The 144179-nt window shown below is 35.8% G+C and overlaps 3 protein-coding genes and 2 long non-coding RNA genes across 6 annotated transcripts; 1 reads left to right on the top strand and 4 right to left on the bottom strand.

Moving 5' to 3' along the window:
• Window positions 1-11844: 11844 nt before the first annotated feature.
• Window positions 11845-12854, bottom strand: LOC126830623 (uncharacterized). Its single transcript, XR_007683886.1, has 3 exons — window positions 12652-12854; window positions 12350-12505; window positions 11845-12198 (listed from the first exon to the last, which is right to left on the bottom strand). It is a non-coding gene; the product is annotated as an uncharacterized LOC126830623 (long non-coding RNA).
• Window positions 12855-43534: 30680 nt separating this feature from the next.
• On the bottom strand, window positions 43535-55033 carry LOC126830611 (uncharacterized). Its single transcript, XM_050561012.2, has 10 exons — window positions 54948-55033; window positions 52348-52415; window positions 51676-51797; window positions 51143-51311; window positions 48748-48878; window positions 48071-48290; window positions 46883-47022; window positions 46298-46508; window positions 45250-45383; window positions 43535-44128 (listed from the first exon to the last, which is right to left on the bottom strand). The coding sequence occupies exons 2-10, from the start codon at window positions 52397-52399 to the stop codon at window positions 43862-43864; spliced, it is 1446 nt and encodes a 481-aa protein (XP_050416969.2). The 5' UTR covers window positions 52400-52415; window positions 54948-55033; the 3' UTR covers window positions 43535-43861.
• Window positions 55034-86464: 31431 nt separating this feature from the next.
• LOC126830624 (uncharacterized) lies at window positions 86465-88652 on the bottom strand. The gene is made up of 3 exons (XR_007683887.2): window positions 88501-88652; window positions 87127-87738; window positions 86465-86995 (listed from the first exon to the last, which is right to left on the bottom strand). It is a non-coding gene; the product is annotated as an uncharacterized LOC126830624 (long non-coding RNA).
• Window positions 88653-93849: 5197 nt separating this feature from the next.
• Window positions 93850-119126, top strand: LOC126830606 (uncharacterized). 2 transcript variants are annotated; one of them, XM_050561002.1, is made up of 20 exons: window positions 93850-93954; window positions 98542-98652; window positions 99087-99208; window positions 99628-99796; window positions 104672-104814; window positions 105544-105760; window positions 107962-108101; window positions 108831-109041; window positions 110128-110261; window positions 110884-111121; window positions 111627-111755; window positions 112328-112354; window positions 113029-113328; window positions 113541-113837; window positions 114096-114392; window positions 114801-115100; window positions 115527-115826; window positions 116129-116419; window positions 117022-117315; window positions 118001-119126. In XM_050561002.1, exons 2-20 carry the CDS (start codon window positions 98595-98597, stop codon window positions 118114-118116), a joined length of 3783 nt encoding a protein of 1260 aa, XP_050416959.1. In that variant the 5' UTR covers window positions 93850-93954; window positions 98542-98594; the 3' UTR covers window positions 118117-119126. The 2 variants fall into 2 exon arrangements, with proteins under 2 accessions (XP_050416959.1, XP_050416960.1); XM_050561003.2 differs by having other exon boundaries at window positions 93874-93954; window positions 98519-98652.
• A 3803-nt stretch (window positions 119127-122929) lies between these two features.
• Window positions 122930-140703, bottom strand: LOC126830609 (ubiquitin-protein ligase E3A). The gene is made up of 11 exons (XM_050561008.1): window positions 139949-140703; window positions 139321-139492; window positions 136028-136202; window positions 133247-134502; window positions 132645-132789; window positions 131269-131474; window positions 130635-130802; window positions 129475-129630; window positions 128571-128644; window positions 128109-128252; window positions 122930-126720 (listed from the first exon to the last, which is right to left on the bottom strand). Coding segments are annotated over exons 1-11 (2619 nt in total). The 5' UTR covers window positions 139951-140703; the 3' UTR covers window positions 122930-126599.
• Window positions 140704-144179: the final 3476 nt, after the last annotated feature.

Raw genomic sequence — 144179 nt, 5'->3', positions numbered from 1 at the left:
CTATCATTAACAAGGGTTTTCACAAGGGTACAAAATAAAAATCTGATTATTGTCTTATAAAGTCTCTTTAGGGAGTGAATGTGGAGCCAGGTCGAGATTTTATGGAACATAGGCTGACATAGGCGAAGTATTTCTATTTGGCCCCTCGAAAAACCCCTTTGAACCATGCCTGCTCAAGAGCCTTGGATGCCGGTTTGTCTCTCCGTTCTACTTTCTTCATCCAGTCATGGGCTGCTGGTCGAACATCAAATTAAGACAACGAGGGCATATTGATGCGAATGTTCAGGTATGCGTCCATGGTCTCCTCAGACAAGCTACAGCGATCTTTATCTTTTAGTTGGTTGTATGAGCTTACTAAACGCTCTACATCACATGGATGTGGCTTCGCTGCTACTACACGAGCGATCGCCACGGACACAGGTAGCCAATTTTCATTTACAACAATAATTTTCAATATGTCCTCCAAAGTTTTCAATTTACCCGAACAAGTACCAAGATAGGCAATCACTTCATCATACGCCGACATAAATGATTTCTTACACTGGTCCTATGCTATTGTCTGGTGAGCTCTCTCTATGTCCTCGTTTGATGCTTTGCCGCTGTATAACATTTCAGGCGACAACGTTCTCAGCACGCGAGACAATGGCATGTCGCTTACGCTCTTTTCGACGTTTGCCTACATTGCTTTTTAGGCGGCGGCGGATCGAGCTCCGGTTCCCCATCCATATTTCAATACTTAAAATCGCAGATAACACCGAAAATACGTGAAAATAAGTCAAAAACAAACGTTTTCAAAGTGAAAGTGAAATGACGGTCAAGGTCGCAGCGGAGCGGACTGAATACCAAGCCTACTGAAAAACCTGACTAGTAAGCTGATGCGGCTGGCGCTCACTCGACTCATCCGAGGTAGTCGCGAGTGAGCGCCAGGTGATCTGATCTGATTTCTGCAACTAACCACACCACAAGAACACAAGAAGAAACACCCAATTAGGGGTCAGGAGGCATTGCTGGCTACACTTTTTTTTAGAGCACTACACCATTTTTCAGAGCACGGTTTTCTAGGCACGTTCGTGCTCCAAGGCACGTTCGTGCTCCAAGGCACGTTATTTTAGGCCCTGGGTAAACGACAATCGTTGCTGTTTCTGTTTATCGAAAGGCCTACTGTGTAGCACCATAGGTCTTTTGTCTGACGTGGAGAGCGGACGTTGTCAAACCATTCGCCACATCCTACGTAGAACCCATGCATCTTTTCTTACTACATATTTCTGTAGCCTTGTGATCGTCTAGAATTTGTCTCTAGCTGTCTTTACTTCTGCTTCACGTTGTGTATTTACTTCTTCCAGTTTCTTAAGACGTTTGTCTTACCAGGAATAATAATGCATAGTTCGCTTCTACATTTTATATAGCATATAACTGAATACAGGTATACAAGCATAGCACAAATTACAATACTATATAGCTAAAACCACTTCTCCACCCTATCCAGCCTCTCGGCTGTCTAGGAACTCAGATGTACCCTCGATCTCTGGAATCTAATGCAAGTCTGACTTACAGGGTTCCCCGGTTTCTTTTAAAGGTAAATGAATATCATGCACAATAACGCGTGATCATGGCCCTGAACTTGTGTAATTAACAAAATGATTGGTTACTTTAAATCAAATGATGCAATTAGAATAATTCCACTCACGTGTAATTCTGGTGGTAAATGAGTGACATATGTTTTCGATAAATAACTCTTTTTTATGTGTCAACTGTCAATTACAGACTAAGTTGATTTAAGTATTTTAAGTACATATCACATATTATGCGAATATGTTATTTATCGAGCATAAATTATACTAAAAGTATTACAACTGCTCCATATCATAGATTGGGTTGCATACATGACATGTATTACATTGTAATAATAAATACTATTTGAAACAATAACAGTTTATTTAACAGGAAGAGACCTCACGTCCTCGACGTAAAGTGCATCAAATTAAATGTTTCACTGCAGCATTTTACTATTCAAAAAAAGTAGGGGATATTTGATTTTTAAGTGTTATTAAAGTCACCTAATGAAACTGACGAAGAAACAAATGACAAAATGAAATGAAGTTCACATTCATCGATTTATTCCAAATGATCGTTAGACTAAGTAAGGCACAGACTGACCATTATAAGGGTAAAATGATACCCGGGGTCAAACAGCAAAGTTACCACAGCATCACAACCAAGTCAGTAACGGGTAAATCCTCCTCTGTTTGCCAAACAAGCATTGATCCGACGTGGCATACTCCTAATGAGACGCCTAAGGTCATTTTGGTCCAGATTGTCCCATTCCTGTTGCAACGCAGCAGCAAGTTCTTGGACATTGGCAGGACGTTGTTGACGTTGACGTAACCTCTGTCCAAGCATGTCCCAGACATGCTCGATGGGGGAGAGGTCGGGACTCAGTGCTGGCCAAGGTAATGTGGTGATGTTCTGTTGTTGGAGGTAACCTGTAACGATCCTGGCCCTGTGACATCTTGCGTTGTCATCCTGGAAGATGAAACGGCGGCCATGACGTCGTGCGAACGGCACAACATGGACTGCCAAGATGTTGTCCCGGTAGTACTGGCCTGTAACACGCCCTGCAACAACATGTAAAGCCGTTCTTCCAGCAACAGTGATGCCTCCCCACACCATAACAGAACCACCCCCAAATCGATCATGTCTGATGACGTTAACGTCTTGGAAGCGCTCGTTTCGACGACGCCACACCCTCCTACGTCTGTCCAAAAAATCAACAGTGAACCTTGACTCATCTGAAAACATCACATTGCTCCAGCGTCGATTATCCCAGTGTTGACGATCCCTACACCAACGGCGTCTTGCCTGAATGTGATGATCTCTCAAACAAGGGATCACGCGAGGACGTCGGGCGCGAAGGTGACCCCTACGCAGTCGATTCCGAATCGTCTGGCCACTCACTCTCACAACAGTGTCTGTTTGAAGACGAGCGCTGATCTGATTTGCTGTGATGACACGATTTCTCAAGGCCAAGGTACGGATAAATCGATCCTGGGCTTGAGTTGTCGCACTTGGTCGACCTGAGCGTGGTCTGTCCTGTACAGATTGTGTATCACGGTATCTGGACCATAGCCTACTTATGACAGACTGAGAAACATTCATCGTCCGCGCCACAACCGCCTGTGTTGTGCCGATCTGTAGCATGCCAAGGGCACGTAACCTTTCATTTTGGGTAAGCCGACGCACATCAAAATTTGTTTTCTGGTCACTAAAACAATTAAACTGATGTTTCCACCCTGGAATTCAATGCCACAATGACTGTAACATTCAAAGTCAGAGTCGTGTTTTGGGTTGGACCCCCATGATGATCCCAAGCATCACCTGCATTCCATGCGGTAGCTATTGGTGCGTTTGGGCGTCACATGTAACTGGAAATGTTTCTTCTGTTAGGTTCTATAGTGACTTTTTTCGTAGTCATTTGCATATTTTAGTATTATGCCCCCAAAATCAAATATCCCCTACTTTTTTTGAATAGTATATATCATGGCCAGGTCGTAATGACATAACTGGTGTTTAATTTCAACTGATAGCAGTTGGTGCCAATACAAGGTCTAGTCTCTGTGGTATATATCAGATGGAAATTCTCGTCGATTGCACAATTTATTATTTTAAGATATAGATTTATTAAACAAAACTGACACTGAACATATTCTTCAAATTTCATGCTAATCAATGACATTAACCATATTATTTCTGGAATAACAGGGCATGTGACCGTGTTTACGTAAAAGAGTCGCTGCATATCGATACAATAATTGTTATGATATATAAATATTAATAAGTACACCATATATAATACCCTTACCTGAAAAAAAATCCATTATATCATCAATTAACAAAATTCTTAATAATCATCGTCTGATCTACCTTGCATATTATACATCAGTGAGAACTCATCATATGACAAAATACTTACGTAGATGACGCAGCCCTTAATGATGGGTTTTTCAAATAGTATTTTTTGGTTTCGACGGAAATGGGTTTTCTCGGAGAATTCATCAGCCCACGAGCTAAAATGACCTGTTAACATATTACAGAGAGAGAGAGAGACAAATGGGGGTTAACGTCCACTCGACACAAACTAGGTCCTTTCGGGACTAACATATGGTTTTTAATTTTATTTCAATAATTGGCTTGCGCGTAGGGGTCTTTAGCAGTGGGAGAAAACCGGAGGACCCGCAGAAAACCCACGAGGTTGGACAGGCGACCCTATTCCTTGTCACCTTATCACATTACATGTAATGTATATTCATACATAATTATCTTTTATGTCAATTTGTTTATAACCCATGGCACATTTCACATGCACTAATGTAAATGTTACTGTATTAACATATTTTAAAAGAACGTGTAATTATATATGGGAAACATACGCATCTATTATCCTGATATGCACCGTTAGTAATGCAAGGAATTGCAATTTTTAAAAAATGGAGTTGCTTCCCTTGCATGGTAACAAACAGTTTCGCGTAATGCTCACCAAATCTTTGTGACAAACAATTTTGAATAGGCGGACAGGAGGCCTATAGCAGACTTAAAAAAATTTAAAAATTGATGTAATAAACATAGAATAATTGATACAAAACAATTATGATTGTCCGCGTCATTCAGTTTTAAAACTGCCGCGTATACAATTTATTCAATTTGTGTTTAACATTTTGTTTTGAACAATAAAATCAGATACCCAATAATCTGATACTTAGTAATTGAAACTACTTTCATACAAAATAATTTGAAAAAGATACATTATAAACCACATAATTGTTATTAGGCTCAAGGCATCTGTAAGATGCAAATTATCACTTATTATCTTTTTATACATTTCTTTAATATTAATTTCGTTCCACAATATTTTGGTCTAAGAATGCATAAATTTTGATGAACTTTAAGCGAGAAGGTAGTCTAGATTATTTAGGCCTGTCATTGTTTTAGTTGACTTAATTTGCGCCTGGATGTAGGAGACTGTTATTTAATTGACAACTTTTTCGCTTAAGCAAGCGTGGTCTTCAGCACCAGTTTTGTAACGCTTGGAGGGCATAAAACACGGTAAGATGAATTACCGCAGCATATTAAGTTATAGTTTAATCTAATCCATAAGTTTTGTAATGTGTTATAGTCATATATTGTTATTATTCGATGATATTGACAGTCGACATGCATGACTGATTTATCACGTGGTTGTGCAGGTCCCAGAAAATTCCAGGCACTCATGCTATTTTATGTTTCTTTATTAAGATAGTTTATTGATAATTATTGTCAGGTGCTTGATTGTTTTTTTTTATCCTTTTCAGTCAATCACCACCACCACCACCTCTACTCTAATCACCATCACCACCACCGTCATCATTATTTATTAATATGTAGCCTATGTCTCTAGTCTTGAAAGATCTTCGATCAACTGTATAAGATTTTGAGATGTATTAAACCTGTTACCAAATTAAACAATATCCTAAGAGTTTTGGTGCATTGTTGTTTGTGCCCTACAGCATCAATTAAGTAAATCTGCACATGATACCCCCCCCCCCCCGTTGTAATTGGCAATTGTGATATATTTTCATCTCATTCTGCTCGTAATATTGGCGCAATCTTTGATAGTTTTATGCTTATGGGAGCTCAAGTAAATAATATTTGTAAATTGTGCTTTTTTAATATTAGAAATATAGGTGAAATACGTAAATGTGTAACTGTAGAGGCCACTAAGTCACTTGTTAATTCTCTGGTCACTTTTCGATTAGATAACTTTAATTCACTTTTAGTTGGTTTACCTATAAAGCCTATAGATAAATTACAAAAAGTACAGAATACTGCGGCTAGACTTGTTACTAACTAACCTTTAAAGCTTATAGATAAATTACAAAAAGTACAGAATACTGCGGCTAGACTTGTTACTTTAACTAAGAAATGTGACCACATAACTCCTGTTTTATATAATTTACACTGGTTACCTGTTAAATATCGAATTGATTTTAAGATTTTATTACTTACTTTTAAATGTTTAAATAATTTAGCTCCTGTTTACCTCTCAGATCTTTTAGAACTTTATACGCCTGGCCGAACATTACGTACATTAGATAAACTACTTTTAAAGCCCAAAACTGTTCAACTAGTCTCTTATTGTCAGCGCTCTTTTAGATATCAAGCACCTGTTTTATGGAATAATCTACCATTTAGTTTAAGATGTTGTACATCTCTATATTCTTTTAAAAAACAACTCAAAACACATTTATTTAATCAGGCTTTTAACTGACTCTGTATACAATCGTTAACATGTCCATAATCTTGTTGTTTATGTAAGATTTACATTGTCACTTTGCAAAGTGCCCCTGAACATGTTATATGAAAGGGTGCACTATAAATATGCTGTAATAATAATAATAATAATAATAATAACTAGAACTGCGAAGCAGTAATGACGGGTTTCACCGGTGCCACGTTACCCTTGAACTTATGTCACTTCCGGTGCCACGTTACCTGTGAATGTATGTCACTTCCGGTATCAATGAAACCTTTAAACAGATTTCCACATAAGCATTGCACAAATACACCCAGAATCAACCAAATCTAGCGATATCAATTGCATCTATACATTTGTTACCATGTTTTACATATGTTAAAAAGGTGATCCTGACAAAATGTGTTACTAACTTCCCGATAAGTTAGCTGTCTAATGGGAAATTAAAATGGGAAAAAAATCTATAAAAGTCATCCTGACAAAATTGGTTATTTCTCGACAAGGGAAGATACTAGAAGCCATTTTTGGACATCTATATGACCGTATCGATCCAATCTATATGTCTATTGGAATCAAATATCAAAATTGTTAAACGAATAATAAATATATTTTTGCCCAAATGACATTACTTTCGGTGATAATGAAAATGTTAAATTAGTTCTATGAAATCATAAATGGCACAAGGCATCACATGGTGAAAATTTTATGAAAATCGAATATTAATTTGCACTTTTATAGACCAAAAGCCTTGAAAAGTGACTTGAAGAAAATCGTCTATTTCTCTACAACAGTACAAGTTAGAAACGTTTTTGTGGTATCTGTATAATCGTATAGGTTAATTCTATTTGTTGATTGGAATCAAATATCATAATGTTAAAAACATTACAGATCAGGCTCATTTGAATAAAAGATCGGTTTTGAAGGCTAAAAATACAGTTTTTGAGCAAATGACGTCATTTCCGGTGATAGTAAAAATGTTAATTTGGCTTGACCTAGTCCAAATTGGCATTAGGCATCAAATGGTAAAAACAAATTGAAAATCGAAAGATAATTGACTCTTTTACAGGCAAAAAAATGTGAAAAATGACGCATGCAAACTTGCCCATTTTTCGGCAACTGCGCATATTACAAATTAATGTTCACATACATTCTCTTCGTATGGATTATTGCTACGAGATTAAGAAAGTTACGAAGAAATATTGTAAAAAACGAAGACGCTGAATGGGTTGTAAATAGCTTAATTTTACACCTTTTTAACCTTTTAATCGAAATAGCCCGAAAACGAAATCGAAATTTAAAAAACTGAGTGCGATGATTTGTGCGCCTTTGCATGGCATATACTTTTGGTAATATCAAATTTTGAAAAAATAATATTTGCTTTCAAAAAGTGGTACCGAACTGTCAAAATTGTAGTTTTTGGTAAAATTATGGGACTCCCGTTGCCGACAGAAAACTTTAACGGTAACAAAAAAAAATGAAATTTCGGAAAACGGACCTTATGAAATTTCTATTCTACATATCGAACAATAAATAATCAATCTAGAATCGAAAAACTGAATTAGCCAATGGCGACTAACCCGAATTACTGAGACAAGAATTGTTCACATGTTTGCTCAAGTCAGATGACCATGTAATCCTGTGTAAAATACCATCAAAAAATATTCATTAATAAAAAAGTTTTTTGTAAAAAATCAGACGTACCGTAGCTATATTTGCCCTGTCTCCGGCTATGTCAAAATGTACCAAATGTTAAAATCCGTCGATTATTGTAAATATTACGGCGACATTTAATAAAACGACAACTTCGGCGATTTCGGACATTTTGCATTGTCACAGAATGTTCGAAATAGGTTTAATCTCTAAGTCATGCTGACTTTCCTGTAAAACCAAAGATATCGTACATATCCGCCAAGTAGTTTCTGGGATATGCTCAAGTGGAAAATAAAACTGTCAACGTGTTGGACGATTGTCTTTACCAAAAAACTGCGATGCAGTAATGACGGGTTTCACCAGTGCCACGTTACCCTTAAACATATGTCACTTCCTGTACCAATGAAACCATTAAACAGGTTTCCACATAATCATTGCACAGATCAAATAAAATGGACGCAGAATCAACCAAATCAAACAATATCAATTCATTTTATACATTTGTTACATGTAAGTGTACAGTACTTCTGGTGATACATGTAAGTGTACAGTACTTCTGGTGATACATGTAAGTGTACAGTACTTCTGGTGATAATGAAAATGTTCAATTAGTTTTATGAAATCAGAAATGGCATAAGGCATCACATGGTGAAAATTGTATGTAAATCGAATAATAATTGCCACTTTTATAGACCAAAAACCTTGAAATTGACTTGTAGAAAACCGTCTATTTCTCTGCAACCGTACAAGTTAGAAACCATTTTCGGGTATCTGTATGATCGTATGGGTTCAATCTATTTGTTGATTGGAATCAAATATCATAATTTTAAAAAAAATTACAAATCAGACTCATTTGAATAAAATATCTGTTTTGAGGGCTAAAATTACAGTTTTTCCCAAAATGACGTTACTTCCGGTGATAATGAAAATCTTAAATTACTTGTATGAAATCGTAAATGGCATTAGGTATCAAACAGTGAAAAGTTTATGAAAATCGAATAATAATTGACACTTTTATGGACCAAAAACCTTGAAAAGTGACGTGTTGAAAATCGCCTATTTCTCCGCAACTGAACACGTTAGAAACCATTTTGTGATATCTATATGATCCTATGGGTTCATTCTATTAGTTGATTGGAATCAAATATCCAAATTTTAAACAAATAACAAATACAACTCATTTGAATAAATTATTTGTTTCGAAAGCTATAAATATAGTTTAGGCCCAAATTACGTCATTTCCGGTGATATTGAATAAAAGATCGGTTTTGAAGGCTAAAAATACAGTTTTTGAGCAAATGACGTCATTTCCGGTGATAGTAAAAATGTTAATTTGGCTTGACCTAGTCCAAATTGGCATTAGGCATCAAATGGTAAAAACAAATTGAAAATCGAAAGATAATTGACTCTTTTACAGGCAAAAAAATGTGAAAAATGACGCATGCAAACTTGCCCATTTTTCGGCAACTGCGCATATTACAAATTAATGTTCACATACATTCTCTTCGTATGGATTATTGCTACGAGATTAAGAAAGTTACGAAGAAATATTGTAAAAAACGAAGACGCTGAATGGGTTGTAAATAGCTTAATTTTACACCTTTTTAACCTTTTAATCGAAATAGCCCGAAAACGAAATTGAAATTTAAAAAACTGAGTGCGATGATTTGTGCGCCTTTGCATGGCATATACTTTTGGTAATATCAAATTTTGAAAAAATAATATTTGCTTTCAAAAAGTGGTACCGAACTGTCAAAATTGTAGTTTTTGGTAAAATTATGGGACTCCCGTTGCCGACAGAAAACTTTAACGGTAACAAAAAAAAATGAAATTTCGGAAAACGGACCTTATGAAATTTCTATTCTACATATCGAACAATAAATAATCAATCTAGAATCGAAAAACTGAATTAGCCAATGGCGACTAACCCGAATTACTGAGACAAGAATTGTTCACATGTTTGCTCAAGTCAGATGACCATGTAATCCTGTGTAAAATACCATCAAAAAATATTCATTAATAAAAAAGTTTTTTGTAAAAAATCAGACGTACCGTAGCTATATTTGCCCTGTCTCCGGCTATGTCAAAATGTACCAAATGTTAAAATCCGTCGATTATTGTAAATATTACGGCGACATTTAATAAAACGACAACTTCGGCGATTTCGGACATTTTGCATTGTCACAGAATGTTCGAAATAGGTTTAATCTCTAAGTCATGCTGACTTTCCTGTAAAACCAAAGATATCGTACATATCCGCCAAGTAGTTTCTGGGATATGCTCAAGTGGAAAATAAAACTGTCAACGTGTTGGACGATTGTCTTTACCAAAAAACTGCGATGCAGTAATGACGGGTTTCACCAGTGCCACGTTACCCTTAAACATATGTCACTTCCTGTACCAATGAAACCATTAAACAGGTTTCCACATAATCATTGCACAGATCAAATAAAATGGACGCAGAATCAACCAAATCAAACAATATCAATTCATTTTATACATTTGTTACATGTAAGTGTACAGTACTTCTGGTGATACATGTAAGTGTACAGTACTTCTGGTGATACATGTAAGTGTACAGTACTTCTGGTGATAATGAAAATGTTCAATTAGTTTTATGAAATCAGAAATGGCATAAGGCATCACATGGTGAAAATTGTATGTAAATCGAATAATAATTGCCACTTTTATAGACCAAAAACCTTGAAATTGACTTGTAGAAAACCGTCTATTTCTCTGCAACCGTACAAGTTAGAAACCATTTTCGGGTATCTGTATGATCGTATGGGTTCAATCTATTTGTTGATTGGAATCAAATATCATAATTTTAAAAAAAATTACAAATCAGACTCATTTGAATAAAATATCTGTTTTGAGGGCTAAAATTACAGTTTTTCCCAAAATGACGTTACTTCCGGTGATAATGAAAATCTTAAATTACTTGTATGAAATCGTAAATGGCATTAGGTATCAAACAGTGAAAAGTTTATGAAAATCGAATAATAATTGACACTTTTATGGACCAAAAACCTTGAAAAGTGACGTGTTGAAAATCGCCTATTTCTCCGCAACTGAACACGTTAGAAACCATTTTGTGATATCTATATGATCCTATGGGTTCATTCTATTAGTTGATTGGAATCAAATATCCAAATTTTAAACAAATAACAAATACAACTCATTTGAATAAATTATTTGTTTCGAAAGCTATAAATATAGTTTAGGCCCAAATTACGTCATTTCCGGTGATATTGAAAATGTTCAATTAGTTTGACCTAGTCACAATTGACATTACGCATCAAATGGTATCGCTTTTATGAAAATCCAATAATAATTGACTCTTGTCATGTTTGAAAATAAATTTCCCTGTTATGGGTATGTTGGTCTAGGAAATGGAGACAGCTTGTTACGAAAATTTTGATATTTCAAAATATATTCTTGATTGTCATACGAATAATATTATTCGAGCAGTTGGTAAGAAATGAAATGAAATTAAATGGGGTTTAACGTCCTACTGTTCTGCTCCTATACTGGGCTAATGAAGACGGGCATACGCCATACAGTGTGCTATGAGGGAAATTTTGCCCGGGCAGCGGCACTATCGCCTACTCTTATATCGAATTCTAACTGCCAGGGGATCTTTTACGTGCATTCCAATATATAAACGGGACCTCGGTTTTTCGTCTCATCCGATGGACTAGACAACTGTCCGTGTCAGGCCCTCCGTTCTGCACCACTGACAAGGGGAAACCACGTCGGAAAATCTGGATGAACTTTCTCGGCCAATGCAGGGATCGAACACCTAGCCACCGTGGCTCCCCAGTTGGTAAGACGTTATCGGAAGCATAGTTTGATGCAGGATGGAACGGGCCGTCGTTGTCCTTGCCCTAATTTACCATATTGCCACAAAATAAAATTTCTGTAAGCTTGGTTTCGGAAAATATTGTTTCTAAAGTCAGGTTCTAAATTAGTCTGGAATGACCAGTTGAGAATATTAGCAACATCAAGAACATCTCTTCTCAAACACACATTCACAAATGTTTGGGCTTGATGTCACACAGTTGACGTCATTGCAACAAATGTTCATTCTTTCATTTTCAAACTGTTTACAGTTGCCGCAAATACAAAACTGGTTTTTCACTGATATTAGACGAGGATGATGGTCCTGGCATTATGAAATCTTTTACAAACTGGGGATTGTCTTGAATCATTTCCTTCATAATATCTTTGAGGTTTTTATCTGGTAAATTGTCCACCCTTTCCTGATAACAAAAATAAAAAGAATAAATAAATAAAAGAATGTGACAGTAATATACATTTAGAGCAGAATATATGATTCAAATGCACCCATTCTATGATTGAAGCCTATAAAGTGTTGCAAATGTCGGAATTTGGTATAAAGTAAATCCTTACACTTAGCTTAGCACATAATTCTTCATTTTTCTTTTTTAGCTCCCCACAGCTGATCTGTAGCAGGCCATTCCTGGGTGGTACCTCCGTAAAAGTAGCATTTCTGGAGCTATTAGCTGCATATGGCTGAAATCGTTTGGTGTTTGATGATTTACTGGTCTGAAATTGAATAACAGTTGCATTGCTATTCCGTCTTATATTCAACAATTATAAAAAAATATATTGGGTTATACTATTATGTCCAACTTTAAGACGTAACTGGCAATAAAGTGCCAAATTTAAAAAAAAATAAAAGTGTTTATTACCTTCTTTGGTGTAGATTTGTTTTTACAAGTAACATTTTTGCAGTCTGTACGACATGGCTTCCGCTTTCCCTCTTCTGTCACAAGGACAACAGGGCACCTATAAATGTACCAAATAATTATATAAAAGTAAAAGCTCAAGCAAAACAAAACATCTAATATTAGGCCCTATCTGATCGGCAAAATGGTTATATCACTTGATTGTAACGTCATCTAATTAGTAAAATTATATGTATAACAAAAAAACGTAACATCAATAAATTTAGCACTGTTAAACACTCCCCAATGAGAGCCGCCCCCAAAAATGTAGTTATGGTCCCATGATCGTTTTCGTGAACAACATACAACATCGAACATGGCGACTTATGAAAATCTAATCTAAACTATCTGTTTATTGCATAGTATTAGTTATAATTACACTGGACATTATGCTGCGATAACTTTTTTGGTGATCTACATATGTGTAAGATATTCACAAGAAGACGTGGCAATAATAATATGAAGAAGACAGTAGTTTGTGTAGGTGATTTGTTTTGGTTGAAAATTTCAGGTTGGGTAAGCCATCTTTTTGCATCTTTTGTTTAAGAGTAAAGCTTAGGCTATATTGTAGTAGACGCAGTTCAAATAATTATTTACAGGCTTACGTGATCAGACATTTTGCAATCTTCAATAATTTGGTATACTGTTGGGAAAAAATAGAGCAATCAGTGAAGCGTGTGAAGAGAATAAGACCGGATGTGTACAGCTGGCTGACAAGAAACAAACTGGAAGTGAGATCGGCCAACCTTTCCAGGTCATAAGCCACCATGTCCGCCATATGTATTTCACATATTGGAAACAAGTATGGGGGCTTGGGGGCGTTAACTTTTTTTATTTAATTATTTCGTTATTTTTGTAACCGGAGTTCAGCTTTAAGAAGAATTGTTACTTGGTGCATATTCAATCCCAGGAGAAATTGAAACGTATTTTACTCACGTTGTAAGTGTTTTCTGACCATTAGAATTCTGCACAATCTTCCTCCCAAAGTCCCGGAAATGGCATTTCAGAGACCAAGTAAGCGCCCCATTGAGACAAAGTCCCCTCAGCCCCAGTCCCCCAAAATTAAAAGCTCAGTTACATATCTGAAATATTTTCGGATCTACGGCGCGAAATTCCATTGTGAAACTATTTTTCAACTCCCCGGTCTTATACAATGTCATCAATATCATATTCCCGGTTATAGTGAACTGCCCAGTTAGTAGTGTATGTGGTGTATGGGTCGTGGGGCCTCCGTGGGTCTATTTATTAAATATAAATTGGGTAATATTTGACGAACAGGAAGTGTTTTACGGATGAATCAAAAAATAATCCCAGATTGCCCATATCTCGGTTATTTCCCAACGGATCGTCTTCGGGTTTTCATTTTTGAATTATTTTGGACGAATCCCATATGGGCTCTAACTGACAGGCTTTTCGAAATTCGGAAGTTCGGTCGATTAATATTAGCATCAAAGATTTGCGAAAGTTTTCTTCATTATTTTTTCGATATTCAAGACGGCGTATGCCAGTCACCATTTGAGGTATCAAATTGAAACTTGGTAGGAATAAGGAACACATATTAAAAAAATTAATTACCGAGGCCTTCCGATTTTTACCGAACATGAATAGTTCTCTTCATTTTAAAAATAGACAAAAAAGTGACATATGGTGGTGTTAGCTCCAGATATTATCTTTCATTTTCAAAGACCTTGTTCCACAATATTTTCAACCGCTTGGCCACCATATTATTAGATTTTACAAAAATCGCCATTTTAATTTCGATTTTCGAAAACTTTTTTTGTATCGAACCTACCCCAAATGGAAACAATTGTTTGGGAGCCGATTTTTCAATTTCGATTTTGTGTACTTCCGGTTTCACTTTGAATTTTGTGTCATATGATGTCCATATGCTGTCATATGATGTTCAAAGCTGGAGATTGCCCAAGGGGATTTTGACCGGATGTGTAACTCAATATTTAGAACTTCTGTGTTTATTTTAACTAAATGCCGTTTAATCAGTACATTGGCTAAGAACAACTTAAATGGGCTTTACCGTCCTATTCTCCTGCACCCACTGGGCTAATGAAGACGGCATTGAACGGGTGTAAAACTCAATAAATAAAACCGTGCCAAAACAGCCAACGGTGATGCTGATGTCCCTCGTCGAAATCCCAAAATAAATAGATGACACATATAAATAGCACATTTATCCCTTTCAAAGGTATCGAGCAATCAAACTGATTATCTATACTTGGTCTAAGCATAACATATTCACACCCAATCTCCGTCAAGATAGTGGAACTATATACTAAGATGGATGACTCGCCATCAGTTAGAATCAAAGTTATCTTGTACCAAATGCATCGACCTATGAAATTGCTTAACTCTGCTTAGCTTTAGCAAGAAATGTTAATTATGAACATCTACATCAAGTTTAAACATTGTACCTCAAATAAAAGCAAAGTTCATCGTTCTCATCGAATCAGATACAAAGTTATTGTGTTCCAAAATCTCAACCAATCAAATTGTTTATATCTGCTTTGCCTTAGTGGAAAATACGTATGGTCGATGTAATGAAACTATATTGATGTAATGAAACTATACACCAAGTTTCACCACTCTCACTTAACTAGAGCATAAGTTATCGTGTCCCAAAGTATCCACTAATCAAATGTCTTATCTCTGCTTACCCTAAGCAGAAAATGGTAATCGATTAGAAGGAGAGTTATGGTGTCCCAAAAAGTGTGCCGGACAGACAGGCGGTGAGATCCATTTTAATAGTCCGCTGCTTTCTTCGAAAGGCGGAGGACAAATATGTTAAGACATGGTCTATGGTTTCCATTGATACACCAATTTTATTTATTTCTTGGTCAAAAGCTGAGAGTAATCTCTCCTTGGAAATTAAGTAATAATTAACATTATATATAAGTAGCAACTTAAACATACCCCTAACAATGAGTTTAATGTATTGATATCGAAAACCAATTTTCCTTCTATAAACTCCTGTATCCGCCATTGTAACGTTGGTTATGAGAACGGGCCGTTTGTTGCGTTCGATATTGAGTGAATCTTGTGCGTCAAGATTCTACTACAATACGTAAGGGTTGGGGGTGGTTGCTTACTCGTGTGACAATATTGGTTCTTAAATCGGGTTCTTTGATGACAACACTGGTATAACTTCAAACAATGGTTTTATTTCTTCTTTTTCACATATACAACAGTTCTACTACATTACTTATATAGACCGGGTTTTTCGTCTGGTTGCCGTCTTGTTCCCCGCTCGGCTCTCTGGCCTCGACTGCCTCTAAAACGGTTTGTCTGATCTTTTAATTACTGGGCCGAATCTATGTCCAGCCTTGCAGTCTCGATACCACACCCATGCACCGTAACCTGATTGGTCAGTATCCGGTCGGGGTGGGTTAATAACCTGGACGGACATATAGTTATTGGCCAATCAACTAATTCCAGGTATTATATTTCAGATTATATTATGACCGGGATTGGCAGCTGGTCATTATATAATAACAGATTAAGCTTCCCGTGCAGATTGCTTTACTATTCAAGATCTTGCGTAACTCGGGACAGCTGTGATGATTAATGACTTCCTAACGACCTTTGTCTGTCTGTTAGACTTATCATGTTTACTGCCATCTTTTGACCACCTGTGATCTGTCTGCTAGCCCTGTGATAAGATTGCTAATTGATTTCGTGAGGGTATGCAATTATATATCCCCCCAATTGTGTAACACTCGCTTAGCTGTTTCGTTCTCAATTATCCTAAAAGTAAATTAGTCTCTAAATCAGATGAGGTATGTATGTTTATTTCCAGAGTGAATATATAAGCTGCTGCTGTTGTTGTTGATTACAGATTTAACGTCCAATACAATGAATATGATGTAATGGACAGGTTGATTTAATTAAATTATTTACACGCGAAAATTGTTATAAACACAAATTAAAAAAAATGGTCCTCGAATACCAAAGGTTCCTTAAAGCACACTTATAAACTCGCTGTCGTGAGAGGAGAGGGCGGGTCATCTTCTTTCTTTGTCATAATAAAGTTAAAACAGGAGGTCCAACTGACTGATGTTTGGCGTCATCAGAACGGATAGAAAAAAACCCGTGGGGAAAAAGAATCCGTTGGCTTTATGTGGAAAAGCGAAGTGCTCGCAGTAAAAACCACATAACTTGACCCGTAGATTATTTACATATTAAAAGTTTTGGTCCAATAAGTTCCATATTGTTAAAAATTAATTACGAGTTCAAGACTTAAAAGTTTAAAAGTTGTACGCATTCCATTAGAGTTTTCCTTGCGTACGGCTCTCTACAGATAAAAAGTTACCTGAAAACAAAATTGTAGGAAAATATAAATTTTTAAACACAGGTTAAATTTAATTGATTGATGTACACTGTCATTGTTTATAATGGTTGTGTAGGTCCCAATTCCTTTATTTTGTCATTATCTTTCCATAGTATATTATTATATTAAATCATGCAGCAGGCTGAACCGTCATACTGTCCTACAACAATAGTTCCATTCTTTGTAACTAGATATGTAGTTCCCTATCTTAACGTTAATTTATTCTGATATTATCCTTATACGGCATACTTGAGAACGACAAGAGGAACTTGTTGAAACGTAGTGTGAAATAAATCCAGTGATTGTTTTCCATATAAATTTGTGTTTTATATTTTGATATTATTAAAGCATCCAGGTGGCTTAAGGGCCAACCTGGTCTACACAACTAATTATCTTTCTTTGACTAGTGCTCTTTGAACGCAACTAACTTAACAGTTAATTCCCGATTCTGCTATGAATTTTGAGATAGCTTCATAACTTTTATATGACATATTCCGAGTGGGCTGGGGGAAGAGTACATTTTGGAGGGTATATAGAAGTTTATCATTTTCCATTAAACTTCGTACAGGGAGTCTTTTCTTTTCATTTGCTCTGTGACCCAACGGCTGAGTCTCTGATTTGTCATTTCTTTTGATTTTTTTCCTTGATGTTTTTGTACACTTAAATGTTGGACAGCTGTCCCCAAGATATAGTATCTTGGCCCAATATCTCAATGTCAGTTCGTTTCGCCTCAATTCGAATGACATTTCACCTACTTGCTGCAAAAGACTTTCCCTTTTTGGACCAAATGAAGCTTTCGTTGCTATCTTTATTGCCTAATATTGTAAACTATCTAGTTTAGCAAGAGCTGTTTTATTTGCACTTGCAAAAGCGACACAACTATAGTCACATATTGATGTTATCATGGACCTATATATCATTAGCAGGGTCGTTTTATTTGCTCCCCGTGATATGCCTGTCAGGCATCTCATTACGTACAGAACATTCTGTCCTCATTTAACAATATTTTCAATATGTGGTATAAAAGTCATTTTGCGATCAAAGGTCACCCCAAGAAGCTTTGCCTGATCTTTAAATTCAATTCGGCTATTGTTCAATTCCAGTTTCATAGATGACGCTTCCCTATGATCCCTACAGAAGAGGATATGCCTACTATTTTACTTTCAGATATACGAAATCCCCAGTCATTGACCATTTCGACAATTTGTCTAAAGCTTCTTGCATTCTCGTTCTAATCGTACCGTAGTTATTCGCTGCATACCAGTCTTCTGCATAAACCGCTACGTCAATTACGTCAATAAGTTTCTTAATGTAGTTATTAGACTGACGGTCATTAATCATGATATTGAAAAGTGTGGGGCTTATAACAGAACCCTGGGGTGTGCCATTTTCGAGTTCGTATTTGTTGCTTATTGAGAGAAATACATTAACTTGTATTTGCCTATCGCTTAGAAAATCTTCGATCCAATGGAACATTCGTCCTGTTACCCCTAGTCCATGTACTTTTTTTTAAGTAGGCCATCCACTCAAACTAAGTCAAATGCCCTGGTCAGGTCGACGAATACTGCACATAGATAATTGTTCTTTTTAAATAGTGAAGTCATGATGTGCTGTAGCCTTACAATATGATCAATAGTGGGGCGCTGCTGTCTATATCCACTTTGATTTGGACTGATTAATCCATTACTTTCACAGTAATATTTTAGCCTATTATTTACCATGGTCTCGAGTGTTTTACACAACGTAACGGTCAAACTTATCGACCTGTAAAAACCGGTTTCATTTTTATCTTTTGGGGGCAGACCACCATTAATTTACCCACCTCCAACTTTCCCCAAATTTTCGTTGGGCTGAATGCTTTTCACTACAGACAGAGGAACAAATTGTCATGTCTTTGCACTAAAACATACTAAAAACATGTAACTAGTTGCCGTACATATCACCCTAGCCAACCTAATAACCCCGTTATCATTCCGCCTCAAAATCATGAATATTTACCAAAACCTGACAGAAAACGTTAATTCAAACCCTCTTCATCCATTCTAGACCAAACAATCAACAGAAATGGGCATGCGAAAGGGGAGAAAAGAGACAGAGAGATAATTGCTATAAATAGACGAACTACAATTTGTAGGTACCCAGATGGCGAAATTTAATGGTGGTCTGCCTCCTATATGGTTTTATAAGTTCATATATCATCAAAATTCTTTTTTTTTAGCTTCACATTTATTTTTGAAACATAAATACAGCATCACAAAAAAATAATTACTGCAGAAATGGTGACCCTTTAAATTTAAAGTTATATACTGTTTTGTATACCGGATTGCAGCTCAGGTCCATGGGCCTTTTGTTCTAGAATTGAAGATTCTTTCTTAATTTTGTCAAAATATGAGTTCTGCGAAAAGATTTAAAGGGTTTCAAACAAGTCACATCAAAAATATTCAAATTATTAGAATATTTTTCAACCATTGGCTTTCTTTTACCCTTTTCTACAAAATGGTCCATTTTTGACACTTTGTATGCCTCAAAATAACAATATTTTCCTATTTCTTGGAAAGTCTTGAGATGAACGGCATTTATTTCTAGAAACCTTGGCCAGTATACAAGAAGACCATCCTCGGCATCCCCAGTTTTTTTCATTCCGTTCTACTCCACTATCCCCTGGGTTAATCTATGGGGGAGACACGTATTCAAGTCCAAATTATTCTTAATGCGAATTTATTAACAACAAATTATATAATAACATATTAATGAAGACAGGACTTTTATATATACATATACATAGGTTCAAGAGTGTTATTGAGAATCGTTCGGGCGTTCCCGAAGTTTTACGTCCACGTGATATCGTTGACGTGTTATTGTGAATCAAATTGCCAAGTATAAGTTCAATAATAATAAACATAACAGAATGAAACAAAGAACGAATAGTAATAATAATAACAAAAGTCAAACATATAGATGTTATACATATTTGACATCAGCGAAACATAATACAATTAAATATAAATGAATTAGAAAAATATACATTATTTACATAAATCATTCAGTAAATGGACATGAGGGGTATGGTTATCTACCCTTATAAAAACGAAGGCGAAACGACTGGTTTGTAAACTGCTTTTTGATTGGTTCGTAGACTTTAGCTACAATCAAGGCCAGGGCAGATAATTTGAAATCGTGGAAACCCTATGGATTAACCCAGGGTATAGTGTAGTAGAACGGAATGAGTACACTGCGGATACCATCGATGACAAGAAGACAAGCTGCAAATTGGTTACATTGAAGGCAACTGTATGGAACTATAGTGACACTTGTAAGCTCGCCCCCTAAAAAGGTTGCTGTGGTAACAAATCCAACTTATCTACATAAGTAATACTGTTGATGGAATATGGCTAATAGCCATGTTCGTCTATCCCTGGCTTATATACATACATATAAACACAGTTAGTTATAAGAAGTATGAATTATTTATTAAAATATGGATTGAAAAATATAAAACAAATGCTGTATTTAGGTGATAACCATCCACTCTAATAAAACAAAGCATTATTTTTTTTTTTTAAATTGGGAATATTTCAGTATTTAAAATACTTTAACAATCAGAGGTATTCTTGAAATTACATGGTGTAAATATTTTGTGGGAGCAAGTTGTTTTAATCTTTACATCAATTTCCTGAGAAAATGAGCTGGAAAAGGGGAGTTTTGACATAATTCATAGCATAAAAGGGGTATGAAAAGGCTATTAATTAATATTTTATTGCTCTGTAAGTGCCACATTATAAAAGATTGCCAAAAATAATACATTTACACCCAAAATGTAAAACATTAAGCTGCAAAAGATACCTACAATATATTCATTTTGGGTTGTGGACTCATTTGGAAGAAATGTCATAGGATTACATGTTTGGAATAAACAAAATGTCTTAGAAATCCTTGAAATCTTATATGTAACTATTTGTTTGTGCCAAATAAAATGCTGGGTTACAATTCAAGCACAAAATCCAATTACTGCTAATTTGGAGTCAACAAATGTTCAGTTGGGGAGGGTGAGCCAGTCTAAATGAAATGAAAACAGAGAAATTTTCCTGCAAACACATAGATTTTACTTTCTCGGGAAGGAAAATGCAACAATTTCAGGTTTTGAAAGATTAAAATTGTGTTAAGCCAGAGGAACACAGCAGCAAAATGCAGTTCACTAATGTTTTGAAAATTCTAACATACCTCAGCAGTACATAATTAGACTAAATTTCTTAATTTCTAAATTTCTGACAAACAAATGGATACTTTTTCAATATCTGACAAACACATGGATCCTTTCCAAGTTTTTAACAATGAAAATAAAGACATGCAAGACATTTTGGTTCATTTTACAACAGATGAATAATTAAAATTTTGACAGCAATATTGGGGGTAAACTGAAGAATTTCAGACAACTTGTCATGATTTTTTGGCAAAATTGAGTGAAATTATGATACTTTCTTCCCGTCTAACCTTTATGATGCAGAAAAAGTAAAAATTATACATTAAAATATTTTCCACTAATTTTGAAAAGTAAATAAACACTGAAAATCACAAAATTTTGACTAAAATCAAAATTTCCCCCTTACAAATTTGTCAAATATTTTTTTCAATAGTTTACCATTTCACTTTTTTTATTATCAAAATGTCTTATATCACATTTTCTGACAATTTGGAGATCATATAATCAAATTTAGGCCTCTCATCCACTGTCAGGTTGTGTCCATACAGGAGGCAGACCACCATTAATTTCCCCATTGACTTCAGTGTTAATTCTGGCCTCTTTGCCCACCTCCAACTTTCCCCAAATTTTCGTTGGGGTGAATGCTTTTCACTACAGACAGAGGAAAAAATGGTCATATCTTTGCACTAAAATTTGTATGAGGTTGACCACCAAAATTTTGAGATACACAAACTTGAAGAAGCATACCAAAAACATGTAATTAGTTGCAGTACATATCACCGTTGCCAACCTGATAACCTCGTTATCCTTCCGCCTTAAAATCATGAATATTTACCAAAACCAGGCAAAAAAAGTTAATTCAAACCCTCTTCATCAATTCTAGACCAAAAAATCAACAAAAATGGGCATGCAAATGGGGAGAAAAGAGACAGAGAGAGTATTGCTATAAATAGACGAACTACAATTTGTCGAATAGTGGTCTGCCTCCTTTTAATGGTTTAATCAACGGGGTTATCGTTGCTGTTTTCCAGCTTGTAGGAATTTTTCCTTCTGACCATGATTTATTGAATAATTCAAGAAGTAAATTACATAATGACCCTGAGAGTTTTCTTAACATGCAATATTTGATTTGATCTTCGCCAGCCGCCGAGTCAATTTTGCCACTTAAACCTTTATACATTTCCTCTAGGGTAAAGGGTAAGTTAATTGCTTTATGTTCATCTGCTGAGGTTATTCCAATGAAATTCCGACTTTCGTTTTAAGAATTTGTCATTGTGATTTTTATCGCAGTAAACGCCATCAGTAAACGTTTTTGCTAACAGCTCCACCTTTTCGCTATTTGTCATGGCTGATTGGGATTCATAATAATTAAGCGTAGGAATATTTCTAGAAAAACATTTGCCGCTTATTGCTTGTATTTTTTTCCCAGACATTTGGAATTTTAGTTTTATCATTGGTCCTATCACAGAATGCCATCCAATGCTTTTCTTTTGCCCCTGAAATGACCTATGCTGCACTCTTTTTTTTTAAAAAATAGTTTATTTACAAGAGTCATAGTACACTCATTTATGAATAATAATATTTACAATATTTACAGTTCAATATATTAATTATATTGTATGCTAGATTTATTTATTTGTTTATATTTACAATCGTTATAAACAAAAGTCAAATTACACTCATATATATATTTAGTTCAATATATTTTTACGCAGTCAAATATATACATGGACAATTTAATGATGTATATATACAGTTCAATATATTTTTACAACTAAATAAAATAATGATTGTAATGGCAATCAAAAATAATACACTTTATAAAATAATATACATTTTAAGTTGTCACCGGCTTAGCGCCTGGTTGAAAGAGAGTGGCATACCGTTTCCCTCAGAGAAAGCACGTGCTGGGAGAATTGTGGGATGTCATGATGGCCGACATACAAGAGGTGAGTTTTGATTTAAATAGTGAATGAATAACGGTAAAACTAGGGCAGCGTTAACATGTTTAAAATTCTATTAATGAATTTCTATTTTTCGTTTGAACATACAATTATTTCGGTGAGTATATGTGTATTTTATTTATATGACAGAGTGTGATAGTGCCATTTAGCGAAAACGAAAGATGACTAAGAATAAGATGCCAAGTTATGGCAACTAACAGTAACAGTAAATAGCACGGTCAACTTAGTCACGCAATAGTAATAGAGTAATTAATTGAGAAGATTCACACAGAACAATAACTTGCCTTAGACCGGAGAAATTAGTAAGGCAGAGTAGGGTGAAGCCTGGTGTTTTCATTTATATTTTCTTTTCTTTTCTTTTTGTATAGAATTGGTATATCAGCTGGTTGGAAATGTTGGTAGTATATATGGGTGCATTCTGTTAGACCATATGATCCAGAGGTAGAGATAAATGTCATAATATTTTTCAGGGTTTACATCATGTAAATGTAATGTATTATTGTTGATATGAAAGCATTTTGTGGAGTGTATATTGTTTATATGTGTAGCAGCAAAGTATTTAAAGTGCTGTAATTTAGGGCAGTGTAGAAATAAGTGACTGTTAAGTTTCATTAGTCTTTTTGCAGTATTGACATTTATAGTTATCTTCGTAAATATTTCGTGTGAGGAGAATATCTTTTGTGGGAACAGCATTGTGTATTATTTTGTACATAAATTCTTTTTCTATTTCAGATAGTGTTGGACATTTATATAAATTATGCCAAACTTTTTCAAAATTTATATGAGGTAGGTGTTTGTTTATTTTTGGTTGTACGTTCTTACTATCAATGAGTAACCAGTACAGGTGTTTCAGTTTAATGTTGTTGGAGTATTTCATGTTGTATTTTGATATGTTGTAGGTTTTTTTGATCTCACTATATTCATGTGGGAGCTTTTCGGAGTGAGTGTATTGTGGTAGATTATCCCTTATGATGAGGCCAAACCAATATATAAATAGGCCCATCCAAGGGCTGTCTGTAGGTTTAAATAAGTAAATTATTTTTTGTTGATGCATGGCTTTTACTTTTAAGTCAATGTTTGGAATTTTTAATCCACCTGCTATGTAATCGAGATTTAGAGTATTCCTGTTAATTGTTTCACAAGAGTTTGACCAGATATAATTGTATATTAGTTTATTTATGTTTGTAATGATATAAGGAGAAGGAAAAATGATCCAAGCAACATACCAGAGTTTCCTTAATATGTATGTGTTTAATATGCATACTTTTTCTTTACTCGATAGGTTGTAAGTAGACCAGTGACTAATAGTAGATTTGATCGTCATTATGAGGGGTAACCAGTTTTTTTCCATTTTATTGATCCCAAACCAAATGCCTAGTAATTTAATTGTGTCCGTTTTAATGTTTATATTTTCAGGAAATGAGTCATGGGATGGTTTACCTACACCAACATGGAGGATTTCGGTTTTATCTTGATTTAGTTGAGAGCCAGATATTGAGCCAAAATTTTTGAATTGTTCAAGGAGTTTACTGTATGAAGATAGACTAGATATTATTGCAGAGCAATCGTCGGCATGTTGGAAAAGCTTAATCTCTGATGGGTAGTTTGGGACTTTTATGCCTTTTATATAGATGTTTCTGTTTATGTATGAAGCAAGGGGGTTTATACATAAGGAATAGAGAATCATAGATAATGGACATCCTTGACGAATCGAACAGTTAATTTTAATATTTTGGGAAAAGGATCCATTTACTTGGACTTTACTAATCAAGTTTTTAAACAATATTGTAACCCAGTTTAGGATGTAATTTGGGAAATTTATATGTTTTAGGAGATTTTTAATATAGTTGTGTTCAATGCGATCAAAGGCTTTTTCTTGGTCAAATGATAGTATATAGGCACTGGACTCATTTGTGGTTATATAGTTTAGGATTGCATCAATTGAATACAGGTTATCAAAAATGCTTTTATTTGGTCTGGCTCCAGTTTGTGTATTAGAGATTAATTTATTAATAACTGTATTGATTCTTGTGCTTAGAATTTTTGTGATGATTTTATAGTCGACACATAACAGGCTTATCGGTCTATAGTTCTTAAGTAATCGGTGGTCACCTTTATTCTTATAATTAATTGTTATAATACCAGTTCTCATTGTGTTTGATAATTCACCCTGTAAATAGATGTTGTTTATTACTTCTGTTAAATCGGTTCCAATGGTGTCAAAGAATTTAATGTAGAAATCACCTGGAATACCATCGATGCCAGGGCTATGGTTTGTTCTGAAACTTTGTAAAGCTTTGAGAACTTCGTCTTTAGATATGAAATGAGACAGAGAATCTCTTTCTGTGTTAGTTAGAGTATTTATGTTACTGTTTTCAATATAGGAGTTTATTAGGTTTTCGTCAATGTTTTGAGATGTATAGAGTTGTTGGTAATATTGGTGAATCGTGTCTAAAATATCTTGTTCATTATCACATACTGTATTATTTTGATTGATTAATTGTTTAATTTGCTTTTTTGCACCATTTTTCACTTCTGCTAACTTATATATGTTAGAATTTTTACATAGATTAATTTGAGGTATTTCTAATTTTGATCGTATTATGTAGCCTTGTATTGTATTTTGTTCTATTATTTCGATTTTTGTTTGAATTTCATGTATTAAGTTAGTATTCATAGGTAGTTCATTCTCAAGAATTTGGAGTTGTGTGTATAGGTTATTAAGTGTATTTCTGTTTTCAATTGATTATGCCTGACAGTAGTTTTGTGTAATTTTTTTGATAGATTTTTTTCCTTCTTCCCACCATTTTATATTATCCAGGTAAACATTTTTTTTGTTTTGCCAATGAGACCAAAATAGTGTGATTTGGTTTTGGTATATTTTGTCCTCTAATATTGAGTTGTTTAGTTTCCAGTATCCATGACCCCATTTTAGGTTGTCTAGATTTATATTGATTTCAATTGCTTTGTGATCAGAAAAGTGTATAGGAATATGTTTAATTGTTTTTATGAATGTCGAAAAGTCATGACTCGAATAGCATCGGTCTAGCCGACTGGCGTATCCCCTAGAATTTGACCATGAGAAGGAAATAGAGTCAGGGGAAGTAACTCTGTAATTATCAATGATATTTAGAGTGGATTTTATTTCAATTAGTTTTTGAATTGCTTCTTTTGGGTGGTTGTTCATGTTTTCCGATTTATTGTCTTTTTTATCTTCTATAAGGTTGAAGTCGCCTGTCATTATATATGTGTGTTGTGGATTATAAAGCGTTTTGACATATTCTAGTAATGTACTTAGTGTAAAAGCTAGTTTTTTGTTCTCGGGTGCTGGGCCCATATATGTTTAGAAGCTGAATAGTTTTCATATTGGCAGATATTTCTATATGCTGAACTCTACCAGCAAGTTTTTGAGGCGTAGTCTGGATATTATGTACAATGTTTGGATTTATTAGTATAGCAACACCAATTTTAGTTTCATTAAATGACGTGTACATTTTATAGTTAGTAATATTTTCAACCCTGTGTCTCTGGTTATCGTCTAGTGTTAGTATTTCCTGAATACAGGCAATATCAAATTTCTTAAACATATTATTTAATTTAATAATCTTCAAGGTATTACCTTGTTGAATATTCATGGAATATATATACATAATTAAATAGATATAAGAGAGTAGGAGATTCATAGTTTTGTTTCTTAGAGTTGTTTCAATCTAAGTTAGAGAATTTCAAATATGTATCTAAACATTAGTTTCGATTAGGGGCGAGATCGCCCTTTGTTTTCTTTCGTTATTATCACTATCGGAAAGACTATCTGAGCTTCTATCTCTCTTATATCTATCACACTCAGTGACTGTAGAAATATTTATAGATTCATCAGCATCTGCTTGGGTTTATATACATGTTGGTAACCAGGTCTGATTTAGAGCGTCCTAAGTTTAACTCATTAAACAATTAGCACAATAGATTAAATTATAGGAATACAGTTTGAAAGAGCTTAAGATATATATCTCTAGACGTTTTGGTAATTAAGACAATAAGATTAATTTACAACTAGTCTATCAAGATTAAGGGTTGATTATTAACGTCTATAAGAAATGTGTAATAATAATAAAATATGTATATACGAAATGAACATGTGTAGTAATAATAAAATATATATAAAATTTTAAATACATGAAATTTCACACTTAATGTTGTATGCAGATTTAGAGTTATACTTTACTCTTATCACAGTTATAGTCAGACTAATTCCCTCAGTGGTTAATCCGGTATTTGTCCTTACAGTTTACTAAATGTCATTGGGCTTGATAACGATAAGAGAATACTTATCGAAAACGTCGTGCTTATGTATAATAAACCAGTGATTGTTGTCCCATATAACTGTGTCAGTTTTGTTGTCCTTACTTTCTACCCTTAGTTCTTCTTCGTGTAAGTTGTGTATAATAAACCAGTGATTGTTGTCCCATATAACTGTGTCAGTTTTGTTGTCCTTACTTTCTACCCTTAGTTCTTCTTCGTGTAAGTTTTGTAACTATAACAACATAAAGTATTTGAAATGAATACATTTTCTGCATGGTTTGGGTTAGGCAGAAATCGGGGAAACTTCTATGCCTTCTTGTCGGTTAAATAAACTGCCCGAAATCCCTTGACTTTTTGGTTTGAAACCACTCTGCATTGTGCGATATTTTTTAGGCATACATCATTATTTGTGTGGTAATTTTTCTGAATCTGATTAATTGCAGTACACATATGTTATATTAGACAATATTCAGGTTGCAGTATTCACGGGGTGAAATAGCAAGAAAACGCGTTTGCGACCGTTTTAATTTCATACATTTCGTCAGAGAAGTATCGTCCACATACCCGTCGTACTGGTGACGGACTACGAGGAATCTGAACGGGAGTTTTTTTTCAGTCATTTCATTTCTACCCCTCTCCCGTAAGATGTGGAATACAGGTAGGAAAAGAGTGGGATTTCGGTTCCGAAGAAACTAAAATAAGGCTATGTCTTGCAGAAGTACTCATGGGTCGGAATAACACGAAAACGCGTTTGCGGTCTTCCAATTTTCGTTCATTTTCTTGGGGACGTATCCCCCGACTTGAGCGTCCTTTAGGTGCCCGTCAGCTGCGGCCCTCAGCCCAAGAATCTAAATAAGATTTTTGTTCGGCCATCATCATTTCTGTCGCTTATCTTCCAAAATCTGTAATTCAGTTGGGTCACGAAGAGTGAGATTACGGCTCCAAACCCACAAAACTAAAGCTATATTTGACTACTTTCTCGGCAGTCCATTTCTACCCCCGCCATAAGCTGTTTACCCTTGTTACAATAATCGCCAGTTGGCCTCTAGTTTTATGATGTACATCAGTGTTTCATACGCCAATCTCCAATATAACATACGCCCATATGCATTTCTAAAACGTTTATATTTTTCAAACATGTCTACTAACCTTGGTGATTGATATTCTGTTTGCTTTCACTGGCCGTTCCTAAATTAGTTCTACATCACAACCAACTACAGATGAAATAGACGGAATCGTGTCGGGTAAGTGTTTTCCTCGGACCTGGTAACCTACATTTAAACAAAAATATAGCACTTTAAATTTAACGCTGTATAAATATATTTTAAATGATACAATAACTGGGTAAGGAATATTGGGATATCAGCTCCAGGCCAATTGTCGAAGACAATGTCCGATAAAAAGGCAGGCTCAGTCAGACGCAATTTTCCAAGTGCTTTTCATTGCATTTGCTGGGATCTGGTGGTGGTTACCTTCGTTCTTTAACGTCTGCTTCCGCTAATGTGATATTGAACACAAGCCTTGGACCTTGCAAACTATCTCAATATAGATACTCATAATTGGACTTCTATGACGTAATCTCAATGAGTGTAGCCCAATTGCTTTGCGTGATAGACCGGCCATTTTGATATGTGTAAAAGTAACGCCTGGATTCATTACTTACCTTGAAACAGAATTGATATGATTAATACTATTAGATAATATACAGCAACTCTATTCATGGCTACCAACGGCTGGGTCAGACTGTAATAAATTATTCAAGAAAAAAAAAACTTTAACTAACTTCGACTAGCAATAAACACTTATTGTTTGTGATTCTCCCAAAACGGCGAAGGCCAAAAATTATCGATAAAGCGACTTGATTATCGGAATTCCTTTATTTCGGGTGTATTTTTTTTTTATTAAATGCCATTTATCAGCATACAGCATTTCTTAGTTTCGTTGTGTTTTTTCCAGTAGTTCTAATTTTTACAGCAGAATAAACCAGCGGCTGCCAGGCAGGATACGCCCGCATTTTCGAGAGATGGATAGAGAACAAGCTAAAAAGAAAGCGATTTTTCGTACAATCAGGGGCCATAATTCAGGAAGTTATGGTCCGATATGCACGAATATCGAAAGGAACCGAAATCTTTGGATTATAAACTTAGATTCCAAGTTTCAACAAAATCGGATAAAAATTGTGACCTCTATAGGGTCAACAACCTTGATATACCATATTTTTACGCTATTTGAGAACGAACGGCGGCAATTTTGTCTGTCAATTTTGGGCCGATTTTCACGAAATTAGAACTGAGCCGCCCTTAGGGTGTAACGGTGATATAATAATACGTTTTTTTAAATCAGATAAAAATTATGACCTCTATAGGGTCCACAAGCTAAAAACGTGATTTTTCGTACAATCAGGGGGCATAATTCAGGAAGTTATGGTCCGATATGCGCGAATATCGCAAGGAACCGAGATCTTTGGGTTATAAACTTATATTTCAAGTTTCAACAAAATCGGATAAAAATTGTGACCTCCATAGGGTCCACAACCTTGATATACCATATTTTTACGCTATTTTAAGAACGAAGGGCGGCCATTTTGTCTGTCATTTTTGGTCCGATTTTCACGAAATTCGAACTCAGTCGTTCTTGGGGTGTAACGGTGATATAATAATAGTTTTTTTTAAATCGGATAAAAATTATGACCTCTATAGGGTCCACAAGCTAAAAACGCGATTTTTCGTACAATCAGGGGCCATAATTCGGGAAGTTACGGTCCGATAAACTTACATTTCAAGTTTCAACAAAATCGGATAAAAATTGTGACCTATATAGGGTCCACAACCTTGAAATACCCAATTTTTACGCTATTTGAGAACGAAGGGCAGCCATTTTGTCTGTCAATTTTGGGCCGATTTTCACGAAATTCAAACTCAGTCGTCCTTAGGGTGTAACGGTGATACAATAATACGTTTTTTTTATATCGGATAAAAATTTTGACCTCTAATGGGTCCACAAGCTAAAAACGCGATTTTTCGTACAATCAGGGGCCATAATTCAGGAGGTTACAGTCCGATATGCGCGAATAGCGAAAGGAACCGAGATCTTTGGGTTATAAACTTACATTTCAAGTTTCAACAAAATCGGATAAAAATTGTGACCTCTATAGGGTCCACAACCTTGATATACCATATTTTTACGCTATTTGAGAACGAACGGCGGCCATTTTGTCTGTCAATTTTAAACCGATTTTCACGAAATTCGAACTCAGTCGTCCTTATAGTGTAACGGTGATATAATTATACGGTTTTTTAAATCGGATAAAAATTATGACCTCTATAGGGCCCACAAGCTAAAAACGCGATTTTTCGTAGAATCAGGGGACATAATTCAGGAAGTTACGGTCAGATATGCGCAAATATCGAAAGGAACCGAGATCTTTGGGTTATAAACTTACATTTCAAGTTTCAACAAAATCAGATAAAAATTGTGACCTCTATAGGGTCCACAAGCCAAAAACGTGATTTTTCGTACAAACAGGGGCCATAATCCATGAAGTTTCGATCCGATACATGCCAATATCGAAAGCAGCCGAGATCTTTTGGAGATACACCTATATTTCAAGTTTCGTTAAAATCGGATAAGAATTGTGACCCGTAGAGTGTCCACAAACAAATTGTGGACGTCCGGACGGACAGGGGCGACGGCATAATACGTCCACATGAAAATGTGGGCGTATAATGAAAATGTGGGCGTATAATAAAACACGCGGGAAATAAAGGAATCCCGATCATCGATGAGCGCGTGTAACGTTTTCAGATGAATTGCTGAATGTCTGAGGATCGGGGGGGGGGGGGGAGCAGTTACTCATTATTAAGGCAAAAATCAAGAACGTCCATATTCACTTTTGACAGTGTATCTCTTTGCGGGTGAAATGGCGCCGTCAGATAAGCCGCCCATATGAACTGTTTATGTTCATGTGTAGGCAATTTGCCTGTTATTAACATACACTGGTTACCTCTAATAAAAACAGCGGTGCATTTCCGCAGTTTTGTATTGTTTCTGAATATCCCGTACTGTTTTGGAAGAGTTATGGTCCGATACATGCCAATATCGAAAGGAACCGAGATCTTTGGGAGATAGACCTATATTTCAAGTTTCGTCAAAATCGAATAAAATTTATGAGTGTCCACAAACAATTTGTAAACAGACGTCCGGACGTACAGGAGCGGCGACAATATACGTCCACATGAAAACGTGGGCGTATTAAAACAACATTCTTATTCAAGTACGTTAGAGTTCAACTAATCTAAATTAATATAAAACAATTAATATACCAATTAACATATTAATTAAATCGATAATGACTACCATTATGTAGTCATTTTTTTTACACCATTTTCACACGCGTTAACAGCATACAGCTTGTAATTTTTTTAACAACTCTGCAAAAAATTAAAGGTTACTGCCACCCCCCCCCCCCCCAACGCACCCAAGCTCTGTCTTAATTTAGATTGGTTAAATCTGAGAATATTATGGTTTAATTTTATTTCAATAATTCGCTTGCACGTAGTGGTCTTTAGCAGTGGAAGGAAACCGGATGACCCGAATAAAACCCACGAGGGTGGGAGGCGACGCTACTCCTTGTCACGTACAACCGGGGATTCGAAACCACGCCAGTTGATTCAATGACAGGCCTTATGATACAGCACGCACGTGCTAACTATTCGGCCATCCAACCCTCTTAAGATGATAAACCCAGACCGATTGTAGCCAAATTCATATATACCACTGAACGCTCTTTGGTAAAAAAAATCGAGGTTATAAACTTAAAAACAACAGTTAAGGCTGCGCACAAGAAATCGTATACATTTATACGAGGATTAAAAGTCAAGGGTATCAAAACAAAACTTGTAAGAGATGAGCTGTGTATCAATAACCAACCATATTGTAACTGGCGTAGATTTGATATATACTCTTCAAAAAAAGTAGGGGATATTGAAGTGCAAATGCCTATGCAGCTTGCGATATGATAAATTAGTCGGATTCGGTTTGTTACATAATTCCCATCCGTCGGCTTTTCGGGTAGAAATCATGGAATAAGCTTTATTTTGTAGGTTTTGATGTTTGATTACAAAAAAAACTTATTTTATTATTTTCACCTTATTTATAATGTTATCGACATTTCAACTGTGATTTGGCAATGTATTAATATTGGCAGGGTTCATGACTATACTTCAGATTGTTTTCCATCATTTCAGTATGATATTTTCAAGATGGCGACCATTTTTGGCGGGAAAATCGGACGATGTGCTGATTTCGATTAAGTAGTAGTGCTTGGTGTCAAAATATATGTTTTCGGGGCCACAGATTCCATTCCTGACATTTACAACCTTGTAAAATGATCACATGTTCATATACTTAGCATATTTTCAAGATGGCGGTCATTTTTTGGCGGGAAAATAGGACGATGTGCTGATATTGATTAAGTAGTCGTCGTTGGTGTCAATATATATGTTTTCAAGGGCACAGAATCCATTTCGGTCAGTAACAATTGTGTAAAATGATTATTTTGCACATTTACAATATGACGGCCATTTTTGGCGGGAAAATGGAACGATGTGCGGATATTGAATAAGTAGTCGTCTATGGTACCAAGATATATTTTTTGGTGAGCAGATTCCATTTTTGCCGTTTACAACTGTGTAAAATTATCACATGTTCACATATTTCCAATATAGCTTTCATGTCGGGTGGGAAAATGGGACGATGTGCTGATTTTGATTACGTAGTCGCGTTTTTGTGTCAATATTTGTTTTTCGGGGGCGCAGATTCGATTTATGCCATTTTCAACTGCGTGAAATGCTGGTATGTTCACACATTCAGCATATTTTTGTTTGTGGCAGGACGTTTTCTAAACACATTACTTTAAAGGTTTCTGAATCCAATTTTGCTATGTATAAGCTTGTAGCATGTTCCTGGAAGCCTGTGCCGAGTTTACCCATTAGGTATAATATCCAACAATGTAGTAAATGAACTCCAGCGCAATATCATTCCACATGTTCGTTCTACATTCATCTTGGAAGTCAGTTGATAACATAATCTATGCTATGAGGGCTTCTTAGCAAGTATTTCATTTACAGCCACGTCCCCATCACTATCATCCACGTTGCTGTCAGGCTGGAACTAAGCTCCTGGACATATGCTTGCTACGTTGTTACGACCTTTATGTATATATAGGGAAGATACTGAGCCTCGTCAATCAGCTCCAGTCTAGCACCCAAAGAGGAAACCTCAAGAAAACTATGAAATGTTCTTAATTGCTTGACTATTGGTTGTTTTCTGCGTTGAAAGTGAATGAGGACGGGTGACCATGGCGCAGTCTCTATAGGCGTGACGAGAGAACGCCTTATGCCTGATAGGCATCTCACTGGAGTGTGGTGAGAAAGTATCCCGGTCTGACTGGTAACCGTGAGATCATGGTGGGAACACTTTTCGCGCAGCCAGATCTTGGCAATGAGCGTAGAAAGATCTTGTAGTAAGCGCTTGGTGTGGTCGTTGCAGGCGCTGATGGGCACGTGGTGTAAGCACCACACTGCCGCTATGCTCTTTTTGCCTTCATGCCAGGAATAGGCTTTACTTTCCCAGGAAAATCGATGATAAATAAATGCTAATAATGTGTTTAGAAAACGTTCCGCCATCTTGGAAATATGCTAAATTGGTGAACATACGACCATTTTACGTAGTGGTATATGACAGAAATCGAATCTGCCTCCCCGAAAACATATATAATGTCACCAGAGACAACTACTTAATCGAAATCAACCCATCGTGAACATGTGATCATTTTACAAGGTTGTAAATGTCAGAAATTGATTCTGCGCCCCCGAAAACATATATATTGACACCAAACACTACCACTTAATCAAAATCTGCAAATCGTCTCATTTTGCCGCAAAAAATGCCGGCCATCTTGGTAATATATTAAGTATATGAACATGTGATCATTTTACAAGGTTGTAAATGTCAGGAATGGAATTTGTGACCCCGAAAACATATATATTGACACCAAACACAACTACTTAATCGAAATCAGCACATCGACCGATTTTCCCGCTAAAAATGGGCGCCATCTTGGAAATATCATCATGAAATGATGGAAAACAATCTGAGATATAGTCACGAATGCCGCCAATATTAATACATTGCCAAATCACAGTTGATATATCGATAACATTATAAATAAGGTGAAAATAAAAAATAATTTGGAAAATTATCGCAAAATGGCTACCCTCAAGTAGTGGCCTCCCATACAGTGAAGACCTACTCAAAAAAAATGTCAACATTGGTTTTTTGTAATCAAACATCAAAACCTACAAAATAAAGCTTATTCCACGATTTCTACCCGAAAAGCCGACGGATTTACATTAACGATCGGACTAAATAGTCATGGACATTTGACATGCTTTGAGAGTATGTTCACAGCTGAAGAACTTATCGCCCCAACAGAACCACTGAGCTGCATTTGCGACACGCAATAGCACCATACACGTGGGAGGGGTTCATTGTCAAATTTGACACTTCAAGGAAGGGTTGATGAAAACTGCCGCGTGCTGGTTTATCCTATCCATGTGTGCTTTCCTATCGGTTCTTGCATAAGATTTACTGTTTAGCGTATCTTTGCTTTAGTGTGTTACGTTTAATTTGCAATGAGACGTCTTCAACATGATGAACGTCTACGTGCATGCTTGAAATGGGTTCTACACAGCGAGCAGTAGCCCACATACTTAATGTGTCACAGTCTGTGATCAGCAGACTGTGGAGCCGATACCAATAAACATACAATGCTGATGATAGACCTCGTTCAGGTCGTCTTAGAGCCACTACACAAGCCCAGGATCGATACATTCGTACACAGGTCCTGTGAAATTGAAAACAAACGGCAAATCAGCTTTCTGTAAACTTGTACTAAGATACAGGAACTCGAGTTACACCTCAAACGATTAGAAATCGGCTACATGCAGCCCATTTGCATGCGCGACGAGCGCGTGTTGTTCCCCCATTAACTCTCCAGCACATGGCAAACAGGCGTCAATGGTGTAGGCAGCGTAGAAATTGGGGTGATCGTCGATGAGCGCGTGTAACGTTTTCAGATGAGTCCAGATTTACTGTGGATTTCACCGATAGGCGTGCTCGCGTTTGGAGGTGTGTAAATCAGCGTCGTGCTAACGTTGACGTCAGACAGCATGACAGATTCGGGCGTGGGTCTGTTATTATGGTGTGGGGAGGAATCACCATGACTGCCAGAACGGACAAGCATATTGTTCAAGGAAGGGTCACTGGAGTGTACTACCGTGACCACATCCTGGCACCGATAGTTCTGCCTTTTGCTCAACGTGCAGGTCGACGTTTCATCTTTCAAGATGATAATGCCCGTGCCCACCGCGCTCGTGTCGTGAATGACTACCTCCAGCGTCACCATATTGTCCATATGCCTTGGACAGCCATGAGTCCTGACCTTTCCCCTATAGAGCATGTCTGGGACATGATCGGAAGACGTGTTCGTCAACGTCAACCAACAACACTGCAAGAATTGGCCGTGACACTGCAAGAGGAGTGGGTCAGGTTGTCCCAAATCGTGATTGGACGGTTGATTAGGAGCATGCCACGACGAATTGCTGAATGTCTGAGGTTTGGTTTAAATCAGGTGTATTTACTGAATGCTCAGACCATTCCAGGCCAGGAGTTTAAAGTAGAAAAATAAACTAATATAGCCTTATTTATATCGCTAACTTTGACAATCTGTCACCCATAACGCCATTAATCCCGCCCCCAATATACACAAAAAAGTGACGAAAGAAATAAATATTCTATACACCCCCCCCCCACCCACCACCCACAAACACCGTATTTATATCGGAGATTGGCTCTCACAGCAGCAGGATTTTTTTAAAATTTCGATTGGCCCCAAGACACGATTTTGTATTTAGATTCGTTTCACAGCAGGAATTTCTTCATTGGTCCCAACCACAGGATTTTTTTTAGGTTATCCCTCACGGCAGGGATTTTGCTCAGATTAATCTCCAGAGGGATTTTTCTGTACTCATTTATATTAGTTCAGATTGGCCTTCACAGCATGATGTTCTATAGGTTGGTCCCAACAGTAATATTTTCTATAGATTACTATCACAGCATATTTATTACTATTACAGCATATTTATTAATATAACAACATATTTATTAATATAACAGCATATTTATTACCATTATTTATTACTTCTACAGCATATTTATTACTATTACAGCATATTTATAGTGGACCCTTTCATATACCGTGTTCAGTGGCACTTTACAAACTGGCAATGTAACCATATATAAAAAAAACCAAAACAAAACAAACCAACAAGCAAAGTTATGGACATATTATCAGTCGCATACTGTGTCAGTTAAATCATGTTTAAATAAACGTGTTAAGTTGTTTTTTAAAAGAATATAAAGATGTACACTATTTTATAGTAAATGGAAGATTATTTCATAAAACAGGCAGTTAAAAACTAAAAGAGTCCCGGCGATAAGAGACAAATAAAACGGGGTTGGCCTTGAAAAGTAATTTATCTTAGGCCCTATGTAGGCTATGAATGTTCGGCGCATCAGAATTTTTCGTCACAATAGCAATTACAACAGAATGGCTTTTCAGCTTGGTTCACACAGTAGGATTTTCTATAGACTGGTTCCAACAGCACCATTTTTCTTTAGAGTATCCATTATATCAGGAATTTCGTGAGATTATCCATCACAGCAGATTTATTCGGCAGAATAGCCACTACAACAGACGTTTTTTTTTGTCAGAATAGCTATCGCAGCAGAATTTTCTATAGAATGTTCCCAGCAATTGGAATTGTGATTAGATTATTCAGCAGAGCAGGAATTTTCGTTAGATTATCCACCACAGCAAAAAAAAAAATTCATCACAATAGCCATTACACCAGAATTTTCGTCACCAGAATTTTCTTCACAATAGCCATAACACCAGAATTGCTTTTCAGCTTGGTTCTCACAGTAGGATTTTCTATAGATTGGTTCCAACAGCACCATTTTTCTTTAGAATATCCATTATATCAGGAATTTCGTGAGATAATCAATCACAGTAGAAATATTCGGCAGAATAGCCACTACACCAGACTAATTTTTTTGTCAGAATAGCTATCGCAGCAGAATTTTCTATAGAATGGTCCCCGCAATTACTAGACTCTATCACACAGACATTTTTGTTAACGGGAATTGCGCGTATTCAAATGCGACCTGGAAGGCAGAGACTACAACAACTTCCTAGGCGAAAAGTCGAAAAGTAGAAAAGTCGGAAAGTCGACAGTACGACAGATCATAGGTCGCTAATAGCGCAGTGTGTTAATTTCCTAATTTCTACTTTTCGAGTTGCATTTTGGCTTGTATAGCGTGTTGGCGCCTTCTTACTGACATCAATAAATACAAAAATATGACTAAGTCGAAAGTCGACAAGACGGTATACAAGCCAAAATGCAAGTCGAAAAGTAGAAATTAAGAACAAACGAGGGGCGCTATTATCGCGGAGTGTTATTTCTTAATTTCCTATTTTCGAGTTGATTTTGGCTTGTATACCGTATTGTCGCCTCACATTTTGTCATAACTTCTACTTTTCGACTTTCGTGTTCTAAAGAGGCGAAAAGTAGAAATTATGAATGGTAGTTATAGGCTTCCATACTGCGATGGTCGAAAGTTCATCGGGATTTTCCGGCGTGGTTCCGCTTGTCAGTGGCGACAGCACACACACCAAGCAAAAAGAAAAACGACCCCAAATAATAGTCTCCATTTTGTCATGACTTCTACTTTTTGGGTTACATTTTGGCGTGTGTTTTTTTTTTAGTTTTTTTTGTTTTTGTTTTGATTTTTTGGCCCACCCTGCATTGTATTTTTAAAAAAAAAACAGCTTTATATACAGCGAGGCGCGTATTAAATAATACATATTGGAATCTTAATTGAACTAGCCAATTGCTTAATGTATTGATTATTTTTTCAATAGAAATATAATTGACATTAAATTCAAACCAGCATGGGAACAAATATCACGCTAGGCATTGTTACGGCTGTACTGCATATATGTTATTGCTTCAATACATGTCGTGTTGTTGTTAACAAAGCTGAATTGTATATGAATATATACAAGTTGCGACGTATATTATTATAATAGTAAATACGTAATGAAATCAAACCAGTGCATAGAAACAAATATCACGTCTGAGCTGTATATAAATATATACCTGCTGCGATGTATATTAGGTCTCGGCTACACAATGCCAAATTGAACCTAACCTATCATAGAAATCTTTGTCGATTATTTTGTCGGATATATCATAAATTAATTGTTGGTGTAAGCAAAATGGAGTCGGAAGATGGAGTTTCAACTTGTGGGTTCCACTATGTATTGTTTAATTAAACATTTCTTAAAGATACATTCCCGCTTATAAACTGGGTAATTTGATGATATATTTGGACTATAAACATATTCAAACTAATTAATTTATCATAATTTTGCTTCAAATCCTTCTCAAAATATTGCAATTGCCAAGGAATACCCTTACTATAAAAAATCGACCAAAAGAGGCCATGTTTGTGTCACGTGACTTACCTCTGTCGGTACCTAGCAACGGGGGCGAAGTCGGAGGAGAATTCATTGCATTGCATTTATTACAAATATCGAAGCTTAATTAAATTCTCGGATTATCCACTGCCCAAGTTTTTTTCCGTGGTTTTTAACTCAGAAACTGTTGTACGTCTAATTCTTATCAGCATGTACATCAAGCGCCCAATCTCCGCGTGCGAGCTTTGACGTCACGCGTGCAGACACTCCTAAGCGTCGGGCTGTAGATTAGGGAAACCCTTACAATTTTGTCCTGTATGCGCTCCATGAGTGTTTTTCAGGGCCTCCAGTATTTTTCTAGTAAGATTAGATATTTCTACTTTCCATATATACCAAAATTGCCATACTTTTATTGAAAATAACCACCCGATAAGTATGGTTTAAGTAACGAGAGCAATACATCAAATAATATGTTGATACTGCACGAGGACGTTAGTCCGATGGCTGTATCAATATATTGGGAAATGTCTTCAACGAGGCCCTGAAACAAACTTCTTAACTAAAGAAACAGACACTATGCGCGTGCTTCTCTTTCCAATAAAATATTATTTCACGTTTCAAACGCTAATTATATATACTCTCCCAATCAACACATTCGTATCCAAGAGTACATTAAGTGGGCATTAAACGGAATAAAAATGTAGATATTCCCTTTTTATGTTATGAAATTGAGACTAGAAGAAAACGTAAATTCAAACTAAAATTAAACGCCCTGAAATAATTTTCATATTTAACCTTGTCAATGTTTATTGTTTCAGTTTTTCTATTTGTTTTGGTTTACCTTGACAGTCAAAAAGACACGTGTTGGTAATAAAACATATAGCCCACACAGCAGCTTTGTCGCAATTGCAGCTTATCCGAAAGGAAAATTTCGATGTTGAGCAAATTAAATGATGACAGGAAGTTGCAGAGCGCTTAACATCGATAGGGTTCATCCTCCCGTGACCTGACCCCAATGCTTCCCACTAAATTTGAACGAAATCCGTTAAACAAAAGTCGTCATGCAAGATACGCCCGCATTTTGCAAGAAATATATTTTAAGTTCACAAAAATCGGAAACAAATTGTGACATCTCAAGGGTCCACAGCCTAAAATCCTGATTTTTCTTACAATCATTGGCCATAATCCATTAAGTTAAGTTTAAGGTCCGTTATCCGCCAATGGAACCGAGATCTTTGGGTTATGAACATCCAGGAAGTTACGGTCAGTTACATACTAATATTGACCGGGTTCGGGATCTCTGGAATATAAACCTGTATTTCAATTTTCGTCCAAATCCGATGAAAATTGTGAACTCATGGGTGTTCATAACCTTTGAAAGCAATCTGTTAAATACTATTAAGCTCTATGGCGTTCACAAGGGTTTTAGCAAAGGGTGAGGTGGTGGTAACTCCGGAATGCAAAGTTGTAGAACGTTGAATATCGGTAGGACTGATCCACAATTCATTCATGACGCTAATAATCTTTTGAAAACTGTAGCTTATATCGAGTTCACAAGATTTTCGGAAAATTTAAAGGGGGAATTTCCCCAGAACGGAAAGTCGATAGTTTTCATCCTCTCATGGTCCCAGTGCTCACATCCGAATTTGAAAAAAAAATCTTTAAAAATGTAGCCTTTATCGCGTTCATGAGTTTTTTGTCAAAGGGGGAAACTCCGCATCGGAAAGTTGAACGGAATTTTCGGTAATTCTATTTTTTACAGTAGAATAAAAAAAAAGTACGCACTATCCCTATTAGTTGAAGGTTCGCCGTTTTCGGAGAATCGCCGACACCGTTTTAAGAGACGGTGCCTATTTTAAATTATATTTAACTAAAACTGGACAAAGGCCCTGGCATTATGCAAGGGCTAAATCTGCCTGCTGTTGGTTTATTTTGCTTCGAATGTTTATTCGAATTATTATTCAGAGATTTATATACAATATTTATTAACCTGACAAGTCCATAATAACCTCCCGGATATTGAGTGGATTACACAATACCACCATATCTGGAGTATTTCTGGTCAATACTTCAAACATCAATACCTTCACTCAGAATAAAGTATTTTGACTAAAATTTTCTGTATATTTATTTTTCATTATCTATTTCATTATCTATTATAACATGAACGGCCAGCTCTTTATCTAAATCTTGCATGATGCATCTTTAAGTTCCAGCTCGATTGGGTCAAGTATGGGAAGGTAGTAAAGATGGGTTTAACTAGAATTTAATTAGGTCACGTTCGAACAATTAAGGCCAGACTGCCTTCCAAATCAGTTACTAAGGTCAAATAGAGGCCAAGTAAGGAAATATTGCAAAATAAGTCAGGAAATTTGTTCCGTTAAAAATATATTATTGTTATCCAATAGGGGTCAGTCGAAGAATTTATGACCTACTGTATAAAATATACGTACATCGCCACAACTGTCACGATACATGTTATGGTACTGGAAGATAATGAAGTAATTTTTGCACCACTTTTAGAAACCAGGACTGTTGTTTCATTTTCTGAAATAAGTATTCAATTAAAACAATACACTATTGATTTGTGTAATTGTAATTTAACAATCAAATTATTTCACACAATATCTAAATAGAACAATCTGTATATAATCATATATGCATCCATTTTGTTTCTTGTGGATTTTTCAGTCTGCTTCCATTCATTTGAGATATTAAACTATCGGCCAATGTGTGTTTATCGGACCAATCCCATGTATAGGTTCATCAGCAACAAATCCGACTCTCATCACACAGATGTGTTACCATAGTGACTAAAACACATTCGAGTCTATCGCACAGGGGTGTTACCATAGTGACTAAAATGGCTCGCTAGCCTGGAGGTCGGGCGTTCGATCCCTGCACTGGCCGAGAAAGTTCATCCAGATTTTCCGGCGTGGTTTCCCCTTGTCAGTGATACAGGACGAAGGGCCTGGCAAGGACAGCTGTCTAGTCGTTCGGATGGGACGAAAAACTGATGGCCCGTGTACACATTGGCGTGCACGTAAAAGATCCCTTGACAGTTGGAATTCGATAGAAGAGTAGGCCGTAATGCCGCTGTCCGGGCAAAATTTCCCTCATAGCACACTGTATGGCGAATGCCCGTCTTCATTAGCCCAGTTCGGAGCAGAACAGTAGGACGTTAAACCCCATTTCATTTCATTTCCTTGACAAAGTGCCACACGAAAGGCTCCTTCATAAGCTTGAAGTTGAACACTACGGAGTTAAAGACAACATACTGAAGTAGATCAGATCCTTCCTCAGCAACAGACACCAACAAATCGTACTGACATATGTGATTCAATCCATCTAAATGTGTAGTCATCTGCATTGCTCCAAACAACAGGAAGAAGATACTATTATCACGGTATAAGCTACATGGACATATACTAGAAACCGAAGAGGCCAGTGGCTACATTGGGGTAACTATCACAAACAACCTAACATAGGATAAGCATGCACTGAACATTACTAACAAGGGTAGGGTGACCCACCATAAATAAATATCTCCATATATCTCCTTATATCTCGACAATTACGCCACAATATTTATATATATGCCAAGCCTCAAATCAGTTTCACACAATTATAATCACTAAATAAACGATCATGTTGTACTTAATAAGCTATGACCATTAATCATCTATAAATAATAGACTGAAAACTGGTTCCAAGTGTCGTCCATTACATCCAGACACTTTTGAGTAAAAGATAGGTTACGTGCCCTTGTTTTGAAATTAGTCTCGCTTAACCAGTCTATCGACCATTCTACGTCTGATTGACAGGTCGGGATAATCAAGACTACTTTTTTACGAAACATAACAGAAAGCTAGAACAAGAAATTGAATTTAGAAATAAGCACGTTAGGTAGCTCAACAATCGTTTTAAGAACCTTGTAAAAGTAAAATGAAACTACTGCAAGTATCATGTTCCTGTCTAATCCGAGTGATTCAGAGATATTATTTGTACTAAACCAAAAGATGCCGCTCTTAACGGTACAGTTAATGATAAAGCGATTTAAAAAATGAAACGAACGTAATTTCTAAATCTGCTGTAATAACCAAGAAGCTTAATTTCACTGCTATTCAAAATCGTCAACAATAAATTTTTTACGGCTGTAATAGTTGATAGATTTGTAGAGAATTGCACGTGCCATGGCTATTTATAGTATCATACTGTCAGAAAGTTGGTCTCGGCACGGCGAATGTGTACGCTTCAGTGGTAGTCTCGAACTATCAGCGGTGGACTTTATTTCTGTAGAGCACATGGGCCACCCTAACAAGGGTAAAAGAACTCTAGGCTGCATACGGAGGAACCTCAAAGAGTGCACAGCTGCAGTGAAAGCCGCCATGGTAAGACCATCACTGGAGCATCTACAAATACGTATACAACGACTTCCACAGCAGAACACCAGAATGTGTCACTAAGATGATGAAAGACCTCCACTGGGAACCGCTAGCAGCCACTTTTGTAAATAGTTTTAACCGCCACACCCTGTTTCAAACTGTACATAGTCAACTTGTTAAGCTGTGTGCCATCACCATGCCATACCTTTCATTGGACTATTTGTGGTCTGGGCGGATCCCAGTTCAGTACACAGAAGAAGAAGAAAAAACAGCCTTGCAAAATTGAAAAAAAGGACCATCATTAACTCTTATGGGTCCATAGCAAGTATTCAAACGTAGAAAACAGACCATGTAAGGTGTTCTGGAACGTCTTGCATAACATTCCTAACAGTATGGATATACAGAATGACAAATATTACCTTTAAGAATTATACAGTGAGATTCGCTAAATCCTAGATCTTTGAAGGCCAAATAAATGATATAATATTTTTTGCTGAAGTCATCTTTGGTTGTATTCAGTAGGGATAGAGTTATCTGCCCATCTCCATCACCTTCTGTTTTATTAAATTCAATTCTCTTTCCTCCATTATCTGTCAGTTTTGGTGTAAACGTTTCGTTATGCCAATGTCCTATGTCATATTCTGCATTAGCCTTTAAAGCATGAAACAACACAGATAGTAGTAAGAAAAAATTGTTCTTTAAAGCGTGGTTATTTTAGATGTAGAGCCGCAGTGCATGGCTTAGTGCGTAAGACGTTTTCTCGCTAAACTTGGCGATCTCATGTTCGATTCCGAGAGAAAGTTTCCCTTTCAGTGGTCCGGGACGGAGGGTCTGGTAAGGGACAACATTGTCGTTCGAAACCGATGTTCCATATACACATTGGCGTGCACGTAAAATTATCCTTGGCAGTTGGATTTTGAAATAAGAGTAGATTGTAGCGCCGCTGTCCGGGCAAATAATCCGCATACCACACTACAAAGGTATGCATGGCTTCATTGGCCCGATTGGAACCCCATTTTATTTCATTTCTTTTAGATGTATTCCTGATACAAATGAAATTAAAATACAAGGAAACGTGATAGTCGTCATATTAGATTAATCATGAATTAACAAAAATTGATTTAAAGGAGCCCAGACGCTAACTCAATATCATCCATTGTCTTCTACATGGCTAACATGACTTTTTGGTCATTTGAAATCAACATTGACGTTGTTATCTAACCGTGAAAAGATGGTTTTCTGATATCCATTTGTAATGAAGCGACTCGAGGAACGGGACTAAACATACCGCATAGGAGATCTAGAATAATACCGGTGTAGACTGTAATAACCAGACGCCAAAGACTGACATTCAATTTGGACTCTTCGCGTATTTCAACGAATATAAATGATTAGAAATTATAGTAAAACAGAAACGATTGAATGTAAATCAGTTTATATACATTCATAATATATTATTATATGCGTTGCGACCCATTTGTGTAGACTGTAATAACCAGACGCCAAAGACTGACATTCAATTTGGACTCTTCGCGTATTTCAACGAATATAAATGATTAGAAATTATAGTAAAACAGAAACGATTAAATGTAAATCAGTTTATATACATTCATAATATATTATTATATGCGTTGCGACCCATTTGTGTCCGTTTCTAGGTGCCAAAGAATAATGATTTAGCTCCTTTGTGTAAGACAGTCTAATCATACTTACTCTTGCTTATAATTATTCCAGAAGCAATATATTTTAAGTTATAATATATATTGACATACCGGTCCATTTTGAACACTAGAACGTCTAAATCTAACCCACAACACAGGGAATGCATATCGAAAATGCCAAACAAATTTTACATCTTCTGTAGGTCGACTTTTAACCACCATGGTATCGCTATAAATATGTGGTACTGAAATATAAAATAATTAGTTTCATTTCCAGTTATATCGAAATGGTAAATGGTTTTACTTTTCTGAAAATAAGTATTAGGCTCTAAGCTACCCACGTAACCCTCGATTCACCAAATTAAATACGCAGAAATATGTATTACATGCGTGTCAATTTATGGAAAAACACAAAGTTTGTGGGATCTAAAATCGACTTAACTATGCTTTTCGCTGCAAAGTTACTACATGTTTAAACGCGTCTGAAGCTAGATCAATAAGGGCGTTAACTAATTATCCCGCGCCGAACGAAGTTTCCGGAGCATATCTCATAAACAGCATCACCACAAGTACTAGTCAAGTGCCTAGCACTAGTCAAGTACCTAGGCTATTAAAAAAGAAAATGTAATGTACAATCTTATTGAAAATGCGAGGTCCCACCTCCCTAAATTTAGCAACATCCAGACAGACAGGAAAAGTAAGAAAATTCCAAGAAAAACCCATCAAAAATAATCATAAAATTCCATTCGTTATCAAGGTTAAAATCACATCAAATATACACCTTCTTGTTCTGTGATAGCCTACACATCGATTCATAAAAACGCTATGGCACAACATTTCAGCGTCTAAAAGTTGCAAAAAGACGGTAAAAAGACGACAGTGTTATACGGACCGTTTCCGTATTAAAGCTGTTGATACGTGCTGTCGTATCCGTATGCTGTGTCACGTATGAGAAATACACACACATTGATGACGTCACACGCGAAATCCATACGCGATGCCGACCAGGAATTTACGCTTACCAAAAGTCTCTATTGAGTTATACGGTGAACGTGTACCCCGGCTAGTTACGTGCAGAATGAAATGAAAACGGATTAAATTAATTACGCGCAATTCCAGTTCAATAGAGTTGTTAACATCATAATGGGTTAAAACTTACACACAGGCACGAGCTCAATTCCAGACACGCTGTTAAAGAAAACACCATAGAAAACCTGACATTCATAAAAATGATCAAATGCATCTTTGTTGGCATTTTGTATCGTCATGATGATATTTACTTCTTGGTTTGTATTTGATTTGTTGAATTTTATTCCTTCCACTTTCGATTGAAACCCCTTTTCAAAGTTCCATATACCCAGCTGTTTTCTCTGTAATTACAGTATACATATTATTTATAGTATTAATTGTCCTTGAATGATAAGGGTTGATAACTGACCGCACCATGCGTTTAACTGTTAACGAGAAACTTAGAAGTAAAATACATTAGAAGTATCTGACATTGTAAGCCATCAATTCAAATTTAAATTCATATTGTGTATTTTTATCTAATTTGAGAACATCCACTGTGGTTATAAATATTTCTAATATATTTGTAGTTATAAATGAAGGGGAAGTACAAAATGTATTCCAATATATCATGCTAATAGGTAAAAACATGGTTCACTGAAGTGGTGTTAAATAAAGCTCAGAGTGTAATATAATTGAAAAATGCCCAATACTAGCATTGTGTATACCAACTCACCTCTTTGGTTATATTGCTATACCGAGTTAATATTATCTTGTTAGCCAACTCTGAACTGTCATATTTCCAAACTAATTTCACATCGTCTTTGATAGTTGAGTTGACTGGATTTGGAGATGACATCCATTTGAAATTGACTTCTAAAACAGAAAATGTATTTTAGGACTGAAGACTATTTTTCAGACCTTCCGGAATTTGAAAGCGGGATAAATAAAAATAAATGTTTATTCACTATTTTTATTCAATTGCTGTTTTATCTTCTGCATCATTGCAATAGGCTGACTTACATATTTAATTCATTTGCTATGGTAAAAAAGATATATTCATGTTCAGTTATTTCAACTATTATATCTGCGCCGTCGTGGGGATGATTAATTTTGGTCACGCTCTGTATCTGCACCGTGGTGGGAACACGCCGTTAATTTATTAATTTCAATAAACTGTTATAAACTATTACACTATATTCGTTTACTTATTTTATTGCTATTACATTTAACTATATTATCCAATATAATAACCTGCCATTACATTAAAATATCATAATTTATCCATTATTAAAACTCGTTGTTACATTATTAAATTATCATAATCTATCCACTATTATTACCCGTTATTACACTATTAAACTATTATAATCTGTCTATTATTATAACCTATTATTACACTTAACTATTGTAATGTATCCATTATTACAACCGGTAATCCATCCATGAAGTTCAACTTCACTCGACAAAAACTAGGTCACTTCGGAACTAACGCACGGTTCAATCTTATTTCAGGAAACCGGAAGACCCAGAGAAAACACACGAGGTTGGATAGGCGACCCTACTCCTTGTCACGTACAACCGGGGTATCTAAACCACACAAGTTGACTCAGCGCGCACGCGCTAACCATTCGGCCATCCAACCCCCCTATTACAATAAAATATCATAGTCTCTCCATTATCATACTCACATAATTGACCCCACAAATGGTTAAATTCCATTTAGTATTTGCACATATATGATGAAGCGAAATTCCATCGATCTATGCAAATGGCACACTTTACTATTTCTATTTTCTGTCTTCTCGTTTCTCTCGATAAACTATTAAACTTGTATAACCTATTGTTAAACATGTATAGCCTAATGTATAAAACTATGAAATACGATTTGTATTATTAGAGAATTGCTGACAATTCAACTTGCCTCTTTTTAAATGAACCGGTTCTTCGGTTTTCAAGCAAATGTCATTGAATGCTACCTCTATGATGTACTCATATTTAAAGTCATCAATTGTTATATTTGGCAAAGTCAAATATGCTCTGTACGTATCACCATTGCCATACTTGTGGAAGTAGCACTGTATAATTCTGCCGTCTGCTATATTAGCTTGCTGGTTACCATTTTCCCACCGAGCAAGAACTTGCTGTAATAAAAAGCTGATTTTAGTCGTGTCCTTCTTAGTCTTGAAAACATTAAGAATTTCTGTTAAACTTTCACGCTGAACTCAAAGAAAAGACGTGTGGTTCTGTTCCATAAGTCGCTTGCATGCTTATATGTAACAGTGGAAGTGGGGGGGGGGGCTCAAGACGTTTCCCGACTTGCATAGATGGCTGTCGTTATGATCTACAGACAAATGTCTGCTGAAATACAGACATGCGAATTCAATCACATATAGCTTTGCGTATGAATAGCACATCCGAAAGACCTGATTCAACACTTTAATTAAAAGCGACGTTCCCGTGACTTGATTTGACTTGACTCGGCGTCGGGGTTAACGGCCGCATAGCGGCGTTTTCTCTTAACCAATTGAACAGGAAGGTGACGAACTCTGGGAATATAATAATTAATCGTAAAAGCAATTGAGGATGAGGATTACATACCCGTATACCTGCAGCAGCTCTATATAACCGAATCGTGTCTGCTGGACGTTTTGTCACAAATTCCCAACAAAGATCGATGGTGTCTCCAACACGAACATATTTAGCTGTTACATTATTCTTCCACTGGAAATCTACAAACATAAACAAAACAGAAATAGTTTTAGGGAAGTGACATGGGTTATTAAGTTTACTTTGATATTTTTAAACAGCAGGTTTAACCGATAATAATCATTACTACCACGCCATTTTGAAAAAAAGCTATTGAAATGACTGTTTACTAAAACTACAATAACGATTCCATTTTATTCCAATTTTGTGGCTTTTACTTCTACAACAAGCGGTTGCCATGGAAGATACGCCCACATTTTGCAAGAGATGGACAGAGAACCCGCTAAAAAAATAATGTGATATTTGGTACAATCAGGGGCCTTAATCCAGACCAGGGGGATATGGTCCGATATGCGCGAATATGGACAGGATCCGAGATCTTTTAGTTATGAACATACATTTCAAGTTTCATCAAAATCGGATAAAAATTGTGACCTCTAGAGCGTCCACAACCTTCGTATTACATACTTTTACATAATTTGCGGCCATTTTGTTGGGCAGTTTCATTTCAATTTTCCCGAAATTCGAATTCAACCTTCATTGTGGTGGAATGGTGATATAAACGGTTTTGAAAATCGGAAAAAAATGTGACCTCTAGAGAATCCGCAAGCTAAAAATGCGATTTTTCGAACAATCAGGGGCCATAATCCAGGAAGTTACATGTACGTTCGGATATGCGCGATTATCAAAAAGAACCAAGATCTTAGTGTGTGACGGTGATATATTCACACGTTTTTTTTAAATCGGATAAAAATTGTGTCCTCTAAATTTTGTACAATCAAGGGCCATGATTCGAGAAGTTACGATCCGATATGCGCAAATATCAAAAGGAATCATGATCTGTGATTATAAACATGTATTTCAGCTTTCATCATAATCAGATCAAAATTGTGGCCTCTAGAGGATCTACAACCTTGATATACCACATATTTACACCATTTGCGTTATAAGAGTGGCGGCCATTTTGTCCGTCAATTTTGGTCCGATTTTCACGAAACTCAACAAACAATACGGTGTAACGGTGATATATTCGAACGGTTTTTTAAATCAGATAATAATTGTGACCTCTAGAGGGACCATGAGCTAAAACGCGATATTTCGTACAATCAGGGGCCATAATTCAGAAAGTTACGATCCGATATGCGCGAAAGGAACCATGATCGTTGGGTTATAAACATGCATTTCAAGTTTCATCAAAATCTGGTGAAAATTGTGACCTCTAGAGGGTCCACAACTTTGATATACCTTGATATACACTGTTTGCGTACGAGGGGCGGCCATTTCGTCCGGCAGTTTTGATCCGATTTTCACGAAATTCGAACTCAACCATCATTTAGGTGTAACGATGATATATTCAAGCGGTTTTTTAAATCGGAATAAAGTGTTATCTCCATAGGGTCCACAAGCTAAAAAATGTGATTTTTCGTACAAGCAGGGGCCATATTTCAGGAAGTTACGGTCCGATATGCGCGAATATTGAAAGGCACCAAGATCTTGGGGTTATAAACTTAGATTTCAAATTTCAACAAAATCAGATACAAATTGTGACCTCTATAGGGTCCACAAGCTACAAACGCGATTTTTCGTACAGTCAGGGGCCATTATCCATGAAGTTACGGTCCGATACATGCCAATATCGAAACGAACCGAGATCTTCGGGAGATAAATCTATATTTTAAGTTTCGTTGAAATCGGATAAAAATTGTGACCTGTAGAGTGTCCACAAACAATTGTGGACGGACTGGCGGACAGAGAGAGGGAGAGAATGGGGTTTAACGTCCACTCGACACAAACTAGGTCATTTCGGGACTAACACATGGTTCAATTTTTATTTCAATAATTCACTTGCGCGTAGGGGTCTTTAGCAGTGGGAGGAAACCGGAGGACCCGGAGAAAACCCACGAGGTTGGACAGGCGACCCTACTCCTTGTCACGTACAACCGGGGAATCGAAACCCCGCCAGTTGACTCAATGACAGGCCATTTTGTAATGATAAACTCATATTTTATCAGTTTGTTTTCTTTATCGATAATAAATTCATTTTTGTTCTTCAATTAAATGATGTCTGTACGTTACTTAGCCGGATTAAAATCTTGCAAATCTCAATATTTTCTAGGAAGATTGACTGAGTGTAACCGTCCAAAAATATGTTTATTCAAATCTTCCGATTGTTTTTGGTTGCTTTAGTCAAAAGCAGAGAGTAATCTCCCTTCGTAATTATATTTGGTGTAACAATTATTAGTATATTAAGTTGTGATTTGAAGTGGGCGTTAGCCCTTGTACATACCCGTGACTATGAGATTAATGTCTTCATGTTTAGAGCCAATCGTGATTCTGTAATACCCGGCATCCTTCATTTCAAGTTCTTTTATAGTTAATATTACATTCCTTGGAGTTCTTTCAAGCCAGTATTTCTTAATATTATTATCCAATTGTTCTTCTTTTGAGTTTTTTATCTATTACATATTAAAATATTTGAATACAATTTGTTGATTCTATGAGCTATTTTTAATTTTCAGGATATACATGGACGGTACCTGCGACCAGGTGCAGACAAACATAAAACTTTCTCAACATAAAAGGAGGGTTGGGTGGTCTAGTGCTTTAAAGCGTGCGCGTGAAATCATAAGATCTGTCGCTGAGTCAAGTCGCGTGGTTTCGATTCCACTCAGCGACATTGTTTAGAATTACTGTCCGGGTAAGTCATTGTCAAAAGCGGAAATAGAGCAACACAATTGAATTATATAACATACGCCTATAAAAGCATTTAACCAATTTGTCGTTTATGTGTTAGATTTTTAAAAAAAAAGGTTCGCTTACCTTGGCGATTGACATTCGGTAGTCTTTTTCAGGCGATTCCCAAATTAGATCTGCGTCACAGCCAACTACTGATGATACAGATTGTTTTGTGTCGGGGAATCGATTTCCTCTGACCTGGTTACCTATATTTATACAAAAACATAAACGTTTACATTGTAACACTGGGGTGTTACCATGACATAAAGCAAATATTTAAAATGATAAATTCATGGGCTAGCATATTAGCTATAAATAGTTGGAAATAGGTATGTTAGAAAACCAGGTTTTGTCAGATACATTCCTATTGTTCCCTTCATTTTGCCCGGCACAAATTATTTTTATTGTTTTATTGATGATCTTTCCCGGCCATCACCGGGATCAAACGAGAGCCAACGTCTTTCTTAGCGATACACAGCAACCCCCAAAAGACAGCTATTTATCAAAGTCCTTTTTATGAAATTGGGGTTTAAAGGACAATGTTGATAGACCTGTTTAAACACATTCCAGATATAATTTTAGCACAGGGATCTTTCTTACGGATCAACCGTAGAAAAGATCTCTGTGTTAAGATTATATTTGGAATTTGTTTTAACCACATATGTAATATTGTCTGATACCAATATTGTGCTACAAGGTCCTAAATACGGGCACATGGCATGGTGTATACTAGTAAAGTCTGATTAGAATACATACCTTTAAATAAAAATATTGACATTGTCAAATAAAGAACAGAAACCATTCCCATAACTATGGGCGATAAACTGTAATAAAATAAAAAAAAATGTTTAATTTTCTTTCATCTTCCTTCATCTTTTTCTGGAGTAGGGTGGATAAAATACAGTTATGCTTACCTTTTCTACAAGACCTGATACGTATGTATTACTATTAAAGGTATGATCGCAAACAAACATTACCGTAACTATGTAGTTAAAAGCTATTTGTTCATTTCTCTCTTCGCCATTGTAAATTGTTACTACATTATGTATGTTCAATTGAAAATATGCTTGCATTTCTTTAATTCCACAGAAGTCTCTTTCAATCTATGGATACAAAGCGAATTACGAGCAAACAATTATGCGTGACAAAACATATTACTCAATCTAGCTGTTAAGTAACTATATTGTGAACTGATATTGGCATGTGTCTAAAAATGTATTTGAAATGAGCTAAATCGCTAATATTTTGGACTTAGACATTGACACAAATGGGTCGCAACGCATATAATAATGTAATATGAATGTATATAAACTGATTTACATTCAATCGTTTCTTTTGTTACTGTAATTTCTGATCAGTTATGTTCTCAATCGAATGGCAATCTCTAGCGTCTGGTTATTCCAGTCTACACCGATAGGATTTATTGCGCATGCTCTCCAGATAAGAATATGACGTCATAACTTATGGAATATATCTAGCCTCCTTCTTCGAGTCCCTTGTCACAAATTGCACTAAAAAGCAATATGGTACACGATTCGTGTCCCAATGGTAAAATGTTTATTTTGTCTTAAATATTGGATATCAGAAGCGCATCTTTTCCCGGTAAGATCACAACATCAATGTTGATTTAAACTGACACATAATTCGTGTTTTCAGTGTCGAAGACTTTGGATAATATTGAGTTAGAGACTTAGCTACTTTAATATATTTAGACTACCTAGATATCAAGGAAAAGTGGCGATAAATATTAAGTTTAATTATGAAGTTTAATTATTTTAATTGCTGTGCAAGTACCATTATAGCGTTTATCTTAAACAGTACATGGACCAGCAGTGTGAATCGATCATTCAGCCCCTTTGCAGTCACCCATACCATTCACTCGGCAAACCTCGGCAGATTCCGGTACCCTACATCTAGCATTAGATGTAGGGCACTGGAATCTGTTGAGGTTTGCCGAGTGCCATACCACTGGTTCCAGTTTGCAAACGTGTATCTTCTTCAGACTCGAATGGTCTAAAGCGTGCGTCTATTATTGAGGTAAGTTGTATGGATCACAATACGCATGTTCGTTACACGCAGCAGCGACCCCTACGTGCAATCGAAATTGTACAAACTTTTCGTCCCGAGATGACCAAGTTTATGTTGAGTGGACATTAAACCCGATTTATATTACTCACTCTCTCTACAAATTCCAGGCATAAGACACCAAGGTGTGTTTGTCGTTTATAAATTACGATAAATAGAATTTTTTTTTTTATATCAAAAAATATCAAAACAAGTAGATAATGTAAAAAAAGAACGAGTTGAAGATTTTATTTACCACCCAACCTTTTTTACACGTATGGTTCCTTTCTATGACCAATAAAATTCATTTAAACTAATATTTCCTAGGAGATATCGCTCAGTAGAATATGAAAGTTATTGCACAAGCAATATCTACGCTCTGTTCAGATGACTGCGATCACTGTAGAAATTCAAGAAACAATGAAGTCCGTGATCAGCCTAGCTGTATATATACCCGTCAGAGTCCAGTCGCGTAGCTCAGACCGTGATCACCCTCGATCCAGATCGCGAGAGACATCGCGACCACAATCGTATCCTAACGCAAATGGGGGCATCGGTTCCTGGTGATCGTATCCAAGCGTATCCGAACGTATCTACACGGCCAGATTGTGAAGTCTATATCGGAACATATCTGATCGTATATGAACGGGATACCAGATCGTGTCATCAGAAATCGACCATTGGTGATCATATCGCATTGAATCGCACTAAATTATACGAGAACGCATCGACTTCCATCCCCTCGTTGGGGGGGGGGGGGGGGGTGGCTGAATGGTTAGCACGTGCGCGCTGTATCATAAAGTCTGTCATTTGAGTCAACTGGCGTGGTTTCGATTCCCCGGTTGTACGTGACAAGGAGTAGGGTCGCCTGTCCAACCTCGTGGGTTTTCTCCGGGTCCCCCGGTTTCCTCCCACTGCTAAAAACACCTACGCGCAAGCGAATTATAAAAATAAAATTGAACCATACGTTAGTCCCGAAATGACCTAATTTGTGCCGAATGGACGTTAAACCCCATATCTCTCTCTCCATCCCCTCGTATCCAAATGTGAAATTTTAGAGAAGTAAACAAAAATACTTCGATCAGCCAAGAGCGGCCAATCGTCGTGTGAACCTTGTATTACCAACGCTTGTATGGGTGGATATTGAATTTTCGTCTCATCCCAACGACTGAACGCTTTCCATTTCCAGACTGTCTGTTGTCCTGCACCACTGCCAAGGGGAATCTAGGCCAGATTGCAAAACTCTAGTCTAGTGTGTATATATGTATATATATATTTATATATATATTTACCTAATAGACGATCGATCGATTGTTTAAACTTCCTCCATTCTCTTCTAATCTGCCCAGCATATATTTAAACTTCTTACCAGTAAAATAACTACACTGACTAATAAATAAATGTCTTGATTTGTTGTATATAATATACAGGTAAAGAATAGAATAAATAGGTAAATAAATACACAATGGAGTCAAACTATTATAAGAAAACCTACCTTGTCGTTGTTTTGTAAAAATACACGTCAGAAATTATGGCTTATAAATGATATTCAATTACTGCCATGGTATCGAAAGCAGAGTAGAAAACGTGCAATGAAATAATAAAAGAATTCATAACCAAAAATCAACGCGAATTTTTAAATACATAATGCTCACAGTAAAAAACTTACATGCTGTTTAAATATTTGTGCTATAGTTACGACAGAGTATAACATAATCATATACAATGTGATATTGTAACAGGCATATAATACGTACATGTATTCATTCGCTTCTTTATTAATTTCTTCCTTCATATAATGTTCAATGTGTTGTTTTTATGACTTTATTTAAATTTTAACAGATTTCTTTTAATACCAATTATACCTGAAGCAATTAATCTTGTATGATTACATGGTTGGTAATCGACGGTGGACAGCCGATTAAAATAGTTTTAATTGTATGCTAAGAATATTCCTTATTACTTCCATTATTTGAAATTTCATATTTATATTTTACCTACATTTAATTTGTAAATTGTGTAAATTGTGTTAATCCCGAGATATTATCTTTAAAGGGACCATCTCGATTTTAACAGTCTCAGAAATAAAAGTCCGCGTACGTATGAAATTTAAGCGCAAAATATAGAGGAATGGATATTTACCTTGTCTCAAAATTTCAGCTCAAAATATTGAGTCGTTTGAACATGAACGTCACACCGCTTATCCCGACACGTAACCCTTTTAAGATTTCGGGTCAATTGTTTCGTTGGGTGACCTGATAATCTATTGCCGTTCCTTTAGAGTTTTATACAGTGCATGACCCACGTGCTGTACTTGATAACGAATGGTAAATTTCACCTACATGTTATTTTTATAAAATAATACACTTTAGGACACCGGTCACAAACGGGTTTAAGTTGTTTGAAACCGTATGAGTTAGTTGCTCGGGCCTAAGGTAGGGGATTTTAAGGGCTTTTAACACAAAATTAACCAGTTTTAATCTCCAAAATATAATCGAGATTGGCCCTTGAAATACCGATTGTACATTCATTCAAAATTCCAGGTTTTATTCTCTTTCCCCAGGACAGTCACTCTGCCTGATGGAGTTGCTGTTTTGTGTATATGACATTTGATGTTTCCGGTTTAAAGGATAATTCCAGTGTATATTTATTACCGTAGATTATGACGTCTACAATGTAACACACTCAACCCTAGGATACAAATGGGGATTAACGTCTTTTGTTATATGGTCACGCGTGCATTTGATCATTTGAAAAAATATTAAATATAGATATTGTCATTGCATTACTGTACAAAACGAGAATGATCATATTTCAACTGGATCCCGGAGTCCGTTCACAACAAAGAGAGAGAGAGAAAGAAATGGGGTTTAACGTCCAATCGACACAAAATAGGTCATTTCGGGACTAACATATGGTTCATAATTTATTTCCATAATTCGCTTGCGCGTAGGGGTCTTTAGCAGTGGGAGGAAACCGGAGGACCAGGAGAAAACCCACGAGGTCGGACAGGCGACCATACTCCTTGTCACGTACAACCGGGGAATCGAAACCACGCCAGTTGTCTCAATGACAGACTTTATGATACAGCGCGGAGGTGCTAACCATTCAGGTCTCAATTTATAATAATATCAAAAGACGTATGCGTCACAAAGAAGTTTTATGAATGTGTTTTGTATATGAATCAATGACACATAAAGCTAGTCTATGCCTTTATTCTATGCATGCACAATGTGCAACTGATAAGGAACAATCAACGAATAGTAAACGCTCGTATATGTCTACAGTACAAAACACAGTGTCGTTAGATATGTGTAAATATGTTCACATATTCATATAACTAACACTTAATTAAATTTATGTCAACTTTAGTCTCGGAGACTGTGTTTTAATCCAAAGGGATAATTTTAACCTAATTCTTGCTATAAAACCGTCGCCGTTTAAGTTATATGTTTTATAGCGTATTATCTACTAAAGTGAGCCAAGGTGGCACAGTGAACACGTTAGCCCGCCAACCTTGAGGTCCCGTGTTCGACCCCGCGTTTGATGCACGTTGCATCATGAGATCTGTCATAGGGTCACGTGGTGTGGTTTCGATTTTCCACTGGGATCGCCTGTCCAACCTAGTGGGTTTTCTCCCGGTCCCCCGCTTTCCGTCCACTGCTAAAGATCCCTACGGGTAAGTGAATTGAACCATATGTTAGTCCCGAAATGACCTAGTTTGTGTCGAGTGGACGTTAACCCCCCCCCCTCTCTCTCTCTCTCTCTCTCCCCCTCTCTCTCTCTCTCTACATAGCGCGAGCTAAACCGCGTTTTGTTATCCATGTTGTGAAGATAGAAGTTACATATTTATTGCATTGTATTGACAAATCGCGTCTACAAGGGAAGCGGAGGCTTATTTATTTCGGCGATCTAGTCATGTTTAAAACATATTGTTCATTAAACTATTTGGCAGTTTGAAGTTGAATCGATTTTCGTTATTCGCCAATAACAAATAACGAATGATGAGGTAGCTCACCACGTTATTTGCAAATGACGAGAGATATGCTACCTCGTTATTCGTTATTCAACTTGTTATTCTGGATTCACATACGGAGGTGTTCAGGCAGATATTTCAGGATTTAATTAAAAACGATAATAAGACAACAATAGAATGGTGGATTGCAAAGTATCCTCTAGCAGTATAAAACTGGTTAAATGACGTACAATCAGTAAATAAACCAGATTGTTATTCAAGCGGTGGTCTGGCTTGTTATTAACTTGTTGCTTGGTTATTCGTTATTCAACTTATTATTCGGGATTCAAATATGAAGCTAGTCATCACTAGAATGATGGGTGCCAAGTATCCCGAAGTAGCAAAACGACTTTTAGACGAAAAACTGTCCACATTATTAAAGCAGCGAATAACGAGCAGTTTGTTATTCATTTTTCACCTCGTTATTCGTCATTCACATATAAAGGTGTTCAAGTATCTTTATTGGGGCTATTTCAGGATTTAATTAACAATAGGATAATGGATTGCAAAGTAACACAGCTGTATAAAACTGGTTAAATGACGTATAGTCGATAAATATACCAGATTGTTATTCAACCGGCGAATAACGAATAGCAAGGTGGTCTGTCTCGTTATTGGCACACTGCCTCGTTCTTCGTTTTTTCTTATTCAAATTGTTATTAGGGATTCAATTATGAAGCATAAAACACATCAAAACGACTTCTAGACGAAAACAATCCAAATTGCTATTCAAGCAGCGAATAACGAGCTGTCTGTTATTCGTTTTTCACCTCGTTGTTCGAGATTCACATATGAAGGTGTTCGGGTATCTTTAATGGGGATATTTCAAGATTTAATTAAGAACGATAACTAAACAACATTAGAAAAATGGATTGCAAAGTATCTCCTAGAAGTATAACGAAAAACGATTCAATTTCACACTGCCAATATATTTTATTATAGACTTGTCCCGTACTGTATTATCATTACTATACTTTAACTGTGAACAATATGAAGATACTAATCTGTATTACAGTTATCATAGATTTGCTTGGAAAAGTTGGTGAGTGTTACAGATGCATTATGTAAGAGCTATTTTGGCCTCAAATATTATATAAATTATTATAAAAATCATAATGATCTTTCTAGACTATCGGGTGACCGAGATTTAAATGGATATAACACGAATGCCATTTGATAATTTAATTTCAAAATGATTAATCGATGCTTAGTCTCAGTTGTCAACTACCATATACAATATATACTACAACCTCAAACACCGATAATAAAGTATATTGAATCATAATAAAGTATATTGAATCAAATGTTCAATATATTCAATTTGCATTATATATTTTAGCAAGAAATGCCAGCCCTTTATCTAAATCTTGCATAACACACATTTAATATATATAAACCAATTATCTTCAGCTATTTTAGCCAGTATAGCTAATTATTTTATTATTTCAAGTTCAATGCGCGGTATTCCACATGGGTCTGTGTTAGGGCCATGACATCTAATGGTATGTGCAAATGAATAAATAAAATTATTGTTTCAGTATCTCTAAGAATATCTAATTTATTGTAGAATTAAATACAAAAATGCAAGAAAAATGCTTTAGAAGTAGTATAAGGTGTTCCACAAATAGTTTATGCTTCTTGTGGATGAGAAGGGTGGTACTAGGTCATTCTTAACCATCTGGTACCACTTTCTTTTATTTGAAAAGTTCATAGTTTCTGTTTTTCTTTATGTCTTGCGATGCAACTAGAAGACTATGACACATCTAAGGGTAACGTATCGCTTGTCGTGGGCTGTACCGTCCAATATGGATTCTACATGTTCCGGTATGGTATTATTTTTACCTAACCCCCGTAAAACCAAACTGGCTCGTTAGTCTGGAGGTCTCTAGTTCATTGGTCAAGAATGTTTCACTGAATTTCCGGCGCGGTTTCGCCTTGTCAGTGCCTGTGTCTAGTCTTTTGGGTGGGACGAAAAACAGGGGTTCCGTGTACACATTGGCCTGCACGTAAAATAACCCTTTATAGTAATTAGGGAGCTAGGTTCAGGATGTTTACAAAATCGCGTACAAAATTTCTAACATGCTAGATGAGTGGACAGCGGTGCCCGAAACTCTGAACCTTGATTCATTAGATGCGTGTCCTATTTCGAGTTTAATTCGACTTTTGCGTACAAAGATCAACTTTCGTCGACCAAACTCAGATGTCGCCAAAACCACTGCTTAGGAAAACCCTGACCCTTCATTCCTTTCTCCCTTAAGAACACTCCAAACAAAATGGGTGGGGGTGGTCAAAGGTGAAATGACCAAAACTGACGATTTTAGTCAACTACAGGCTACAAATATTATCCTACCTGCCTTCCTTAAGCCTTTTTTCCACTAGGCGAATTTTTTCGCGCGAAGCGAATTTTTTCGAGTACAGGCATACGCAGTATAATTTCAGGCGGCGCCACACTTTTTCCTGGCTCTTTTCTCTGGGAAAAAGTGAGTTCGACCAGTTTCTACTTTCCAGCCGCGAAAACGGAGCATGCCAATCAGAATTCCGTAAACTCTCACGTGGTAATACAACTCACGAGGCCAAGGCCACCCCATTCTCGTTTCTCCCCGCAAACAAAATGGCTGAACTGAACATTTTTCTTCTAAACCAAAATGTTAACCAATCTTACCTTTAACAAGAGTAAATATGTCAGATTAAAAGCAGCAGCCATTGTGGAAGTTCAGGAAGGAAACCTTTCGCGCCAACTCTGCTATGAAACAAAGGATGATCGAAACAATCGCTTGTGTAGTGGAAAATACAAGCGCGATTGCTCGAAATCTTTCGTAGCGAAAAAAATCGCCTAGTGGAAAACAGGCTTTAGGCTTGATACTGTTGGTCTTACTTGTTCGTTCAGTTCCCGCATTTTTCTTTCTTTATATAACTATATTTCACGATATTTCTGTCCGCCCATCTTTCCATACCGCAAAAATTCGTGACAAACGGTTCAGCCGTTTTTGCAAATATTGTCTAATCCTGTGCTGGCTCGTTATTCGGAATTTGAGAATAACGAATAACGATCGTATAGGGGTAAGTGAACGTTGGGTGGCCGACTAGCAAGGAGACGACCGTTTGTCAAGCGAGTAGAGTGTTGACAGGTTTGTCGGAGTGCATGGGGCAGTCCTCTCCTGCAATCACCTGCCTGATGGTCGAATCCCGAATAACGAGCCAGCACATTATTTGGGATTCGAGATTCGGCAGTAATCCACCACTCATGAGAATTTCAAAAATGAAAAACAATTAAATATTGTTAATTTACTTATATTGTTATCAAAATATTATATCTATGCATGTAAGATAAAGAAAAATGTTCCGAATTCCAGAAGTTATATTTCATACGTCGAAAAGAAAATTAAAATAATATACAACTCATTAGATAGATACAACATCTTGAAAATTAAACTTGAAATTAGTTAAACATACATTATGCAAGAGCTAAATCTGTCTATTGCAGGTCTTTCTTTAGGCCTGAAATGTTTTCTAAATTATTAATTAGACATTAATTAACCTATCCAGACCATATTCAACTCTAGATGGCATCGCTAGCCTGCGATCCTTAGTGGATTATGAGCCGATTTACTGCCTAACTCTCCTTCACGATTTAACGATGACATGGATAATCGAGACTTGCTGTTTATCCTACTGACTTTAGTAATGATGATCGAGGCTAGGCGGAAATTTCAATCGCTTAGTTCTCGGTTTATAGTGATCAATTTGAATGAAATTATCAGCAAATTCGCTTGCACGTAGGGGTCTTTAGCAGTGGGAGGAAACCGGAGGACCCGGAGAAAACCCACGAGGCTGGACAGGCGACCCTACTCCTTGTCACGTACAACCGGGGATTCGAAACCACGCCAGTTGACTCAATGACTGGTCTTATGATACAGCACGCACGTGCTAACCATTCGGCCATCCACCCCCCCCCCCCCCCTACATTACGAGAAGGTTTAGAGTGTGTACACAGTCTATACATTAGTATCTGGCGTGTCCACCGCGAGTGTCAATAACAGCAGCGCAGATTCTGAACATGGAGCGGACCAGGCGATTGATGAACGCCATTGGCACCTGGAACCACACTCTCAGAAAAGCCTGGCGCAATCCATCGGCTGTGTTTGGTCTCGGTACGACGTTATTAAGTCTCCTCTGAATTTCAACCCAAAGATGTTCGATCGGATTTAAGTCCGGGCTAAGGGCTGGCCAGTGCATAACGTGAACACCGTTCTGTCGTAGAAAGTCCCGAGTAACTCTGGCGGTGTAGGCTGGAAAACGTTGTTTCGATGACGTGCAAAATGTGGTATGATGTGGGGCCTTAGAGCTTGATCGATGTAGCGCACTGCTGTGATGTTGCCTCCTCTCCCTGAATTAAGATTTTGGAACACCACAGGACCCACTCTCTGGTTCAGGCAGATTCCACCCCAAACCATTATGCTTGGACCTCCCCATGACTCATTCCATGACACATTGGTCAGAATAACGCTGGCCACGTCGACGCCATATTCTGGTTCTGTCATCTGCAGTTGATACGCAATACCGACTCTCATCTGTGAACAGAAGAGTTCTCTACTGCCTGTGTCGCCAGTTCTGGTGTTGTTGTTTGGCAAACTTAGACGTTCACGTCGATGGCGAGGGGGGGATCGGTCCACGGTAAGGTCTGCGGCAATGGATGTTCTATGGAAGACCAAACAGCTCTTTATTCAGTGTTCTTAATTCTTAGTTCTTAATTCATAGTCCTTAAATCTTATTTCTTCATTGGTTTTCGTATTTCGACATTTGTACACTGAAATTAACATTATTTGTTTTACAAATCAGACATTTGTCATATCAGATTTGTTAAATGTATTTTAGTTTAATTTGATTTTATTTTAATATAAAAACAGAATTGATTTTAGTAAATCAAAAAAAATAATCTACATTTACATTTCATCATAGACATACAACGAAAAACAAATCTCGAACAACAAATTTCTAAATACAAATCTCCAAATACAAATCTTGCAAAACATTTCTCCAAAAACATTTCATCAATAACATTTCTCCAAAAAACATTTCTCGAAATTCATCGAACCGGAACATTATGACGACATAAGCGGAAATCAACTTCGTATACAATAAGTCATCATACAACAAAGGAGAATCTCACTGTCATATATACAAAGTTTATGTAAGTTAGCATGTAACATCCCTACCTACCATTAGAAAGTCTAATGGTATTATATAAATACACTTAAAAAGTGATATAACTGTTATTGAAATAATAATGTATGAAATGATTTTGTCCATATGTATTCAAACAAGCCAACAGTGGGGATGATGTCCCCACCAAAATCCTAAAATAAATAGATGACACATGTAATAAAATATATATATATCTAATAGCAAACAGTTCATTTGTTATATTTTGTGTGAATTTACTAATCGATTGGAGCCAGTAACATTTTCCATGTCATAAATCAATTTTTTTTCACAATAAGTTCCCAATGTGTGACCTTAATCGCCAATATCTCTGACCAGACACCTAAAACACAAAACAAAATATTCTTTAAAGCGAGAATTTCATTTTTCTAAGAAAGTCAAAACATAATTATTTCTATGTTTTTTGCTCAATAGGTTATCAACTCGCTATTATACGACCATGGGCATTATTTCTCACCCTTAAAAATCATTGACACATGAAATAATAACACAATTACCTCCCTTGTTTTCCTATTGCCCCCATGCATTAGCTACCTTCAAACGTTGGAATTTGAAGTTGAAAATAATATTTTGCCAATTTCTCAGCTGGCAATATGACTTATAGGATTAATAGGATTATTCTTTAACCATCTATTTTAAGGCTTTATGTTAGAAATTTTAAAAATATAACTTAAAAATATAAAATTGCAGCTTTAATAAACTTCCTTATTGCCCCAAATGCCTTTCAATTATATAAATCAAACGAGTAAAACCTATTTGATTTCGTGTTTATGGGAATGATCTAAAGTGTTATTTCACTTATTCACGGGGGACACTCTATACGATTAAACTTTTATTTCAAAAGATTGAGCGGAAGTCGGCATTTGCAATAATTTTATTTGAATTTTTGGCTATGTCGATGAGGCACACCTCTGAAACTGACTAGTCTAGTCATGTTTGTTTTTTGTTGTTTTTGTTTTTTTTTTTAAAAAAAGGGCTTTATTTCCCAGCAAAAATATATTCATTAGAGAGAGTGCCAAGGTTGGGGCCTCATTCTCTTTACAAGATGTAAACATAAATATTATTAGTTTTGCAGAAAAATAAACTTTTTATTATTATATAGAACCACACTCCACTGTCTTGTTGTAAATGGATTTAGATTACTAAGGCAGCTTTATTCTATTAATAATTTATTCAATCTCCAAGAAGATTCCATATTTTTGTCAGAATTATCACTCCTTTGTAAGTAATATGTTTTTATTTCATTTTTTTTCTTTTAGCATATTTTTAATAGCTTTGATTTCCAGTGATGCATGTTTAAATTTAGTTTTGTAAATAAACAATTTCACATTTATAATTACCCAGTTAACCATATTACATATTGTAGTTTTGTCAAGTATTAATGGTTTTCCTGTGATTTTACTAATCCATGAGAAAATTTCTTTCCAAATTTTTAGTACTTTTGGACATTCATACATTAGGTGCTCTAGTGTTTCAGGTATCTCACAACAATAAGTGCATTGCGGTGAATCTATAAACTAGTTTCTATATAGGAAGGTGTTAGTAGTGAGGGTTCTGTGTATAATTTTTTTACTAAAACCATTGAAAGTGTTTATCACTACAGCATTTAAAGGGGGTCAGATAGTGTCTTTTCCAATCAGTGTGTGTTATGTAGACACCTTTCTGTCTAAATTTATTTTGAGATTTTGGACGATGTACTTTTTGTAGTTTTTTTACTTCAGAAAGCTGTACAGTTTAAAAAGCAATATTGGGGATTGGATGATTACATATGTATGTTCTATATTAAGTTTGTTGTCGAATTTTTTTATTGCTTGCAACAATGACTCATGTTTCAGAAAGTTGCTTTTTATGGCAAATTTTTGAATAATTTGTTTATAACCAAGAAATTGGTTATTATTATCTTTTAATTCTTGTATGAAATTTATGCCTTCAATGCTTTATGTATTATAATGAAATGGTTGATTGTATATTGTTGTATCTTTATTATACCAGACATTTGTACAATTGAAGTCGGCCATGTTTTTTCGGTTTCATTATATTCTGTAGCAATGACCAGTTTTGTAAGACATCTCTCTAAATATGATTTGTAATATGTTTTTTTAACTTTTTTCCAATAAAGATATTTCCATATTTTATTAATTCGCTTATTGTTGTTTTTACTATGCTTTTAAACAATTTTGTCCAGGTAGCATTGGATTTTAGTAATTTATTTATCCAAGATATTTTTAAAGAGGCAGTAAAGTTTAAAATATTAAACATGTTAAGTCCACCTTCCGTTATTGGTAGACATACGGTATCTCTGCAAATTTTGTCAGGATCAGGTTTCTTGTTCCATATAAACTTAAAAAGTATTAATTAGATTTTAAAGGTACACATGTGGTGGGGAGGGAATTGTGCAAAGTCAATGTATCAATTTTGGTAATGCCAGTGTTTTGATAACCGTTATTTTCCCAATTACTGTAAGTTTTCGGCACTGCCAAATGTTTAGTAGGTTTTGAATTTCTATCATAGTTATTTTTAATCATTTTGTCTATGTCTACTGAAAAATGTACTCCTAATAAAATGAAATTTGTTTCTTCCCAATCTAATTTTCACCTTGTATGATGGTATACCTCTTGATATTTCTTACTGCCGATCCAAATCACTTTTGTTTTGTAATAGTTAATTTTTAGGGGGATTGGATGACCGAATGGTTAGCACGTGCGCGCTGTATCATAAGGCCTGTCATTGAGTCAACTGGCGTGGTTTCGAATCCCCGGTTGTACGTGACAAGCAGTAGGGTCGCCTGTCCAGCCTCGTGGGTTTTCTCCGGGTCCTCCCGTTTCCCCCCACTGCTAAAGACCCCTACGCGCAAGCGAATTATTGAAATAAAAATTAAACCATATGTTAGTCCCGAAATGACTTAGTTTGTGTCGAGTGGACGGTAAACCCCATTAAAAAAAAGTTAATTTTTAGGCCTGAACGGATTGTAAAAAAGTCTAAAGTTTCCAGTGTTGCCGCTAATGACTCTGGATAACCATCAAGCATGAATGATGTATCGTCCGCGTATTGTGTTAATAGGTATTCCTCGCTATAGTTATTTCTTTTATATTTTTTGAATTTCGAAGTAATTTAGACAGTAGCTCTGCGCGTATAAAAATATATATGGTCTCAGGGGATCGCCTTGTCTACAGCCGCTCCCAAAACTGTGATTGTGCCCGAAAGAATCTAAATGTTTGTGTAGGGCTGATATTCATTGTTTAATGGAGTTTTTAAAGCCAAAATTGTCAAGAGCTGTATCTATGAAATTCCAGGAAAGGCTATCAAAAGCCTTTTCAAAATCTATCATAGCAATAGCCCTGGTATTTGGGGGGTTTTTTTGCTATATGTTCAAGAACGTATTATATTAAACGAATTTTTTCGTCAATATATCTACCCTTAATAAAACCTGTTTGGTCATTATGAATAATTTTATTCAGATTTTTTTTTTTTTTTGTTCTGTTGGCTACTGTGCCTGTGGCTATTTTACATACAGTTTTCAGAAGTGTTAAAAGCTTTGTTTGGTTTGGGTATGCACGTTATTATACCTAATTTTTGTACTATAGACATTTCATTTTCCTCATAGAAGTTGTTTATAGATCGAATAACAAAGGGCCCTAAATCTGGCCTAAACATTTTAAAGAATTCCGCTGGGAAACCCGAATATCCTGGACTTCTTTCATTTTTCATGGTTTTTTTTTTTAAAAAATCGGAGGGCTTCATCCTCTTTTATTAAACCTTCACGCTCTTCAAATTCGTGGTCTGACAGCTTGGCAAAACAGATTTTGGACATTTTTATTTTTAAATCTGTCTTAACGTTTTTCCAGAATCACTTTTCCTGGTAAAAATCTCTTGTTACTTCAAGAAGTTCTTTTTGTATTGTAATAATTTGTCCACTATATTTCTCTAATCTACTTATCAGCTTGCTATAATAATTTCTAGATTCTATTTACAAAAATATTTAGTGGGTCGTTCACCTTCTTCTATCCATAGCGCCCTAGCTCTGATAAATTTGACCCTCTTTTTATTTTCCTAAGGTTTATCAGTTCGTTTTGTTTTTGTTTTAATATTTCTACTTCACTATCGTTTTCTAATTTTGTAATTTCTTTCAACAAACTTGATTCCACTTTTGCTTGTTCGTTTCTATCTAAAAACTCCAAGTCAGTAATTGTAAGTTGAAGGCTTTTATTACCTACTTGTTAATGTAAGGTGTATCCTAGACCCTGACAACTGGCTAACAGTATTTGTATTTTTTTATCCATTATCAAAAAATGTTTTAGTTAATTTTATATATATTTTAGTCAAATCTTATGATATATAATTTTACATAAATATACATATATAACAAAAACAAACAATCCCCCCACCCCCATATCTCCCCATACTGGGCGGATTCTATTAATCCTGCCGGTGGGCATTAGGGGCCTTCAATGAAACAATAATTCAATAAACCACGTAAGAACAATGTGTTACACAACTGACATGATTCAGGAATATGTCACTTAACACCTTATCAGATTATGACCCACAGATGGTCGACACTGGCACTGGTCTGACACGGCCAACGGCCACGTAGAAGTCATTAGTTACTACCTCTGGCCTGAGTTATGATGCAATATAGGCATCTGCATAATCCCTTCCGCCATCCTTTGTCCACAAGTGGGGTTATAAGCAGAATTCAAACTGAGATTATTCAGTTAGGGCGAGAGCGTCTGAGTTAAGACCGGGCAGCGGCCAAGGAAGTTAGTTGAGAGTTGGCACCCAAGGGTGTCAAGCCAAGCTATTACCATGGCTCCCTCAACACCAGCTAATTACGGAGTCTTAAGTTTTGTACATGATATGTTTGAAGAAGAATAAAATGAACCTGATTTAAAAGACAAAAAAAAGTGTCACAAATGTAAGTACTTGCAATGTGGGTGCATTATCGTATTACTAGATTGTTACTTATTGTCGTTTGCGGACATATTTGCTTATCTTAACTTCTAAATCCGCTTAGAAGTCATAGATCTACCTATTTGTGCCTCAATTGGACTATGAGTTTATGTTCTAGTGGTGTGACCAATTTAATAACAAAAGGTGTTGGCAAGAAAACCTATCCAGTAGTTAGGATGGGACGTGTTTCACAAAGTCAATCAAGAATATTATAATAAGTCTGTTGGTATGTATATCACATATTCTGCAGTTTCATTACGATATTCAAATCACAGGTTTACTTATCGCAAATCAAATACTGTATAGAAATAGGTGTACAAACAGGTGTCTCATAATAGAGTTTCAGGGACCAATCTACCTCATGACTAATGAGTTCTATATCTTAAACCTATATAGTCTGATTTATAATAGAAACCAAGCTAAATAGGAGATTATACTTGCATTTATAACAATCAATATAAAACCCCTCTCTCTCTCTCCTCTTGTTAAGTTGATATCAAGTATAGATTCAAAACCATGCAGGGATGATACAGATTTTTGTCAACTTAATTCATATATATCAAGTGTTTCTTTTATACCCTATCAAAAATAAGCCTTATAGCATATTTTTACAGTTAATACGGTCTGCTGGTGCTAACTACTTTGAATGTTATATTTTTATTTACAGGTTTCTCTGGCTAGCTTTATAAGATTATATCGACATTAACATTTTGACGTTATACATTGTTCACTGTTTACATAATCTTGAGGGCCCCATTAAAGCCCCTCACCTCGTCTTGAAAGCGACCATGCCGTCCCACTGCGCAACCGGACGTGCAGTCTAGTCATGTTTGTTATTTAAAAATTTGACATTTGCTATTTCGTCAACAAAATTTGGCAATGCACGAATAAGCTGTCATATTGTGGGTACCGTGACAAGCCTAAAAATACTTCGCATTTCCTTTTAGAAAATTAATATGTTTTAAAAGGTTTGAAACGACACTTTCATAAATCATTTTCACAAAGCACGTCAATACATGGTGTAAAATTATGCAAGGGATAATCTTGTGTGTCTTGACTAATCTATTTATATTGGTTTGGAATAGATTCATGTATACTATTATCAGCATTTCCCGTCTTCATTAGCCCGGTCGGAAGAGAACAGTAGGACGTAAAACCGCATTTTATTTCGTCACGAAATTCAACCCATCTTTCACGGAACTGATGTATACATCTAATCTATATGGCGTGGAAGTGATCCCTAAACGAAACGATCAATTATTTAGCTTATGACAAAAGTGCTGTCAGGTTAAGGCATCGCAAGTTAAACACTGCCAAAAACGGCAAATATTCCAGTTTTAAACTGGACTAACACGTCACTGTTAGACTAATTTACAACGCATTAAACGCACAACATGCCCCTAGAATAACGAAGAGTTAATAACGAATACATTGGATTACATATCAACTGTCAGCTTCACAATGACTCAACGGTCCATTTCCCGTTGCTAAACTAATGTTTTTTCACCGGATACCTTGTAACTGAGTCTTAATAGCGTGTTGGTTTTACTTGTAATGTGTTGAAAAACGAAACATGTTGATGTTAAAATATTCTCACTTTCTCCTGTTTTTGTATAATGTACATGCAGGTATTTATATACTTTATTATTGCAGGGTAATATATCAAAAACAAATATGTACTGTATATAATCCCTGTGCTACGAGCTCGAGGTAATTAGAGTTTTCTAGTCTTCGTTAGTTCGATTGCAGCTGAAAAGAGGGGCGTTTTACCCCATTCCATTTAATTCGTACGCGGTGTTCTCTTCCCTGGGTCCAGTTTCCATGACAACATGTGTGTATATAAACACTAGAACATACATTCTTTAGGATCTAGACTCACGTCCCATGTGCGTGTTATTTTTATATACAGTAATATGCAATTGCTCCCAGCTTTCAATTTCTCTGCTAATGCAAATGAAATGTGTATTTTCGAAATGGGTAATCGACGCCAGCGTCAATGGTCTATAGCCGATGTTGATCAGTCTGTCTTGTATGGTGGTCATAACATTCTTGTAATAGTCGCCTTGACTTCAACAGTATATAAATAAACTGAAATTATTAACGTTGGTATTTATAAAAGCTCTAATTATAATCATAATAAATTAAAGCTTTGGCAATATGGGAGTCTACTCATCTTCAGAATACTATATTACACAATGAGGATGGCAAGCCATGGCTAGGCAGTAAATCTGGGTCTATCGGGATTAGAGACAAGTAAGAGTAAGAAGGCAACTCCAAGGGGAACCGAAAGCACCTTCCGAAGGAACCGAAGGCAGCGAAGACATGCCCCTAAGGAAGCCACGATTGCCTTGGTTACTAATTTAGAAATTCGTGCATACCCCATATGAACTGCATAAATACTTAAAATAGGTCATAAATCAAATCTGAGTATAAATCAACGCTGCTATGACTACTGCTACGGAACGCTGGTAAGAGATGTGGTGTTAATCCGCCTCGGTTCTCAATCTCGAACTAGACGTCAACAGGTATTCCAGTTTCTCGTGTCACCACTTGTTCTTCGATGTTGCTCCGAAAGTTATTAGCTAGCGTGGCTTGAACAACAGCTATTTCCAGTCTCAAGCAATGTATTTCATCCGTATTGTGTTGAATTGCTGCTTCGCTCGAACGAGAAATCGTTTCATGGGCGTTAGCATCTTTGTTTTTCTCGCCGGAAGTGTCCATTACGATAACCGCATTTTGGTATTCTGCTTCTGGTAAATTAGTCCCGCTTTTGATTTACTTATTTACTTTACGTATGCAATTATAACGATTCCATTTCTTATACGATTTCAGGTCTATCATGTAATTTTACTCATATAGAAATAGTACAGCGGCATAGAAATGCTGAACTGACTTTTATGCTGGATCAAATGAGTGGCGATATTTATGATATACAAGCACCTGATGGTTATATTCTATTCCAAGGTTTTCCTGGTCAGCTTAAACTTCACCCCACATGGATACCCACATCAAGTAGAGTCCATGAAACAGTCAACAATCTGACCGTGTTTACATTTCAACTAAAGGATGTGACATCACAAGATACTGGTATATATTGTTGCAGATTTGGAGGTCGAATTGTACCTGGTTGTGGTGTAAAACTTATTGTTACAGGTAAATAATGTTAATATTATTACAATACAGTTGTAAAATGAATCAATAAAAAGAAAATAGAGAATGTTAACAAAAATAACTTTCGCAAAAAAATAAACATTTCTGTTTAAGCAAAACTCTAAATATCCAACAGAAGAAAAAGAAAAGAAAATTATATAAAAAAATTCAAAAAATGAATAAAAAAAATATCATTTTTCCAAATTAGAAAAAAAAATCATTTTTTACAAATTAAAAGAAAAAAGAATAATTTTTTTTCCAAATAAACCAAAGAATAATGTTTTTTTTGTTGTTGTTTTTTTTTAAAAATCCAATTTTCAAATATATTATTTAAAAAAATGAGTAATTAAATTTTCCAAGTAAGAAAAAGAAATGTTTTTTTTTCAAAATTACTAGGAAAGAAAACCCCTCATCACAAAGCACTAAGTTTCCAAATTAATGAATTACAAAAAAACCATCAAAAATAACTAACAAAAAATGTTTCCAAATTGAAACATTAATTTACCAAATTGAAACATTAATTTCCCAAATTAAAACATTAATTTCCCAAATTAAAACATTAATTTCCCAAATTAAAACATTAATTTCCCAAATTAAAACATTAATTTCCAAGTTAGAACATTAATTTTCCAAATTAAAACATTAATTTTCCAAATTAAAACATTAATTTTCCAAATTAAAACATTAATTTTCCAAATTAAAACATTAATTTTCCAAATCAAAACATTAATTTTCCAAATCAAAACTTAGTTTCCAAATTAGTATTTTTTTAAAAAAAAAAAAATATAATATCACCAAATTATAAATATATTTCCCTTTGACATTAAAAAAAAACTGATTATCTTTTGACAAATTGAAATAGAGTCGGTCATCAAATCCCATCATGCAAGGAGTGTAAGGGTAATAACTAAGTTCCTTTTTTGCAGAAAGTAAAGTTAACTATTATCTATTGTAGACAAACCTAGTATAAGATTATCTGCACCACCAGACCAGCCAGTTTTAGATCGTGCATATAATAGAGACGAATTAAAGGGAAATATAGATCTGACTTGTAAGGCTACATCTACAACCACACCAGCTGATCACAATATATATATGGTATATACGTGGTTTAAACATGGTATATATTATGGTAATGGTGATATACTACATGACAGGGATGTTGATATAACTGATACGGAAGTTGATATAGTCTGTACAGCTACTGATGATCCTGATTGTAAAGCACTTTTACAACATTTAAAACATGAATTTACATTAAAGACAGGTCAGATATAATCGCTTTCATCTCTTTCAATTCGATATCCTACCCTGTATATGTAACAATGTACTGTGTTTGGTAAGGTTTACGAAAATTCGGAGATCCTCGAATTCACCCAAAGTTCGTCTCATCGTGGTCGTCGCTTTACCTGCTGGACTAAGTACTTTACATGATTGTGACTACTCGATTCTCGCTAGTGGCGGACTATTAAGTCATAGGGACTTGACATTAGCGAGTTGGGGGTGTTTAACGCTGTCAGTCGGCGCACAACCTAATATGAATCAGCTTTCTCTAGATCGGAACTAGGATGGCAACGCGGACAGATTGCACCTGCATGCCACCAACCTAGCGGTCCAAATTTCACTACATTTGTATACGAGAGCAACGCCCCAATAGTGAATGAAGGGAATGAAGGCGGTAAAACGTTTTTAATTGCCCCTCTGTGCTAGTCTAGAATAACATTTACAACTTCCTCTTGCGAGTTTCACAAGAATGGTCTACGATATCACCCTCGATGGAAACGGCCGTTGTGACACTACAGTGTTACATTAAATAGGTGAATTATGAATTACTTCCACGTTGTCACTCGGTTGACACTTTATCTAGTCAGGACTTTCTTTGACTTCACGTTGTGGGACCAATTATTTTAATCATCAATTAACTGACTCTGGAACACTTTTTACCTTAACTGTGTTTTATTGTCTTTATAACATCAATGATACAATGGTTATATATAGGAAACTACACTCACAGCTATGACATTAAATATAAACTAAATAGTTCTCTATCCCCTAGCTTGTGTTTTGCGGCGGGGTTTCCTAGCCTCTCAGCCAAGTAGGCTGTGGGTATAATGTTCCCCTTGGAACTCCGAATGATATCTTCTCTAGGATATCTCAATGATGTCTGAAGGGAAAGTTAACGTGCATGAGGCATGTATTGAGTCCCAGGAAATTGACCAGGTACTTCCTTTATCTGATTGGTCAGATGTATAAACGCTACCCCGGATTTCAACACAATGTACTTATATGGGCACCCATAACCACGTTTCTAACGCATGGGGTTGCCATATTTGGATTGGCAGACTATGGTGTCATTGCTCGATTTTAATGTACCAGACATTGCCATAATACTTTATGGTAATGGAAATTCTTGCCTTACCGATATCTCAGCACAAACCCCAAATCATCTTTTTGTGATATTTTTGTTTTGTTTTAATCAGTTATGGGCGATACAAGTTGTGCAGATGTTCTCGGTGTGTCAAATAATTATACTCTTCATCCAAAATGTGAGTTATCGCCTTCAAAATATTCATTATACAATTTGATTTATTGGTGCATCTTTGTCTTATTTTAAACTGCCTCTGGTCAAAGGGGCGTTATGTAAGATTTAGATAAGAACTAGCCGTTCCCGCTATACTGTTTCAAAAAAAAGGTAATGTAAAATGAATATATAGAAAATATCATTCAAATAACTTTAATTACGAAGTTATCACTGGTTGTAGTTTTGACTGGATGTGTGCATTGATCGTAACGACCGTACTTGTTATTCAAATCTTAGCCTCGCTTTTCCATATTAAAATTAAATCATTAAATGGTAGAACCGTTCTTCTCTACCTAACATCGAAACCATGTTAATAGATTTCTAATTAATAAGACCCAACATTTAAGACCTAAACGAAAACTTGCAATAGGCAGATTAAGCTCTTTCTGCCTCTTTTCAACTGACTCTGGTTTACTGTCTCTTTTTATGTGTTGTCATCATTCGCTGATTCATACCAGAGAATGTTAACCAATCAAAATTATATTACAGATGGACCATACAATATAACATTAAACTATAATGATAAACATCTTGCACCACATAAAGAAGTAAAGAAACGTGTAGGAGAAGAATTATCTGTTAACTGTATGAGCGATTGTAATCCAGCATGTGATATCAGTTGGTATAAAGATAGGACGATGTTGAGTTACAATCCACAACTCAGTATACCTGATCTACAAGAATCAGATGATGGAGTTTATATATGCACTGTGAACAATATTTATGGTGCTACAAATATTTCTTTTATTCTGGATCTGAAACGTAAGTATTTTATTGAATATCAAATTACTAAGCAGTTTCACTTATTCATTCCATAACTATGATAATAATTAAGCCCGCAAATCCTTTAGGCAATTTAACGTATGATATTTTGAAATATATGTACGAGATTATGTCATGTTCTACTGATAAACATTTAAAGCGATTAATGAATTGATGCCACGGTTCACATGTTTCTTTTGGTTTGTTTATTTTAAGAAGTGAGTCACGGTGGCTTAGTGAGTCCGGGCAAAATTTCACCCATAGCACAATGTGTGGCGTTTGCCCGTCTTCATTAGCCCAGTTGGTGCAGAACAGTAGGGCGTTGAACCTCATTTAATATTTTTTTCTAAGATGCTCCAGAGGAATCAGGTGATCGAGGAGGTGGTACTGATGTTTTTGTTGTTGTGGGTGAACTCTTTTCTATAACCAAGAAGATTTTGGCTTTTCCACGTCCGGTCATTTTACAAGATTCAATGAGTTCACCAGTGAGAGCCGACAGAAACCATATACGTTTTAAACTGACAAAAACAACCAAATCTCACCATTACAATCTGATCCTCACTATTGATGTCATAAACACTGATTATTTAGGAAAATATTGTATCGATGTTCAGAATGAAGCTGGGGAATTAAGGTTGTGTCAGAAATTAGCTGGATTTCTTCCACCGAGAAATGCAGGATTGTCTGGAGATGAGGCTGCAAGCGAAGTTTATATTGGTCAGTTGTTTTTGGTTACAAAATATATAACTGGGTTTCCTAGACCTACAATAGAAGAACAGTCTGTTATAACACCAGTGGGTGTCAATAGACATTATGTAAATTATACCCTGATTGGCAGTAACATTTCTCAACTGCACCATTATAACCTTACCCTATCGGTGCATGTGGTTACTGAACAATATCTTGGTGACTATTGTGTGGAGTTAAAGAACCGGATAGGAAAGCTATTGATCTGTCATACTCTGCAAGGTTGGTATTTATTAACATAGTACACCATTTTTAGGTTCATGTTCGTGATAATGTACTCATTTGTCATTTTTCTCTCCGGTAAAAAGACATATAAACAACGTTATACCTCCAATATTTATTGTGTCGATTACAGTTTTAATGAAAATCCTCGTGGAATTGCCTTACCAGAAATAACTAATTTGACCAATCGGTTCCTCAGCTTTTGGAATCTTGACGGCCAACCCCCTTTTGGCCGGAATCGATAAAATTGAATGGGTTATATCTCCGGAACCGTCCGTCAGGTCAATTTCTTCAGCTACCATATGAATATAATCAAATTTCAGAAAAATGGAAAGGGGCGGGGGGGGGGGGGGTGTGTACAGGTAACCTGATTGTGTAATTTGAGATATTTATCTTCACGTATTTGGACATATTCACAATATCTTAGTTGTATAAATGAAATGAAATGTGGGAGTTAACATCTTATTTATCCCGGTCAACTATGGTTCTTTGTTTATTGAGTAATAGAGACGGACATACGCCAGGCATCGGTGTTTCCTGTTCTTCTTCAAGTCGAAACGCAAAGGTGTCTTTTCTTTTAACAAAGGCCTTAGGGACACATGGTGTTTAATTCTCTGTATGGCGCTGGCTAACTAACCAGGAAGCCCAGGGTTCAATCCCGGTGTTGACCGAGAAAGTTTTCCTGGATTTTCTACCGCGGCTACCCCTTGTCGAGGGAAATGTACAGCTTGATAGATACCTTAACAGTGGGAATTGAGTTGCTTTTAGGGTAAAATTTCTTTCATGCCGCACTGTATGGTGTATGATCGTCTTCCATAGCCAAGTTGGTGTTGAAAAGTAGGACATTGTTGTATTAATCTACCAGTGATATTGGTATTGTTCTATTACAGTGATATTGTTATTTAAATCGGGTGTTGATCTACTACATCTACTAATGGCATTGTTCTATTTCAGATATAAATGGAGAGGGGGTCAACATAAGCCTACCCTGTTCATCAATCAAATTTTAAATGAAATAAAATATCGGGTTTTTCTTTTTTAATAAAATGTAAATAGTTTTGGGAAATAGTATTAATATTGTTTTATTACAGCTGCAAATCGTATTATTATTATTATTGGAATTAGTACTGGTGTTGGTATTACCGTATTTATATCAGTCATCTTAAGTTCAGTTTTCATCTACAAGAAATACCGTTTTAGCAGTAAGTATTTTTTTTTCAATGGGAGTATTTCTCTGTTTTTCTTCTGTGGCTGCTGAAATAGAAATATCAATATTGGTTAATGCCTGATTTAAAAAAAATAATAATAGCCCACCAAGTTTTTAACTTAACAACACACTTTCTGTGAATATACCTCTAGTTTTATTACATAGTGCGTAATAGACTGGCACAGGTTGGACCAAAAGTAGCGTCGAATGGACATAAAAATCCACATTCTACATTCTCTAACAAATATTCACCCGTTTCTTGAGTTGGTTCCCTTATTGTTAGTTTGTTTATCATTTTAAATGAAGTCTGTATCACTATATGCCTTGAATTGTACAGCACAGACATATAATTGAAATCATAACACGGGTTATCTCCCCTAGTATATGTAAAACTTCTGGCTGTGTTTATCTTTTACAGAGATGAAGCGTAATCGGAGAACCAACAATGCACGTATACCACGGTATGAAGAAGTGAACCTATCGTCACTCGGCCAAGGCGTAGCCACGACAAATAGAGATATCACATTTCGAGGTAACAGAGACTCTCAAAATACGTCGTCTGATTATGAACGACCAGTATCATTAATGACCATTCGACAACAAAATACTGACCACCAAGTTGACATAAACAATGCGATTGGTGATGATACCAGCACAGACCTTGAAGATGCTGTCAATGACAGGATTGATGATACTGATACTAACACTTATGATGGCAGCACAGCTACTCCAGTTATTAACAACGCGGCAGTACCACCGAATGCCTATGAACGTTTAAATGAAGAGACTCGCAACAGAACAATCAGTGTATATACAAATCTGGAATTAAATGACGAAAGCCAAAATGAACAAACGTATCCAAAATATATCGATACTCAAGGAACGTCATCTTCATATACTAGACTCGATAGAGCAACTATGAACCAAAGACCGAACTCTTATGAGAAACTGACGAAACAGGACGATACTAATGATAAGTGATAGAAATTGTGGCCACTGGGCATAATCTATAGAGCTTTTTTAAAAAAACTTCTTCATATGTAAATAATCTTAATTAAATCAACCGGTTCATAATTTCGTGTATAAGAATAAGAATAGGTTTATTGCAGTAATATAGGTCAGAGACCAAACGTTACAAATTTGAATCAACTAGAAAATGATATGTACAAATATATTTTAAAAGGTGCGATTCATTACAAAAATTATTAATTGTTGACAATTGGAGGTTTATATACAATTCTGATATAAGGTTGGGTTTTTTTTAAACGTGTGTTTGTGTTAATCAATTTCAAAATATCTGTATAAATAAGTATAATTCTGTAGTTGCAATTGAGTAGGCTATATTTACAAACAATCAACTGGGACGGACATAATTATTTACAGCAATTTATATATGATACTTGGTGACCCTTTCTATATAATGGGAGATGGATAATAATATACAAGGATCGCTAGAATTTGACAGATTTAGGAAGTTACAACGACTGATATTTGCCAAATGTACACGTTCAAAACATACATCTCTGATGTTCTTCGTTTCTATGCATTCAAACATAAAATGAAATAAATCTTCATCAAATTGATGGGATAATGGACATAATGGAAAAGTAGTTTGATTCCGTTTATGCAAATTCAAACATGTTGGTAATAGATTTAGCCTAAATTTTGTAATATTTCTCCTGTGTTTTAATTGAATGTTCGACAATAAATAAGATTCCTGAACTAGATTTATTTTGAATTTGCAATAATCTGTTAAACTTTCGCTTTCTGATAATTTAGCTGACCATTCTTGTAAGTTTATATCTGATAATCGTAACTTAATTTGACTACTAAACATGTTAAAATTGCCGATCATTTCAGTTTCAAAAACATAACCAAATCCTAAGGAATATAACATAATTCTGACCTTTGTCACCCAACTAACCCTGCCGGCTTTGTCTAATTGTTTTAACATAATAAATACTTGTTTAGGATAACGATCTATGGGCATACGCAATAGTTTACACCAATATTTAATACAACACAAAGTATAATATATGATTAAACTGTGTCTTCCACATTCCCCAAGTGTTCTAGCGTTTGAGGAACTCTTATGAATTCCTAAAATGAACTTGCAAAAGTTGTTATGCACCTTTTCAATTTCGTGCCGATATTGAAAACCCCACAACTCGGCTCCATAGATGAGGACAGGTTTTATAACATGATCAAAAATCTTGAAACACAGGTTGATATCTAAGTATTCCGTCTTTCTAATTAAACTTCTTATAGGTATCAAGGCCTTCTCCGCTTTAATTGATAAGTTAGTAATATTTTTATTCCAGTTCAATCTGGAGGAAAATATTAGGCCCAGATAGTTATAATAAGTTACAGTTTCTATTTGTTGATTATCCAAGAACCATTTCTCATTTTGCTTTATTACACCACCGTTTCTAAAGACAATTATTTTGGTTTTATCTAGATTTACTTTAAGATTAAACTTTGAACAGAATTTCTCTAACAAATAAATTTTATATTGTAAATCCCCAACTGAATCAGAGAACAATGACACGTCGTCAGCATATAATAACGATGCAATTTCTGGTGCTTCTGGAATGGTAAATATACCCCTGCAGTTTGAAGAATTTAGCATCTCAACAAGATTGTTAATATATAAACAAAATAACAATGGGCTTAAAATACACCCTTGCCTTACACTGGAATCACAATTAAACGATCGTGTTACATAAGAATCAAGTTTTACACAGGAGGTGACAGATTTATACATAGAAGTTAATGTAGCATACATTTTCCCATGGAGACCTTTATTTATTAATACAAATAGCAGTTTAATTCTGCTTAAACAATCATATGCCTTACTGAAGTCAACGTATAATACAAATAGCCTCCCTTTGGATTTGGATAGATATTTTTGTACCAGACCCTGAAGAGTAAACGCATGATCGATTGTAGACTGACCCAGCCTGGGCTTCATCAATTTTACCCTGTGTTTCTGACCAACTTTTAAGCCTCGAGTTTAGTACTGAAGCATATAGTTTAATATCGTGTATAATATATTCGGAAGAGAGACGGAGATTGTTGGTCTAACCTTAAGTTAGACATGTTGAGTTAGACTTGTTCTTGCTGTAAATAAAATTAAAATTTAAAATGCTGGTAGTCAGCATAAACTGATAGTGTTACGTGAATCCAAGCCTGCGGATTATCTAGCTTTGATATTTTGATTTTGTGTTTTTAATAAAATGTTAAGTAATCAGTGTGAATACATTTTAGCTTAAATTGAACTCTGAACACTTAGATATTGTCTGAAAAATGCAAACGAAGATCAGCGTTTTTACAGAAGTATTTAATTAAGAAGTATAATAAATTCTGATATGAGTTTCTCTCACATACAAATCTCTACACGACGCAAATTGTCTACCGACGAATACCCTACACTGGAGGTGTCAGGAAAAAAAGTGTAATTAAAGTGTACAATATCCTGTATTTTATAACATCGCGGAACTCTAATCTCCGATAACCGGTTATAGTCATTTAACCATCTAATCAATTGATTTTTGTACGCCCTACAAGGAGTAGGGTCGCCTGTCTAACCCCGTGGATTTTTCTCTGGGTCCTCCGGTTTCCTCCCACTGCCAAAGATCCCTACGCGCAAGATAATTATTGTTGAAATAAAATTGAACCATGTTATTCCAGAAATGACCATTTGTTTAACCTCTTTAATATATTAAAAAGAGAACCTGTTATAGAACTAAATAACCCCTATAATATTACGTCACCGGCAACTGTCTTGAGATCTTGCTGGCACAAACAAACTTCAGCACATCAAGCCTCTCCGTGGTAATTGGCCCAACTCCTATAGTACTAAAAGGATGAGTGAGGTTGTTTTTGTCGCTCTCTCATGGTCATACTTTATTTAACACCTATTTTCACCTTAAAGAGCACATCAAGTGACCGAACAAAATTTTCTGTACTTATAGCCAGTAGTCACTATATACATTATTCGGCAAGTTTACATCAATCTGAATCATTATATTACCGTTTACGTACCGGGGACACCTCACTTTCCCCACATCTATGTTTAGAGTCTGAGTCCACCAGACCATGACTAATTATAAACAAAGGGGGTTTAAAGTATAGTCTGTAACAAGTTTGTGACACTTCAACAAAATGACTTAAATAATATTAGTGAAAAGGGTTACATATAAAAAATACATATAATATGGATTCTTATATTATACCATTTCCAGAATTTTAATATTAATACATATATAAATTCTGACCACCTTTAGTATTAGCAATACTAAAGTTAACCAAAGCGTCCGCCATTTTGGAATGACCATTTGTGATTCAGAGGAGCTATATATATCAACTGATAAGCTGTGATTAAATATCAGTAGTTTATTTATTTTTATTTCAAATTAATTATTACATCAAAACAGCTCACAATCTAAATTTATTAGTAAACTGATTTCACCAATTTGTCCAATCTACTGATAGTGGGAAGTGTTCAACAGTAACAATAATTAGAGTGAGAAGTTTACACCAGTGATAGGGTGGCCCACGCACCTACAGAAATACAGTCCACCGCTGATAGTTCGAGACTACCACTGAAGCGTGCACATTCGCCGTGTCGAGGCCAACTTTCTGACAGTATGATACTATAAATAGCCATGGCACGTGCAATTCTCTACAAATATATCAACTATTACAGCCGTAAAAAAATTATTGTTGACGATTTTGAATAGCAGTGAAATTAAGCTTCTTGGTTATTACAGCAGATTTAGAAATTACGTTCGTTTCATTTTTTAAATCGCTTTATCATTAACTGTACCGTTAAGAGCGGCATCTTTTGGTTTAGTACAAATAATATCTCAGAAACACTCGGGTTAGACAGGAACATGATACTAGCAGTAGTTTCATTTTACTTTTACAAGCTTCTTAAAACAATTGTTGAGCTAGCTAACGTGCTCATTTCTAAATTCAATTTCTTGTTCTAGCTTTCTGTTATGTTTCGTAAAAAAGTAGTCTTGATTATCCCGACCTGTCAATCAGCCCTAGAATGGTCGATAGACTGGTTAAGCGAGACTAATTTCAAAACAAGGGCACGTAACCTATCTTTTACTCAAAAGTGTCTGGATGTTATGGACGACACATGGAACCAGTTTTCAGTCTATTATTTATAGATGATTAATGGTCATAGCTTATTAAGTACAACATGATCGTTTATTTAGTGACTATAATTGTGTGAAACTGATTTGAGGCTTGGCATATATATAAATATTGTGGCGAAATTGTCGAGATATATGGAGATATTTATTTATGGTGGGTCACCCTACCAGTGATACTAATTAATTAGACCAGACTATAGTCCTACACCCACAGTCTAGTAACCTCCTAATCCGTTATCAAAACAATCAAATGTGAGGTTAAACCTACGTACCAGTTCAGTTCTTGATTCCTTAGGCTACCTGCCCACCAGATTCAATACAGTACAATATACAAAATATACATACGGGCAAATGTGAAATTATTTACAATAGAAATTTTAAAAGATTGTTATTTATGAGAGACTAGACATTGCATTTTTTACAAATATTTAAGATGCCAATTTATATTGTTACTATTTTGGAGTAATTTGTTTCTCGATTCAAAAGCTATTCATAGATACTTTCCTAGATTTATCAATTCCTTATAATTATGTACAGTCAGAAGTTAAATAAATTTATATACACTCTATAATAATTCTATAATATGGTTTAATATATTTACAACAAATATCTTTATATTTTCTACATATTAATACATCTTCAACATCATCATTATTTTTAGCAACACAGTTATATCTACCTGTTTTTATAAATACGCTATGGGCAGATAACGGATGTTTGAAATACAATTGGCATATTTATATGGAACGGATTTGGACGAATAATATTCTAAGTCAAATGCTGATAAAAGAGACCATTTGATTAATTACAAATACGTTCTAAGCATAATTGTTTTTTAAAATATCTAATATTCTATGCTTAATGGTTTTGAAATATGACGATTTACAAGATACTCTAGTTACGGAAGCGTATAGGGGTCATGCAAAATTTTGTAGAAGGTCTCGAGATCCTGCGATCCCGTAATCACCTGGTAATTTTCTCGAGATCTCAATTTAATGTTCTCGAAATCCCCTGATAATTTTCCTACAATATTGACATCCTCTTTAAATTTTCTCGAGAATTCGAGTTAATGTTCTCGAGATATTGACATCCTATGTGAATTTTCTCGAGATCCCGAGTTAATATGAAACCTTATATGATAGTGTCTCCGCGTTGTGAAGCAACCATTTTTGGCCAAATACTTCGCACCAAATTTGATATGAAAAAATACTCTAACATTTGTTACAACGGAAAACTGCTAACTAATGAAAGAATAAACACTCGATAGGGTACCCATGATTTACACTAAATTTTAAATATGATTAAAATCGATGGGCTCTAACTAGGTTTACTGGCAAATTTTGCATTAAAGGTTTGAGTTTTTTTAATTAGGAAAAAATGGTTATTTTTATAATTTAATTTCGAAAAACAATGTTATTATTTTGTTTTTGTTATTTGGAAATATACCTGCAACAATAAGTTTTACATCACAGCCAGGTACAATTCGACCTCCAAATCTACAACAATATATACCAGTATCTTGTGATGTCACATCCTTTAGTTGAAATGTAAACACGGTCAGATTGTTGACTCTTTCATGGGCCCTATTTGAATTGTATATTCATCTGGGGTAAAGTTTAAGCTGACCAGGAAAACCTTGGAATAGAATAGAATTATGATCCTGTATAAAAGTCAGTTCAGCTTTTTTTATGCCGTTGTACTATTTCTATGAGTAAAATTACAAGATAAATCTAAAATCGTATAATAAATGAAATAGTTACAATTGGATACGTGAATTAGATATACATATAAAGTAATAAAGCAATACTGTTATAGTTATGGTCATCATACAATACTGTTATAGTCATGGCCATCATACAAGACAGATTGATCAACATTGGTTATACACCATTGACGCGGGCGTTGATTGCTCATTTCAAAAATGTATACTTCATTTGCATTTAGTAGTAGAAACCCGGAAAGATAATGAGAAACATCACTTACGAAATAAATGAAAGACGAGAGCACGCTAATTACCTCGAGTTTACATTATGCAAGAGCTAAATCTGCCTATTGCAGGTCTTTGTTCAGACATAAAATGTTAGATAAACTATTAATTAGACATAAATTAACTTATCCGGACCATAATCAACTCTCGATGTCAACTCTAGCCTGTGATATTTACTGTATTTGTATCTGATTTGCTACACAACTGTCATTCATGTTTTAATCATAAAATACCGACTTTAGTAATGATGATCGAGACTAGGCCGTAAACTCAATCACTAAAATGTAAAATTTTCAGCAAATTCCTTTAACATTATCTAGTTTTTAACTATTGTAGGGAGTCCCGCCAGCCCTTTATCTAATCTCCCATAATGTATGTTTTATATATACTCTTAAAAAAAGTAGGGGATATTCAGAAACAATACAAAACTGCGGAAATGCACTGCTGTTTTTATTAGAGGTAACCACTGTATGTTAAAAACATGCCAATTGCCTACACATGAACATAAACAGTTCATATGGGCGGCTTATCTGACTCGCAAAGAGATAAACCGTCAAAAGTGAAAATGGACGTTTTTGATTTTTGTCTTAATAATGAGTAATTACTCCACCAATCCTCAGACATTCAGCAATTTGCCGTGACATGCTCCTAATTAACCGTCCAATCACGATTTGGGTCAATCTGACCCATCCCTCTTACAATGCCACGGCCAATTCTTGCAGTGTTGTCGGTTGACGTTGACGTCGACGAACATATCTCCCGATCAAATTAAAAAAAGATACGCTAAACAGTAAATCTTATGCAAGAACCGTTAGGAAAGCAAACATGAATAGATAAACCAGCACGCGACAGTTTTCATCAACCCTTCCTGGAAGTGCCAAATTTGACAATGAACCCCTCTCATGTGTATGACGCTATAGCGTGTCGCATGTGCAGCTCAGTGCTTCTGTTGGGGCGATAAGTTCTTCATCTGTGAACATACTCTCAAAGCATGTCAAATGTCCATGACTATTTATCATATCACAACCTGCATAGGTATTTGCATTTAAATATCCCCTACTTTTTTGAAGGGTATATAAGACAGAGTTTTTACAATGTAAATAAGAAAATAAATTTAATGAATTTTATCAAATATCATGCTCAAAATAACCTTACACTCTCCTACAAATAAAAACATCGGCCTATTTAGGGTTGGTTGATAATTCTTGTTATGTATACATACGTTTCTTTGTCGTGCAGAATGCCACGTTCAACAGCGCACAGTGAAATATTACAATCAATTATCCTATTTAGTGAACACTTACAAACAATTATGCTATTTAGTGAACAATTACAAACAATTATGCTATTTAGTGAACAATTACAAACAATTGTGCTATTTAGTGAACAATTACAAACAATTATGCTATTTAGTGAATAATTACAAACAATTGTTCTATTTAGGGAACAATTACAAACAATTATGCTATTTAGTGAACAATTACAAACTATTATGCTATTTAGTGAACAATTATAAACAATTATGCTATTTACTGAACGAAAAGTCCAGCGTCGATACTACCAACAATCAAAATTGAAAATGCATTACCAATGTTTCAAAATTATCTGTTTAGACAATGGTTGGTCACCATTGCGTATTGTTCTATCAATGACACCATAATCGTCCTATTTATCAACAATGGTTCCTGCGCGTTATTTTTTTTAGTCATCAATCCGTCATCCGTAAAACTGTTCTTGAGGTTTCTGTGAAATGGGGTTCAACGTCCACATATTTGGACAGGCGACCTAACTTCTTGTCACGTAAAACCGAGGACAGATCTTATGATACAGCGGGCACGTGCTACCCCCCCCCCCCCCCCAGAGAGAGAGATTGGGTTTAACGTCCACTCGACACAAACTAGGTCATTTCGGGACCAACACATGGTTCAATTTTATTTCAATAATTCGCTAGCGCGTAGGGGTGTTTAGCAGTCGGGAGAAACCGGACAAAATAGAGGTTCGTTTAAGCATGTAAATACAATTGAGCCGTTTGGAAATGATCTCCAGAGCAAAATAGAGGTTCGTTTAAGCATGTAAATACAATTGAGCCGTTTGGAAATGATTTATAGTGGTTATATGAGTTCAGAAATGTTTCAGCTCAAAATACTGATGTTTCTCGGATGTTTCTCAATTTTTGTTCCTTTTGTTTTACTTTTCGGGATTTTTTTTAAACAGACCATTTTTATACAGGGTTAATTTTTTTACAAGTAATCATATTTTATATGTACAGGTGTTAAGTAATACGATTGGTCTCCATCCGTTTGACTACACACAGGTGGTCTAGTTTTATCATTATCACTGCCCACAGAGGCAACATCCATTCCTTCAGAACCTTGTTCTCCAGTAGAACTTGTATCGTCGACTTTCATATGGTTATCCCGAATCTCGTGGTACCTAGGTGTGTCACAGATTTCATTATCTGTTTCTGGAATCTCGTCTAATGATTGTCCATCAAATTTTTGCCTAGTTCTTTGGGCTCTAGTCATATCAATTTCCGTTATAGCCGATTTCGGCGTAATTTTGAGAGATCTATGTTTGGTTAAGCGACTTTTATCAGCACAAGGTTTGGACGATTCCGGTGTATTATTCACATAGTGTGCTTTTCTGTGCGTAGTGTCTCGAAATGTTCCAAGTGCATCTTCGGAGTTTGTAGTTCTATCTATTGGTGTTTGGACACCGAACTCTCTGGATCTCAATTTGGTTGAGTGACTTTTATCGACATGGAGTTGGATGGTGTCTGACACATCATCCGTGGGGCGGCGTTTAGAATCAAAACATGTTTCACGTGAATCATCACTAAATATATGTTTATCTATTGCAGTCTGAAAACCAGCGTCGATAGTTTCTGGCATAAAATCTGTGGTTTGTTTATGGATGGCAGATCTCTCTGCAGCCTTTCGATAAGAGACAGACCGAGTTACGGTGGAGATAGTTGTTAATTGAACGGTTTTAACCAAACCCTCGTCATCTTCTACTTCCAGACCCTTGGGTAAACACATTTTTGGAGAAGGGGTATGTTCTTGGTGTTGGGGTAATTTAGGGTAGTGAGTTCCCGTGCCAGTCGTGGATTGGATTGATACAGGTGGCCGGGGTGATCGATACCCGGTTGCTAGGGGAGAGGACTCGGATACACGAGACGGTCCCTGTACTCTAATGTCAGATAGGCTTTCTGTATCAGCTAGGTTGAGGTTCGGTATATTAGGTTCAGTCAACGATTCTCGGTTTCTGATTTCGTAAGGTTCACAATAAACGTTCGTACTGGGTGTCGCAGAGCTGGAGGTTGAGCAATATTCTGAAAAGAGATTGAATGATTTGATCTGAAGGGCGTCAAGTGTTTTGTCCTGGAAAATTTCGCCTAACTAAAACTTTATGGTATTTTTCAATCAACCTTTAATCAATTATTAGGTATTATAAAATACTTACGAACATAAGATTTCCGTATAACAATCAATAGGAGTATGATGACAATAACCAGAAAAAGGCTGATGAGTGCTATAATGGCGCCCAGAGGAACTTTTACGTGGGTTTGGTCATCTGGTATTTGCTGGTTTGTTGGGTGCTGTTCAAGTATTTGCTGTTTTGTTGTTTGTTGTTCCGGTATTTGCTGGTATGTTGTTTGTTGTTCAAGTATTCGATGGTTTGTGGTTGGTTGTTCCGGTATTTGCTGCTTTGTTGTTTGTTGTTCTGATATGTGCTGGTTTGTTGTTTGTTGTTCATGTATTTGCTGGTTTGTGGTTTGTTGTCCCTTTATTTGCTGATATGTAGTTTGCTGTTCAAGTATTTGCTGGTTTGTGGTTTGTTGTTCCGGTATTTGCTGGTTTGTTGTTTGTTGTTCAAGTATTTGCCGGTTTGTTGTTTGTTGATCCGGTATTTGACAGTTTGTTGTTTGTTCTTTTGATATGTGATGTTCAGTTTCCTGTATTGGTGTTATACCCCCTGATGGTTGCTTCTCTGGCTTTTGCTTCTCTGGTATTTGTACTGTTGGTCTTTGCTTCTCTGGTGTTAGCTCTTTGGGTGTTTGAACATCAGCGTGTACTTTAAAATATAATTGTAAATTTGATGTTGGCGTTTTAATATTGTCATCCTTACAAGCTAAATCAAATGACCGTTAATGGGGAGATATTATATCTCCTCCCAATGCGCCATTTTAAGCAATAGGAATCACTTACAAAGTACACTTTTGTTACAGTTGAATCTTTAATACGAATGTCAGTACAAAAATGGTTCAATTCCGTTCAGTATTTACAAAGATGAGTGGAATTGAAAATTTATTGATCTATGCTGCTCGGTCGTAAAAAGAAGATACCGCCATCTTTTATCGGTAGCGGAGAAACCTGGTGGGCTAATTTCGATTGAATCCAAGCCGGGAGATTATCTAGCGTTGATATTTTGATTTTGTTTTCTTAATAAAAGGCTATGTAATAAAAAGAAGATGAACCCACAAACACATTGCAATGTGCTATGAGGGCGATATAACCCGAACAACGGCGATTTTTCAAATTTCAACTGTCAATGGGTCTTTTACGTGTACGCCAAGCTGTATACTTCCCACCCGAACGACTAATCGCCGCCCTTGCCAGGTATCCTCGTCCAGCGTCGGAGGGGGGGGGGTCAAGCTGAAGAGAAACTTTCTCGGCCAACCACAGGATCGGATTTGATACCTACTGATTACTGAGCCATCGCCATTCTCACTGAGCCACTTTGGTTCCACATCAGCACGTACAACAATTTTGATATAACTAACCAGAAAATTAGCAAAGTTAAAAATCAATTTACAGAAGAAACACATGTATTTACCCAACACTGTGAGGTATATGTCATCATGGAAAATATCTATCAAGTGTAATTGACATCTGTAGATACCAGAATCGTCAAGAGTGGTGTTGGCAATAGTTACAAATATTTCTCTATTATCTCCGTTAGATCTTTCTGTGACATTATATAGTCTATTATCTGATAGCTGTAATAGAAGAAATGAAATGGAGTTTGTTGCACCAATTCGGTTAATGAAGACGGACCTGTACCAGAGCAACAAGCTAAGGTGGAGAAAGAGATGGGGTTTAACATCCACTCGACACAAACTAGGTCATTTCATGACTAACACATCGTTCAATTTTTATTTCAATAATTCGCCTGTTCGTAGGGGTTTAGCAGTGGGAGGAAACCGGAGAACCCAGAGAAAACCAGCGAGGTTGGACAGGCGACCCTACTCCTTGTCACGAACAAGTGGGGCTTCGAAACCACGCCACTTGACTCAATGGCAGACCTTATGATGCAACGCGCACGCGTTAAACCACTTCACCATAGTCTCTTTATATCGTTGCCTAGATATGCCATTATCTCTGGTCTCCAGAAAAGTTTATGTGTACTCAAAAGCTTTGTGCTACGGGGATACTGATTGGTCGTATTATGACTCACCGGATCCTTTGATTCGCGGAGGCCGCCGTTTTTGAAAGTTTTGTGACAGAAGCATTCTGCTTGTTTTACCCAGAGTGTGAACTAATACAACAAGATAACGCATGAATAACCTTTGTTTAATGATAAGAAATGGGGTTTAGCGTCCTACTGGGCTATGAAGACGGGCATACGCCATCCAGTGTGCTATGAGGGACATTTTGCTATAGTCTAATTTAAAATCGAATTCAAACTGTAAAGTGTCGTTTTACGCGCAGGCCGATATGTACACGGCACCTGTGTTTTCTGTCCTGCCCGAACGAGTAGACAGCTGTCTTTTTCAGACCCTTCGTCCTGCACCACTGACAAGGGGAAACCGCGCCGGAGATTCTTTGGAACTTTCTTGACCAACACCGGGAAGGAGCCAGTCTGGTTTCATTTGGGTCTAGTAAAAACAATATCATACCCTTTGTATACTGGCGTTATAGCCTGGAACATGTAGAGTCCATACTAACTCAGCGGTACAGCCCACGACAACCGATACGTTACCCTTTGATGTGACATAATCTTTTAGTTGCAGCGCGAGACCTAAAAATAACACAAACTATGAACTTTTCAAATAAAAAGAAAGTGGTACCAGATGTTCAAGAATGAGCTAGCATCCCCCTCCCTCATCCACAAGAAGCATACACTATTTGTGGAACGCCTTATACGACTATTGCATTTTTCTTGGATATTTGTATTTAAAACTAAAATAAATTAAATATTCATACTGAAACAATAATTTGAATTATTCATCTGTACATACTATTAGATAGCATAGCCTAAATACAGACCCATGTGGAATACCGCGTTGTGAGCTTGAAATAATAAAATATTTAGCTACACTGGCTAAAACAACTGAAGGTAACTGGTTTATCTATACTAAAGGTGCGTTATGCAAGATTTAGATAAATGGCTGACAGGTTCTTGCTATAAAAGTTCAAAAACAAATAATGCAAAATTCAAATTACTTTATGAGCGAAGTTGTCGCGGTGTTTGAAGTTGTAGTATACTGTATATTGTATATGGTATCAACGGTACTTGACAACCGAGATTAAGCATCGATTAACCATTTTGAAATTAAATTATTAAATGGCGACCGTGTTAAATCCATTGCTATGTGAATAAACATAATAATTTATATAACACTTAAGGTCAAAAAAGCCTCATTTAGGCCGATTTAGCTCTTACATAATGCATCTGTAACACTCACCAATTATTCTAACCAAATATATAATAAATGTAAAACAGGTTAGTATCTTCATCTTGTTCACTGTTCACAGTTAAAGTCTATAATAAACATATAACTAAACAATATGTTTAGATCGCCAAAATAAATAAACCTCCGTCTTATTTCTGATTGAAGTTTAGTCAAAACAAGTCACATTTCCGTTTCCCGTGTAGACGATTTGTCAATACAATGCAATAAATATGTAACCCTATCTTGCCCACATGGATAACAAAACGCGGTTTTGCTCGTGCTATTATGTAGCACTTGGGGTATGGAGTTGACTCGCAAACCAGCCAAAACACAGATATTTGAGGGGGGGGGGGGAGTGATACCGTCCACTCGACACAATTTTATTTCAATAATTTGCTTGCGTGTAGGAGTCTTTAGCAGTGGGGGGGGGGGGGGGAGCGGGGGTCCCGGAGAAAACCCACTACGTTGGATAGGCAACCTTACTCCTTTTCACATACCAGCGGGGAATCGAAACCAAATCAGTTGATCCAATTACAGACCTTATGATACAACGCGCATCGAACACGGGACCTCAAGGTAGGGAGCCAGCGTCTTACTGTGCCATCTTGGCTCCCTTTAGTAGATAATATTAAATAAGCTATAAAACCCACAACTTTAACGACGACGGTTTTATAGCAAGCATTAGGTTAAAATGATCCCTTTGGATTAAAACACAGTCTCCGAGACTAAAGTTGACATAAATTTAAGTGTCAGTTATAGGGACATGTAATCATATTTACACATATTTAACGACAGTGTTTTGTACTGTAGACATATACGAGTGTTTACTATTCGTTGATTGTTCGTTATCAGTTGGGAGGGGGAGGGGGATGGACGAATGGTTAGCACATGCGCGCTATCATAAGGTCTGTCATTGAGTCAACTGGCGTGGTTTCGATCCCCGGGTTGTACGTGACAATGAGTAGGTTTTCTCCTGGTCCTCCGGTTTCCTCCCACTGCTAAAGACCCCTACGCGCAAGCGAATTATTGGAATAAAATTAAACCATATATTAGTCCCGAAATGACCTAGTTTGTGTCGAGTGGACGTTAAACCCCATTTCTCCCTCTGTCCTTATCAGTTGTACATGCATGCATCGAGTAGCTTTATGTGTCATATATAAAACAAGTTTATAAAACGTCTTTGTCACGTAGATATCCTTTAAGTTATTTAAATCTTTTGATATTATTATAATCGAAGACCCTCGTTTTTTCTATTAGCAGAAAAAGCTTAAAGGATAGCTTTTCGTTGGTTCGTGTAAATATTTTAAAGAAGTGTGTTTATTTCGCGTTTACTTGTCTAAAGTGTCTAAATACGACATATTGGAAACGAAGTGACGACCTCTATTCTATTTCATCAAACACCCCCCGGCTAAACAATTATGAAATTTGGTAGGGTGGCCCCATATAACACTATAGGGTTATTTTAGGTCTAAGAACGGTGTTCTGTGTAATATAGAAATCTTTATCTACATGATGTGTGACGAAAACTAGGGTAATGAAGTAGCTTACACTACTCTGCTACTATCTTAGTCTAACGCACAGACACTTATGTCAGTATCCATTTCTGGAAAGTTGGGTGAACACATCACCCTAGCGCGAACCTTATGTAGAACTATCAAGACGTATGTATGTTTAAGCCGTTCTGGTCTGATCTGAGCAAGAAAGGGCGTTAAACTCAGACCGTGGATAATTTAGTAACTCGAAAAGTACTATCATAACTTTATAGTTTGCTGTATTTGTTTAATTATATAAACTTAGTAACAACATAAACGGTGTTCCAGAGTCAGTTAATTGATGATTGAAATAATTGATCCAACAACGTGAAGTCGAAGAAAGTCATAGACGATAATGTCCTACCCCATTACACAATATATGAAGATTTCTAAAAGATGTCAACCAATGGGGGCAAAAATCCAACTGAAATAAGATCATTCTCGTGTTGTGCAGTAATGCAATGACAATATCTATAATCATGTACATGTGTTATCGAAAGATTTGTTCGGTGCTTTTTGTTGGCCTTTTTTTATATTTTTTGAAATGATCAAATGCACACGTACCCATAGAACAAAACACGTTAATCCCAATTTGTATCCTAGGATAGAGAGTGTTATTATAGTGTAGAAGTCATAATCTACGGTAATAAATATAGGCTTACAATGTTATCTAAATTATTAATTAGACATGAATTAAGTAATCCGGATCATAATCAACTCTCGATGTCAATGCTAGCATGCGATATTTACTGGATTAGGATCCGATTTGCTGCTTAACTTCCATTTATGATTTAATCATGAAATGGATAATCAAGACTATGTTTTTTATAGTATCGACTTTAGGAATGATGATCGAGGCTAGGCCGAAATTTCAATCGCTTAATTCTCGGTTCAATCTGACTGAAATATTCAGCAAATTGCCTTTACATTATCGAATGTTTAACTATTATGGTGAGAACTGCCAGCTTTTTGTATCTAATCTCGCATAATGTATCTTTAAATATCATATACACAGAACAGCAAATCCGACTGGCAGCGTGACTTGTTTGGAAACGGGATAAAACCTAGAATCTTGAATGAATGTACAATTCGGTATTTCAAGAAGCTAGTATCTCGGGACTAAATAAACTTTACACAATTCACAAACGTGGGTAAAAACAAAATATGAAATTACAAATAATGGAAATAATAAGGATTAAGCTTATCATACAATTTAAAGTATTAAAGATACATTATGTAAGATTTAGATAAAGAGGTGACCATTCTTGCTATAATAGCTCAAAAATAGATATGGCTATTGTAAAATGAATATTTCATTCAAATTACTTCATTCTGGGTCAAGTTATCACTGTTTGTAGTTTTGACAAGATGTGTGCATTGTGGTAACCAGGGCATTGGTATATTCGAGACTAGTCTCGCTTTCCCATTTTGAAATTAAATTTTATTTTTAAATGGCGAACCGTTCTAATCTAGTTAAAATCTCGAGTATCCGATGGCATCGAGAGCTGTTTATGGTCTTGTTTTGTTAATAAATGCCTAATTAATAATTTATGTAACATTTAAGGCCCAAAGGAAGACCTGCAGTAGGCATATTTAGCTCTTAGTTTAATGAGTCGGTTGTCTACCGTCGATGACCAACCATGTAGTCATAAAAATTAATGACTACAGGTATAATTGGTATTAAAAGAAATTTATTGCAATTTATTAACACTATACTTTGGACATTTTATGAAGGAAGAAATAAATAAAGGTGGGAATGAATAATTAATGTACGTATTATATTCCTTTTACCATATCACATTGCATGATTATGTTATATTTATATATAACTCTGTTGTAACTAAAGCGCAATATTTAAACACCCTGTAGGTTTTCATTGTGTAGGTTTTCTTATAATAGTTTGACTCCATTGTGTATTTATTTACCTATTTATTATATTCTTTACCTGCATATTATATACAACAAATCAAGACATTTATTTATTAGTCAGTGTAGTTATTTTACTGGTAAGAAGTTTAAATATATGCTGGACAGATTTAAAAAAGAATGTAGAATGTTTAAATTGGACCGATCTTCTATTAGGTAAATGTGTATATATATAACAGATTATTTAGACTAGATTAGATTTGTGCAGTCCAGTCTGGATTCTCCTTGGCAGGGGTGCAGAACATAGAGCTTGGCATGGGAAAGCGTCTAGTCGTTTGAATGATACAAAAAATCATTATGCACCGATGCATATGTAAGTAAAAGAAGGCGATGACAAGTAGGGGGTAAATAAATCCTCCCATGTCACACTGTATGGCACATACCCGCCATCGATTACATTTTATATACATTGACGCCAAAATCTTCAAATCTTCACCATGAATAGTTTACTGGGGCCACGGTGGCTCAGTGAGTAGGGCGTTGGCTAGCTAACATGGAGGTCCTGTGTTCGATCCCCGCATTCACCGAGAAAGTTCCGGTGTGGTTCCGTCTTGTCAGTGGTGTAGGACGGAGGGCCTGGCACGGGACAACGAATAGTCGTTCGAGTGGCACGAAAAACCGTGTTCGATCCCTGCATTCACCGAGAAAGTTCCGGTATGGTTCCATCTTGTCAGTCGTGTAAGGCGGGGGGGGGGGGGGCTGGCACGGGACAAGTCGTTCGAGTGGCACGAAAAACCGAGGCCCTGTCTACAAAGTGCTGTGCACGTAAAAAATCCCTTGACAGTTGGAGTTCGAAATAAGAGTAGGCCGTAGCGTCGCTGCCCGGGCAAAATTTCCCTTATAAGACACCGCAAAGTGTGGACCTGTCTTCATTATCTTATAGCCCAGTAGGAGCAGAACAGTAGGGGGTTAAATCCCATTTCATTTCAAGAACAGGTTATTCTGTACATGCTGTCAATCTACTATGTGAAACGTGGACATCTCCTTAGCTCTTAAACAAAACATTAAAGATGCACTATGTAAGATTTAGGTAATGAGCTGGTCGTTCTTATTATAATAATTAAAAAATAAGTAATAAAAAATGAATGAATTAAAAATTTCATTCAAATTACTTTATTCTGAGCGCAGTTATAGGTGTTGGAAAATGTAACTCGGATTGTTTATTGACTATCCATTATATCGTTAGTTTGTTTAACCCAGTGGTCTAGAGAGTTGGTTATAAGTTTGTCATGTTAATATGTGTCTCAGTAACAGTTTATATAACATTTGAAGCCAAAATTAAGACCTGCAATAGACAGATTCAGCTCTTACATAATGCATCTTTAACTTTTCTCTTTAGAAAATCATTACTAGCGCTTAGAAAAAGATTTTCATTTATTGTATTGCTATACCCGTAGAATACAATAGATTATAATATATCGTTTATATTATGATTCATAATCAAACTTATATATTGTCATAAATGTCCTTTGTGTGACTATAGGCTGTCATAAAGAACAGTTAAAAACCATTACTCATGAAAGCCTGTGGTTAGTTTTTAACCGGGCCGTCGGTTGGTAGGAATAAAACTGAAAAGATTAAAAAGAAAGGTCTGCAATTAAAGAGATATGGAGCGGTTACAATATCCGCCCTTGAATATTTCTTATATTTGACATGAAGTAACCAAATGGACGGCAGAAAGCACCTGACCGACATAGCCATCGTGGCTCCCAATGCCAAGCAGACAGTAATTGGTGTTGCTATGGGCAGGGGCGTACATATTGATTTTGTTTGGAGTGGGCGGGGCTGGCAAAACTGACACTGACTGATCCACAGGCCCCTAATACGAGTGACGCAGCCAAGTGCCGAGTACCGCAGTTAGAACTTTCTATGGGGACGGGGGCACGCTCACCCGAAGATGTTTCTGGATCTCGAGCCCTGAAATGTCATTTCCTGGACTTTGGGGGAAGATTTTGCAGTTTTTACTAATTTGAGCTTTGAAAAACTACACTGTTAAAATTAAATGTAAAATTACAGTGAAAACTATGTAATTTCTTTAACATAACGCTGTAAAAATACCACTGCATGTTTTTATACTATAAATTTACTGTATATTAGCGCGGTAACATGAGATTACTGTAAAACAAATTAGTAAATTAACCATAAAAGTGTAGTTTAACTGTTTTAATGGGTAATTCTACTATTCAAACATGTTTGAACACGGGATTTGTGTACAATTTACAGGAAACGTGTAATTGTACACCTTTTTAGAACTTTAACATTGATATATATATATATACCTTTTAAGGCTTCATTACTTTTCGTCTATAGTCCACTTATGAGGGGGGGGGTCTCGGTGGCTAAGTGTTTAAGACGCTGGCTCGCTAGCCTGGAGGTCGAGTGTTCGATACCTGCAGCTTTGGCCGAGAAAGTTCATCCAGATTTTCCGTTGTGGTTCCCCCTTGCCAGCGATGCAGGCCGGACAAGAATAGCTGTCTAGTTGTTCAGATGGGACGGAACACCGAGGTTCTGTGTACACATTGGCGTGCACGTAAAAGATCCCTATTAAACTGTTAAACGTATATATATATTTACAGTTATAAGTATACTTAAAATACAGTGTCCGATTTGGAATATCTTAAATGCATATGAATACAAGGCTTAAGTAATATTATATCAAACGTAATGTAGAAATACAACCATATTATGTCAGTTTACTTTATGTAAACTGTATATTAACAGAAATGCTATTTGAATTATAATTTTTACAGCAAATTGTAAATTAACTGTCAAATAGTGACCACATCGGTTATTCCCTCTTTGGCCACATGTAGGATTACATCAAACGTAAAGTAGAAATACAATCATATGTCATTTTACATTATGTGAGCTGTATATTAACAGAAATGCCACTTGAAATAGTATTTTTACAACAAATTGTAAATTTACTGTCAAATCGGTTTTTCCCCTTCGACCACATATCGAATTTTGTGCAAAATATGTACTGTTATGTCATTCAGATTAGTCTATTTTAGAGAAATAGGTTATTCAAAATGTGAATGCACCTAACAGGCGTATGGGGACAGTGATATGCCATACATTGGGTTGTGGGACATTTTGTCGTTAAACCCCATTTTATTTAATTTCTTTCCATTGTCGAATGAGGTTTTACATGCTCGGCTGAAAGGTCCGCAAAACTTTATGTGTTCACCAGGATCGACCCTAGGACTACTTAGCCGAGTGGGGACAAACACATTCCCTTTTAAAAAAATGTCACCCTTTCAAGGTATATTTCACGTAAATATATGCTTCAAATTGTATTTTTACCGTAAAATGACTGACAGAAAGTTGCTAGTAAAATCACTGTATTTTAACACTGACTTGTAAATGTACCCCTAAATGGTAGATTTAGATTTACATACACCACGTAAATTTACAGTGAGTGTAACTTTGAGGTAAATTTACAACTTCAGTGTAAATTTACAGTGAGTGTAAGATAACTTTGAGGTGAATTTACAACCACAGTGTAAATATAGAGTGAATGTAAATTTACCTTACTTTCTATTTACAGGCACAATGCAAATTCACATCAAAGTTATTTTACACTTTTAAATCTAAATCTACCGCTTAGATGTAAATTTACAAGTCAGTGTTACAGTCATTTTACTGGCAACTTTCTGCCAGTCAATTTACGGTAAAAATACACAAATATTATTTACAGTGTAGCGCGTACAATATATATTTAGTATTTGGGATTTTCCCATTTATTTCGGCATTGTTCGTTTATCTCATTATTCATTTAGTCGCCGATGTATAATTTGAGACCGACAACACTTATTTTTAGACCTATTATTTTTTTCCTGGCTATGGGTATCAACTTTAACCCTCTACTTACTGACCTATGTATGTGCTGATTAGTGTTGTACCTTTTCAGGCGTTTTACTAAAATGGCCACAGATCACTATTAATTTCCCCCATTGACTTTAATCTTAGTTCTCGTCTCATTGACTGACTATAACTTTCCAAAACATTTTCGTGGGGTTGAACGCTTTCTGCCACAGATGGAGCAACATATGGCAACCTCTTGCTCTAAAGCAGGTATGAGGTTCACCATGGAAAACTTTTAGTCAAACAAACAGGAAATAACATAGACGTAAACATGCAACTGTCCATTCTACATTTCAACCTTTCCAACCTCTTAAAGATGCAATTTCATATTTTTACGTTATATTTTTAAAATTTATTAAAATAAAGCCTTAAAATAGATGGTATCTATAAACAGTCCTACCTTGTTAAAGAATAATCCTATTTATCCTATAATTCACTATTGCCAGTTGAGAAATTCAAACGTTTGAGGATAGCTACTCCATGGTGGAGAATAGAAAACAAGGGAGGTAATTGGGGGTAATTGTGTTATTATTTCCGGTGTAAATGAGTTTTAAGTGTGAGAATGACACCTATGATCGTATAATAGTGAGTTGACAACATATTGAGCAAAATACATAGAAATAATTATGTTTTGACTTTCTTAGAAAATATGAAATTGTAACTTAACTCAAACAAGGCTATGATTATACGTGCACGTGTTCGTTAATCACCCCCCACCCCCATACGATAAAGACGGATCAACAAACATTATTTAGCTATGTGAACTTTCCAAGTGGGAAGTGGTATTCGGTGTTCTAGAACGAGCATACGTGAAGCTTTATTAATTCTTTAAAAGATTTTCATTCTAATACAGTTTGTTTGTCCATATTGATACAGTTTTACGAGGCCAGTAATTGGTGTTTTTTGTAATTAATGGTATTGCCCAAAGCATGGTCATGGCGTGGAGCGAAGTCCTTTCGTTTTTAGTATTAATCCTCTTGTGTCAAGGTAAGTCATAGCGTTCACACACGTAGTTGAATTCGAATAGTTTTTCCAGGCTCTCAGATCTGATGTTAAACTATTCCTTTTTCGGTGTTAACGGAAACGGATGGATTTCTACCTGTTTAGTCTGCTATTATTAATATAATATATTAATTCAATGAAACCAGCCAATGTAAAAAAAAATAAACAAATAAATAAAAACATATAATGATTTCAAAGATTCGCAATATCTATAAATTTTATATTTTAATCGCCTCAGTTATTCGAATAGTATTCAAATACTTTTCTGTACCGCGCTTAAGAACGAGTTAAAACAAATCCAAATAATTCGACAGAGCCTGAATTTGTGCTTGATATTTTTGGCGAGCGGCTAATTTCCGGATCTACAAAAAAGGTTCCACTGTTAAAATGCAAACTTTTATGCTTTTGTATAAATGTAGGTTACGAGGTCGGAGGAAATCAAAATCCCGACACAAAACGATTTGTATCATCAGTAGTTGGTTGTAATGCAGAACTAATTTGGGAATGGCCCGGGAAAGCTACCAGAGCATCAGTCGCCAAGGTTAGTAGACATATTTAAATATTTTATATGTTAATGAGCGTATGTTATATTGGAGAGTCGAGTTCCAAGTGGCCAGTTCATCAAATGAGTCAGCAATTCATGGCAAATAAGTTAAGTTAGTGTTATATCCCCTCGCCGCAATTGGAATCCTAAGCTCTTTTAAGTCGTGAGTCGCCACACGATTGTCGAGTCCGAGTCGAGTCTGGAGTCGCAATAAATATTTTAAGTCGAGTCACGGGTTTCAATAAATATTTCAAGCCGAGTCGTAAGTCGGGACTCGGGTTCTGACCTCTGATAAATTAATGTACCAACTGGTGATTACTCTAACGAGGGCGAATCCAAACATCACCGTTTCAACGGATTAAAACAAAATAGCCCAAACTACATAGAAAATATATTCAAATACTTTGTTGTTATAGTCTCAAAACTCACACGAAGAACTAAGGGTGGAAAGTAATGACAAATACCGGATTGATAGAACCACAGAGAGAGTTACCCTGACTATGTACAACGTTACAATGGTGGATACAGCAGTTTATATAAGTAGATTAGGTTCTGAAAAAAAAGACGTGAATCTAGCTGTTACGGGTATGCACACGTTCCTATTTTTATATAATGTTAACTATTACATGGACTAAGATTATCAAGGGGAGATTACTCATTGCCTTTGACTTAAGAATAAATGGACTCAGACTAGCAATTATTTGCCCATTGACTTCAATGTTAAATGACTGTAACATCACAGGCTGTAGCTTTTTGCTCAACATTCCGTTGGTTCCAATCTTTATAGGCACAATGGGGACAACATTTGGCAATCTCCTCATCATAATTTTGTAGGGGGTTGACCGTTTAGATTTTTTGCTACACGGATTTGAAGTTGACAGGGGTGAAAATCTCACTTCCGACACAATGATTGCTCTGCAGAAAGACACTTTACACCCCCTATCCCTCCGCTGTAATATCATCAGTATTACCCAAAACTGCTATGAAATTGCAAATTTGATCCCTTTTCTCCAATTCTAGACCAAAAAGTCAACCCAAAAATGCAGGAAGAGGGGAGAAAAAAATTAAGGGAAAAATTGTCTATTTATAACTCGCACTACATTCGTCCATCATGAAATAAGGGGAAATAATTACTAGTCTTAGTCCAAATAGAGCTGGGGCATTTGTCGGTGAAATTTTTATAAACTGAAACCAACGCTCTCTCACGTCATAAACATGTATAATAATATTATATTATATCTTTAATTAACTATTGGGGTCACATATTGTAGAAAAGCCATATCTCACGCACTCAAATTGAATGAGTGATAGGTTTTTATATAAAAGCAGTGATAATTTAATTCTGAGTTAATAACAAAATAACACATCTAAACCTCTTGGTGGAAAGTTACTACTGTCCACATAAGGGTTGTTTGGGACGTCATTAAGCTTAGTAACCAATCATCATCATTAATTACGTAATATTTGTCCAATTAAATAATTGACAGAACTGTCTCGAGGACATAGTCAATGTTATAAGACTGATTTAAGTCATATATATGGAAGCCTGTAACTACCATTCATAATTTCTACTTTTCGCCTCTTCAGAACACGAAAGTCGAAAAGTCGAAAAGTAGAAGTTACGACAAAATGTGAGGCGACAAGACGGTATACAAGCCAAAATCAACTCGAAAATAGGAAATTAAGAAATAACACACCGCGATAATAGCGCCCCCCGTTTTTTCTTAATTTCTACTTTTCGACTTGCATTTTGGCTTGTATACCGTCTTGTCGACTTTCGACTTAGTCATATTTTTGTATTTATTGATGTCAGTAAGAAGGCGCCAACACGCTATACAAGCCAAAATGCAACTCGAAAAGTAGAAATTAGAAATTAACACACTGCGCTATTAGCGACCTATGATCTGTCGTACTGTCGACTTTTCGACTTTTCTACTTTTCGCCTAGGAAGTTGTTGTAGTCTCTGCCTTGCAGGTCACATTTGAATACGCGCAATTCCCGTTAACAAAAATGTCTGTGTGATAGAGTCTAGTAATGATGGCGATTATTTTATTAATATCTCATTACTGACGGCTGCATAAAATTTTCCGTAACATATAGATCGAGATATTAATAAAATAATAGGCTTCCATACATATAGACTTTAGACAAGCATAGAGAGAGAGAGGAGACACCCTGTAGATTCTTAGAGAGGAGAATGCCGATTCCGTGTAGATTTGTTGGGAGCAAATGTTGAGGTTCAAGAGATACCATCTGGATTGAGTAGACCCGGTTAAGTCGTAGGAGAGTCATATGATGTAGGGTTTCTGTCAGTTAACTCGTTCTGCGAAATGGTGGGGTTAAGGGAGTAGAGAATGACTTTATTGTAATCTATGCTGATGCCCTATGTATCCAGTGCTTGATAAAAAATGTAGAAACGAACTGTTGCATTGTTGTTCCTGGTAGATAAACGTCATTATGGCCGAGATAAAAATGAACTCACAACGTGAGTCCTAGTCAAAAGAAGGGAATTAAAAATATAACCAGAGACAATACAAGATCACAAGGCTAATAAAATGTGTAGCAGAAGGGGATATGCGTCATACGTTGGATGTGGTGAGTTTTTTGACTGTGTACTTTCCACATCTAACCAGCGACGCCCAATCGGTGCAGAAAAGTTAAGCCCTATTTCATGTCATTTTAACCCGGAATATCATTTTAGCCAATGTATTGCTTAAACGGCACTTAGTACCAAGACCATAATATACATGTAGAAAACCACTTAAAGGACAATGGTTAAACACGTTCCAAATATAATTTTAACTCAGAGATCATTGCTACGTGAAAAATAGAAAAGGTCTGTGCATTACCATGTTTTTATTAGGTATAGAATGAATAAAAACAATGGAATGTACGGACTATTTCTATTTTTCTCGTTTTCCCTTATCTAGTGACATTCATTTACTTGAATTGTCAGACATGCTCCCCTTAAGCGCACTGTTACCATCAGACCCTACAGTAAATGGTTCAATGATTCCCTTTTAACTTTAAAACACCAGTGTCGGAGTGCCGAAACCAACTGGCGAAGGTCAGGTTTAGAAGTATACTGTCAAATATACAAGTGTAAACGTAACCAGTACTCATCTGAATTAAGATCAACCAAAATTAATATCTCCAAGATCTCATAACCAAGCTCAGTAACTCTAAAACACTGTTTCAAACTTTCAATAACCTTACAAAAGACTCTCCCGGAGATAAGTACTCATCATGTTCCGACAAAAATACCCTACCAGAGGTTTTCTCTGACTTTTTCAAAAGTAATACTAAAGAAGTTAAACCTTGATCCAGATTATCTTAAAAACTACCGACCAGTTTTAAATTTGTCGTTTGTTTCGGAAGTCATCGAGAAAGTTATTTCTGAACAACTCAAAGAACATCTAACTTATGAGAATCTCTCAGAACCATTTCAGTTCGCATATCGAGTCATTCATAGTTGTGAAACTGCACTAGTCAGAGTGAGTAATGACTTATTGCGTGGTATGGACAACAAGTGTGTCAAATTGTTTGTTTTGCTTGATCTATCTGCAGCATTCGACACTATTGATCATCATATTTTAATTCACAGACTCAGATATGGGTTAAAATTATCTGACTCTGCAATAAAACGTATTCAATCATACTTATCTAATCGTAATCAGATTGTATGTGTAGACAATGCTAAATCAAATCCAGTCCAAGTAAATTTGCTGTTCCCCAAAGGTCGGTCTTGGGACCAATTCTATTTACTATCTATACCTCTCCCCTTCGTGAAATCATCTACAGACTACCATCTTTTTGCAGACGACATTCAACTGTATCTAGGACCACCATGTGATATTCCAGACAAACAACAGCAGTTGGAACGATGCATTGAGAGCATTAGAGTATGGATGACTGCAAACTTTCTTAAACTGAATTCTGACAAAACAGAGTACATGACCATTGGCTCAAAATCATGTGTTTCATCATTAGATAGGCACCCCATTCGTATTGGAAGTGATCACATTAGCTCCATTCAATCTGCTAGAAATTTGGGTGTTATGTTTAACACTACCATTGATATGTCGAAACAAGTCGCAGTGGTATCGAAGGCAGGTAGCTTTCAGCTGTTCAACATTGGTCGTGTACGGAAATACTTAAATACAGATTCAACTAAACTGTTAGTGAACTCTTTAATCACATCTAGATGTGACTATTGTAATTCGTTACTTTACGGACTTCCAGCTTCTTCTCTTCGCTCATTACAAAAGATACAAATACTGCTGCGCGTGTAATCACCAGAACAAAACTCCACGACCATATTACACCTGTGCTAAAATCCCTTCACTGGCTGCCCATAAACAAACGTATTCAATATAAACTAATACTCCTCGCTTACAAATGCATCCATGGTTTAGCTCCCGACTACCTGAGTGATATTATACAAATCAACAGTGGAGAAAGAACAACTCGATCAACTTTGTCGTTCCAAAAACTTTGAAATTGTCCCGTGGTGATAGGGCTTTTTCAGTGGCAGCACCCATCCAATGGAATAAACTCCCAGCAACATTAAAGGAAGCCAGAACATTAGAGTCCTTTAAATCATCCTTGAAGACTCACTTATTTAACTATGACTACCAAACGTGACAGTGCAGCTCAGCGCCATCGAGTAGAAAAACTCTACAATAAGAAGCGCTATATAAATTCATTATTATTATATCCTCCCACAGTCTCATTTAACAACTTTTCGTTTTGGAAGGAATTATTGGTGAGCAGAAATTTGCCCGTGTATCTGTTATCACTCGTCACTTCAGTCAGTTATATAGAAGGGTAACTCGTGTTTTCCTTTTGCGTTCGTCACTTCCCTTTCTTGAAATCTTCATAACGCATCCATCGTAGCAATAATCTCTGTGTTAAACGAGTTCTATACATATTTGATAAGGACTGACACCAATATTGCCCTTTAAATTAGTTAGCTATCTCAATAGTCTCGCCTTGTTGGCGAATAACTTGTTATTCATATTTGAATCCCAAATAACACGTTAAATAACGAATACCGAGACAGCGATTCCCCTGTTATACGGCAAATATGAGGCGACACATATCGTTATTCGTTATTGATGAAAAACGAATAATAAAAAACGATGCAACTTCACACTACCACCCCAATATCGGTTCTGTATAGTAAGGGACGTTACACTATTGGCATTGTAAGCTGACAATAGCGACACTATAGAGATAAACAATGGGCAGTATTCAAGAAGAATGCAAGGTCCAAGTGTTAGAATTTCTACATTAATATGCAACGGTTTGTATAATTAAGACATGATGAATGACATGTTATTCTGGCTTTTATAGAATTATTATCGTTCTAAAACCCCTTATCGGTTAAACTTATGACTCAAACAAATCACTCTCAACCTCTACAAAATTCACACTATTACTCCTTTTTTACGTTTATAGATTTTCGATGGCAAAATGAGATAAGGACTAAATATGTTCGTGTTGGAGAAGCCATGACGCTTCTATGGGCGTTTGTAACTAAAGTCACAGCCAGGACGATTCGATTACATAGAAAGCTTCCTTCAACTAATGGTGCACCACCGGTAGGTTATTCAAGTCTGTGAATGGGTGTATATTATATATTTTATATCCCGAATGTTTGTGTGGCCGAATGGTTAATGCGTGAGCGTTGGATCATAAAGTCTGTTATTGAGTCAAGTGGCATGGTTTCGATTCCCCGCAGGTTCGTGGCAAGGAGCAGGGTCGTCTGTCAAACCTCGTGGCTTTTCTGCGGGTCCTCCGACAGCTAAAGGCCCCGACGCGCGAGCGAATTATTAAAATAAAATTGAACCATATGTTAGTTTGGGTCGAGTGGACGTTAAAGTCCTTTTCTCTCTCCCACATATCCCGAAAGCTACCACTGACAAGAGGGACCCGCGTCAGAAAATCCCGAGGAACTTTCTCGGCAACACTGGGAACGAACCCGAGACCTCCTGGGTAGCGAGCCGCCTTTCTCACTTCAAATACTCACAGAGACTTCAAGAATCAGGACTGCTTTGAAATAATTATAGTGTAATATAGTGTATTGAATTTGATTTGTTTGATGTATTGTCATGTGTCGCGGCATGCAAAACGCTCTTTTTAAATGAAATAGCCGGCATGTAAATCATACTGGCTGTCATCAGGTTTTCCAGTTTCCTTTCACGGTTAACGATCAATACGCGAAAACGAATTATGAAATAAAATCAGAAATAACAAATGTGTTGTGTGGTGTGAAAGTTAAATCCCAGTTCTTCATTTCTTTGAAGATACGACTCAGATTTTTATTACAGCAAGATCTTGTTCAGTGGGAAAATGGTGCCAAGAAAACTCTTATAGAAGACAACAGAATGATGTTTAACTTGGATAAGGCTGGAAATGATGATATGTACAGAGTAAATTTTACTATACGAGATACAAAAATTGATGATCTGAAATATATCTACAACATAGAAGTAAAATTCAATGACAATTGCTTGAAAACCGAAAAACCTGTCGAATTAATGGAAGGCAAGTGGCACGCTGCTCGGTTCTCTAATATTAAGGTCCCGGTGCGCAATTTTAAGCAATCATTTGCAAACTACAATATTGTGAAAGTTGATTCTCTAATAAATTAAAAACACTTATATGGATATACTACTTCTGAATTTATTAACATGCTACGTTTCGATACATCATCTGTATGTGTATCGAAACGTAGCATGTAAATAAATTCAGATGTAGTATAGCCATATAAATCTACCTCTATATGTCTTATAAGGATTAGATTCTCTAATAGCAATGTTAGCACAAAAATGGTTCATTTCGGTCAGTATTTACAAAGTTATGATAAATTGTAAATTAATCGATCTATGATGCTCGAGCGTAACAAGTCACCGCCATCATTTATCGGTTACGCAGAAACCTGATCCGATTGAATTCAAGCCCACGGGAAAATTCATTGGTAGTTTTTTTTTAAAAATCCGAATATACCCAAGCTGGTACATTATTTAGAGTTGGTATTGTGATTTTGTTTTCTTAATTAAATGTTAAATAATCAATCTGAGCACATACTTTTTGACACATTAGCTAAAATGTAAATGGCACATCGGGACTTTAAATATTTGATTGCTTATTGCTGATTAAAATTGGTGGCACTATTAATAATCACGTGACATGTTGCCCGTCACTCAGAACAAGACACAATGATAGTAAATTATGTAAAGTGAAATTAAGTTCGGTAACGTATGAAATATGGAGTAAAATATTAAAATGAAAGAAAATAAAAAACGAATAAGTAATTAATGACAAATCACAGGCACTTGAATTGGTTAAAATAAAACTTCTTAATGCTGATCAATCGTTTCAATGCCATTTAGTAATTGAACTAGAGTATACAGGTCACAATTCCACGGAATACAATTATTGCTTATTACTGAACAACGTTTCGACTAGGATTCTCTAGTCATTATCAAGCAATGATAAAATATGATATGGCAATATATACATGTACACTATTGTACACAACAATACTTGGTTAATGCTGACCAACCAGAGATACCCCTTAATTACATGTACCTAAAGGGAATCTAATTTAATTAAAGATTATAAAGTTTAATGCTAATAACAACATTCAATAATACCAATTTACCTGAAAATGAACACGAATTAATTAATTGATTAGTGGATAACTTGTTATGGAGTATATACAATGATTTATTAGGTTTTAATAATGACAAACGATCAAAGAAGATGAAATCTGATAAAATGTTATCAACGACCACTTGACCTGAAATAAACACAAATGTTTAATGAATAGCTTATTGTGGAGTAATTACAATGATTTGATCAGGTTTTTGTAATCACAACACCCTAAAAAATGAGATTTGAATGGTATTGTAACAAAAAATGTTTATATATTATGCATGCTGATGTAAGTGATTCCACTAATATACGAAAAACCCTTAGAACAATGACTGCACTTAGTGAGTAGTATTTCCACTGGATGCTATAGTGATTTCGAAAGGCATGATTTGAACTATTAAGTGCATTGAATTTCTATAAAAGCAGTCCTGAAAAGCAAAAATAGTAACCAATTATTAATTCTCATTTTTTACAATTTATAGTGATTATTACAAACTTAGATTATTACTAGAATATTGTCAAGTATTAAATGTGATTAAATAAAAATTATTATGCTTAGCCTATGGTTATGTAATAAGAGTATCATACGCCATAGGTACGAAAAATACTTGATCTCTGCTCATCGTTGTCTTGTGTCTTCGTATTTGAATGGCTTCATTTCGTGTTACTTCCGGTCCCACGAAGTTGATAATCGCCAAGTGATAGCGCTTCAAGTTTGATTTGTAATTAATAACGCTGTAAAATGACCAATTTAATTACGTCGGAAGCTGAATAATGATCAATATAATGTCTCGTTGGCAATAAAACGACGGGAAGTGTTAGAACTAGTGAGTATTGGGAGATGATATCTTGAACGCGTGGAAACAACATGGCCGGTGAGAAACTTTGTATATACTATAGTCCAGAAGTAGTAGGAAGTTTTATTTTAATCCCTTCAAATGCCTGTGTGACAAATGTTCAGATCGTAATAGTTTAATAAAACAAGTAAATAAACATTATTATTATTATTTAATTAGCTTTCACGTTACTCTATAGAAAAATATCACATTATTGAATGAAATTAAAAAAAAAATACTTTTCTGTTTCAGATTTTGATTTTAAATGGCTGCCATCCCAAAATTCGGTTATATCAACTATTTACCAGCCCGTGGAATTAGTTTGGAAATATCACAGTTTAAAGTTGGCTAACAAGATCATCTTTACTCGGTACTACAATCTAACCAAGAAGGTGAGTTGGTGGGAATATCACAGTACATGTAGTATTGGTTGGAAATTTTACAAATATGTTATACCCTGAGCTTTATTTAACCCTTTCCCTTGCAACATATTTCATACCCGATCCCTGACAACTGGGTGTAACACACCCGTATACTAATTATATAGGAATAATATTTTATACCTGATCCCTGTAGAAAAAAAAATGGAACCCCCACAAATTCCACCAAAATACAAATTCGATAAATTGAACCAATCCGGCAATGCACAACAACTATCTTGAAGATTAGATAGAGTTTCGTTCATATCAAATCCAAAAAACGAAAAGCGAGTAATTACAAAAATACAGAGCTCCCGAGTGGATTACACCCAGTTGTCAGGGAAAGGGTTAAAAAACAACTACAATGATACAACTTTCCCTAGGCGACTTCACCTGTTGTTGCTGGACTTCGTTAAACGGACGTTGTAGTTCGACTCGTTTATTGTAGGTAACGATCGTGCTTAATTTGATTTATATGGCCGCAACACGTTTGGCATTAGCGGGGTGGTTGGTAATAGTTACAACCAACTGATGACTTTCAATGTCTCCTTTTTCGTTTTGTCGCTTGATTGTCTGGGTTTGGGGTTTGTTTTGTTTTTTTTGTTGGGGGGGGGGGGGGTGTTAATAGTTATAATAGTGGGCAGGGTTGTTTGAACATACTATTACAAGACAAAAAAACAAAATGAATATGTATGATTACAGAAAACACAGCTGGGTATGTGGACCATTGAAAGGGGTTTTGAATATAAAGCGGATGGAATAGTATTCAACAAATCAAATACAAACCAAGAAGAAACTATCATTATGACCATAAAAATGGTCACAAACAAGGATTTCGACCATTTTTACGAGTGTCGGGTTTTCTGTGGTATTTTGTTTAATAGTGTGTCAGGAATTGAACTCCTAGCTGAGTGTAAGTTTTAACCTGTATCCGTCTGGAACATAGTTTTAAAGTTCCACTTGACTATCCTGACAAACGGGCGTACTGTGCTGGGTTTGCTACTGCAAACAAATTACGATAAAGGGTCTTTTAACTAAAAAGAAAAACAATTGTAATTAATTAAACACTTGGTGTTCCACAAGGATCGATGTTCAATCCCTTCGTTTGCATCCTGTAAACAACTCAACTGGGTACTTATTCACTGAATAATCAATATTTATAACTACTAATGGTTTACAGCAGTGTAGCAGGGCACGGACATCTATTCTGGAACACCATTTGCATTTGGGTAAACAATTTAGCAAATAAACACAACGCTAAGTTTTATTTGTTATCCGACTTCATTAGCCCAGTCGGAGATAATCAGTAGGGCGTTAAACCACATTTCATTTTTATTTGTTATTATGTATGTAGACTTAGATTTACACTTTACACTTTTTAAATGTAGTGATCACTCAATTGACAAAATGTCAAATTCCATATTTATATCATGTAAACACAATTCCACTATTCAACAGTTCCAAGGGGTACTTGGATCCCGATTACCCCAACGTATTTGAAATATGACAATGACTGTTAGTCAACAAACAAATTTTTTTTTTTATTTTTTAACATATTTAAACTGGTGTTACTTAAGACATTATGGAGCAGAACAATGGGACGTTAAACCCCATTCCATTTCTTAAGATATTACCTGCCTGAGATGGGTATCGCACAACAGCTGAATAAATAGCCCACTATTGTCTTTAGGATGCATGTGAAAACGCCGTAACCAATATGACTTGTAATTATGCCACTTTGTCTTCCCAATTAACAGAACACAAACTGATTGTTTCCCATAAAAATTGCGTTTTGTTAATGTGTTTCACAATCGCTAAATTTTCTTCCTATGCTTGTTAATCATTAATTCAAACTCCCGCTGAAGTAAAGTACAATGAAAATACGTAAATTAAATTCCAATATCATTTCGTATTGTTAAATAGTTTAATTGCCTTGTTAAAATTTTATGAAGTAAAATTAGCGGGCTTTCGTACACTTTTTGATATTTTTGTATTTCAGTACCACACATTTCTAGTGATAAACGGGTGATTAAAAGTCGACCAACAGAAAATATTACATTTGTTTGGTCTTTTCGGTATAAATTTCCTGTATTGTGGGTAATATTGACTCGTTCTAATAGATCAAACGGAGAGGTATGTTATAACAGAAACAATTTCCTCATACCCTATCGGAAGGAAAAAAGTCGTTCGGACGTGACGGAAACCCGAGGCCCAGTGTGCACATCCGCCTTAAGGTCTGTCATTGAGTCAAGTGGAATGGTTTCTCCGGGTCCTCCAGTTTCCCCCCATGGTTAAAGAAACCCTGCGTACAAGCAAATTATTGAAATTAAACTGAACCATGGGATAGTCCCAAAATGACCTAGTTTGTGCCACGTTAAGGAACCCTGGACAGCTAGAATTCGATAAAATAGTAGGCCGTACTGCCGCTGTACGATCAAAATTGCCCTCATAGCACACACTGCATGGCAGCGAATTAAATAGCCATTTCTAGCACATCCGGCGTAGCTCTAGGGTGTTGCACAGCGTAAGTTCCCGTCCTTCACAAAATTGCAACTACGTCTAAATTGGTTAATTTTGTAACGCCAATCGCTTACGTCTACAGGTTGAACGAACAGTAGCCAAGCTAAATAAATGCTTGTTGGCCACAATAATTAATTGACGATAAATCTAATCTAAAAATATTGTATTTTTCTAGTTCTACGTTTTTTCATGTTTTCAAAGATCACTACTAAAAAAACTTTTTTATTTTGTACAGGATAATCAAATAGGATTCATTTATAATAAGACACTGACAGTTAAACTACTAGTTAATGATGGAAACAGAATCCGTGGTAATGTAACAGAAAAAGAAGAAGACAATGGTTATATATATGGGCAGATAACTCTATCACTACTCAATACAACCAAAGATGACTTCAGTTATAAATACTATGTCTGTCGTATTGCTTTTATCGATAAACAATCAAGCGAACGTCACAGCATAATTCTGGAAGGTAGTGTTTGTCATTTTGTATTTTCCAGTGTGGTTTCCCCTTGTCAGTGGTGCATGGAAAGTGTCTAGTGGCGGTTGGATTTCTAAATAAGAATAGGCCGCAGTGGTGCGCACACTACATGGTATATGTCTCTCTTCATTAAACGGGTTGATGCAGAACAGAAGAACGTTAAACCCTATTTGATTTTCTTTTAGCCTAGTTTCGTGCTAAAAGATCTAAAATGGAGTTGGACCGACAGTTTAATATCCAACATAGATTGTCTTTTGTTTGGTGCTTTATCTCACAAATTGATAAAAACAGAACATTCTGTCGTATAACGATAATCGCAATGGATCTATGTTATACAATTTTTACAATTTTTTTCTGTTTAGAGTCGGAACAGAACAGTAGGACGTTAAACCCCATTCCGTTTCTGTTTCTATTTAGACTAGTGCGTGAAATAATTTTACATGGTTATTAAACACCGGTAGTGAGTTATTGTTCTAAATTAGAATGACTATTTCAGAAAAAGATGTAGCAAGGCCTGGTGTGACTGATAAAGAAGAGGATTCATTGTCTGCTGGTCACATAGCAGCCATAGTGGTTGTTCCGATAGTTATAATCGGCATATTTTGCCTGGTTCTATATCTGTTAAGTACGTATACTTTATATAGTAGGTACAAGCAATCTGTGGTCAGTCTTTCTCGTGATCAGCGGCTGCGTTTAGGGTTATTAAATTTTTTAACGCAATATTTTGCTAATGAATGAAGTTTGATGAAACTGGAATATCCTTGATTGATTGTATTGGAAAGGTATCAACTAAATTGGTATTCTTAATAGAGGTGTTGGGGCGGGGGGGGGTCTAGGGGTTGAAATCACAAGATCTGTCATTGAGTCTAGTAGCGATGTTTCGAATTCCCGCTTGTACTCACCAAGGAATATGGTCACCTATCCAGCCTCGTGGGTTTTCTATCGGGTCCACCGGTTTCTTCCCGCCGCTAGTTTCCTCCCGAAATGACCTAGTTTGTGCCGAGTCGACGTTAAACCCCTTTCCCCCTGTATTTTTAATAAAAGTATCTACTGTAATACTAATGCTCGCTCTCTCTCTCTCTCTCTCTCTCTCTCTCTCTGACACACACACACACCCACCCACCCACCCACACTCTCACTTCTATCATAACAGTATTAACACGCTATAAAATATGGAATTGTTATTATAATTTACAGAATACCGTACAAAGAAGAAGGATGGAGGTAAGATATCATACTGTACTGTTACACACTCAGTGTTGTGCATGGCGGGGTTTCTGTTCACTCAATTTTCAATGTTATTAATGGGAAATATAAACATCAAATCTCATGGCAGAGAATCATGTAGCAAACCCTGTACAGCTATTCTGAATTTTACTCATTCAAAAGTGTTTCTATATTGTGCACGAGACAGAATATGTTAATTTTATCCTTAGCTAAATCATGTTATAGCCATAGAACTGTTAATGGGGTCAGTAGAACGAACACTAATTGTATAGAATTTGATGGCATTATTAAACTGAAAATAAATGTGCTTGTCTTAAGAATAAGTTAGCACATCAATCTTTAAGTGACATTCGGATCTATATATATAAATAGGAAAATGAAATGAAATGAGATGGGATGGGATTTAATGTAATACAGTGTGCTACGACAGCCTCGCTACGGCCTACTCTTATATAGATTTCTTCCAACTGCCAACATATCTTTTACGTGCACGCCATCCGAACGACTATACGTTTCCCTTGCCAGGCCCTCGATCCAAGAAGATCTCCATATTAAAGTGTTGTAGTCACACTTCGCGATTGTCCAAGGCGCAGTGAGCCCACGAAGGGTGCGTCTAGGTGGCTGCCCCCCCCCCCCAAATATCTACATCAAGGTATTTTGTTTCGTTCCAGATTTGTTGCCTGTGGGATTTATGAAATATCCACATTATAGAGTGTGGGTAAAGAATAACAACGATTTACTTCATGAAATACAAAAAGATACTAATAAGGTAGCACGTCAGTTTTCGGGTGATAATATTATAGATGCCACAACCAGCGAAAGTCTTCAAAATGTGGCCAAAGCAAGTAAAAGAAATAGCGCAATTCAGCTTATGGACTTGCTTGTTAAACAAGGCGAGAATGTTCTACCCAAAATAATAACATCTTTAAAAAAGTGTGGACTTAAAACAATTGGGCATAAATTAGAAACAGGTTGGTTTAACTTTAAATTGAATTATTTATTATAAACAAGTGAAAACACGCCTTTACCGTGACGCGTCGATAGATCTGTATATTCGTATTTGTTAATCTTGGTTTAACTAGACCGGCATTCGCAAAATATATTATCGATACAATACAAGAATCTTCCATTTTAAACATTATAACGATTTCGATACATTGTTATCTTTTAATGCCGTAAACAGATTTTGAAAGAAATGAGAGGATGAAGGATGAAGACTATAAACTATGGAGAGAGAATTACCTTGGATTGGTGGCAGGCTTATTAAATGCCTTGCCAAAAATAACACCGGAACTCTTGAAAAGACAAATAATTGATTCCAGAGATTTGGAAGATTTGGATATACATAGGGCAATAGGTAAACGCGAAGGTGCCATAAAACTTGTAAATATTTTATGTCAACGTGGAAGAGACGTTTTGCCCAAGATCAACTTGGCATTAGAAGCTTGTGGATTGCATAAAATAGAACGAGCAAATGTAGGTAAGAACATCTTTTAATATACAGGAAAGGGATGTTTAATACTTTTTAATACAGGGGAAATGATGTTTAATACGTTTTAATACACCAGGAATTATTCCTGGAATAACGCCTGCTTTTGGATTTTGAATTATATTCCTTAGTTGGCAGATAATGCTTACTCGTCAAAAGCTTACTACCGTACCTCTTGGCTGTCAGTGGACTAAACACAAAATATATTACTTACATGCGATTTATAATTTATTCTATCTTGTTTTCAAGATGGTGAACCAATGAAATATGATCACTACATTGTGTGGATAAAACATAAAACCTATCTGATGGAAAGTTTCAAAGGAAAGCTGTCAGATATAACGGAAAAACTGGTGCAAAATGACATCTTAGATGAGGGGAAAAGAACCGAAATCATGAAAATTGTAATGGAAAATGAATCAAAGGGAGCATATAAACTTGTCGACATGGTGTGTAGCTGTGGTGAATCGGTTTTACCGAAGATTATACAAATTTTAAATGATCCAAATTTAGCTTTAAGCGAGGTTGTAAAGAAATTAGAAATGGGTAAGTTTAAAGGGCAAATAAACATTAGCCAAAATATGAACATATACGAAACTAACGTCTGTGGAAAGTCTACTACTCTGTTAAAGATATATTATAAAACCACCCATCTCTTGTCGTGGGTTATCAGAACTATGTTGTGTATTTTTGAAATCGCATTACAGTTTCTCCAGCTATCTGATAAGTTTTCTAGTGTCATTATGATTACATCGACGATTGTAGTCGACAATACTAAGTATGTAATGAAATTGAAAATGTTTATTTTTTCTAAGAGGGTATGAAATGGATTAGAGCTACATAAGAACACTATTTTGTTCAATTTGTCGGTCAACCAGGACAGAGATCTATTCTCAAAGTAGATAGTTTGGTTTAAACTGATCAATACGGTGTACATGCATTTTATGATTTCAGATTTACGAAGAACTGGAAGAATGAAGGATAATGACTACCGAGTGTGGGTAAATAACGGAACGTATATAGTAACTAACATACATTATAATCTTCATATTGTATCTAAAATGTTGTTAGAAAAACATATTATAGATGATGTTGATATGAAGGAATTTGATTCACACAGACAGATTGGTAGGCGATTAGGTGCTGTTAAACTGGTAGATATTTTAAGCGAGCGTGGTGAGGATGTTCTAGGAAAGATAATTGATACATTCGAGGAATGTGGCTTTACTAATGTAGCAGATGAATTAAAGAAAGGTATTCCATTTTATTTTTATTTTTTAATCATAAATAGCCTATTGAAGTACTGATGCACAAAACAAAAATAATAACATGTCCTCCTTGAAAATATGAGAAAAATATTGAACTGTATGTTAATATAGAGAATGGGTTGTATCCCCCTAGTACCAATAATACAATCTAAAATCACTCCTAGATCATCTTGAATCCTTTCAAGACCATATGGAATCCTTCAAGACCATTTGAAATCCTTTCAAGACCAGTTGAAATCCCTGCAGCACCCTTTGAAATCCTTCCAGCACCACCTGAAAACCTTCCAGGACCATCTGCAATGCCTGACAGACCATGAAAAATCCTTCCAGGACCATCTACAATCCCTTCACCATCATCGGAAATGTCTATATGACCATCTGATCGAATTAATATATTATATATTTTTTACAGATTTATCCCGCCGTGTCAGAATGATTGACTGGCACTATAAAATATGGGTAAAGAACAAAAGTTATTTGACCGACAACATGAAAGACAGCCTGCCGTGTTTAACACGCGAGCTATATAAAGCTGAAATTATTGATATGGTTGATTGGGAACAAACTGAGAATGCCGCAAAGGAAAAAATGGAGAATGGAGCCGAAAAACTTGAAAATATATTATGTAACCGTGGTGAAAACGTCTTGCCTGGAATATTATTAGTATTTAACAGGTGTGGCCTTTTCGACGTGGTGGAGAGGCTTAAAAAGGGTACGTGTGCAGCCAGTATGAGAGAGAGAGAGAAAGAGAGAGAGGGAGGGAGAGAGTGAGTGAGAGTCTTTTACGTTCGTGTGTTATACAGGTTCGATACAGCCCAGTAAATTCCTACGATTTGTAACTAAAACTATTCACATGATTTAAAGCTTCATCATTATCAATGAATGATTTTTTATTATAGCAACACATTTCGAATATTTATCCCCAACAATACCCTTGAGGTATATTCATTAGAAGATTTCAGAAGTCCTTATATTTCATCAAATGTTTCATCAAATATAATTTTTAATTTTCAGATATAAACAGACGTGAACGAATGAACTATATTCACTTTAAAATATGGAACAAAAACAAGGATACTTTAATAACCAATTTCAGAAACAAGCACGCGATGTTAATAGAAGAGTTGAAGAATAGCGAAATTATTGATGAAGATGACGTCACCGAACTTCGTCCAAAAGAAGAATCTGGTTGCGCTAAAAAACTGGTGGACATGTTGGATAAACGTGGTAAAGATGCTTTACCGGAAATAATAAAAGTACTGGAAATATGTGGTCTGACAGAAGTAGCGACTAAATTAACAACAGGTATGATGTAGTTTATTGATTCAGATTGCTACAAATAAAATCATTAGTTAGTGAATTCGTGTTATAACCAGTGATAATATACCATCCTTGTTATAACCAGTGATAATACACCATCCTTGTTATAACCAGTGATAATACACCATCCTGTCCCCTTTCCCCGTTTATATGGTGATTTTTGTTGACATTTCGGTGTAAAATCGAAGATGTTACCTTGTAATAGTAAACAAAAATTTATATCTAACAATATGTATTTGCCATTAACCCTACATTATGCAAGAGGTAAATCTGCCTATTGTAGGTCTTTCTTTGGGCCTGAAATGTTATATAAACTATTAGTTAGATATTTATTAACATGAAAAGACCATAATCATTGGATTTGAATCCGATCTGCTGTTCAACGTTCATTGATGATCAAAAGAATGACAATCGTGGCTACATCGATTTTGAAAAAAGATTTTCTGGGCTTAGAGTGAGGCAATTTGACGGAAATTTTCAGCATAACCCCTTTACATTATCTAGTTTCTAACTATTATAGCGAGAACTGCCAGCTCTTTATCTAATCTTCCATAATGTGTCTATAAGATTACGACTTTTCCTTCTAGATATATCTCGTTTAGAAAAGATGGAGCCAAAGCACTATGAAATATGGGAAGAGCGCTATAATTACTTGGTGGAGCATTTCAAAAACAATCTGGACAGATTAACAGCCGCACTCAACGCTGCTTACAATATCATAGATGACGAGGATCTTGATAACATCCTGAACGGAAGTAAAGAAGATGGCGCTATAAAACTTATTGATATTCTGGGTTATCGTGGCAAGGATATCTTACCCAAAATAATAGAAGTATTAAAATCATGTGGTTTGTTTGAAGTAGCTGTTGAACTAGAAACAGGTAAATATTTACTACACTTTATTCATTATTTGTAAAACATACTATAATATATTTCAAATATACTTGGTTTTATTGTGGAAGTTTAATTCATCCAGTAGATAGGTAATCATATTTGCAATCAATCTCACGATTTGTTGACAGTGTCTACTCCAATGTGATGATTTGTTGGCAGTATCTGCTCCAATATGACGATTTGTTGGCAGTATCTGCTCCAATATGACGATTTGTTGGCAGTATCTGCTCCAATATAACGATTTGTTGACAGTATTTGCTCCATTATGACGAATTCGGTATTTTCTCCAATAGCGGAAGCTGACAGAGATAACCAGTTTAGCCTGGCACTGGTGTATTTCTGGACATGATCTATACTATGTTCATAGTTGGCTGTATGTTTGTATACTCAATAATTTATATCTGTTAAAGGTGCATTATGTAAGATTTATATCAAGCGCAATAGGCAATTTAGCTCTTGCATATATCTGTTAAAACACATATATGGCCTAATTTAACAGAACATATTTTGTATGTTAACTTATTTAACAGCATACTGTTAGGTTCAGTAATTTATATCTGATGAATATATAAAAGTTTAACATATTAACAATCAGAATAAGCTAACAAGAAATTACATATTTTACAATCAAAGGAAGGATTTTTTATTCTTTTATATGTTTTTCATTTTTAGATTTGTCAACAGATGATAATAATCGTAGAGCCGAGGTCACAGAGAATACTCCACTTATGGATACGGACACACACCATGTCACCTTTAATATACAACAAGAAACTAATAAATTATAAAACATACTTATGGAAGAACAATTACTAATTCATTTGGGCAACGTTTCGAACAGTATTCTTTCCAGGTTACCAAGCGTTATCAAGTATGTGTTATGGCATTAGCCATAGTCTGAAACATCTCCCAAATAAATTAGCTGTTTTCCATAAGTATATGTTATAGTTTCTTTCTCTATCCAGTTACTAAATGCCTCTAAAGGATTACGACACTGCTACTGGGTTGGTGTTAACCAATCGCGACATCGTATATCGGAGCAGTGTAAAATTACGAACTAATAAATATATCCTTAGTTGGTAAAGATCAATCTCGACATGGCACATCTGGACTGTGTAATAAAATCGTATGCAGGATTTTGCAAGGTGCTATAATACTCTCAGAATAAATAGCGTAATATATATCAATACGTCTTAAATTATCAACACCACGGGTCTGAATTATCAACCATCTTGTGACCTGCCAGATGGATAAATCATTAGTTGAAATAATTTTAATAGAAAATTCGTATTTAACATTTTAACATTATTGTCTTATTTATAATTTTAATAGAAGCATCTTTTTTTAACATTTTTTTTGTCTTGAATATAATTTTAATAGAAGCATCTTATTTAAATTTTAACATTATTTATTTCGAGCCATCGATATAGTAAATGAAAGTCGGTCGATTAACTGTTTTTAGTTTCTTTAATTTTTTTTATCTTAAATTGTCACAAATTTATTTAATATTAAAGTATTTAAAAAAAAGTATTAAATAATATTGATCCGATGAGGATAGGTCAGACTCCATGATTACATATTTATTTCGTGCCATAGACGGAATAATTTCTTTATTTATTATCTTAAATTGAGCCAAATATATGTTTGTTAGTTTACAATCTTATTATTTATGCAAATATTAAAGAGTTTATTGATTATTATAAATGAACTATTTTACTGTTACATTGTGTGTCATTTTGTACTGCGATGAATTTTGGTGATTTTGTAAATGGTTGAATATAAAATATGTTACAAAGAATTGATTTTTTATCTTAAACTTTGCAATTATGGTTTGAGTCAACTGATGTGTCTATGTCACAAACACCCGTAACGTTACCTATTCATTTACTCTTTGAATAGCATTGGGAGCGGCAGTGGCTCAGTGGGTAATGCAGACTTGCTAACCAGAAAAGTTCCTGAGGATTTTCCAACATAGTTTTCCTTTGCCAGAGGTGCAGGATGGAGGGCCTGGCAAGGAACCGTGTCTAGTTGTTTGGATAGGATGAAAAACGGGTCCCTTGTAAATGTAGGCGTACATATAAAACAACCCTTGATAGTTGGAATTCGAAAGAAATGTAGGTCGTAGCGCCGCTTTATAGGCAAAATGCCTTCAAAGCACGCTGTATAGCGTATGTCCATCTTCATTAGCCCGTTTGGTGCAGAAAATAGGGACGTTAAAACACCAGTTTATTTCATTGAATAGGATTTTAGCCGTATTCAGTGGAAAATACATGTATGTAGCTTTATGGATTCCAGTATAGGTATTGGTTTTCAGGCAACATTTCAACAGTGGGGAATTGTAGATGAAAATTCGCCAATAAAATAATACTAGTAATTAAAATCCATAAAGTTAAGTATTTTAGATTACCTACTAACTGTCCTAAAGATTGTCCTGAGTTATAAATTGACATTGCCCCTTCAAAATAATATGATTATGTTGTTAAAGTGCAGCTTTTCAACACTGGCAGAATCATTACAAAATCCGAAATTTGTACCCTTTGAAGCCCAATGTGACATATAATTGTCACATGGCCAAATATGGTAAAAAAATAATAATAAAAAAAAAAATTGTACTGGATATGTGATGTCAAATTCTGATTGGGTGAATACATAATTTTCATCCATTTTAAACAAGTGAGTGGCAGGGTTAACGAAAATGGCGACTATTTCACCACGGAGGTCAACATTTACGTCTGGAAAGATATTCACCTTGGAAAAAAAGAAATCAAGACAACGAAATTTAATTAAATTCGACGCTTTTGGTTTTCGCCACATTCCAAAAAATCGTGTTTATTTAAATGAAACAATGCTTTTAAGAATCAATCACTCTCTTTCTTTATATTATTATTTTTAATAATTCACATAGAAGATAATTAGACTTGGTCTTAATTTAAGAAGACCTAATAGGCCTACAACGTGGTTATACTATTTTGCAATAGATCTTTCTAGTTGTTAACGATGTTGGTGCTTTTGATAGTAGTTGATGTGATTTTTTAAATAATTTTTTTTTTGTTGGAAATAGTGGGATTTTATTGAGATATACTTAATTTGTTGCTCTATTAAGGTAATTATAATTTTTTGCTGGCAATAGTACGATTTTATTAAAAGATGTTTAATTTTTTAATGAAATTGATATCTTGCCCCTAAAGGCTCCGATGCCGGTCTTGCATTTTCGGTGAAATACAATTTGGAGTCAACATAAATTTTTTACGGCTTAATCCACACTATAATGTAGCGTGCTCAAGTGAATTATCTCCTTGGTGGATGCAACAGGATTTTAAAAAAGACCAACCCAAACCTTTTTGGCCTACTCTTCTGAGTGACACAGAGAGTAGGGCGCTGGCTCGCTAACCAGGATGTCTCGGGTTCGCTCTCGGTGTTGGCCGAGAGGTTTTCTTAGGATTTTCAGCCGGGGTCTTCCCTTGTCATTGTTGCAGAACGGTAGGCCTTATAAGGAACATCGTCTAGCCGTTTGGATGGACAGAAACCGAGGTCCCATGTGCGAATTGCCGTGCACGTAAAAGAAACCCTGACAGTTGGAATTCGAAATAATGTAGCCCACATTTCACCCTTTTAGAGCGTATGTCCATCTTCATTAGCTCGGTTGGAGCGAAAGGGTGGGGCGTTAAACCCTATTTCAATTGTTTGAAGGGGGCTGGGGACAATAGTGATCGCAGGACATTTTGTTTGATTGGGCTCGGTATGGGGTGCTCCGAGAAAATTTAGAAAAATCAGAGTGTTAATGGTAATTTGTGGCGCTTATCTGGGCTCGAAATATAACATTCAATTTCATCAGCTACATCGACCGAAACCATAAAAAGTCCAAATTTACACTTTTATACTGTCATTTAGGGTCGGGGGGGGGGGGGGGTCTTGCACCCCCGTTGGCTGTGGAATGAATGTGATATGCATTTCATGCCATGGCAGACACTGAACGGCTTTGTACACCGAACGTTTTTGCTTAAATGAAACATGACACGTCAAAACGAAGCCAAGAGTGCATATCATTGCAGTTTTTTAAATCTAATTTGAATAAAGTCTTTGGTTCCATCTGGAATGAAATGAAATGGGGTTTAACGTATAATACTGTTCTGCTCCGAACTGGGCTAATGAAGACGGGCATACGCCATACAGTGTGCTATGAGGGAAATTTTGCCCGGGCAGCGGCACTATCGCCTACTCTTATATCGAATTCCAACTGCCAAGGGATCTTTTACGTGCATTCCAATGTATACACGGGACCTCGGTTTTTCGTCTCATCCGAAGGACTAGACAGCTGTCCTTGTCAGGCCCTCCGTTCTGCACCACTGACAAGGGGAAACCAGGGTTAAGACTACTAATTCTCCCCTTTTAACTTCGATGTTGTAGCCATGTCATTGTTGGCCTTTTATTTGTTTTTAACATTCCATTAATCTTTTTAAGAACAAATGGACAACATATTGAAGGGTGCTGACCTTTCCAATATATACCTTGTGACGTCCTACTATTCTGCTCCGATGGGCTAATGAAGACGGGCATACACCATACAGTGTGCTATGAAGCCAATTTTGCCCAGGCAGCGGCACTATGGCCTACTTTTATGTCGAATTCCAATTGCTAAGGATCTTTAACGTCCCATCGGAACGACAAGACAGCTGTCCATGCCAGGCCCTCCGCCCTGAACCACTGACAGGGGAAAACCACGTCAGGAAACCTGATGAACTTTCTCCAGCAATGCTGGGATCGAACCCACTTAGCCACCATGGCTCCCCCTAAAAAGGGTAGAAATCAATTAGCTTTTATCGAGTCTGAAAGTTCTACAGTCCACAACAAACATTTTGAACAAACCCCTCAGTAATTTCTTTTGTTTCTTATGGCATGCTATAAGAACCAGACACTACTGTACAGAGCAGATATCAGCAGGGAAGGAATCAACAGGAGAACAATCGACAGATAAATTGGATGTATCCGTAAACATAGAAGTCCTCGTACTTTATCTACTTTACATATATATATATATAAATGAAGACGGGCATAAGCCATGCAGTGGGCTATAAGGGAAATTTTACCCAGACAGATGAGCTATGGCCTACTTTTATTTCGAATTCCAACTGTCAAGGGGTCTTTTACTCGCACGCCAATGGGCACTCATGACCGCGTATTTTCGTCACAACTGAACGGCTATATGTTGTCCCTTATAAGTCCTCCGTCCTACACCACTGACAAAGAGGACTCAAACTAGGTCATTTCGGGGCTAAGAATCAGATTAAGCTTGCATTAAAAGTGAAAAGGGGAAATATTCTGGTCATCGTCCGCCACACTTACACAAAATGTAATTTGTATCTCAGAATGCCCCCTGGTTGCCTTATTGTAGTTGTCTCCCTCATTAAACTGTACCGGAATTTGTGACATATGTACGTGCAAAATTGTTTTTAGAACTAATTTAGCGGCACTTTAATATTGGTGAATCTACCATCTTATGGCCATGGAAGTAGAGATCAGTACCAGAAACCGCCCATGATATCATCACAGTCCCACTACCATTGGTTTCCCTGTTATTAAAAACAATCAACTCTAAACATATTTATTTGAAGTTATTATATTTATTTTAGCACTGTAAATCATATCAACATTGAAAAAACTTGGTGTACAAATATTGTTTTATATTATATTGTGATTCATTATACATATAATATATATAGATTCTAGATTGTTTTAAAACAAAACTAAACGCAGCTAAACACAAATAAATAACAAGTCATTTAAACACTACCATAAACAAGAACCCAGTTGTAACCTTCTTAACGCAATACAGACAGGGCTTGACTGTGAAGGAGTCTGCGAGTATGCTTGGCTCAGTAGAAAGGGGTGGACTGTGAAGGATTCTGCAAGTATGCTAGACTCGAGGGCCCTTAAACAAGTTAATTTTCTCACATAGTTTGTGGACCCTTTTTATAGTCTTGAATTTACATCATTTTTTTTTTAATAAATTGGTAAGATTGTCACACATTGATGCATTAGCTAGAAACATCAGGATATAACCTAGAAAGCACCATTTGGTACAGTAAGTTTTCAAAATAAATGCCAGCTTTCAGGAGATGGGTTTAAAATAATAACAGTGGTGCTTCAAGCAAGAGCCAAAGAAAATAAATGATAAGCATTTTGATAAAATTTTAGGCTGTTTAAACAGGGTTATTCTATTGTATATAAACATTAATCCTCATTAAAGAATGTTCTGGGAAAAGACCATGCTTAGTTGTAGCCATTTAATGACAAGTCTAACAAGCTGAATCAGATTACTGGAAAAAATTCTACAAAATATTATTTATGTAGGATAAATATTGAATTTTAAATTGTCAATGAGCTGTAGTCTGGATGTTTCTACACTTAGGTTTTAGTCACAGCAGTTGAATAGGTACTACCCTCCTGTTAATAGACGCTAACTGGTTGTGGTTAGAGTTAAACATCAAGCATTTGACCAAACACATGCCTACAGTCACATTTATTCCAAAATAAAATCAGTATTGAACATAATCAATGAAATTAATTGTTTGAAGGGGAGTTATGTTTGACTAATACCACTGATATATGCCATGCCTTATTGATGTTATAGAACTTGCTATAAGATACATTTCAAGTAATAAACTGTTCAGTATGTGGGTCATACATTTGTGGGACCTGGCAGCGAGTTCACAAAGCATTCTCAGACATAAGTTAAAAATTTACTGTGAACTCGGAGCCAAGTTCACTTGGTCACAAGGAAATTGTCATTCTGTGTGGTCCAGTCACTGATTCATCACACCCATAAACTGTCTGAGTGGGACCTGACGACTAGAGGTTTTTCTAAGCCTATAATAGCAAAGAGAACAGGAGACCAAGATGACCAAAGTTGAATTCTCATTATGTGGAGTTTGCTATAGACACGTCACACAGTTAGGTAATGGACACATTCAGCTGATGACCTGCTTAAAGGATCAATCTCTAGGTAATGGACACCGTCAGCTGATGACCTGTACCTAAAGGGACAGTCTTTAGGTAATGGACACAGTCAGCTAATGACCTGTACCCAAAGGGATAACCTCTAGGTAATGGACACATTCAACTAGTGACCAGTACTTAAAGGGTTAATCTCTAGGTAATGAATAATCAGCTAATGACCTGTACCCAAAGGGTTACTATCTCTAGGTAATGGGCACAGTCAACTAGTGGCCAGTAACTCAAGGGTTAATCTCTAGGTGATGGACACAGTCAGCAGGTTACCAGTAACTAAAGGTTTAATCTTTAGGTAATGGACACACTCAGCTAGGGACCAGTAACTAAAGGGTTTATCTCTAGGTAATGGACACACTCAGCTGGGGACCAGTAACTACAGGGTTAATCCTTTGATCAAATTTCAATTATTTTGTATCTATCAAAAACAAACTAATAAATGCCATAAACCATTCAGAACACACTTATTATAATATTTCTATCTTAATCAAATCTCAAACTTTGTCTAAAGGTAAAAAAGAAATATTCCATTTTGTTCACTTAGGTTAGCAAGTAATTATACTGAAGAGTATTCAATCAAATAATGCATTAGATCATCCCAATTCAATACTTTATTTTGACCTAATTAAAAGAGGTTTAACTCCTATCTATTAATTACCCATTAATTCAAATATAAGTATCAATATAGAAGTTAGACCTAAATAAAAGGTTTAGCTCCTTTAAGATAACCCCAATTCTACCAACTGAAACATATTTGACTACAAACTTTCAATTTAGACATACATGTGTTTTGATTTTCGATCTATGTGTACCATTTGACTAGGGCTGGTCACATACCTTATAGGATGCTATCGTATAATAATAATAATAATAATGTATATTTGTAATGCGCTGAATAATCCATAATATCGCATGCTCAAAGCGCCACATTTAAGGAATCTCTCATCAATAAAAACACATAAAACAATCTGTTTCTAATCTGGATACTAACAGTTTACACGAATGAGTTTTTAGTTGTGACTAATTATCTGAAACTTTTATCACCAAATTGTTTTAGTTTTGTTTTAGGAACAGCGCGAAGTATATCTTTGTTATGCGACCTTAGGCTTATAGTTTGGGTGCATTTAGGCATATAGTTTGTCAAAAGTTCAGACAAATATCAGGGAGTGAGATCATTTTGACTCAGATACACTAACAACAGAACTTTATACTGAATCTGGGGTTCAACAGGCAACCAGTGAAGAGACTAAGGCTGATGTTACAATCACATGGTGAGTTTAAAGCAGGATTTGTTTAGCCATTGTTAAAAAGTTAGACATAACTAGAATAAGCCTCAATCAAGAACTAATATGGCAGCAAACGAAACATCCATTCGGTATGTTACAAGTAAAACTAGAGCTAGATAAATTCACCCGATATAAATCAACTTTAATTGTTCCAATAGCATTTAGAAATCTACCTTGATCATCTTTTGACATTAATTGATGAAGATCACAGTGAAGTTATGGCATTTTTCTGATTGGTCATCATCAACAAAGTTATTGTTATTGCTGCTTACATGTATATATTGTCTCATTATATTTTATATCTTATCATTGCTTGATAAAGACTAGAGAAGCCTAGTCGAAACATCACTCAGTAAAAAATCAGTAATTATATTCCAGTAAATTAACCCCGATCTAAATCAACTACAATAGCACTTTTAAATATCTAAATAACAAAGGAATGAGTTAATAATTCGGACCAAAAATATATTTCATAAATATAAATGTTAGACAATTAACGAAAAAACATATCAATTGTTTAGTCTTCATTTACTGCCTTATACACTGATAATATCTATTTATCTGAATAACAAATGACTGAGGGTGGGTTGGTGTTTCAAGATCTATCCACAGCCTATCCGTTTATACACAAGTGTCCTTAATTTAGACACCAGTTTGATACTTGATGTGCAGAACAGTATAACAGTTAGTTAAGTCAATTAAACACACGCAATGCTTTCTACTAAGTGAAACACCCACATATTGATTTCTTTAAATCATGCAATAAAATACTCTCAGAATTTAAATTAATTAACAAAAGTTTACTGTAGAAATATATTTTTGTCTAAATTATGAAACTCAACACTGTCTACAAACAGGGCAAAAAATAAAAATCAGATATTTGGAGAAAAAGCTGGCTGGCATGAAGAAACGATAAAATATACATATTTATATAATTTATTTTGAGTCTGTAATTTAGATTATTATGATAATTTTGATCACAGCATACCAAAACCTTTCGAATAAGTTATGGCTTTTAATAAGCGCTCTTCTAGTTTTGTTTTAGAGTCATAATCTGGCAAAAGCAGAACATTAAAACATGTGTGAGACGTTGGTAATCTGAAAACACAAAACATACAAATATATGTGTGATAAATATACAGAATTATGTGAAATGATATGAAATGAAATGGGGTTTAAAGTCCTACTATTCTGCTCTGACTGGGCTAATGAAGAAGGGAGAAATATGTGAAACTACCTACATACACAGACTTGGATATAATATTCTAAATTATACCTGACAAAGAAATGAAATGGGGTTCAACGTCATATCTATATATACAATCTAAGTTGTACCTGACAAAGAAATGAAATGGGGTTTAGCGTCATACTTTTCTGCGCCGAATGGGGTAATGAAGACAGGTCCTGACAAAGAGAGAGGAATGGGGTTTAACATCCTATCAACGCAAACTCTGATTTCGGGACTAACATATGGTGAAAATTTATTACAATAATTTGATTGTGTGCAGAGGGCTTTAGCTGTGGAAGGAAACCAACAAGGTAAGGCAGGCAACCCTACTATATGTCACGTACAAGTTGGGGATCAAAACCTCATCAGTCGAGTCAATGACAGACCTTATGATCAAAAGCGGACACATCAGACCATTCGCTCCCCTGACCCCCAATCCCAATCACCTTATCTGACAAAGAATGAGACACTAATGAACTATATATAGTATATGACAATTTAAACTTGGAGTCAGATATTTAAATAAAATATGGGGTTTAACATTCTATAATTTCAACTTGGAGTCAGACATATAAATGAAAATGAAATGGGGTTTAACGTTCTATAATTGTGTATCAACAAGACTATTTTAGACGAGGTGTCAGACATTATAATAATAAACATCAATAAAAATACTGGAAAAACCCCCCAAACACATCTGTTCCAGACTAAATGACAGATAACACAGAGATTATGCTGGATAAGTTTTAATTTGTGCCTGTGCCAGTTGCCTTATTTCAAGGTGTAGAAATTAACCATTATTATCTCAAAGTGGAGTCTTACTTGACATTGGCATTTTACTATATAAAGCAATAAAGACTTGATGGCACTGATGTCATAGGCTAGTTAATAAAACACTGCCATTTTAAAGCCATGTGAGGGTGGCAATCACAAGCACTATAAGCAAAACCAGTGCCTACAGCATATATTCTACTTCTAAGCATAAAGTTCCACTGGAAATGAAATGCACCTGTTAATTGCTAGTTGAAGCCAACTTTTAAAAAAAGTCTTTTACACCATAAACCATAGGCATGGAGCTGCGTGTTTTTAAGCTGTGTCATTACAGGACTAACAGTAACAAACTCTTAAGAAACTTTCTCAGCCAACACCTGGATCAAATTGGGGAGCACCTGATAGTGAACCAGCACCTTAGTTACAGTCACCACAGTGTAAGTCAGAAATAAAATGGACATCACTTCGATCAATCTTCATGACTTACCTATCTGAGTCTGGTCCGTTCTTGGCAATAGTCAGTTTTAACTTTGACAGACCACCTACAGGCACACGATCTGTTCCAGTCGTAAACTGTAATAACTTTCTTTTCTCTGTTTCCGGGAAGGCATGTACAATCTCCCAAAAATTCCTGATAAAACATCATATTATCATTAACAAGTATTTCATCACTGCCATCTTGGAACTGTGCATTGTCTCCAACAAGATGAGTAGCGCTTGGTGACAAATTCCTGCCTTGACCAAAATTGAATATTTCATCATCAATAATCTCCTGGCTGTTCTTGGATCCTGTACTTGTTTCATGCATATTTTAGAAATTCAGGATTTTACGAACATATGGAAAACCCTAACAAATCTGAGCGAGACATAATGACTGGCAACAGGGCACCAGAAGACCTGTGTTGGTTTAGTCTGAATTTGCCTGACAAGACATAAAACCTATACATACCTGATAGTGGTAGATTGAGCTGTAAAACCATTATCATATTCTGTAGCTTCTTCTAAAGCATTAAAATCTAATACCTACAATAGAACATTACAAATGATGAATGATGTAACTTTCAACATCCTCATATCACTTCCATTTATTATAGTTTATTTCATTCCATCATAGATATTTATGTATGAGACTTCATAAATAGATAGTTTTTAAATAGATATGAAAATAAAATAAATGGGTTTTAATTTCGACTGGGTTAATGAAGATGGGCATACAGTGTGCTATGAATGAAATTTTGCCAGGGCAGTGGCACTACAGCATACTCTTATTTCAAATTTCAACTTTTACATGCATGCCAATGTGTATATGGGTCCTTGGATTTTCATCCCATCCGTTTAGATCAGTTAACACAATCAATTTTATGCAAAGATAATGATAATGAAATGAAGTTGAACGTCCTACATTTCTGCTCTGACTGGGCTAATGAAGACTGGCATAACAATGCAGCGTGCTATGAGGGGCATTCTGCCCAGACATCGGCGCCACAGCTACTCTTATTTCAAATTCAATCTATCTAGGTTTCTTTTTCATACATGTCAACTTGTACACGGTGACGTCAGTTTATGTCCCACCCAAACAACTAGACACTGTTACTTACCAGACTGGGCAATTTGTTTTACTTATCCTAACAGTTACCTTATCAAATTCGGCGGAATCAAAAATAGATATAGTAACTTTACAATAACGCAAATCATTCCCACAGAATCTTCAAATCTCAAGATCTGTCTTCATTGTCCCAGTCAGAGCAGAAAAACAGCACACTAAACCCCATTTCATTTTTCATTTCTTTTCAAATCTTAAGGCTTAATGTCACTGTGAATTATCATTTGTTGAATTTTCAGTACTAACATACCTTACTACCACACACTAACAATTCTATTTCATCAGGTCTAAATAACATACGTAATGGACTCTCGTTAGTAACCATATTAAAACCACGTTTAAACGCCTTAAACTGACGTTCTATAGACTTATTTAATAAGAAATCTATATACAACTTCACAAATTCCTGAAAAACATGAAATTAAACATAAATAATTAAAATTATACTCTCAAATTTTTACATCTAAACATCGTGTACAAGCTGGTAGACTGCAAAACATAAAATTAAGCATTTTATATCTATATAGTCATTGAACATATTATTAAAGTAAAGATGTGTCATTCTATCATTTTAATTTTTACATCTATACATTGTGTACAAACTGGTAGACTGGATACAGTCATCATGTATTCAATTAATACAATCAAAAACTGTATGACTCTATGGAATGTAACACCTGAGCATAATGGGTTTTTCACATTCAAAATCATTCAGTTATGTTGATTAGCATTACTGACAGTACATCAGCCCCTGTTGTTAAATGTATAACTGATAGTAGATTAGCCCTATTACTGACAGTAGATCAGCCCCTGTTGTAAATTGTATTACTGACAGTAGATCAGCCCCTGTTGTTAATTGTATTACTGACAGTAGAACAGCCCCTGTTGTTAAATGTATTATTGATAGTAGATTAGCCCTATTACTGACAGTACATCAGCCCCTGTTGTTAACTGTATTACTGACAGTAGATCAGCCCCTGTTGTTAACTGTTAAGGAAAATATACAGCCAGTCTCTTTCATGGGTCATGTGATTAAGACATCCTCAGAGGAGCTTTATATAATTGACAACCTGCTCTCGGATGGGTGGACACAGCTTGTCAATTTGTTATGTAAAGTTCTGATCAGCATTTGATTTATACTGCTCCTTACCAGTCTATGATAAAAATGAAAAAAAGATAGCCATCAAGCTAATTCAAGATCCATAATTTTGGAATGAAAACAGTGACTGCGCTCAAATTTAATACCTTGACCTACTCATAAGAACTGTTATCCTAAAGATTGAAAAAGATTTGGCAAAAATTGTGGCCACTAGAGAACGGGCAAGCAAGTGTAGACGGACCGACGGACAGGGCAACTGTATATAAAAATGACCCAAAAAGACATAAAATCAAAATAAACTGGACACTAACCTGTTTATTAGAAGCAGTGACGGGTATTGAACTTCCATTAGGTTTTAAATCTGTAGTTAGATTATTACCAAAAACATCATGATAACTAACATGGAAGTTCATCAGAAATACATCTTCAACATCATCATCTTTATAATCTAATATATGTTGTAAACTATTTGCTAATGTCTGAAATATAAATATTTTTTTTTTTTTTATAAACAATATTTCATTCAAAATTGAAAGGGAAATGAAATAAAATGTGGTTTAACGTCCTACTATTCTGCTCCTACTGGGCTAATGAAGACGATAATAAACAATTAATGTGCATATCTTGTCAAAACTACAAACATTGATAACTTGGCACAGATTAAAGTAATTTGAATGAAATTTTCAGTATATTCATTTTGCATTATCCATTTTATAACCATTACAGCAAGAACAGCTAGCTCTTTATCTAAATCTTACATAATGTATCTGTAATCTTGAAGAGAAACTACAGCTACCTAGATGACCGACTCCAACTGTAGGGTATATGGTCCTTACATACTTCATAGTCATTCACATGACTCTGGCAGTTTGAGGTGCTAGAGGGAGTGTTAGTTTTAAATTTAGGGCTTTAATTCCGTCATGTTGCCTTTCTGATCATACTTACTGGATCAAATTCATGTAGATCTTCCATTGTTCCAATCTTGCCCATCAGTTTCCGGTAGACAACCATGGGAAAATGAACATCTAATATACAACTGTTATAAATAGCTAAACCTAACATAATACCAATTAATGTAAACTGTCCGTCATTCTCAAAACTTGTAGGATTAAACCAATATAGATTACTCTCTTCATTGTGTGTAAACATACCTGAAAAAAAAAGATGGGTTACATGGTAATGAAACATGCGCCCACTGCAGCTATTATAGTGTAAGCAGTTCACAAGGCAAATTTTTTTTATCAGTATTTGATAGCCTTCTTCGTTTCATTAATTTGAATAATGGACATAAATTTGATGCCATAACTCTGGAAGTAATAAACGGATATTGTTGAAATTCAACAAGTTTCTTCATTTCACCAATTCATGCAATGTAATTCACTTAAAGATACATTATTATAGATTAGATAAAGAGCTGGCAGTTCTCACTATAATAGTTAAAAACTAGATAATGTAAAGGCAATTTGCTGAAAATTTCAGTCAAATTGATTCACTATGAACCAAGAATTAAGTGACTGAAATTTCCGCCTTGTCTCGATCATCAAGTCGGTACGATAAAAAAGGATGTATAATGATTAATTTTTGAACAGTAGTCAGGAAATTAAAAACTTTTAAATTGGACACTCATTATCAAAATTAATCTGCGATTACTGATACATTATTCAAAAGCTAAATCTAAATCACTTATTAGACATTCATTTACATGCCTAGTCCATAATCAACTCTCTAGAAATTTAAAAGGTTTTGATTTTCAACAGATTTAAATATGATTGACAGTTAATGTTTTAATTTAAAAATAGATAATCAAGACTTTGTTTATTATAGTAATAACAGTAGCAATGACAATCGTAAGTACACTGTTCTGTAAACAACGATAATTCCGCTCAGAATGAAGTAAATTCAATGATATATTCAACATATTATTCCCATTTCATTACCTAGGTTTTAACTATCATAGTGTGAACAGTCAGTTCTTCATCTAATCTTACCTAATGCGTTTTAAGAAAAACAACCCAAAATATCAACAGTAGATAATCTCCCAGCTTGGATCCCCATCACATTTTACCCAAGACCTGTAGGAGGTGCAAGCTTGTTCATCATATCTTTAAAAATACTGAATGGGATTGAACCATCTTTTAACTGATATTTTCATCAAAGATTTTACAATATAGCTGTTTTCAAGTCATTTATATTTTGTCAAATAAACGCTGTGACTGCCTATTCCTTTCAGAGATTCATTTTTCAAACTACTGTAGTTTCAGATGATTAAAATTGTGTCAAATGAAGTCTGGTTTTCATGAATTTTTGGTCAATCAACCTACCTATATCGGGATTAAATAATTTTTCTACCACAAGCTGAAAGAATTCTTTTGATACTCCTCCCTCATCTAAACCTTGCTCACCATCAAACTCCACAAATAATTGTTTCTTTAAATCATTTGGATTCTGCATAGCAAACATTTCTAACTACAAACACAAAGATAATCATTAATCAAGAATTTATTAAATTTATAAAATACAATGTTCAAAATACCCTCAGACTCACCAAATTGTGGAAAACCAAAGAACATATGTTTAATAAGTGTTAACCCCTTGAGCACCTCAATCAAATGGGCATTGAAGGCAAAGCACTTATAACATTGGAAGTTGACAGTTCAGTACCCTGAATGCTCCCGTTTCAATTCCTGGTGCTGGCAAGAAGAACGTTCAGGATTTTTTAAGCTCGGCCTTGAACTGACATAGGTAAAACCTTTAAGGCTGTTTGTATTGTATGTACATGTAAGTCTTTGCGTAACGAGTTGAATACTACTGCAAAATGTAAATATCGTAGGGCATCATATTGTTTAAATACTTACTGAGGCCATCTTTTTGTTCAAATACTGACCTAGATAAGAAAAATTTGATGCTCATTTTGAATACTTACTGAGATAAGAGCATCTTCTATCACATGATTTCGTCTAACACATAACTTGAGGTATGGCATAGGGGGTGCACCATGTATTATTGTCTGTAAAAAAGATGTCCGCCGTTCATTCAACATACGAATTCTATTATCAAAATACATAGTCATGTGTTTTGAGGCTGTGGTTAGAATAAAATTGTGGGTGACAAACGAAAACTTGAGATCAGACTCGGCGCGGTAGTATGCATAGTCCGTACTGATATCAATATAATCATTTAAAGGTTCGTTCACAAATTCTTCAAACGGAATTAACGGTTCGCGACAATCTGACGCTCGGGCCGAAAGTTCTTTGGCAAGCGGGTCATCCTTTGCTTGATATAATTCTTTATCTAAACTGACAGCACCTTGTAAAAACTCGTGACTTTCTTGACTTTCTAATGTCTCCAGACGTTTCTCTTCTTCAACCAGTTCTGAAGAGTTGCATTTCCCTCCTAGAATATTCGCGTAATATAATATTTTCATGACTTTCGCTGCTCCTCCGATCCCATCATCATCGTTGAGTTGACACTGTTGACCCCACTGACCGTCTCCGTTTATCACTTTAACGGTCACTAATTGCTGTAGCGCTTGTAACATTTCTCGTAGCCGGTTTATCGGATACTCTGAGAGAACCCTCGCTAATAACGCCTGACCATCGAGAGACAAATGTCCTAAAGCACGACAAAACACTGGAAATGCATGTTCAATAAATTCTGGACTATGTAATAAAGGAATTTCAAACACAATCAAAAACACATTAATATAGTTAGGATCACGCTTCAAAGCATTGTGATATTTTATATCCATTTCAACAGCTTTCGACAACGATCTCAGTGCATTGATTAAGGCAGATTGAAACGGGTGTCCCGGAATGTCCATTAATCTTTCAAAACATCTCCGTAAACCTTCGATATCGAGAGTTATATTGGTAACTAATTTTTTACGGACCGGAGATGGCACATCACATTCGGAATCCGATTTCATGCTTTCCGTATCAGATTTCTCAGCCACATCCATTTCAACCGACTGTGGGCTGGCATCTTTAGTTGAGCTGTCTGCGATCGTGGGTGATTTTCGATTTTTGTCGTTAACGATTTTCCTAAAACTAAGTATTAAAGAATCTGGACTGTTGAACACAGAACCAATTGTGTGAATTAGCTTGGACCAATCATCAACGGCTTTACAATCATCAATAATACTATAGACTTTCTCTTCTGTCAAATACGTTACTTTAGATACTGAAATGTAAATATATTATTAAAATATAAGTCTGTTTTTTTTAAACAATATTTCTATCCAGGAAAACTGAATAGGATTGGGGAACAGGCTTAGTATTTCAGGACATGAAAGAAATGTATTTAAATCATCCAAACGGTACATGAAGGTGGCTGCATTGTGAATATAAAAGTATCTAAAAACATAGAATTTTATTCTGCATATCATCATCCGTGCCTTGACAAGATTCTATGACATAATCAAGGACAATAACTCTATAAATAATTATCCGAAATTGTTGCAATAGAATTCTTTGTTTTAAGCAGAATTCACACAATATTCTACAAAGTGACCAAGGGGAAATAACTTTGGAAGTTCAATAGGATTCTACGTCTTATAAATGTAAACAGCACAAATAAATATAACGATCCGAAGTTAAATGTATCATGTAGAGTGTTTGTGTCATGGTGGTTTAGTGAATTAAACGATGACTCACTGAACCACAATGGTTCTCAAAACAAAATATTTTATTCAAATTGCCTACATGTAAATAATTACACAAGACAAACCTACATACAGGACATATTATAAATATCAGATTAAGTGATTGGATCCGACGGCAAGCCGTAAGCAGCCACTGCGCTGTACAGTCCCAGGCCTGTAGCAATACAGGCTTCAGTAAAAACAAAAACAAACTAAGATTAGTAAGAATAAAGAAAAGAATCGAAGAAAACATTGGGGACTAATTTCCAACCGTATCATACTGGTTAGAGTCATATTCATCTACATGTATCTATCCAGCTTGTATATCATTTTGGGATTAACATATGGTTAGTTTTATTTCAATAGAGAACCAGCGACCAAACTCTGTGTCATGTATAAGATGGGAATCGAAATCATGCCAATGACCATATTCCTGAAGCAATCGCCCCAGAAATCCCTCTCTGGCCATTGCTGGATTAGCTTCTGATACTTGCGCTTTTGAGGGAGTGTGTCTATTCTTCCCGTTCAATCAAATCTATCCCCAAGCACAGCAACATGACATCCCTTCTTTTAATCAGGGCCCTTTCCTAAAACTTTGGACAGTGATTTAAGGTATTAAAAACAGTGAAAGTGTTGTTCGCCTCAAAACAGTATTGTTTACATATATCATGAGCTGATAGCCTCGTTTGTCACACAATTAGTTTTTCTGCAATATTCTGCAATGCACTGGTTAATTGGGCATAATAAATTCGTGAGTCATTACGTAACGTTATGTAAACATATTTGGTCCAATTTGAAGCTCTGTTTGGTATTGTTACGCAGATAGCTATTGGTTGTTAATCGGACTATTGACCAGTCATAATTTAGAACAAGAATTTGCCTTCTTTACAGCAGTGAGTAGTGGGATTAGCTCTAATCAAACAAAACACTTCGAGGAGTATGGCCAATGACAGACCTAATGATCTGACACACACATGATAATCCATTCCACTACCCAATCCCTCTTAATTCTAATAGAAGCTTTTTCCCTCTACTTTCATTTTCCACTCTACTTCCATTCCTCACCTGATGGTACGAAAGCTGATACAATATTAGAGACATAAGTTTCTGCATCTATTGTACTTGACGTTGATGGCTTATCTCCCTTGGTTTTCAACTCTCCTCCATTTTTACCCGAAAACTCATCTGAATCTTGTGATGGTCGTCTTAATTTATTTGGCTGATAATCACATAATTTCACCTGTAAACATACAAAACATTGCTGGAAATATTAGGAATTGGAAGCAGGAGTAGGGAGGTTGTTTATTTACCTCAGGGATAACCAAGTTCTGGCACATGTGCTAAACGTCATCCTTTTATGCGAATGTTATTTTCTTTCACGGTAATCTGTTTTCAGTTAAAAATATGCTTAATAACTAAAACAAATGAAACTAGAAATGCGATGCAGTAATGACAGGTTTCACCGGTGCCCCGTTACCCTTGAACATATGTCACTTTCGGTACCGATGAAACTATCAAACAGGTTTCCGTTTAAGCATTGCACACATCACATAAAATGTACGCAGAATCAACCAAATCCGGCAATATCAATTCATTGTATACATTCATTACATGTAAGTGATCCTGACAACATTACATTACTTCCGGTGATAATGAAAATGTGAAATTAGTTTCATGAAATCAGAAATAGCATAAGGCATCACATGGTGAAAATTTTATGTAAATCGAATAATAGAAACCATTTTTTGGTATTTGTATGATCGTGTGGGTTCATTCTATTTGTTGATTGGAATCAAATATCATAATTTTAAAAACAATACAAATCAGACTCATTTGAATAAAATATCTGTTTTGAAGGCTAAAAATACAGTTTTTGCCACAATGACGTTACTTCCGGTAACACTAAAAGTGTTAAATTACTTGTATGAAATCGTAAATGGCATTAGGTATCACACACGGGAAATTTTATGAAAATCGAATAATAATTGACACTTTTTTTATGGACCAAAAACCTTGAAAAGTGACCTGTTGAAAATCGCCTATTTCTCCGCAACTGAACAAGTTAGAAATCATTTTATGATATCTATATGATCCCATGGGTTCATTCTATTAGTTGATTGGAATCAAATATCCAAATTTTAAATAAATAACAAATACGACTCATCTGAATAAATTATTTGTTTCGAAAGCTATAAATATAGTTTTTGCCCAAATTACGTCATTTCCGATGATATTGAAAATGTTAAATTGGTTTGACCTAGTCACAATTGACATTACGCATCAAATGGTATCACTTTTATGATAATCCAATAATAATTGACTCTTTTACAAGCAAAATAGCGTAAAAAGTGACACTTGCAAAATTGACCATTTCTCGGCAACTGCTCATATTACAAACTAATTTTGAGATAGATTCTCTTCGTATGAATTAATGCTACAAGTTTATGAAAATCACAAAGAAATATTTTAAAATATGAAACGCCTGAATGGGTTGTAAATAGCTCAATTTTACACCGTTTTTCACCTTTAAATCGAAATGGCGCAAAAATGAAATTGAAATTAAAAAACTGCTTCAGACTTTTTTTGCCCCTTTACATGGCGCAACTTCTTACTTTTTACTTATTTTAAAAAAATAATATTTGCTTTCGAAAAGACGTTCCTAACTGCCAAAATTGTAGTTTTGGTCAAAATTACGTCATTTCCGCTGCTGACAGAAAGCTTTATCGGTAATAAAAAAGTTGAGACTTGAGCATATGAACTTTGTTTTATACAAATCGAGCAATAAATAATTAACCTAGAACCCCTAAACTGAATTAGCCAATAGCGACCAAGGTGAATTATCGATACAAAAATTTTTCATATTTTTTGCTCAAATCACATGACCCTTTAATTATAGGTAAAGCGCCATAAAAAAATATTTATAATTAAAAAAGTTTTTTGTCAAAATTTAAATTTTCAAAATTTGGCGCCTAATATCTTCGAAGATTAATCGGAAATCAAAAATCTAAACAATCATAGCTATTTGCCGTGTCTCAGGCTATGTCAAAATGTATCAAATGTTAAAATCCGACAATTAGTGTTAATATTACGGCAATATTTCAAAAAACGAGAACTTCGGTGATTTCGGACATTTCACATTGTCACAGAAAGTTCGAAATAACTTTAATCTCTAAGTCACACCCACTTTCCCAGTTAAACCGAAGATATCGAGTTGATCCGACAAATAGTTTCTGAGATATGCTCAAGTGGAAAAAAAATAATAATAATAATAAGAAGAATAATAATCTTAACAAAAACAATAGTGTTTCACACTGGCTACGCAGTGTGAAACCCTAATAAAATGAAATGGGGTTTAATGTCCTACTGTTCTGCTACGAACTGGGCTAATGAAGACGGGCATACGCCATACAGTGTGCTATGAGGGAAATTTTGCCCGGAGAGCGGCACTATGGCCTACTCTTATATCGAATTCCAACTGTCAAGGGATCTTTTACGTGCACGACAATGTGTACACGGGACCTCGGTTTTTCATACCATCCAAACAACTACCGGTAGGCAGCTGTCCTTGTCAGGCCCTCCATCCTGCATCACTGACAAGGGGGAACCACACCAGAAAATCTGGATTACCTTTCTCGGCCAATGCAGGGATCGAACACCCGACCTCCAGGCTAGCGAGCCCGCATCTTATCCACTTAACCACGTGATCCCCTTAATAACTAAAACAAGGAAAGATGGACTAAAACAAACAGAGATGGACTATTGTGCATTAAACTAAAAAAGAGGTATAAGAGTTGCATGGCGAATCTGAATTTTTGTGTGAACAACCTGATACTATGTGAAAAGTTGTCCACCTCTCATCTAGTTGATCACACCATTCTAAATTCACGGAACTGAATGTGTCAAGGCTAGAAGACTAAGGATCTGTATGCCTTTTGAGGGATTATTAATGCCTTGTGAAAGTTGAATCTCCAAAAGAAAATTCAGTCCAAAAATGGGTTCAATTCCAGTCAGTAATTACAAAGATATGTGGAAAATTTGTCAACATTCAGCACCCACTGCAGAGCATATAGTCAATACAGGCCATCACCACCAGGGTTTTGATGGGCCTCTCTTTAATTCAATTGAATCCAAGCAGGGAAATGATCATTGATATTTTTATTTGGCTTTCTTAATTAAAAGATAAATAATTGATCTGAGTGCCTGTAAGTATGAATTAAGACCTGGAAAATTTATGTCTGTAAAATGCTGAAGCTGAAAATCTGTATATGGATGGAGCATTTCGGAACATTACTATGTGAAAGTTACATCATCATCATATTAATATTATTATAATAATAACAATAAAAGAAATTGGTTACCTTGGTTCTGAAGAGGTCAATGGCACGTAATGCTAGAGAATTACGATCAGCCTGACGGAAACAAAACTCAGGACACGAGGAACAATAGGCATTACGACAGTTGGTATCTCCACACCCATTGGTCAGTTGATAATAATAACGCTCAATCAACTGTTTTGCTGCGGCCCGTTTCCTGTTCAAACCAAAGACAATCAATAGATATAGATTTAATTTATTGAACAAAATGCATAACTAGGGATTTTTAATTGTCCATCCAAATAATCAAATGGAGGCAAAAAATTTGAAATCATAATTGATGTTTATCGTTTACTGTAGTTTGAGACTCCTAACCATCTAAGGCCAAACTTAGATGAATAAGTAGTCACTGTAGTTTATTTAGTGGCTATTACAAATTAGAATCTAAAATCTTTAGAAAGAGCAATGAAGATCTTTTTGTTTTCAATTTTTTTCATTTTCCCTGAAGAAATGGGGACCAAAGTTTTTAAAAGTGGTTCACAAAAAACAAAAATCCAATTTGCATGGCCCAATGGATTCACAGTGAGAGAGATCAATAATATAATAACAACAAATCAGAAATAACCAGAATGAATCAAAAAAGCTATGTTTCAAAAATCTTAAATGTACATACATTCCTTCTCCCTCGCCTGTTTGATTGGCTTCACCGTCTATTGGGTCAGGAACTCTGCAAGAAATAGCAATGTTATTATAGTAATGGACAGTGTTAGTATTAAATAGTAATGTTATGAAATCAATCCATTCTCTGGTTTTCCCCCACTGCTAATGACTCCAATGGACATACTAAATCATTATAAGGTAGCTGAATCATTGTGGAAATTCACAAAAACATCTGAGTCTTGGAGGTTCAAGAAAGAAAGACATAAGCGGCAAGTGTCCTTTCGGTCTGCCAGTCTCTATTTTGATGCAATATATAGAAGTGAGCTAAATGTTGATGTTTTGAATGTTAGATAATGCATATATTGAGAAGTTTAATAGTATATTAACATACATGTAACAGTTGTCAGTCATGTGGAACACCTGCCAGTGGTAAGAATTCTTCACACAATTTTTGATAATTATGCATAAAATCAGATTCATTGACTCTTGACGCAACAAATAAATAATTGTGATGTTTTTTTTATTTATAGGATCTACATAATATTTAATATTTATCTTCAGGTTGAAATAAAGGAAAGGTACAGTTAAAAACATGGGTAAAGCCTACTTTTTACTTCCAATGACTCCAATGTTCCATGTGTTTAACCTCTGGGCCTATGCCTGGCCAAAACGTCAGTCTGCCCAAAAATCTCTGACAGACCAATTTGTTGAGTAATAGACAGGGCAAATTTAAGAAAGTCACACAGGTCTTTTTCTATATTAGATTTTAGATCATCATTAGTCTATCGAGATGCAATGCAATGCCAATGGGCCACTTGAGATGGTCCAATGTGAATGTCTCTCAGCCACTTGACTTGTGCCATAAATAAGTTAGATAACAAACCTCATCTCTCAAACCTCTGTGTTTCGAGATAAGAGATGGTTCTGTATAGTTCCATGTAGCAAAGCCGAACGTGAATCACATCGGGCCTTGACAGTAAGCAAAATTGACAATATTTTTCATCGAAACAACGATTGATTATTGTTATTTATAAGATTTCTGCCACACCCAACAACAATTAAGCAGAAAATCATACCTGACACGGGGGGTTGGATGGCTGAATGGTTAGCGTGCGCGCGCTGTATCATAAAGTCTGTCATTGAGTCGACTGGCGTGGTTTCGAATCCCCGGTTGTACGTGACAAGGAGCCTGTCCAACCTTGTGGGTTTTCTCCGGGTCCTCCGGTTTCCTCCCACTGCTAAAGATCCCTACGCGCCAGCGAATTATTGAAATAAAATTAAACCATATGTTAGTCCCGAAATGACCTACTTTGTATCAAGTGGATGTTAAACACCATTTCTCTCTCTCTCATACCTGACACGGGTACAAATCCCCTCTTTTTAAATCGAAAGGATTGCCTAATAGATTGCTTTCTCTGACATTTTAAATTTACGTCTATAACACATAAAGGCGTATGCCCGTCTTCATTAGCCCAGGTTAGGAGCAGAACAGTAGGACGTTAAACCCCATTTCATTTCATTTCATTCTAAAGGTGGGGTCTCGGGTGCAATAGCCAAAGTACTAACCTGATCAGAGTTGCGCAGGAGTAAAACATCGTAATTATGAATGTCCATATCAATTTTGATGAAAACAACGATTGATTTACTTTATTGTCAATATTTGCTGATGAATGAATGTTGTTTCAGTAGATTGGGCTGTGTATGTGTAATAAGTACTAATAGAAATAGTTTAACCCTTTGAACCCTGAAAATATTTTGGGTGACGCATACCCTACCCTGACTTTACAGCACGATTTTGCAAAAGTGACGTCATTTTAATTGAAACTAAATGTTAGGTGTGAATTTTATATTATATATGTTTATAATTGTGTGAAATGATGGAACAATGATATTTAAGCAGAAAATTTAACTTTTATTCAATTTTATCTCCAATCCATAAACTTGGAGTTCCAATCATGCCAACAGTTTTTGAACTCTGCTAATATCGCGACCACGCCCTAAGTCCAATATTTCTATCACCGGCCATGTACTGTAGATCAACATTTCATTATTTACAAACTGATTACACGTACGAGTATTATTATCGCTGTCATTTTCTTTGTTATTTTCGTCCGAATCTAGGGCATATTCACTTTTAAAATCGCTTCCATTGCCGTAATTCGACCCATCAATATCTTCGCCATTATCGCTCGTTATAAGAGTTAGTGCATCCGTTGCATTTAGTCGTTTAGAACAAACAATTCGACGAAAGATTTGGCAAAATTGAAATGTAAACAAGTGGAAGGAAGTCACTATTTACAACAGACCCGGGGCAAACGGTAATTGGCCTTTTGATTGGCTATTTTGTTATTGTTAAGGAAGCGTGTCAGTAGACCCGCCCACAAGCCGCAAAACTGACATTTCGGGTATATGCGCTACAACGTCGAAGCCGGTTTTGCGGCATTTCGGGTTCTAAAAGTTAAAATTAACTTATTTTTCAGATGGTACATGCATTGATAAAGAAATTAAGTTTGACAGGTGAAACTAAAGGCACTCAATCGTAGCTAAAAACAAGCACATCAGTATAGGCCTATCTCAACGTTTTTAGGCCTAGTTACGTTCTCGTAGCTATATAAATAAGTTAGCCACTTTTACCTGTAAGGTTAAAGCACGCCTATTCATTACAGGCTAAAATACCACTAAACAATAATCATACTGGAAACCATTGCACAATACCAATAATGTCATTTTCTCCTCATGATGATGATCATGATGGAATCAATCCTGTTTTGAAAATGGAGTAGTAGAGTCGACATGATAAATTGAAAACATAAATTGCGTATTAAAAATAAATACCTCGCGGCTTCGCCTTCTTCTTTATTATTCTCTTTTGAATTCATACGAGATACTATTTCCTCGCGTACAGTTGTCTTTTCAACACCTAAAAAGGGTGCTACCCGCTTCTAAAACATGGAATTCACCAGAATTCTCCTATTCTAACAAATTTCAGCAGCCATGTTTCTATGGGCTAATTATAAAAATGGATATCGTTCTAAAAACGAAACGAAAATTTGGCTTTCCGTTCAAACCGATTGACAGCTGTATGAGAAACTTCACAGCCTCACTGTTTAAAAAATAAAAAGAAATAGTGGCGTATTTTATCCAGAGAGTCGTGAAAATCAAAGGGACAACGTGTAGTCGTGCGAATGGCGCAAAAAAAAAAGAAGAGGTCCCGTGTAGCCTACTGCCACATAAATGTGAAAAAATTGTCTAAATAATAGTTCATAAAACATTTGAAACAAAAGCTAAGGCCCACAATAGGCAGATTTAACTGTTACATAATGCATCTTTAACTTTGTACCAATAAATTTAATGACTTGCGAGTAGGCCCGATAAAATAAACTGAAATAATAAAAATCTATAACTTTTGTTTTATAAATATAAATGAGTATTTAAATAAGAATGCAGCGGTGAATTTTAATACATTTGGTAAAATAGATTTAAAGAGCAGTAATCCAACCTTCGCAGGTTTCTTGTATCCAAGACTCCATGGTAAAAAGTGGGTATATAAAAATCAAAGTACTTTTTTTTAATTCTGATATACATGTATATTATAATGTTTATATCAGTATAGATTGAAAGATTTGCCTAGTGAAGGTATAGGTGAAACATTTCATATTCTTTCTTTTTTTAAATCATTACACCAGCGCTCTCAAGGAGGTCGACAAGAAACGATTTTAATCGAATTTGAGTCTTATTTCATTAAATTTCAACGTCACCATGTTTGGCGCAATATTGCCCGATTGGAGCTGGCGTGCCATAAAACTACGTCATTCATTCATTCATTCATTCATCATTATTTCAAAGGCAATGTATGTTGTATCCGACTCGAAACCAAGGTGACTCAGTGAGTAAGACGCTGGCTCACAACAATGGCCAAGAATATACCTCGGGATTTTTCCAGCTAGGTTTTTCCAGCTAGGTCATTCGAATTGTACGAAAACCCAAGATACTGATAGTGTGTAGTCTACACGTTGAGGAAAATATTAAAAGAACCCTCGACAGTTAGAACTCGATGAATCGTAGCACCGTGGCGTATGTACGTTTTCATTATCCCCATCAATTGGTGCCGAACAGCATTCGCCATGATGTCTCACATTCCAGTTTTCTCCGCACACATTTATCGCTATCAGGCGAATTCCAACTTTCATGGGATCTTTTACGTGCACGCCAATGTGTACACGGGACCTCGGTTTTTCGTCCCA

This window comes from Patella vulgata, chromosome 8, assembly GCF_932274485.2.
Source record: "Patella vulgata chromosome 8, xgPatVulg1.2, whole genome shotgun sequence".
Lineage (NCBI taxonomy): Eukaryota > Metazoa > Mollusca > Gastropoda > Patellidae > Patella > Patella vulgata.
This window is presented reverse-complemented; position numbering and strand designations above follow the sequence as displayed.

Excerpts from the sequence above, each read along its gene's own strand:
- LOC126830609 (XM_050561008.1), bottom strand. Across the intron at positions 128,645-129,474 it reads TGTTAGTGTGTGGTAGTAAG|GTATTAGATTTTAATGCTTT; the intron begins GTATGTTAGTAC and ends GTTCTATTGTAG. Across the intron at positions 128,253-128,570 it reads GCTCAATCTACCACTATCAG|GAATTTTTGGGAGATTGTAC; the intron begins GTATGTATAGGT and ends ATGTTTTATCAG.
- LOC126830606 (XM_050561002.1), top strand. The coding sequence starts at position 98,595 with ATGGTCATGGCGTGGAGCGAAGTCCTTTCGTTTTTAGTATTAATCCTC. Across the intron at positions 111,122-111,626 it reads TCACAGCATAATTCTGGAAG|AAAAAGATGTAGCAAGGCCT; the intron begins GTAGTGTTTGTC and ends TGACTATTTCAG. Across the intron at positions 117,316-118,000 it reads AGCTGTTGAACTAGAAACAG|ATTTGTCAACAGATGATAAT; the intron begins GTAAATATTTAC and ends TTTCATTTTTAG.
- LOC126830611 (XM_050561012.2), bottom strand. The coding sequence starts at position 52,399 with ATGGGAATGGTTTCTGTTCTTTATTTGACAATGTCAATATTTTTATTT. Across the intron at positions 48,879-51,142 it reads CATTAATCTCATAGTCACGG|ATTTCCAGTGGAAGAATAAT; the intron begins GTATGTACAAGG and ends TTATGTTTGTAG. Across the intron at positions 45,384-46,297 it reads AATTGAGCTCGTGCCTGTGT|TACCACATATTTATAGCGAT; the intron begins GTAAGTTTTAAC and ends TTTATATTTCAG.